Below are 144179 nucleotides of genomic sequence, written 5' to 3'. Positions count from 1 at the left end.
TTTTCAGTTGAATAATCATGAGAATACTCAGTGTTGAAATCCAAATTCTTTATTATCACCTTCAAAGTCTAGTTTCCTTGCCTGGGTCCCGGATGAGATTTCTTGAGGCCCTTCAGAATGTGTCTTGTTTTCTGTGGGGGAGGCAGGAAGACCACCACAATGGTTTCTGTCTTGAAGTCTGTCTCAGTTTGAGAGCTTGTGCTCCAGTCTCCAGCCACCACAAAGGTGGGAGATGAATATTATTTTCCAAGCTAATTTTGTGAAATAGTGAGTTCTTATTCCAAAAGCTGGAGTTTGGGGGCTTATCAAATACTAGATCACTCTAGTTATTAACTTTTGTGTCTTGTGAATGTAATCTATTCCAATGATCCACGATTCTATTTCTTAGCCATTACCAAATGGTTTTGAAGGCTACTACTTTATAAAATAGTTTTAGGTGTGGTACTGCTAGGCCATCATCATTTGTTATTTTTTCATTAATTTCCTTGATATTCATAATTCTTTGTTCTTCCAGATGAATTTTGTTATTTTTTTGTAGTTCTATAAATTTTTTTTGGCAGTTTGAAAGTTAAAATCAGAGTCATTAACTTTCATTTACCCCATTCTAATTTTTAATGTATAATTTTCTTCATTTAGCTTTTGTTTTTCTTTTTCTGGGATATTGTTTTCTTCTGTAGAATTTTTTTTTCATTTGGCCAAATGTATTTTTTTTATTATATATATATATATATATATATATATACATATATATATATATATATATATATATATATATTTATAATATTATCCCTTGTATTCATTTTTCCAAATTACCCCCCCTCCCTCTATTCCCTCCCCCTGATGACAGGCAATCCCATATATTTTACATGTGTTACAATATAGTCTAGGTACAATACATGTGTGTGAATATCATTTTCTTGTTGCACAATAAACATTAGAATCCGAAGGTACATGCAACCTGGGCAGACAGATATTAGTGCTAACAATTTACATTCACTTCCCAGTGTTTCTTCTCTGGGTGTAGTTATTTCTGTCCATCATTGATCAACTGGAAGTGAGTTGGATCTTCTTTATGTTGAAGATTTCCACTTCCATCAGAATACATCCTCATACAGTATTGTTGTTGAAGTGTACAGTGATCTTCTGGTTCTGCTCATTTCACTCAGCATCAGTTGATTTAAGTCTCTCCAGGCCTCTCTGTATTCCTCCTGCTGGTCATTTCTTACAGAGCAATAATATTCCATAACCTTCATATACCACAATTTACCCAACCATTCTCCAACTGATGGACATCCATTCATCTTCCAGTTTCTAGCTACAACAAAAAGAGCTGCCACAAACATTTTGGCACATATATGTCTCTTTCCGCTCTTTAGTATTTCTTTGGGATATAATCCCAGTAGTAGCGCTGCTGGGTCAAAGGGTATGCACAGTTTGATAACTTTTTGGGCATAATTCCAGATTGCTCTCCAGAATGGCTGGATTCTTTCGCAACTCCACCAGCAATGTATAAGTGTCCCAATTTCCCCACATCCCCTCCAACATTTATCAATATTTGTTCCTGTCATCTTAGCCAATCTGACAGGTGTGTAGTGGTATCTCAGAGTGGTCTTAATTTGCATTTCTCTGATCAGTAGTGATTTGGAACACTCTTTCATGTGAGTGGATATAGTTTCAATTTCTTCCTCTGAGAATTGTCTGTTCATATCCTTTGACCATTTATCAATTGGAGAATGGTTCGGTTTCTTGTAAATTATGGTCAGTTCTCTATATATTTTGGAAATGAGACCTTTGTCAGAACCTTTGTTTTTGAAAATATTTTCCCAATTTGTTACTTCCCTTCTAATCTTGTTTGCATTAGTATTATTTGTACAGAAACTTTTTAGTTTGATGTAATCAAAATCTTCTATTTTGTGATCAATAATGATCTCTAGTTCTCCTCTGGTCATAAATTCCTTCCTCCTCCACAAGTCTGAGAGGTAGATTATCCTCTGTTCCTCTAATCTATTTATTATCTCCCTCTTTATGCCTAAATCATGGACCCATTTTGATCTTATCTTGGTATATGGTGTTAAGTGTGGATCCATATCTAATTTCTGCCATACTAATTTCCAGTTTTCCCAACAGTTTTTTCCAAAAAATGAATTTTTATCCCTAATGTTGGAATCTTTGGGTTTGTCAAAGATTAGATTGCTATAGATGTACCCTTTTTTGTCCTTTGTATCTAATCTGTTCCACTGATCTACCGGTCTATTTCTTAGCCAATACCAAATGGTTTTGGTGACTGCTGCTATATAATATAGCTTTAGATCACGTACACTTAGACCACCTTCCTCTGAGTTTTTTTTTTCATTAGTTCCCTTGCAATTCTCAAACTTTTATTCTTCCATATGAATTTTGTTGTTATTTTTTCTAGGTCATTGAAATAGTTTCTTGGGAGTCTGATTGGTATAGCACTAAATAAATAGATTAGTTTGGGGAGTATTGTCATCTTTATTATATTCGCTCGGCCTATCCAAGAGCACTGAATGTCTTTCCAATTATTTAAATCTGATTTTATTTTTGTGGCAAGTGTTTTGTAATTTTTCTCATATAATTCCTGACTTTTCTTTGGTAGATGGATTCCCAAATATTTTATACTCTCAACATTTGTTTGGAATGGAATTTCTCTTTGTATCTCTTGCTGTTGCATTTTGTTAGTGATATATAAAAATGCCGAGGATTTATGTGGATTTATTTTGTATCCTGCCACTTTGCTGAAATGTTGAATTATTTCTAGTAGCTTTTTAGCAGAGTCTTTGGGGTTCTCTAAGTATACCATCATGTCATCTGCAAAAAGTGATAGTTTAATTTCCTCATTTCCTACTCTAATTCCTTGAATCTCTTTCTCGGCTCTTACTGCCGAGGCTAGCGTTTCTAGTACTATATTGAATAGTAATGGTGATAGTGGGCAACCTTGTTTCACTCCTGATCTTACTGGGAAAGGTTGCAGTTTATTTCTATTGCATATTATGCTTACTGAAGGTCTTAAATATATGCTCCTGATTATTCTAAGGAATAGTCCATTTATTCCTATACTCTCAAGAGTTTTTAGTAGGAATGGATGTTGGATTTTGTCAAATGCTTTTTCTGCATCTATCGAGATGATCATATGGTTCTTATTAATTTGATTATTAATATGGTCAATTATATTAATAGTTTTCCTAATATTAAACCAGCCCTGCATTCCTGGAATAAATCCTACTTGATCATAGTGTATTATCCTGGAGATGATTTTCTGAAGTCTTTTTGCTAATATCTTATTTAAGATTTTAGCATCAATATTCATTAAGGAGATTGGTCTATAATTTTCTTTCTCAGTTTTCGATCTACCTGGTTTAGGTATCAGTACCATGTCTGTGTCATAAAAGGAGTTTGGTAGGACTCCTTCATCCCCTATTTTTTCAAATAATTTATATAACATTGGGGCTAATTGTTCTTTAAATGTTTGGTAGAATTCACATGTGAATCCATCTGGCCCTGGGGATTTTTTCCTGGGGAGTTGATTAATAGCTTGTTCTATTTCTTTTTCTGAAATGGGACTATTTAAGCAATTTATCTCCTCCTCTGTTAATCTAGGGAGCCTATATTTTTGGAGGAAGTCATCCATTTCACTTGTTATCAAATTTATTGGCATAAAGTTGGGCAAAGTAACTCCTTATTATTTCTCTAATTTCCTCTTCATTGGTGGAAAGATCCCCCTTTTCATTTGTAAGACTATCAATTTGATTTTCCTCTTTCTTTTTTTTTTGATCAAATTTACCAAAGGTTTATCTATTTTATTGGCTTTTTCATAAAACCAACTCTTGGTTTTATTTATTAATTCAATAGTTTTTTTACTTTCAATTTTATTGATTTCTCCTTTTAATTTTTGTATTTCAAGTTTAATTTTTGGTTGGGGGTTTATAATTTGGTCTTTTTCTAGCCTTTTAAGTTGTAAGCCCAATTCGTTAATCTTCTCTTTCTCAATTTTCTTCAAATAAGCCTCTAAAGATATAAAATTTCCCCTTATTACTGTTTTAGCTGCATCCCAAAGATTTTGATATGATGTCTCATCATTGTCATTATCTTGGGTGAAATTGTTAATTGTTTCTATAATTTGCTCTTTCACCCAGTCATTCTTTAAGATGAGATTATTCAGTTTCCAATTACTTTTTGGTCTATTTACCCCTAACTTTTTACTGAATGTAGCTTTTATTGCATTGTGATCAGAGAAGAAGGCATTTATTATTTCTGCCTTCCTACATTTAATTTTGAGATCTTTATGTCCTAATATAGGGTCAATTTTTGTATAGGATCCATGAACTGCTGAGAAGAAAGTATATTCCTTTCTATTGCCATTCAGTTTTCTCCAAAGGTCTATCAAACCTAGTTTTTCTAATATTCTATTTACTTTTTTAATTTCTTTCTTGTTTGTTTTGTGGTTTGATTTGTCTAAATCTGAGAGTGCAAGGTTGAGATCTCCCACTATAATAGTTTTACTGTCTATTTCTTCTTGCAGTTCTCTTAACTTTTCCTTTAGAAAGTTAGATGTTATACCACTTGGTGCATATATGTTTAGTATTGATATGGCTTCATTATTTATGCTACCTTTCAGCAGGATATAGTTTCCTTCCTTATCTTTTTTAAGGAGATCTACTTCTGCTTTTGCTTGATCTGAGATAAGGATAGCTACCCTGCTTTTTTGGCTTTACCTAAAGCATAATAGGCTCTGTTCCAACCTTTTACCTTTATTCTGCATGTATCTCCCTGCTTTAAGTGTGTTTCCTGTAGGCAACATATTGTAGGGTTCTGCTTTTTGATCCAATCTGCTATCCGTCTCCGTTTGATGGGATCGTTCATCCCATTTACATTTACAGTTAAAATTACTAATTCTGTATTTCCTGCCATCGTATTATCCCCAGATTATGCTTTTTTCCCTTGACCCCCCTTATCCCCCTCCCCGATATTTAATTTACAGACCCCCCTTGTGACGTGCAACCCTCCCTCTTTTTTTTTTTTTTGGATCCCTCCCCCTTCCCTCCAAGTCCCTTCACTTATTCTCCTTTTCCTTTTCCCTTTTCCTCTCCCCCCTTTTAATGAGGTGAGAGAAAATTCTCTGAAAAACAAATATGTTAATTATTTACTCTTTGAGCCTCTCCTGATGAGAGTAAGATTCACACAATGATTCTCCCCCTCACTAAGTTCCCTCAGATATGGTGTATTTTCTATGCCTCTTCCTGGGATGTAGTTTCCCTCTTTTTATCACTCCTTCCCCTTTTTCTGAACCGACCTCCTTCCCTTTACTACATCCCCCTTTTTTCTTTTATATCAGTAAAATCAAATTATCCTTGAGTATTTTTTATATATCCACAACAGAGTTACATTTCTCAAGGGTTCTGTGTACCTTTTTCTGTTTCTCTTCAGTCTTGTGGATGTAGATCAAATTTTTTTTTTAAGTCTGTTTTTTTTCTTAGAAACATATAGAATTCCTCTGTTTCATTGAATGACCATCTTCTTCCATGGAAAAAGATGCTAAACTTAGCTGGGTAGTTCATTCTTGGTTGCAGTCCTTGATCTTTTGCCTTACGGAATATCAGGTTCCAGGCCCTTCTAGCTTTTAATGTGAAGGCAGCCAGATCTTGGGTGACCCTTATTGTGGCACCTTGGTATTTAAATTGTTTTGTTCTAGCTGCTTGCAGGATTTTCTCCTTTGTGTGGTAATTCTGCAGCTTAGCCACTATATTCCGTGGTGTTCTTTTTTTAGGGTCTATTTCAGAAGGAGTTCGATGAATTCTTTCCACATCTACTTTCCCTTCTGTTTCTATTATCTCTGGACAGTTCTCTTTGATAATTTCCTGTAAAATAGAATCTAGGCTCTTTTTTTCGTCATAGTTTTCTGGAAGTCCAATAATCTGCAGATTATCTCTCCTAGATCTATTTTCCAGGTCTATAGATTTTCCCAGTAAGTATTTGACGTTGTTCTCCAGCTTCTCATTTTTTTTTTTTGTTTTGTTTTGTTTGACTGATTCTTGGGTTCTCTGTGAATCATTCATTTCTATTTGTTCCATCCTGACTTTTAAGGAGTTATTTTCTTCTTTCACAGTTTTTAGTTCTTTTTGTAAATGCCCAATTTCGTTTTTAAATGAATTATTTTGCTCTATTGAATTTTTTTCCATTTCCCTAATTTTTTTTTTGAGAATTATTTTCTTTTTCCAATTCAGAAATTCTATTTTCTTGAGACTTTTTTATCTTTTCCAATTCAGAAATCCTACTTTCCTGTGTTTTTTTAACCTTTTCTAATTCATAAATTTTGTTTCCCTGCATCTCCTGTGAATTCTTTATTTTTTCCAACTCCAATTTCAGGACGTTGTTATTCTCTATCATAGTTTCCCTTTCCTTTCCCCATTTTTCTTCAATCTCCCTCAATTTTTTAAGAGTTTCTTCTAGGAGAGAGTTATGTGATGGGGGGCAGGGATCGTTCCCCTTTGGGTTGTTATCTGCTGACTCTCTGCTGTTAACTTCCTCGGGGTTGGATACCCACTCTTTCTCTGTATAGAAGGAATCTATGGTTTTTCTAGCTGTTTTGCTCATATTTAAAAAAATCTTTTGGGGTCTGTCCCTGGGGTAGGAAATTATTTATTTACTTCTTTACCAGCTTCCTCCCAGACCAGAAGTATGTAGAGGCTCCTGTGCCTGAGCTAAGATAGAGCTCTGGGAGAGAGTTCCCCACCCCCTCCCTGGAAGTGCCTCAGATGTGATTAGCACTGTTGTGCCCGAGGGCGTTGAATAGTAAAGACAGCACAAAGCCCAGCCTATGTGTCCGGGTGGGGAGTGGATGTCTGCAGCAGGTGACATGAAAAGCCCCTGTGCTCAAACTGGAAGTGTCTGCCAGAAACCGCGGTCCCTAGTTCAAAGGTTCTGCTTCTCTGGGACTTCCTGTAGCTGAGTTCCACTCCCTCCAGCTAAACTAGGCAGTGTGTGTTGCCTTGGGCCGTATCCACCCACTTGTCAATCTCTTAACTATTCTCAGGATGTAGCTGAGGCCACACCCCCTGGTGCCGAGATCTGCTGAGTCACCTCCAGGGTCCAGGGAAAATCTAATCTGAGTTTTAAAATATTTTGGCTTTCTCTTCTGAACTGCTAAATAATTAGCAGAGAAGAGCTAACAGCCTGTGCCAGATACCTTTACCTCAGTGGCTTCTCTGATCCCAGAGCCCTTCCCAGCGCAATGGGCGCAGTGTGCCACTACCCCACTGTCTGTGCTGGTCTCTCTTATTCCTCCCCTGAGAACTGACCTTTCCTGTTGAAACTCCAGATTCTCTTCAGCTGGTAAGTCGTGCTTCCAGTCCTTATGGTATCTATCAGTCCTGAGCTAATTCTGAGACTTAATTTATCTAATTGGTTGTGAGGGAGTGAGGACGTTCACAGAGACGTGTGTTTCTTCTCCGCCATCTTGGCTCCGCCTCCCCAAATGTATTTTTTTAAGGAATTATTTTTTTCAGTTATTTTTTCTTTCTTTTTCCAAGCTGTTGATGTTCTCTTGTATAACTCATTTTTCTTATTTGCTTTTTAAAATTGTTTATAAAAAATCACAATTCCTCCCAAATTTATTTACTTATACAATGCCATACCAATCAAACTTCCAAGAAATTACTTTACAGAGCTAGAAAAATAATAACAATATTCATCTGGAAGAGGAAAGGATCAAGAATTTCAAGGAAATTAAAGGAAAATGCAAATGAATGTGCCCTAGCTGTATCAGATCTAAAAAACATATTATAAAGCAGCAGTCCACAAAATCATTTGGTACTGGTAAAGAAATAGACAAGTGGATCAATGGAATAGATTAGTTTCACAAGACACAATTGTCCATGATGATAGTAGTGATCTAGTGTTTGAGAGACTCCAACTTCTGGAAGAAGAAGTCAATATTTGACAAATATTGATTTGAAAAATGTAAAATGCTGTGGCAGAAACTAGGCATTGACCAACATTTAACACCTTATACCAAGATAAATTCAAAATGGGTTCATGATTTAGATATAAGGGATAATAATGTAAGTGAATTGGAGAACAAGAGATACTCTGTGGAGAAGAAAGGAATTTATGGCAAAACAAGATCTAGAGAATATTATGAAATGCAAAATAGATAATTTTGATTATGTAGAAATCAGATAGCACAAAACTGGAAACAGTTTTTTACATCCAAGTATTCTGATAAAGGTCTCATTTCTAAAATATATAATTGCCCCCAACCAAAAATTAAACTTGAAATACAAAAATTAAAAGGAGAAATCAATAAAATTGAAAGTAAAAAAACTATTGAATTAATAAATAAAACCAAGAGTTGGTTTTATGAAAAAGCCAATAAAATAGATAAACCTTTGGTAAATTTGATCAAAAAAAAAAGAAAGACGAAAATCAAATTGATAGTCTTACAAATGAAAAGGGGGATCTTTCCACCAATGAAGAGGAAATTAGAGAAATAATAAGGAGTTACTTTGCCCAACTTTATGCCAATAAATTTGATAACAAGTGAAATGGATGACTTCCTCCAAAAATATAGGCTCCCTAGATTAACAGAGGAGGAGATAAATTGCTTAAATAGTCCCATTTCAGAAAAAGAAATAGAACAAGCTATTAATCAACTCCCCAGGAAAAAATCCCCAGGGCCAGATGGATTCACATGTGAATTCTACCAAACATTTAAAGAACAATTAGCCCCAATGTTATATAAATTATTTGAAAAAATAGGGGATGAAGGAGTCCTACCAAACTCCTTTTATGACACAGACATGGTACTGATACCTAAACCAGGTAGATCGAAAACTGAGAAAGAAAATTATAGACCAATCTCCTTAATGAATATTGATGCTAAAATCTTAAATAAGATATTAGCAAAAAGACTTCAGAAAATCATCTCCAGGATAATACACTATGATCAAGTAGGATTTATTCCAGGAATGCAGGGCTGGTTTAATATTAGGAAAACTATTAATATAATTGACCATATTAATAATCAAATTAATAAGAACCATATGATCATCTCGATAGATGCAGAAAAAGCATTTGACAAAATCCAACATCCATTCCTACTAAAAACTCTTGAGAGTATAGGAATAAATGGACTATTCCTTAGAATAATCAGGAGCATATATTTAAGACCTTCAGTAAGCATAATATGCAATAGAAATAAACTGCAACCTTTCCCAGTAAGATCAGGAGTGAAACAAGGTTGCCCACTATCACCATTACTATTCAATATAGTACTAGAAACGCTAGCCTCGGCAATAAGAGCCGAGAAAGAGATTCAAGGAATTAGAGTAGGAAATGAGGAAATTAAACTATCACTTTTTGCAGATGACATGATGGTATACTTAGAGAACCCCAAAGACTCTGCTAAAAAGCTACTAGAAATAATTCAACATTTCAGCAAAGTGGCAGGATACAAAATAAATCCACATAAATCCTCGGCATTTTTATATATCACTAACAAAATGCAACAACAAGAGATACAAAGAGAAATTCCATTCCAAACAAATGTTGAGAGTATAAAATATTTGGGAATCCATCTACCAAAGAAAAGTCAGAAATTATATGAGAAAAATTACAAAACACTTGCCACAAAAATAAAATCAGATTTAAATAATTGGAAAGACATTCAGTGCTCTTGGATAGGCCGAGCAAATATAATAAAGATGACAATACTCCCCAAACTAATCTATTTATTTAGTGCTATACCAATCAGACTCCCAAGAAACTATTTCAATGACCTAGAAAAAATAACAACAAAATTCATATGGAAGAATAAAAGGTCGAGAATTGCAAGGGAACTAATGAAAAAAAAAACTCAGAGGAAGGTGGTCTAAGTGTACGTGATCTAAAGCTATATTATATAGCAGCAGTCACCAAAACCATTTGGTATTGGCTAAGAAATAGACCGGTAGATCAGTGGAACAGATTAGATACAAAGGACAAAAAACGATACATATATAGCAACCTAATCTTTGACAAACCCAAAGATACCAACATTAGGGACAAAAATTCATTATTTGGAAAAAACTGTTGGGAAAACTGGAAATTAGTATGGCAGAAATTAGATATGGATCCACACTTAACACCATATACCAAGATAAGATCAAAATGGGTCCATGATTTAGGCATAAAGAGGGAGATAATAAATAGATTAGAGGAACAGAGGATAATCTACCTCTCAGACTTGTGGAGGAGGAAGGAATTTATGACCAGAGGAGAACTAGAGATCATTATTGATCACAAAATAGAAGATTTTGATTACATCAAACTAAAAAGTTTCTGTACAAATAATACTAATGCAAACAAGATTAGAAGGGAAGTAACAAATTGGGAAAATATTTTTAAAAACAAAGGTTTTGACCAAGGTCTCATTTCCAAAATATATAGAGAACTGACCCTAATTTATAAGAAACTGAACCATTCTCCAATTGATAAATGGTCAAAGGATATGAACAGACAATTCTCAGAGGAAGAAATTGAAACTATATCCACTCACATGAAAGAGTGTTCCAAATCACTACTGATCAGAGAAATGCAAATTAAGACCACTCTGAGATACCACTACACACCTGTCAGATTGGCTAAGATGACAGGAACAAATAACGATGAATGTTGGAGGGGCTGTGGGAAAACTGGGACACTGATACAATGCTGGTGGAGTTGTGAAAGAATCCAGCCATTCTGGAGAGCAATCTGGAATTATGCCCAAAAAGTTATCAAACTGTGCATACCCTTTGACCCAGCAGCGCTACTACTGGAATTATATCCCAAAGAAATACTAAAGAGCGGAAAGAGACATATATGTGCCAAAATGTTTGTGGCAGCTCTTTTTGTTGTAGCTAGAAACTGGAAGATGAATGGATGTCCATCAGTTGGAGAATGGTTGGGTAAATTGTGGTATATGAAGGTTATGGAATATTATTGCTCTGTAAGAAATGACCAGCAGGAGGAATACAGAGAGGCCTGGAGAGACTTAAATCAACTGATGCTGAGTGAAATGAGCAGAACCAGAAGATCACTGTACACTTCAACAACAATACTGTATGGGGATGTATTCTGATGGAAGTGGAAATCTTCAACATAAAGAAGAGCCAACTCACTTCCAGTTGATCAATGATGGACAGAAATAACTACACCCAGAGAAGTAACACTGGGAAGTGAATGTAAATTGTTAGCACTAATATCTGTCTGCCCAGGTTGCATGTACCTTCGGATTCTAATGTTTATTGTGCAACAAGAAAATGATATTCACACACATGTATTGTACCTAGACTATATTGTAACACATGTAAAATGTATGGGATTGCCTGTCATCGGGGGGAGGGAATAGAGGGAGGGAGGATAATTTGGAAAAATGAATACAAGGGATAATATTATATATATATATATATATATATATATATATATATATATATATATATATATATATATATACATATATATAATAAAAAATTAAAAAAAAATTATTTGCCCAGGGTCACAGAATCAGAAAGTGTCTGAGACCAGATCTAAATACATGAAAACGAATCTTCTTGAGTCCAGGCCTGGCATTCTATCCATTGCATTACCTATTTACTCTTTGAAAACCTTAGAGAGACCCTAATTTTAGGTGTATATTCAGAGTATGGGGAAATAAAGACATCTAAAAAATATATATATATAATTGACTCAAATTTATAAGAATACAATTCTTTATTCAACTGATAAGTTGTCAAAGAATACAAATACACATTTTTCAAATGAAGAAATTAAAGCCATTTCCAGACATATGAAAAATGCTCTCACTCACTATTGATTAGAGAAATTAAAACTGACACAATTCTGAGGTACCATAGTGCCTTTTAAATTTGCTAAAATGACAGGAAAATATTATGACAAATATTGGATGAGATTTTGGAAAACTAACAGTAATACATTGTTGGTGGAGGAGTGAACTGATTCAATAATTTGGAGAACAATTTGATAGCTATGCCCAAAAAGCTATCAAACTGTGTATATCTTTTTATCCACCAGTGTTTCTACTACATCTGTATATATAAAAGGAAATGTACTGCCATGTTCAAAAATGCTTGTAGCAGGTCTTTCTGTAGTGGCAAAGAAGGGAAAATGATGTGGATACCCATGGATTGGGGAATAATTGAATTAGTTATGTATTGCATACACACACAGACACATATTATTGTTTTATAAGAAATAATTAGCAGGATAGTTTCAAAAAGGCCCAGGGAGAGTTACATGAATTAATGCTAAATGTCATCAGTAGAGTCAAGAGAACATTGTGTACAGCAATGACAAGATTATGTGATGATCACTTGTGATGAACTTAGCTCTTTTCAACAATGAGGTGATTCTGACCAATTCCAATAGAATTATGATAGAGAGAGCCATCTGCATCCAGAAAGAGCACTACTATGGGGACTGAATGTAGATCAGAACATAGTATTTTTACAGTTTTTGTTGCTTGATTGCTTTTTTTTTCTTTCTATTTTTTGATCTGATTTTTCTTGTGCAGCATCATCAATGTAGAAATATGTATAGAAGCATTGTTCATGTTTAACATATATTGGATTGGTTCCTGTGTAGGAAGGAAGAAAGGTGAAAGGAAGGGAGGAAGAAAAAAATTAGAATACAAGTTTTTGTGAGGTGAATGCTGAAAAACATTAGATTTTGAAAATAAAAAGCTATTATCATTTTTAATGTTTTTGTAAAGCTTTTTATTTTCAAAACATATGCATGGATAATTTGCCAACAGTGACCCTTGCATAGCCTTGTGTTTAAGATTTTCTCCTCCTTCACACCATCCCCTCTCCTAAATAACAAGCAATTAAATATATGTTAAATATGTTTAAAATGTTAAATCCAATATGTATAAACATATTTGTACAATTCTTTTGCTGCACAAGAGAAGTCAGATCAAAAAGAGAAAGGAAATCAGTAAGAAAACAATGCAAATGAACAACAACAAAAAGAGTGAGAATGTTATATTGTTCTTACAAACCTCTCTTTGGGTGTAGATGGCTCTCTTCTTCAAGATCATTAGAACAGGTAGTGAGAATGACATAATCTTGAAGTCCTTTCAATCCATCTTAATGTGGAGAGTGGTTTCATTTAGTTTTCATGTGGCTTTTGAGCAAAACTTCGAAAGCTCAGTTTCCTGACTTTATTCTACCATCTTGTCTCTGCTCAAAGATATTCAGGCTGTTTATACATATCAACTAAAAATCTTCAGCATGTGTTTTCCCTGAGGGCAACAAAAAAATTGTAGGTTAACCATTTAACTGATTAAACCTAGTCAAGAAGTACTCCAAATCTTAACAAAGGAAAGTAAAAATTTATAGATTAGTGCTATTCAATCAATTCTTTCTAAAATAAAACAAAATCAAAATCCCAGAATTAAATTAAAATGTGGAGATTGTGAATAGACTTTGCTAATTATTGAGTATAGGAATCTAGTTTTAGAAAGATTCAGTGACCATTTTGTGAGTCCACAGCAGGTAAGTTAACTTTCTTGTTCTTCTGGGTCCTTTTGTGTAAATCAGAATTTTGGATTGGTTAACATCCAAGGACTCTTCTAGCTCTAAACTGATCATTTTAAAATTAATTTTATGAATTGGGTGAGAATCTTAGCCCTCCTATTTCCTAGTTAATTGAGTCTTCTTTGCCTTTTCTATCTTCCTTTCTCCATCCCTTCCTTCATCCCTCCCTCCTAGTCTCCCTCTTTCCTTCCTTCCCTCTTTCCTTCCTTCCTTCCTTCCTTCCTTCCTTCCCTCCTTCCTTCCTTCCTTCCTTCCTTCCTTCCTTCCTTCCTTCCTTCCTTCCTTCCTTCCTTCCTTCCTTCCTTCTTTCCTTCCTTCCTTCTTTTCTTCCTTCCTTCTTTTCTTCCTTCCTTCCTTCTTTCCTTCCTTCCTTCTTTTCTTCCTTCCTTCTTTTCTTCCTTCCTTCCTTCCTTCCTTCCTTCCTTCCTTCCTTCCTTCCTTCCTTCCTTCCTTCCTTCTTTCCTTCCTTCCTTCTTTTCTTCCTTCCTTCTTTTCTTCCTTCCTTCCTTCCTTCCTTCCTTCCTTCCTTCCTTCCTTCCTTCCTTCCTTCCTTCCTTCCTTCCTTCTTTCCTTCCTTCCTTCTTTTCTTCCTTCCTTCCTTCCTTCCTTCCTTCCTTCCTTCCTTCCTTCCTTCCTTCCTTCCTTCCTTCCTTCCTTCCTTCCTTCCTTCCTTCCTTCCTTCCTTTTTTTCTTCTCCAAATCTCAAAAATGGAAAGGACAACAAGCAGGTATTAGTGCTATTGAATTCAATTCATTCTCATATACAGTCAAATCACAATCCCAGGATCAGAGTAAAATGTGAATTTTATGAATAAAGTTGAAATTTGGTGAACCTAGTTACTCAAAATTTTAAAAAGTAAAAGAAAAAGGTCACAACATATAAAAGGGAAGTAACGTGTTTACTGGAAATCTATTACATCATGAATTAAAATCAAGATACAACCATATAAAATAGTCACATCAGAATTATTAGGTTAAAGTAGACATTCTAATATGGGTATTTCTACTTTTATCTTAATAAGAAATATTTGACCCAAAAATAAATTCATTATCTCAATAATGGGTTTGATGTTGCACATTTCATTTAATATCACATCCCTTATAATCATTCTCCTGGGCCATTTTACTATGTGCCTTTTTCATATACTCTCTCCCCTCTCCTAAATTCTATGCACCTCATATAGCATGCTCCAGAAATTATGTCACCAAATACTTATTTCTCTCTATATAACCCTTCTATGTGTGATAACTCTTAGATTAGAAGCTACTTGAGAACATGGGCTGACTCACTTTTGTACTTCTCTAGATCTTAGAATATAAAGTCAAATGCATACTAAGCGTTTAATAAATGATATTCATTCATTCATAGATAGTTGTTGTCATGCCTAATAGAGTTATTATGAGGTAATTAAAAAAAAAAAAACCTTTAAACACAACACAACTATTAGCAATTACATTTCACTTATTATTAGGACAGACAGAACTTCCATCTGAGAGGCATAACAATGACAGAAAGGCATTGATCAACGAATGAGTTATCACCACGTAGATGCTTCTATTGAACACTGGGGCAGCCAAGATCTTAAGAGGCATTATTTAAGGTAAAAAATGTGAATTATCCAAATCAGTAGAACCTGGAGTCATTTTCTCATCAATATAACATCATTGAATCATGCAGTTGGAATGTGCCTAAGAGAGTCTTAATTGCATTAAGATGCAATGGGGGAACTTATTTCCAATGCAATTGTTCAAGAGCAGAAAAACTAATCAGTGTTAAGAGTCATTATAGAGCCCATTTCCCCACTGTTCTTCCAGCAATCCTGAATAATTCTCAAATGTCATATTATCATATATGCTTTTCTAGCATCTATCATAAAGCAGTAAACTAATTTTCATAAAGCTGGACAGTTAATTAATCTTTGAGATTACTTGAAAATATTAATTGCATTGATTCTTTAAATGAAAAAGCTAAGGAGAATTTTCGTTCTGACCATCTGACACATGAGCCCTCTTCCCCTTCAGAGAGTTCTTTGCTATGATGTAATGAAAATGTCAGTGTAGTAGCAGATTTATGTGTGAATCCTGATTCTGCCACATCTTATCTATGTAATCATGATCAAATGACTTAAACACTCAGATGAATCTAAGATCCAAGATCACTTTGGATTAATATGCATATCTGAATACATCCAAGAGATAAAATGTTATTTTAAAAAGTATTAGTAAGCTAACGATCAAAAAGACTTAAGCCATTCTTTTTTTTTTAATCTCACCATCAAATAACATGACTAATAATTTCAAATTTATACATTTTAAAGATTTATATAATTTTATGTTTGGTTTTCTTAGAATAAATTTCACATCTGTTCATTTGAATGTAATTATTGACACAAATTCTTTTTATGTGCATTTCTCACTATGTTCAATCTTTTATTGCTTTCCAAGTGTTTGGATAGTATAGATCCAATATTACTTCATCCATGAACTGGGGAAATGTTCCGGTATCATGGGACTATTTATAACCTCATTTCATACTATATTGTATCATTAAGTAAATCCAGGTGTAAAATTTACTTTACAAACAAAAGAAAAGAATACCATTGTAGAGCACCAGAATCAAGCAGATTTTGTAATTGTTTTCTGATGATAAACACAGAGGCAAAAAGGGTTGAAATTGGTTATGAGGAGAGCTCTGCAACTTTCTATCCAAGTTTAATATTTTTATATTTATCTGATGATATTCCCTATAAATGAGAAGGAATACATGCCTTCTGACATGTTGGAGGAGGTTGAAAGGTGGAAAAATATTTCAAATTCTATTTTGTTAATTCATTAAATGTTAGTTCATTTTTACTTATGATGATTTTCTTTTATGTATTTTTGCTCGTTTATTTTTTAAAATTTATTTTAATGAGAGAATACACCTAGACTTGTGATAATTTTCACTAAGAACAATTACTTTAAATATATATTATCAACATAAATAATCATCATCTTTATCATTGTTAGCAATAATGGCAATGATACTAATTTAGTCAGATACCAATATGATGTTGATGTTTTTAGAATTGGGGTCTATTAAAGAATTACATTGTAATCAATGTCTTCCAGGACAACATAAAGTTCAGATTGTATGTGCATTAATGGTTATGGAATATTTAAAGGCCAGACATTAAAGCTAAAACTATGTTAAACGAACTTTGGTAATTCTATCGACTGTATAGGTAGTCTCACTAGTGTCATGAAACTTTACCCATTAACCTCAGAAATAGATGGTATGTCATAGAATTGTGTGCTTGCCCTACTCAAAACTGTCATGCCAACCTTCTTCTAAGGACATGAAGAACAAGTACAACACTATTTTGTACTGTTAACACAATAAGGTAAAATGAAACAAAATAAGTTGGAAATAACAATACTCCACCTTTTGGAAATGCTTTAGTGAAAATGGCAGTACATCACAAATTTTCTTTAAATGAAAGTAAAATAAGTAAAAATACTTCATGACTACTTTAGTTATGCAATGTTACTGAATCATAATGAAATGGGAAACAGGTTTCAACAGTGAGAAGTACTTAGTCTTTCATTTTTAGTAATATTATTTCACATTCTAAAACATAGAGCAACATATTGTTGAACTGTTCAAAGCAGTCATCAAAACTAATTGTATACCTTAAATTAAGATGAAATAAGAGCTACAATGACATCAAAATCTGAAAAGGGAAATTTTTATTCAAGACCTTCAGTTCATTAAATATCTTCATATGCTACAAATTCCAGAAATGATATCCAATAATTAAAATACTAATAATAATCGTACAAAATTCTCAAGAGATTTGGAAATAGAGGTATCCATTATTATAAACTTCAATAAGACAAACTTTTAAAGGAGAGCAAAGGAATTAGAATTACAATCAAAAGTCACTATCCCAGCACAATTAATATATTTCTTCAGTGGGAAATGGATAATCAATGAAATATAGAATCTTCAAGTATTATTGATGAAAAATTAGAACTGAATAAAAAATTTGACTTTCAAAAAAATATAATTTTTTTCTATATTATCTTTTAGCATTGAAAGATAAACAGGAAAGGAAATCATATGGAATTTAATAAAGTTAAATTACCTACCTTCCTACATGGAAAGACAATGCTTGTAACTAACAAACACTTTTTCATAACATACTCATTCAATTAGGTATAGAAATTAGGTATAGAAAGTCAGGAAGACTTGAGCTCAAATCTGGCCTAAGACACTTAACACTGCCTAGTTGTGTGACCTTGGGTCAGTCACTTAACACCAATGGCCTTAGAAGGGAATAAAAGGTTCATTTTGCAAATATATAGAAAACTGTGTCAAACCTACAAAAAATAAGAGCTATTCCCCAATTAATAAATAATGAAAAGTTATTTCAGATGAAATAATCAAACTACTATAATCAAGAAAAAATGCTCACTCACTATTGATTGGAGAAATGCAAATTGAAACAATTCAGAAGTGCTAATTCATACCCATTAGATTGGATAGTGGATTGGAAAACGAAAATGATAAATGTTGGAGGGGATGTAGGAAAAATAAGACATTAATGCATTGTTGATAAAGTTGTGAGGTGATTCAATTATGCTATAGAGTAATTGAGAACTATTTCTAAAGTGCTATAACACTCTGTATAAACTTTAATTAGCAATACCACTACTAGGTCTATACGCAAAAAAATTAAAAAACAAAAAGGAAAAGAAACTAAAGGTACAAAATACTTATAGTAGTTCTTTTATAGGAGTAAAAAAAAAACTGGAAATTGAGGGGATGCTCATCAATCAAGAAATGGATAAACAAGTGTTTATGAGGTTATGAGAGAATATTATCAAGTTATATGAAATGATGAGCAGAACATTCTTAAAAAAAGAAAGAAAAAAAAACAAATCTGGAAAAGCTTTCATAAATTGATGCAAAGTTACATGTATTATATACAAAGTAATAGCAATATTTTAAGGCAATCAGCTATAAATGTCTTAGCTCTTTGCAGCAATACAATATTCCAAGATGATTCTGAAAGACTTATGATGAAAAATGCTATTGAAAATTAGATAAATAACTGATTTGTCTGAATATAGATTGAAACATATGTTTTGATTTGCTTTTTACTTATTTTTTCCATTGAGAGGGATGTGGAGGGAGGAAAGGAAATAATTTGTATCTCAAAGGCAGGGAGGGAGGGAAGAAAGGTGAGAAGAAGGGAGGGGAGGAAGGAAGGAAGAAAAAGAAGAATAAAAGGAAAAGGAAGAATAAAATGAAAAAGAAAAAAAAAAGGAGTAGGGCACCACCCTTTATTCCCCTCCAGATAATGCCAATGACTTTTTAGAGTTCAACATTTTAAAACGATGCCCCAGAATATTTACTTGATTCCTCTCTTTTTAGCTCCTTTTCCTGGATTACCTTGATCCTTTAGTATGTAAATTCCATAAAGGCAAACACACAAACATATGTATCCATAGGTATGTGTGTGTATATATATATATATATATATATATATATATATATATATATATATATATATATATATACACACATATATATGCATATTATAATATATTTGTTCATACATGTAGGCAATATGATAAACATTATATGTATATGTAAATATATACAAATGTATACATACATATATACAAACATATATATGTATATATATACACATATATATTATGAGATTGACATTAATGAAAAGATAATCACTATCAAATATACATGAATACATTCAGTATTGATTAAATCTGGGCTCTGTAAGGGGTTTCACCCAATTCTCACTTGTGACTCCAACAAGCTATAGCATGCATGGAAAACATACCACAGTAAAACTGCCTCAGCAGACTGGTTAAACCATGTTTACCATAACCTATAGGCCTTAAATTCAATTCAACTCTTTATGTAGTCCAGATTCAGTCAATACCGATTGTGTAAAAAAAAGCAGAAAAAATTTAACACATCATTGAAGGCTGTAAGTAATTAATACTGAATAAAAACCTAGCAAATCATGATCTTGTGGTTAATATTATACAATTATCAGTACCCATGTGTCTTTTATTCACTTTTGCAAAAATTTGTACCACATTTTTCTTCCTTTTCTTTTCCTTCTGCATCCCCAAGACATCAAGCAAGCCAATATGTTATATGTGTATAATTCTTCTAAATAGATTCCCATATTCAACATGTGGAACAAAGAAAATATCACTCAGCATTAATTCATGTATATCTTTCCAGGTTTTTCTGAAATCAGCTTGTACATCAGTTCTTATACTACAATGATATTCCATTGCATTCATATGCCATACCTTATTCAGTCTTTGCCCAGCTGATGGACATCCACTCAATTTCTAGTTCCTTCCCAGTACAAAGAGGGCTGTTACAAAAAAATTGCACATGTGCATCTCTTTCTCTTATTTATTATCTCTTTGGGATACAAGCCCAGTAGAGACATTACTAGATCAAAGAATATGCATAGGTTGATACCTCTTTGGGCATAGTTTGATATTGTTTTCCAGAATGATTGGATCAGTTTGCAATTCCACCAACAATGTATTATAGTGTTGCATATAGTTTTTCCCACATGCCCTCCATCATTTATCATTATCTTTCAACACTTTTGAAAGTCTGTAGGAAAGCTTGGTTACATTAAGTGAGAGTGAAGTATAGTCTAGCACAGGTCATGCTAGCATTGATAGCCCTAGTCAAAACAAAACAGAAATAGGATTTGGGCAACTGAATTAGTGGCAAAGCACTAGCAGTTTCCAAACTTCTCAGCCCATAGACAACAAAATCAACTGGAAAAGTCTGTAGGGAAGAAAGCATGTTCTAGAACGACTGTGCCACTCCAAATCATACCCCAGCACACAAGGCATAGATCTTGTGAGCCACTGAAGCAGTAACAGCATCAGTATGATGATGAAAGGGTAGAAAAACTGGTCAGGAGATTTCCAGGGTCTCTTTGCTAGCACTGAAGATGGAATCTATTACTTTGCCTATACTAGAATTTCACTACTGAATGGAAATCTCAGGGTAAGAAGGAGCAGTAGCACACTAAAGCTTATAGCCACAGTGGAATAGGGACAGTCCTGCAGTTTCAAGGAAGAAAATACTTTTGGTAATTCACAGAGCAGAGCACCATCCAGGAAACTATCAAACATACCTTTCTTTAGAACATCTTAGAACAACGGGAAACTTACAGATACCTAAAATATTTCCAAAAAGACCTGCACAATTAATGCACACCTAAAACCACATAGCAAGAAAGGGTAAAAATTAGTTCATGATTTATATATAAAGAGTGATTTATAAGCAGATTATAAGAACAATGAATAATTTACCTCTCAGATATGTAGAGAAGGAAAGAATTGGTATCCAAAGAATTGGAACTCATAATTGAATACCAAATAGATAATTTTGATTATGTCAAGTTTAAAAGCTTTTGCACAAACAAAACTAATGCAGCAAGATTAGAAGGAAAGAATAAATTGGGAAAACATTTTTATATTTAAGGGTTCTTACAAAGGCTTCATTTCTAAAATATATAAAGAATTGACTTACATTTATAAGAATTCAAGCCATTCTCCAATTGATAAAGGGTCAAAGGATATGAACAGATCATTTTCAGATAAAGAAATTAAAGCTATTTCTAAACTTATGAAAAGGTGTTCTAAATGACTATTAATCAGAGAAATGCAGATTAAGACAACTCTGACAAACCACTACATACCTTTCAGATTGACTTAAGATGACAGGAAAACATAATGATGTATGTTTGAGGGGATGTAGGAAAACTGAGACAGTGATATATTGTTGGTGGGACTGTAACAAATCCAGCCGTTCTGGAGAGCAATTTGGAACTATGCTCAAAAAGTTATCAAGCTGTGATTATCCTTGGATCCAGCAGTGTTTCAATTGGGCATATATCTCAAAGAAATCTTAAAGGAAGTAAAGGGACCCACATGTGCAAAAATGTTTGTGGCAGCCCTTTTTGTAGTGGCAAGAAGCTGGAAACCAAGTGGATGACCATCAGTTGGAGAAGGATTGAATAAATTGTGGTATATAAATGATATGGAATATTATTTTTCTATAAAAATTATCAGGAGGATGATTTTAGAGAGGCCTGGAGAGACTTATATGAATTGATGCTACGTGAAAGGAGCACAACTAGGAGATCACTATATATAGCAACATCAATATCATACGTTGATAAATTCCGGTGAACATGACTCTTTCCAACAATGAGATGACTGATTCCAGTTCCAATGATCTTATGATAAAGAGAGTCATCTATACTCAGAGGACTGTGGAAATGGAATATGGATAATATAACATTCTCATGTTTTTTTGTGTTTTTTTTTTTTTTTTGTTGTTGTTCACTTGCATTTTGTTTTCTTCCTCATTTTCTTTCCTTTTTGATCTGATTTTTCTTGTGCAGCAAGAGAATTATATAAATATGTTTACACATATTGGATTAAATATATATTTTAACATGTACTGCATATATTAGATTGCTTTCCATCTAGGGAAGGGGGTTGGGGGAAGGAGAAGAAAACCTAAAAACAAACAAAAAAACAAACAAACAAACAAACAAAAAACAAGACTATGCAAAGATCAATGTTGAAACATTATTCGTGCATATGATTTGAAAATTTAAAAAAAAGCTTATAAAACAAAACAAAATAATAAAAAAAAAGAGCTACACAAAATCTTTGAAGGTTTGGACCTCTACCTTGAAAAAAGAGCCTTAAGAACACTGGGAAATGAGTGTGGACAACTTGCATTTTTGCTTTTATTCCCAGGTTATTTTTACCTTCAAATCCATTTTTTTTTCTTGTGCAACAAGAGAACTGTATGGATCGTATCTAAGATATACTTTAACATGTTTAACATGCATGAGACTGCCTGCCATCTAGGGAGGGGGTGGAGGGAGGGAAGGGAAAAGTTGGAACAGAAGGGAGTGCAAGGGACAATGTTGTAAAAATTACCAATGCATATGGTTCAATAAAAAGCTATTTAAAAAGGAGCCTTACTTTGACAAAGACTTAAAAGTCAAGTAATAGGTTGGGGAAAATGATCAAAGAACAGGAAAACAAAAAGATTCTTATCATAAAGTTACAGTGATGACAAGGTCAAATAGCAAAGAAAGTAAAGAATGCCAAGAAGAAGATTGCTTTAAAAAACAGAACTGGGCAAGTGGAAAGAAAGTTGCAAAAAGTAACTGGGTTAAAACAGCTATTTAAAGATTTATATGGGGGGGGGGGCAGAGCCAAGATGGTGGAAAGTAGACAGGTCTTTATCTGTGCTCTTCTCTCAAATCAACACCAGATCAAGTCTTTGGTTTTTGGAGTGTAACAAATTTCCAGCAGAAGATAATTTGGAAGAACCTCAGAAAAGGTCTGTTTCAATCAGGCATAGAGTGGGGAAAGAAAGAAAAAGGTAGCCAAGGGCAGGCACAACACAGGGACCCAGGGTGGTATGGCATCTGAGTGCTGGGAAATCTCCTGGAAGGCTATTAACCAAAATACAACAGTGTTGGCTATTTTGTCCTGATTCAGTAGATTAGCATTGAGACATCCATTCCAAATACAAAAGGCAAAAAATGAGCCTCTGAACCCCAGAATTGGCCATGCCCAACCAGCACTAGAAGAAAGTCAGCACCACTGGTCCAGAGTAGTATAAAGGGGCTGTCACCTGTAGAGAAAGGTTGGGATAACATCCTTTTTGCCTTAAGACCAGACCTGAACTTTTAAAAAATGAGCCAGAAAAGCAAAAAGAACTCTGATCATAGATAACTTTTATGTAGACAAAAAATAGGCTTTAAATCTTGAGGTTTCTAAAGATGAGGCCCAAAAGCCTGATGTGAATTAATTCCCATCTCACAAGTTTTTGGGAAAGAATTACAAAAGGATTTTAAAAGTGAGTTGGATGAAAAATTGGGAAAGGAAATGTGAGCTTTGCAAAGAAAGGAAAGGGATATTTGCAAAAAAATGTTTATAGAAGCCCTTTTTGTAGTGGCTAGAAACTGGAAACTGAATGGATGCCCATCAATTGGAGGATGGCTAAACAAATTGTGGTACATGATTGTTATGGAATAGTATTGTTCTGTAAGAAATGACCAACAAGATGATTTCAGAGAGGCCTGGAGAGATGAATTGATGGTAAGTGAAATGAGCAGGACCAGGAGATAATTATATACTTCAACAGCAATAATATAAGCTGATCAATTCTGGTGGACGTGGCTCTCTCCAAAATGAGATGATTCAAATCAGTTCCAACTTTTCAGTAATGAAGAGAATCAGCTACACCCAGAGAGAGAACTATGGGAAATGAATGTGAACCACAACATAGCATTTCCACTCTTTCTGTTGTTGTTTGCGTGCATTGTTGTTTTCACTCTCAGGTTTTTTTTTTTTTTTTCATTTGCTATATCTGATTTTTCTTGTGCAGCAAGATAACTGTGTAAATATGTACATATATATTGTATGTAATATGTATTGTAATACCTGCAATCTAGGGAAGGGGGTAGGGAGAAGGAAAGGAAAATTTGGAACAGAAGGTTTTGCCTGGGTCAATGTTGAAAAATTACCCATGCATATATTTTGTAAATAAAAAGCTATAATTAAAGAGAGAGAGAGAGAGAGAGAGAGAGAGAGAGAGAGAGAGAGAGAGAGAGAGAGAGAGAGAGAGAGAGAGAGAGAGAGAAATGATGAGCAGGAAAACCTGGAAAGCGTTCCATGAGCTGATGCAAAATGAAATGTACTGTGTTCCCAGTAGGAAGAAATATTGTAACGTGGATATCTGTGAATGGCATAACTATTCTCAACAATGCAATGATCCAAGACAACAACTCTGAAGAGTTTAAGAAGAAAAATGCTATCAAATTCAAATTCAAGCCTCTCTGATGTCCAAATCCGAGACAATCTCCAGTCTATTTTCCATTACTCAATACTATGCTCTGTATTTACATCTTGAATGTCCTTATTACATAACACTTTGTATTATAGTTATCTATCTGTTTCTTTCTACATTTTAATGTTTTTATTTTCCACCCATTATAGGAAAAACAATTTCGAAAACAGGGTGATGTAGATTATGCAATGCAGTAATGCAAAACTTATTTCCATGTTACTTGTGTTGTAAAAGAAAAGAAAGAAAAAGCACAAGCAAAATAAAGAAAAAGTAGGCATTGTTCTGTTCTTTCTTTGAAGATGGATAACATTTTTCATTACAAGTCCTTCAGAATTATCTTGACTCATGGTATTGTTAAGAATAGCTAAGTCATTCCCAGTCAATCACAATGCGATATTGCTTAAAGTTTACACAATGTTCTCTTGGTTTTGCTCATTTCATTTTGCATCATTTTATGTCTTTTCATGTTTTTCTGAGAGCATCCTGCTCATCACTTCCTAAAAGTTTTTTCCTCAATAGTATTTATTTTTCCAACATGTAAAGATATTTTTCAACATTGATTTTCTTTTTCTTAAATAACTTTTTAAATTAAAAACAGTGGAAAAGGGAGAGAGGGATAATAGTTTGATAGATAGTAATACTATAGAAACTAGGGTTAAAAGCCCCAAGATATTCTGATATAGATGCGGAAATTCCATGTACTGAGGAGCTATAGTGCGAAGAGGGGAAAAAAGAGAACTAGATGGTTGTCTTCCCCAGCCCATTGCTTGAAATTTGCTTTCAGTCCAGGAATGCAGCTGAAGAGAATGTGGATGCAAGTACCAATCAACAAAGCTAGCCTTAGCTTTGGCAATGCAATAGATCTATCCCAAGAAAAGGATTCCTAAATTAGAGGTTCAAGTTAAAAAGCATCCTAGGGCTGGGAACATCATTAAGGAGCCTTGACTTAACCCTTGCTTTTCTCCCAGTTTACTTGGATATATAAGGCTAGAGTTGGATAGTCTGTGGTCATTTGGTAAGTGCTACTGCCTTGACCTCATCTCCAGAAGGGGTTTGACCAAGATAGTATAGAGAAGAATCCATTGTCCAAAGACCTTCTAGACACTGATAGGTGGGGAAGACAGAGTGGATGATCTTGGGGTCATTATTTCGGGAGAAGTCAGCATGTCTTCTTAGCTGAGCATAGAACTAAAGATTTAAAGATGGCAAAACCATCTGACTGAGACTTATAACCCTTGGAGTTGCTCCATAGTCTATCTAAGTTTCCCTTGGACCTCATTTGCTTTTTGTAAGGCAGCTGTCATGGAGAGTCTGTTTCCAGTCCCTATTTCCCTAGAGCCAATGTGAGTTAAATGAACAAAATTCAATGGTTCTGCAATCATGTTCCCGTCAATTTGCCTTCTCTTTTTTGGCTGTGGTTCCCCACCACATAGCAGCCCAGTTTTTGCCAAGCTCACTCATGTTCCTTGATAGTTCCAGTTTTGTTTCTCTGCTTGAAGGCCCAGAGGGCTCCTTTTCTGATTCCTTGGTCCTTCTTCTTTATAGACACTACTTTTCCCATTAGTCTCCTCTGGAGATTGACAAATAATTAGAATGAGTCAGATGGGTGTGAGAAGGTAGAATCCTAAAAACTTTCAATTAGTAAATGCCTCAGTCCATGATAGATTAGGAAGGGAGGATAGGAGAACAAATGTGGCAGAAAGTTGTATCTTTTTCAGTACTTAAGAGACTTACCTATCTCATCAATTGAAATATATAATGGTGATATTGGGGGATTTCTTAGCTCCAGACCTAGGTCCTTCCATCTGGAATTTTAAGGTTTTCTCTTCTAGGTGGTGGGGAGGACTCCACATTCATTTTCATAAGAATTTATGTTTTCATAATTTTTTTCCTTCCTCTCTCCGGGTGTGGGTGGCATTTTCCATTCAAAGTTTATTGAAATTGACTTACATCACTAAATTGCTGAGAAAGGCTAAGTTTATTACGGTTTATTATCACATTATCTTGTTATAATGTACAAAATTCTCCTGATTCTATTCAGTTCACTCAACATCAGTTCATATAAGTATTTCCAGGTTTTTCTGAAATCAGCCTGATCATCATTTGTTATAAAATAATAATATTTCATTACTTTCATAAACCATAAATTATTGTCATTCCTTAATTGATGGGCATTCACTCAATTTGCAATTCTTTGCCTCAACAAAAAGAGCTGCTTTTTGTCAATTGTCAAACATTTTTGTAGATCTGGGAACCTTTACCTTTTTGTTCATCATTTCTTATAGCACAATAATCATTTTTTCATCACAAATTAGTTATATCACAAATTTGTTCAACCATTCTCCCATTGATGGACAGCCCCTTGATTCCCAATTCTTTGTCACCATTATAACAGCTGCTATCAACATTTTTGTATATGTAGGACACTTTCTTTTTTTTAATCACTTTGGGATACAGACTTAGTAGTAGTATTGCTTGGTCAATAGATATGCAGAATTTTATGGCCCTTTGAGTCATAACTATGGCTAATTATTGTTCTATAGAATGGTCAAATCAGTTTCCAACTTCCTCAACAATGAAATAGTATATCAATTTTTTAAAAGATTTTCCTTCCAATATTTATTATTTTTTTTCTTTTCCGTCATATTAGCCAATCAAATAGGAATGTAGGTAATACCTCAGCATAATTTCAGTTTGCATTTCTCTACTCATTAATGATTTAGAGTATTTTTTTTCATATGACTATAGCTTTGACTACTTTGTCTGAAAACTTCTGTTTGTATCTTTCGACCATTAATATATTGAGGAATGATTCATCTAAAATTTTATTCAGTACTTTATATTATATTTGAGAAATGACTCTGAGTTTCTTATGAGATCCCAACGACAGTTATGAGCACATGCTCCTCCCATCTCTTCCATCTTCCCTTGTGAAAGCTCTTTCATGCCTCTGTCAGACATTTAATATTATTTTTTTTTACTTCTCCTTTCCCCTTTTTCCAGTGCATTCTTCTTTTTCACCCTTAATTTTGTTTTTCTATATAATTATGCCATCATTCTACTAACAACAGTGCCCTATGTCTGTCTCTACTTTTGTAACTGCCTTGAAAATGTAAGAGTTTTTAGAAGTTTCAAGTATAATTTTCCCACATGGAATGTAAATAATTTAATTGTATAAGATTGCTTAGGATTTCTTTTTCCTGTTTACCTTTTTTTCTTTCTTTTGTGTTCTAGATTCAAATCAAAAATTTCTAGTCAGCTCTGATCTTTTCATCAGGAATGTTGAAAGTCATCTATTGCAGTAAATATCCTTTTTTATTCCTCTGAAGATTTATACTCAGTCTAACTGGGAAGGTTATAATTCTAGTTCTTTTGTTTTCCAGAATACCATATTCCAATGCTCTGGTCCTTTAATATGGAAACTATTAAATCTTGTTATTCTTACTATGGCTTTATGATTTTTAATTAGTTTATTTGGTTGTTTACAATATTTCCTCTCTGACCTGTGAGCATTGGAATTTAACTATAATATTTCTGAAAATGTTCATATTGGACTCTCTGTCTGGAGATGATAGGTACATTCTTTCAAATTTCAATTTTATTCTCTTGTTCTAGAATATCAATGCAATTTTCCCTGATAAAATTGAGACTCAGAGAGTATAGTATAGAGGGAAGAATTTTAACTCTCAAGTCAAAGCTTCCAATTCCAAATCCTACTTTTTATGTTTTTTGGGAAGCAGTTAAATCACTAGGCTTGGAGTGAAGATGAGTTAAAAACTGATCTCAGGTGCTTAATAGTTGTGTGACCTTGGGCAAGTCACTTAATCCTATTAGCCTCAGTTTCCTCATCTGTTAAAAATTGAGTTAGAGAAGGAACTGCAAACTACTCCAATATTTCAAAAAAAATCACAAATCAGTTCATAAAGACTTAGACATGATTTAAAAAATGAACAACAACAATAACTCATGTGATCCACTAGATTTAACTTTCTGGACTTCTGAGACAAATAGACTAATATTATTTCCAGCTAAAGATATTTATGTTCATAAGGCAAAGTGTTGATTCTTTCTCATTTATCTATTTATGTATTGAAATTTCCCTCAAAATCAAGCATGCTCATCTTTATTTTTAGATACTTATTAAATATTTGTTGAACAAACAAAGATCATTGTATTTCTATGAATAAAACTAAATCATTAGTATTTTCATATAAGGAGGAAAATCACTTTATGGTGAGTCATCATAAAATTTGAGTTGATTATACCATGTAATAGATTCAATGTTTCCATATTACCTGGGTAATGTCCAGACTAAATTGGTTGAGTCTGGACCAGATTAATGGTTATATAGTCACACCACTGCATCTGGAAACCAGAAGCAAGTTGTCTCCCTTTACTGAATTTGCAGTTAGCTTTATTCTTTGAAATTGCCAAGATTCTGAGTGAGCTTTGATTAGCAAGTTGTAAAATGAAGTGTTACTCCCCAGGATTGGTAAAACTCTCTAAAGACTCAGCTGACCACTTTAAACATGTTATATTAAAATCTTGTTTTTGAAAAACTTTTATGTTTTAGATGACAAAATGTTGCTTTATCAGGGTAGTATAACCATTGAATTAGAAGTGACTTTAGGAAAAATTCAGTCTAACTGTCCATCTAATGCTTTTATTTAAAAAAAAATCTAGATGTTCATCCTATCTCTGTTTTAAGACTCCCAATTAATTATATTACAAACAGCATCATTCATAGAATTTCACAACTTTAGACCAAGAAGATAACTTATGGTTTCTTTTATTCATATAGGAACTGAAAAATCTTGAATTTCTAGGTTTGTAGTTTCTGAGATTTGTCCTGTATGTGATCATTAGGTGGAGTAGTCATTTCAAATATGAAACCTTATTACTATCATTCATTAAAAATATTATACTTTAACAATTGCGTTGTTGGAATGAAGGTATATCTACATTTCAATCACCTTTTAATTCTGGTATTATCTAGTAAATATCTAATTTTTAATACTGAGATATCATGAGGAATTATGAACTATCTCATCAAAATAAAGGTATATATAATTCTAAGATATTCTCACCTTAGCATTTAATAAAGTAGTTTAGATTGAAATTAGTTGCTTTAATGAGGAAATGCTGACATTCCATAGTCTTCATTTTAAACAATTAATTATTTTAATATATAGAATAAAATAAGCATTTCCAGAACATAGTAAAATAAAAAGATGAATCTACATGAAACTACACATCTATTATGTACAACTTCCTATTCCTTTTAAAAAAATATTTTCATACAACTTTTTATTTTTCTTTTTTCCCCTTTTTCTCACCTGCCATAGATCTGGAATACTATTGTGCTATAAATAACAAATTCCAAGACCTCAGAAAAACATGGAAAGATTTACACAAAATAAACTATATTTTAACAATTAATTTTAGAATTTTGCCTGTGGTCAACATCAAGGTTAGCAATCAAATTTTAGGGGAAATTTACGTCTGAAACAACAGCTTCCATATTCAAAAAAACACAATTGGCTCCATATTGCTTCCATAAAAATTCAAGTTTTTCTGATCAACACAAATTTCTCCACAATCTAAATATATTATATTTCCCCCTCAGATTTAGTTTACTTCAGTTGTTCTGATTCTAAAACAACAGTAAGTACAATACCAAAAACTCTACATTACTGGCCTTTTGTCATACTAGCTATTCTCTGAACTTAACATTAAATCTTCCAGTTCCCTGATATGACCAATAAAATGTGATGTACTTCTTCTTTACCTCTTTATCTAGACTAAGAATATGTTATCAAGATTTAATTTTCTTTTGATTTTGCTTTTAGGAATGAATACAAATGGTCTGTACATAATATATGACCCCCTCAGCATCAAATTGTTTGTCTAGGAATTAAGATAAAATATAACCAGACTTTCTCAGAAGTACAGAAAATTCTAAGTGGAATGAGAAATAATGTAACATTGTCGTGTAAAGTGGTTATATTGTTGTTTCTTTAAAAACAAAAGTTCTGTTATTTTAAAAATTGAATTGCAATAGATATTATTACTGAGAGAAAGAATGGCTTTAAAATTATGGTTTTTATAATGTTAGTGTTAAACTATTTTAAGTGTGTTTATTTTCTGAGCCATAAAGTCAGAGCATTCCCACTAGAGCAAAACATAATTTGATTCAATCTGAAAAACATTTATTAGACCCCCCCACTATGTAGTGATAAAAACAAGGGTAGAAGATTAATGAATAAGCATTTTAAACTGATTTTGTTGACCAACCCCCAACTGCTTTGCATAGGCTAAGTAGAAAATTTCTATAAGTATAATGAAATTTGTTCCTATTTCATTTACAAATACTTCTGAGATAAAACAGAGTTCTGTTCAGCTGTTTCACTGACACTCCCACTCCCTTTCCTCAGTATAAACAGAGGTAAAATAAATTAAATAATTGCAGAACATGAAATCATTCTTTTCCAGTGTAAGCCTGGAATGAATTTAGTTGACTATAAACTGTTAAGGGAATGTGAAATATTTCATGACAATTCAAGAGAAAATGATGTTTATTTCAGTTGGGCTTCTTGCCACCACTGACTTAACTATTTTGACACCTCCAGAGTCATTGTTTGCAGTGGAAAAAAATTTTCTCCCTCCCACCCTGGGAAGTAGAAGTAAGACAGAGGCAAAATAAAAAGGCCATACATTTGAAAAAAATTGACTCAATATGCTAAAGTGCAATGAAATCCAGATTAATTGGAAGTTAACTACCTAGGACTCTCAGCCAGTTTCTTCCCCTCCTGAATTAAATATTTATATGAAAGAGGCAAATCTTATTTATTAACATTTTAATAATGGCTTTTTTATTTTCAAAATGCATGCAAAGATAGTTTTCAACATTCATCCCTGCAAAACATTGTGTACCAAATTTTTCTTCTCCTCTTTCCCCTCCCTCTCCCCATTCAGTGCCCATGGTCCTCTCTCTGGATGCAGATGGCTCTTTCCATCACAAGTCTATTGAAATTGGCCTGAATCACCTCATTGCTGAAAAGATCCAGGTCCATCAAAGTTCATCATCCCATATAGTCTTGTTTCTGTTCTTTTGCTTCATTTACTTCACTTAACATCAGTTACTGCTAAGTTTCACTAGGCCTTTCTGAAATTATCCTGCTGATCATTTCTTATAGAATAATAATGTTTTATTGCATCCATTTATCATAACTTATTCCTTTCTCCAACTGATGAGCATCCACTGCTTTAAATTAAGAACTTTTAAAATAATAAATAAAATCAAAATTTAGTTTAAAAAATACTTCAAAATATCTGCTTTCATCTAAAAATTAACACCTCAATAGATGCAGATACAAGGCCCTCTGCATCTAAATAGTAGATGCTAAGAGAAAAAGAAATGACTTCTCAAAGCCAAACGGTAACAGTACCAACATCGACAACAGTGATAATAAGAGCAGCAACAACTAAATACCATGGAGATTCATGTTATGGGCCAGAACTTTGTGAAACCAGGATTCTTACAAGATGTTAAATCAGTGGAATTGATTAAAACAATGGTTATCTAGTTTAGCATAGTGCTTAATAATTCTCATGTTCAGTACATGTACTTAGTACTTAATATATTTCTACAAGATTCACATCTATAATAATGTAATTATTAGAGGGCATATAAACTGGAGCCTCAGCCAATTTCAGAGAATTAGAGAAGATAAAAGACTGGAGGCAGGAGATCAAGCTCTTAAAGCCAAGGAGAGAGATTCATTCCATCTTTTGGTCAGACTTCTTGTGGCTCTCCTGCAGGACTGAGAAACAGATTCATTAATCCTATCTCACACCCTGCAACGGCAGGCTCTCCTCCTTAGCTTTTTCACTGAAACCAAAACTCTAGAAGGCCTTTAAGAAAGCTAGCCAGGCCCCAGGAAAGGAGACAAGATTTTGAAAGAGATAATAAAGGATTTGGACTTTAACACCTGGTTATTCTTGTGGTGATTATTTAGCAGAAACAAAGACTGCCCAGAGACCTCCAAAAAATTACAAAGAATATTACATTTTGGCATTGATAAAAAGCCAGTTGTATTAAGTTATATGTATAAAATGTTTCTTTAGGAATTGAATCCATATCATTATCATCGTAATATTCACATAGTTGCTTTCCTACTTATTTCCACTTGTCTGGATCTAATTCTTTTTCCTTAGAGAACTAAGGAGATATGTATTTTAATATTTCAAAGAGTTCAACGATCTACATCCAAGTTACAATCCTTGTTTTTTTGTGAGTCTAATCAGGTTCTCTACACATTTTCCTTATGGTGGAAAATGGTCCTTTCTAAACATGTGTCCCATTTTTGCCCTTTACAAAGTTTCCGTCTCATCTATTTTTGTACTTACCCTAATTTCTGGATCAGAGATGTAGGTTCTTAGTCCCATGTTCGGATGTTTTTCTGGAGGTGTCTGGGCAGCCTTCTTTTCAAGATCTTCTTTTCAAAAGTAGTAATCACCACAAGAATAGCCACATTTAGCAAAAAAAAATAAATAAAAAAAATAAAAAAAAATAAAAGCAATCTCCTGGAAGAAAGGGATTACATGATTTATCAGCCAAGAAGCAATCAGATGGGGAAAAGGGATTACAATTAGGGAAAATAGAGCTGTATGCAGCAGGGACTACTGAAATATACCCTGGAGAGGTGAAATCTGTTCCTGTATGGCCCATGAATCTTTTGCCTCCAGGCACAGTATGCTCAAGATCTCAAAGCCAAGGAGACAGATTCATTCCACCTTCATTCAGATTCCTGGTAGCTCTCCTAGGGGACTGAGAGGCTCAGAGATAGAGCCAGAGAAGACACACGAACTGGAGGTGGGAGCTCAAGCTCTTGGAGCCAAGGAGAGAGAAATTCATGTCCATCTTCATCAGCCTTGTGGTGGCTGGCCTGTCCTCCTTCATTTTCTCCACTAAAACCAAGATTCCTAAAGGCTCTCTAGAAAGCTAGCTGAGCACCAGGTGAAGGAGACAATAAAGAATTTTGGACTTTAACACCTGGCTATTCTTGTGGTGATTACTCTGTTTGAAAAGAAGATCTTGGAGCCAAGGAGCTCATTGGGACAGTACATAATTAATAATTAATTCTAATTATTATTATTTCATTATTTTGAAAAGCAGTTTATCTGACAAATTCCACAATGCAGACTGTCTTGTGAAAGGAACTGCATTCTCATAGGCTCGTTTATTGGAATGTGAAGTATAAAAAGTCTCTCTCTCTCTCTCTCTCTCTCTCTCTCTCTCTCTCTCTCTCTCTCTCTGTCTGTCTGTCTTTGTTTGTGTGTGTGTGTATGTGTGTGTGTGTGTATGTGTATGTAAAGAAGGCTGCCCCAAAGACCTCCAGAAAACCACCAAGAACATTACCGATAGACATTTCTTAATTAAACTAGCTTAATTGTTAAGTCAAGAGGCAAAGACTTTATTTGAGATAATATTGGAACCCATTCCAATGGGATAGAAATTTCCAAAGCTTGTGATACATTCAAAATCCTTTGAGAATATCTTGTTATATATTGGACCCTTTGCCATTTAGGGGAGGGGATGGGAGAAGAAAATTGGAACACAAGGTTTTGCAAGGGTTAATGTCACATGTTAATATGTTTTGAAAAATAAAAAGCTTCTATAAAAAAGAATATGTTATTACCTCTGCAAACCCAGTCTATCTACATTTTAGAATCTGACAAATGATATTGCTATCACTGTTGTTTTTATTACTATTTTATTAATAATTAAAAGTTGCAATAATTTAAAATTTAAAAAGAAATGCATATATATTATGTATTCATTATATCCAAATATATGCATACATATATACATGGATATAAACTCACCATCATGCATGTGCATATATTAATATCTTTTAAATATACCCATGTACATATATATATATGTATATATATATATATATATCCATGTTTATTGAAGCAAATGAATATTGCTTATGTCAAGGTTCTTTAACATTTTCCAATTATGATCCCTTTTTTTTTCAATAAATTTTTATACAGTCTGAGGTGGATGAGTATATAAAATACGTATATAAATATAATAAATAATAAAATAAATTTATTTTAAAAGCCACAATTTAAGAAGCTTCCATTTATATGGTAAACTGTATAATATATATAGGCCAAGATATATACATACACACATTTAAAAAAAGGTACATCTACATATAACTGATATATATGTATATATATATATGTATATATATATATATATACATATATATACGTGTATATATATATATATATATATAACTTGTATATACATATAACATACATATACACACATATATATCCATGTGTATATGTATCTATATCTGCATCTACACATGGTATTTATACGTATGTGTTTATGTATGTATAAATGCATGCAATCCATATGTATACATTTATATACATATATATTTTATAAACATGTATATTCATATATACACTTACATAGATCCATATGTATATGTATTTGTAAAACACTACATAATTAATTCTAATTATTATTATTTCATGATTTTGAAAAGTCATTTATCTGCCAAATTCTGCAATGCAGACTACGTTGTGAAGGGAACTGCATTCTCATAGGCTCATTTATTGGAACGTGAAGTCTAAAAAGTCTCTCTCTCTCTCTGTGTTTCTGTGTGTGTGTGTGTGTGTGTGTGTGTGTGTGTGTGTCTATGTATATGGGCATAATTGTAATTTGAGCTTCACTACAATCCTTTGAAGTCAGTATTGTTTCAATCTCCACTTCAACATGAAGTGAAACATATTATTGAAGGCTGAATTTTCACAAGTAGCACAGCATCAGTTTATTTCTGATTCTGTTTATAATAACATGCAGTGTTAGATAAACAGAACAGTTCAGAACAATGTATTTAAAAAGATGTTAAATCCTCAGTATGGAAAGTGAAAGAACAAATGAGCTTCAGGATATTGTCTTTGCTAAGTAGAAGTTCATTGTACACAGTTGTGAAGAAGAGTCCACTAATTGGAGCTGCAAAGATCTTCAAGAGAAATATAATTAATCAAAACAAATATAATGAAAATTCATGCCCAGAATGACCTATATTAGATATTTAGAGTTAACAACAATTCCCTGACCAACTTCTAGATAATTGCTTTAATTCTTCACTTCCTTTTGTTAACACAAACCTCCTAGGCTTAATCTCATGACTATTAGTATTTAAACATATAATGGAGAAAACATTGCTAATGTCCTAGAGATATCATGAAATTCCAATGGGAGAAAAATCTGCAATGTTTGACATAATTCATTAAAAGCATATGCACAGTGTGAAGTTGCACATGATCCTGAAACAATTAAGTGGGTAAGTTAACAGGGGTGATGCATCTTTCAGAACTTAAGAAACTAGTTGTGATCCTCAAAAGTGGAAGAATATGAAATGATGAAAATTTCACATCACATGAAAATCAAGGACATTAATGTCATTTTTAAAAATTAAAGCAAATAGGTTTATTGTACAATACTTACATAGAGTATTACTTGAGAATATACTTCTATAGTATGATCTGTCTGTTACAGTTCAGCAAGTATCTTTTCCATCATGTTTTAAAGGAACTGAGCTTGATAGAGATAAAACACTTCAGAGCAAAATGCATGACAATTTAGGAAAAGTAACAACAGAACTCTCCCCCATCAATCTTGAGAAGACTTTCTCAATTACAGATTTATTACATGTAAGAGTGTCATTCTATGGAGCAAGCAATGACAAAGAAATACACATATTCAGAGAAAACGTGGCCAAGGAAATTCATATTCTAATATTCTAAGTCACTTGTTGTTTTGTGATATCATAGTAATAATATTTTAAGGAATCATAAAATCATATATTTCATGTTAAAAGAAATCTCAAATATCATTTAGTTAAACCCATTTTTACAAATTATAAAATAGGTGCTGAAAAAAATTATTTACTTGGGGTCACAAAGGTTAGAATTAGTTGTAGAAAATTAAAATTAAAATAGAAAGTGTCAGAGTAGGATTTTGTATTAGAACTGAAATAACCCATTGCTTCCTCAATCACACCATGAAGGAATACACTCTTTCCTCTCTAGAACATCCTCCTTTAATAGCTTTCTACATAAGAGACTAATAGTTCACTGAAATACGGTCAGAGGTAGGAAAATTCCTTCCTTGTACCTACTCTAGAGGATAATTAATGTCTCACAGGCACTGGAAGACCAAAGTTTCTCCACGATGGATGACCCTCCAGTTGGAAGAAGGCTATGGAGCTATCACAAGAAGAAAAAAGCCAGGGGCTCATTTAATTTTGAAAGCTTGATTTCCCTTAGTTACATGCAGCAAGAATTCCTGATGGACTTTATTTCCCCAGCTGACAACTTCAGGCATTAAATAATTTATCAATATCTGGCTAAGATGACAGAAACAAATAATGATGAATGTTGGAGGGGATGTGGGAAAACTGGGACACTGATACATTGTTGGTGGAGTTGTGAAAGAATCCAGCCATTCTGGAGAGCAATTTGGAACTATGCCCCAAAAGTTGTCAAACTGTGCATACCCTTTGACCCAGCATTGCTGTTATTGGGATTATATCCCAAAGAAATACTAAAGAGCGGAAAAGGACCTGTATGTGCCAAAATGTTTGTGGCAGCTCTTTTTGTTGTAGCTAGAAACTGGAAGTTGAATGGATGTCCATCAATTGGAGAATGGTTGGGTAAATTGTGGTATATGAAGGTTATGGAATATTATTGCTCTGTAAAAAATGACCAGCAGGAGGAATACAGAGAGGCTTGGAGAGACTTAAATCAACTGTTGCTGAGTGAAATGAGCAGAACCAGAAGATCATTGTACACTTCAACAACAATACTGTATGAGGATGTATTCTGATGGAAGTGGAAATCTTCAACATAAAGAAGATCCAACTCACTTCCAGTTGATCAATGATGGACAGAAATAACTACACCCAGAGAAGGAACACTGGGAAGTGAATGTAAATTGTTAGCACTACTGTCTATCTACCCAGGTTACTTATATCTTCAGAAGCTAATAATTAATGTGCAACAAGAAAATGGTATTTATACACATATATTGTATCTAGGTTATATTGTAACACATGTAAAATGTATGGGATTACCTGCCATCGGGGGGAGGGAGTAGAGGGAGGGAGGGGATAATTTGGAAAAATGAATTTAAAAAAATTATCAATCTCAACCTATATGATATGAGGGATTATAGGTGTTCACTACCACATTAAGACTTGACTTAAGGCTTGAAGAATAGTGAGATTCTCTGATGTCACATTATAAGGAAATATATTTCATACATTGTGTAGAGGCAGTGAAAAGACATAGTAGTAGGAGATGGAATGCCATTTGTAAGGTATACAGAAAAGGAGAGTTTGACTGGATCACAGAGTATAGAATAAGAGAAAAATAAATAATGGAGTTGTCAAGATAGTCCTGCATTTATTAAACGCTTTCTATGAGACAGGCAGTTGTAAATAAATCCTTAAACTCAAAAAAGTGCTCAAAATAAATAAATAAACAAAATAAGATATAATTCCTTACCTCAAGCAGCTTACTTTGTTTTCAGTGTCCACAAATAGTTTATTGAAATACAACCAAGTTCATTCATTTCTATATTGTCCCTGCCTGTCTTCAAACTAGTGAGAGACCATACAAGATGCTTCCATATTTTTCTACTCCTATTCCATGTATTATGAATCAATGATACAATTATAATTAAATAGCTTTTCTAGTGTATTACTAGACCTATGCATTTTAAAATCATTAGTATCAATATTCATCATGCTAAAACAATAAAATTAAAGGAGGAGAAGATGTTAGCTCAGAGTCCTGACTGTTTTTTTTCAAATAAGAACTGTTTTCAACTAATAATATTGAACATTGAATGATTGATTTTTTTTGTTTTATTCTTGATAATATTTATTTTTAAAATCAATTTATTTGAAATTGAAATACAAAATTGAAAAAGGAAAAATATTGTCAAGTGCACCGAATATAAGAAGATTCAAAATATGAGACAACTGTCAATTTCAAGAAAACCTTATTAAGTCCCTTGAGATGTTGACCTTATATTACTCCTGCATCTTATATGCCTAATTTTCTATTAAGTTCATTTTTTTTTCCTTTTCATAATGAAATATTCAGGATTATTTTTGCCACAACCTCATTTGTTTTGCTATTTGATATATAGTTGTCCAAGACCTATGATTTTTTACTGTAGCTGCTCCTAGGTCTTGTAGGTTTCTAACTGTAATTCCACCATATTTGGATTTTTTTCTTGTTGTTTCTAATATTTTCTCTTTGATCTGGAATAGGTTTCTATAAGTTGTGCCCAAAAATACCAAAAAAATTGTACTTTTTACTACAACAAAATAAATTCAGCAACAATGTCATTTAAATTACCATCTTGCCATCAAAAGTTACGACAAAGTGGAACATGTCAATTCACATTCAAATTTGTAAGAGATATATTTCCATGAATCCGAACCACTACATAGAATTTCCAATCCCTCTGTTTTGTCTTCTTGCATTTTTTATTCCCTTCACAGGTTACTTGTATATCATTTCAAAGTCTGATCCTTCTTGTGCAGCAAAATAACTGTATGAATATGTATACATATATTATATTTAACATATACTTGAACATATTTAACATGTACTTGTCTACCTGCCATCTGGAGGAGAGGGTGAGGAGATGGAGGGGAAAAATTGGAATAAAAGGTTTGGCAATTGTCAATACTGAAAAAAGTTACCTATGTATATATCTTGTAAATAAAAACTATATTTAAAAAAAAAGAGAGAGAAATTTCCCAAATTCAAACTGCAGTTCCAGAATCATTTTTTAGAATTGTGAAAATTAAATTTTATATTTTAATATTTATCAAACTGGTCCATTGAAGAACAATAATTGAGATTTATTAATGTAAAATGTAATGACAAAATAAAAGACAAATATGAAAAGAGTAATCTAATACATTTTATAAATGCTTTCTAACTATGAATATGATAAAATAAAACCATGTGCTTATGGAGTAACATTTGATAGCATCTATCTGTATGAAAAGTGTGTTAAAGATGAAATACATAAAATCTCATTAAAGATCAGCATTAATAGATGAATTTTAGTTGATTTTGATTAAAAAGAACATTCCTTTTGAATCCTAGTGCAATCTTATTTCTCCAAAAATGAATTTCATTCTTTTCATAAATAAATCTGTACTACAAAAATGTTATTGAATTTCATCAACAAAAATGTGAATAAATTTATTTTCTTTTTTTAAAATATCCACACAGGATTTTTGATTTTTCTGGTTTCTCAGCCTATAAAGCATAAAATAATTATTATCCAGCACTTTACATAAAAAAAATAGCAATCTCTGCCTAAGAGCCTGTTACCTAACAAGCCTAGAAACAAACAAACCAAAGAAATTCAATAAGATGAAAAAGTTGTAGTAAAATATCTTTATCTAAAAAAAAATAAAGGAAGTTCTTGGTTTATTAATTATAAAAGGGAGTGCAGCTTTTGTCTAGAATACTAAATACCTATAGATCCTCAAACTTTCATTTCTAATACCATTTCAAAAGACATCCTGAATTTTCTGGTACAGTTCACAAAATTAAATATTGGGTGACCTATTGAAAAGATTAATATAATATTAATTAATACAATAAATGTTTGTTTTATCTAGTTGTACACATTCATTTGAGTGATAAAGTTTTCACTTCTCAATTTTTTTCTTAAATATTTTATTCATGGACATATCAATGAACACAAATAATATCCACAGTAAAGATTTCAGAGAGAATAAAAATATCATTGAAAGTCAAAACAGTTTTGAATTGAAGCATTTTTCTATGTCTAAGAAAACCATAATATTTTAAAAATTGAATATATGAAAATAAATAATGCAAATGTGTTTTACACAGAAGATAAGAAGTGACAGGATTTTTAGGAAAATGTGGTAGGAATTTGAAGGGACAACGTTTCTTCTTAAAAAAAAGTTAACATGGAAGTTTCTGAAATACTACACACAAAAACAGTATTGTTTTTTAAATAAACATTTTTAACAACCAACACTAAGCTTGCTTATGCTATGCTTATTACCATATTTAGCATCATATCCAGTATCCTCCACCTTATTTTTCTTTTTTTGAAAATATTATTATTTTAAAACTTTCTTTCATTTGCAATTGATTTTCTAATTTTCTGTTTCCATTCCATTTATTCCCCACCCATTAAGAAGGCAAGAAAAATATTAACTATATATGTGAAAGCTTGCAAAACCTTTTTCCATATGGGCAATATTTTTTTTAAAAAAAGCAAAATAAAAATAAAGTGATAAAATTATACTTCAATTTGCACTCAGAATTCATCACTTCATTTTCTGAAGATGAGCCTGTGGGTCTTTGATCACTGTTGATTATTATTACACATTTCTGTTATTGTGCACAATCATTACCAAACACTCACTTCACCTTGCATTAGCTCAAATATCTCTTACTATTTCTATCCCCCTTTAAACCACTCCTTATCATTTCTTATTGCACAATAATACTCCATCATAATGAAATATCACTTGTTCATCCATTTCACAATTGAAGAGTATCCCTTCAGTTTCTAATACTTTGCCATCACAAAAAATTTTCTATAAATATTTAATAAATACGTCTTCTATTTCCATTTCTATCTTTGGAGTACAGCTCTAGTAGTAGTAATGCTATATAAGAGGATACATGTAATATTATAGCTCTTTGAGTTTAGCTCAAAATTGTTCTCCAGAATGGTTGGACTCTTTCAAAACTTTACCAAGATAGAATTAGTTTATCTATTTTCCCTCATTGCATCTAGTATTTTAATATGTGTAAGTGGTACCTCTAAGAACTTTAAATTTGCATTTCCTTAATCATATATGATTTAAATATTTTTCTTTTTAAATATAAATAACTTCTGCTTTTGAAAATTTCCTTTTCATATGCTTTGACTATAAATGGTAAAATGGCTTTTTTTTTCTTACAAATTTATTCAGCTTAGTATATGTTTGAGAAATAATGTCTTTATTAGAGAAACTTGATTACAAAGATTTTATGTTATTTCATTATCTATGGAGATTTCAGAAAAATGTATATTCCCTCATTATCTCTTTTTATCTGATTTCAATAGTATTTATTTTTTCCAAATACACATAAGTATATTTTTCAACATTCATCTTTGTTAAAAACTGTCTTACAAATTTTTCTCCCTTCTTTTCTTACTTCCCATTTTCTCACAACAAGCAATCTGATATAGGTTAAACATATAGTACAATCATTTGAAGTATATTTCCATATCTGTCATGTTCTACAAGAAAAATCAGATCAAAAGGGGAAAAGGGGAAAAAACAGTAAGATTAAAATAACTGAAAATACTATCCTTAATCCACATTCAATCTCCATATGTCTGTCTCTAGATGTGACTGTCAGTTTCCATCCCAAGTCAATTAGAATTGCCAAGAATCACTACATTATTAAGAAGAGCCAAATCTATCACAGCTGATCATCACATAACCTTATTGTTGCTATGTACTGTATTTTTTGTGGTTCTATTCACTTCATTTAGCATCAGTTCATGTAAATCTCTCCAGATCAATTTCTTATAGAACAGTAATATTCCATAACATACCATAGTTAATTCAGCCATGCCCCAACTGATGGGTATCAACTTAGTTTCCTGTTCCTTGCTATTACAAACCTTTTTGTGGGTCTTTTCCCCTCTTTTATGACCTCTTTGGGATACAGATCCAGTAAAGACACTGTTGGACCAAAGAGTATGCACTGTTTATAGCCCTTTGGGCACCTGATTATCTCTTTTAATTAAGTCTATATTTGTGCTTTGTAAAATTATGATTGCTATTACTTGTTTATTTTTATTATTTTTATTTAGCTAAATTTCAATAGAGTTTGCTCTAATTATTTAGTAGGGTGTATTTTTTCAGACATGTCTCTTATAAACAAATATTTAACTCTACTTTTGGATAGATAGATAGATAGGTAGATAGATACATAGATAATAGATAGATAGATAAAATAGTTTACAATCATATTGCAGGTTTGGAACTCTACCATTATTTTCTCCTCCACTATAAAAGCTCTAACTTGCTTTGCAATATTGTGAGAAAAATTTCCTCATTCTACTTTTCCCTTCTTCCTTCTCACAGTATATCCCTCATTCTTCCTCTTTTTTTATAAAGCTTTTTATTTTCAAAACATGCATAGTTTTCAATATTCATACATACAAAACCTTAGGTTCCAAAATTTGTCTTTTCCCCTCTCTTTCCCCCATCCCCTCCCCTGGATGACAATAAATCTAATATGTGTTAACTATGTGAATTTTTCTCTACATATTTCCATAATCATCATGCTACACAAGAAAAAAGCAAATCAAAAAGAAAAAATGAGGAATAAAACAAAATGCAAAGCAAACAATAACAACAAAAGTGCAAATGCTACATTGTGATGCACACTCAATTCCCACAGTCCTCTTTTTGGGTCCAGAAGGCTCTCTCCAAAACATGAGCATTTACTGACATGAATCACCTCACTGTTGTAAGGAGCCACATCCAAAAGAATTGATCATCATATAATTTTGCTGTTGCTGTATACAATGTTCTCTTGGTTCTACTCGCTTCACTTAGCATCAATTCAGGTAAGTCTTTCCAGACCTTTTCTGAAATAATCCTCCTGGTTGTTGTTTACAGAACAATAAAATTTCATAATATTCACATACCTTAACTTATTCAGTCATTTGCCAACTGCTGAAATTCCATATAGTTTCCGGATCTTTGCCACTACAAAAAGAACTGCTCAAATGTTTTTGCACATATGGGTTCTTTTCCCTATTTTATGATTTCTTTGGGACACAGGCTCAATAGAGGCACTGATGAATCCAAAGGGAAACACAGTTTGTTGGCCTTCCAAATTGCTCTCTAGAATGGTTGGATCACTTTACAACTCCACCAGCAATGTATTAATGTCCTCATCCCCTAAACACTTACTTTATTTTCTTGTCATCTTGAACATTGTGAAAAATAGTATCTCAGAGTTATCTCAATTTGGATTTCTCTGATCAATAGTGATTAAGAACACCTTTTCATATGGTTAGAAATGGTTTTAACTTCTTCACCTGAAAACTGTCTGTTCATACTGTTCATATCCTTTGACCATTTTACATTTGAAGAATGGCTTGAATTCTTATAAACTTGAGTCAATTCTCTCTATATATATTAGAAATGAGGCCTATATCAGAACCCTTAAATGTAAAAAAAAAAAAAAAATTTTTTTTTGCAATTTATTGCTACCCTTCCAATCTTATCTGCATTAGTTTGTTTGTACAAAAACTTTTTAACTTAATATAATCAAAATTATCTATTTTGTGTTTAATTATTAGTTCCATTTCTTCCTTAGACAGGAATTCCTTCCTTCTCCACAGATCTGAGAGATAATCCTTTGTTCTCCTAATTTGCTTATAATATCATTATTTATGTCTAAATCATGAACTTTTTGGCCCTTATTTTGGTATGTGGTGTTAGATTTGGATCAATGTCTATTTTCTGCCAAAATAATTTCTCATTTTTCCAGTAGTTTTTGTCAAACAGTGAATTTTTATCCCAAAAGCTGGGGTCTTTGGGTTGTTCAAACACTAAATTGTTATAGTCATTGACTATTTTGTCTGTGATCTTAACCTATTCCACTGATCTACTACTCTATTTCTTTTATTATTATTATAGCTTTTTATTTACAAAACATATGCATAGGCAATTGTTCAACACTGTCTCTTGCAAAATCTTCTGTTCCAAATTCCCCCCTCCCTCTCCCACCTCTTCCCCTATATGGCAGGTAGTCCAATACACGTTAAATATGTTAAAGTATATGTTAAATCCAATATATGATTATTTCTTATCCAGGACCAAATGGTTTTGATGATTGCTGCTTTATAATATAGTTTTAGGTCTTGCACAGCTAGGGCGACTTCATTTAAAAGTTTTTCATTAATTCTCTTGAAATTCTTGATCTTTTGTTCTTCCAGATGAACTTTGTTATTATTTTTTTCTAGGTCTTGGGAGTTTGTTTGATATGGCACTAAATAAGTGGATTAATTTAGGCAGTATTATCATTTTTATTATATTTGCTAAGCCTATCCATGAGCACTTGATACTTTTCCCAACTGATTAGATCTGATTTTATTTGTGTAGAAAGTGTTTTGTAGTTGTATTCATATAGCTCCTGACTTTCCTGTGGCAAATAGATTCCCAAATATTTTATACTATTAACAGCTATTTAGACTGGCATTTCTTTTTCTCTCTCTTGCTGCTGGACTTTATTGGCAATATATAAAAATGCTGATGATTTATGTGGATTTATTTTGTATTTTACAACTTTGCTAAACCTGTGAATTTTTTTGAATAGTTTTTTCATTGTTTCTCTAGCGTTCTATACCATCATCATATCACCATATCATCTGCAAAGAATGATAATTTGATTTCCTCATTACCTATTCTAATTGCTTTAATCTCTTTTTCTTCTCTTATTGCCAAAATGAATATTTCTAATATAATAATGACTAGTAATGATGAGAGTGGACAACCTTGTTTCACCCCTGATCTTACTGGAAATGGTTCTAGTTTATCCAAATTACATATGTAATTTCTAAACTGTAATATCTATACTGATCATTTTAAAGAAAACATCATTACTTCTCATACTCTCCAATGGTTTTAATTGGAAAGGGTGTCGGATTTTGTGAAATATATCTATTTTCTGCATTTGATTTCTGTTAATTTGTTTATTGGCATACACAATTATGCCAATAGTTTTTCTAATATTGAATCAGCTTTTCATTCTTGTATAAATCCTATTTGGTCACAGTGTATTTTCCTGGGAATAACTTGTTATCTCTTCCCTAATATTTTAACATTTTTGCATCAATATTCACTATGGAAATTGGTCCTTTGTTAATCTGAGTATTCTATATTTTTGAAAGTATTCATCTATTTCATTTAGATTATCAGATATTTTGGCACATAGTTGGGCAAAATAGCTATTAATTATTACTCAAATTTCCTCTTCACTGGTAGAAAGTTCTCCTTTTTATTTTTGATATTAATAATTTGATTTTCTTCTTTCTTTTTTCTAATCAATTTAATTAAAATTTTATCTATTTTGTTTTTTTTTTCATATAGCCAATTGTAACTTTTATTTAGTAGGTAAATAGATTTCTTACTTTCATTTGAATTAATCATTTCTTATTTTCAGAATTTCAAACTTGTATATTTATTTGGCAGTTTTTAATTTGTTGTTTTTCTAGCTTTTTTTAGCTTCACACCCAATTTATTGATCTTTTCTTTCTCTATTTTAAATGCTTATTTAGAGACATAAAGCTTCCCCTAAAACTGCTTTGGCTGCATTACATACATTTTGGTATGTTGTCTCATTATTGTCATTCTCTTGAAAGAAATTATCTATTGTCTCTATGATTTATTGTTTCACCTACTCATTCTTCAGAATTATTAAGTTTTCTATTATTTTTTATTTGTTTTTATCTGGCCCTTTATTTCATGTAATTTTATTGCATCCTGATCTGGAAAAGATACATTTACTATTTCTGCCTTTCTGTATTTGATTTTGAGGTTTTTATGCCCTAATACATGGCCAATTTTTATATAGGTTCCATGTACCACCAAGAAAAAAGTATATTCCTTTCTATTGCCTTTTAATTTTCTCCAAAGATATATCATACCTTTCCACTTTCTTTTGTTTTAGAACATAGGTGGTCACGACCTCCCTGACTTCTCAAGGAAGTGAGAACCCCCAAAAGGAGATATTCATGCCTTCCCTGACTCCTCAAAAAAGGGGTAAAAACACCATAAACAAAGTGATCACATCCTCTCTGACATCTCAGGAAGAGAGATGAAAATCAAAGGAAAATGGGAAATCACACAAAATCAGCAGGTTTCTGAAGAGTTTCTCTAGAAACAGTTATACATAAATCCATCAATATGGAAGGCATTAATAACAAACAGCATGAATCAACATAAAAAATTATATATGTCCATAAGTCCTAGAAATAGTCCAAAAGGAATCTATTGTTCATTACTTCATTTGTGGAGGGAATCCAAAGATTCCTGCAAGTTTGAAGTCCTGAAATAGTTTCATCATGTGTTAGAGAACCCAATAATTCCTGCAGATGTTGAAGTTCTTATTAACAATGTTTATCTTAGGAAATCCAATGTTTTCTGAGAATTTTGAAGTTCTGTATCAGACTTATCAACAATTTTTCATCTCAGTGTACCCAATGATTCCTACAGGTTTTGAAGTTCTGTCATAGTCTCATTATCAGCTATACTCTTTCAGTGTTAGATGTTTCTTAGGTCTTCTCCTTTATTTCAAAGTTTTTCTCTTTTTCCTGTCTCTCTCTAATGGACAAGGCAAATGCAGCTCATTGACACCCATCTTATTTCTTCTCCATCTGTAGATCTGCAAGCAAACCCTTTCTCCCAAATAGTTAACCTATCTGGTCCCTTCCAATCACCACTTTCTAGATCTCTCCACATCACCTGTTAATTACATTGGAGCTTCTTGCACTGGACACTGTCCTTCTGTTGGGTTAAAAAGCCTATATTCTCCCCAGTTGTAATCCCTTTCTTATATCTGATTGCTTCTCTGCTGATTGATCATATCAGAGTCCTGAACTTCTAAATGGCTGCCATCATGCCCCACCTGTCTTTTGTTTGAGGTTTTGAAGTTGGGCCCTTCCTCTCATTTCCCTGGGTCAATCTACATTCTGAGGTCCAATAGAAGCCTCTGTCACATTTCAGACATAGAGTTTTAGGTATTCTCTCACCCTGTCTTCTCCCTCTATCTCTATGCCTACATTGAGTTCTCAGATGTCCTACTTTTCTACCTTGAAGTCCCATGCCAAGAGGGACCATGTCTTCCCATGTTCATCATAGTCTTGGTATAATAAGAATTTGTGCCCACTGTGGCACAGAATCTTATGATCTCCTTTAAAGGAGCATCTTTGTGTAGTCCCCATGCAAGTCTTCTGCAAACCTCATTAGCATTTCCTTAGCCAGTTGTCTGATCATTATTCTTGTAGCTGCATTTTCTTCAATAGTTCTTGTGATAACTGTCTGCAGACATCCCACAAAATCAGCAAAAGTTTCATTGGGACCTTGGTGCCGATGCTTTTATAGCAGCAGCAGCAATTTGCTCATATGCTATCATAGGGTAATTAATCTGTGCTAAAGTATCTGCATATTGACCTTTACCTTCTAGTTGGTCAAAGGTGATTTGTATGTTATCTCTAGTTTGCTTATTGTGTTGGGCTTGTATCCTGCATAATTCACTATACTCCAAAAGTCATAACAAGTTTTGTCCAGGTTCTAAACATGTCCTTGCTATAGATTTCTAATCACTAGGGGATAAGATTTCATAAGCCAAATTCTCTAGTAATATTTTAACAGAAGATGATGTTGCCTCATAAAGAATGCAACCCTTTTAAAAATCCTTAATATTTTCCAAATCAAAAGGAATATATCTTTTCCTGGCTTGACCTGAAGAATCAGATTCTTCAATCACAGGGTATGCTTCTATTAAATCATATATATAGCCTGTCCTTCTTTTTGTTTTTGCTTTAATCAGTGCCTTTTGTAATCTTGTCATATGCTGCTTCATAGGTGGTACTGATTGTGTAACTGCCTATCCCCCTCCTCCTTCTCCCTCTACCAGGTAGGTCAGGGGATGGGGAATGGCCCTTGCTGAGAAGCACCACACTCCTTAATTTCATCAGCTTTGTACTTAACTCCATTCTTACCTAATTCTTCATGCTTTTCACTTAGTTTGTTTGGATCCTCCCTCTCCTGCACTTTCTTCTTTTCCCTTATTCTATAACTTATATAATTTCCTAAAGCCAGTTTTATTATGTTATATGTATAAAGTGTTTCTTTAGAAATTGAGTCAAGTCCATTATCATTGTAGTATTCACATAGTTGCTCTCTTACTAATTTCTACTCCTTTGGGTTTAATTCTTTTTCCTTTGAGAACCAAGGAGATGTGTATTGTAATGTTTCTAAAAGCTCAATGATCTGCTCCAAAGTTACAATCAAACCTTGGTTTTTTATCCCATTTAACTGGAATACTACTTTAATTCTTTACAAAGTTTCCTTCTTGTACTCAGGCTCATTTCACAGATGTAGGTTCTTGGTCCCTGTTTGAGTGCCAAGATGTAATGTTCTCTGGTTTCTGGTTTGGTTCGTTTTCCTAGGGGTCTCTTAAAGCAGCCTTTGTTTCAGTTCAGTAATCACCACAAGAGTAGACAGGGGTTAAAGTGCAAATCTTTTATTATCTACTTCTTGGGGCCAGGCAGCTTTCTGCAGAGCCTTTTAGAGCGACCTTGGTCTCTGGAGAAGTGAAGGAGGACAGGTCTACCACAACAGTGCTGATGAAGATACAAATGAATAGTTCAAAGGTTTGTGCTTCAGCCTCCAGCCACAACAAAGGTGGAATGAATCTGTCTGAGCCTTTGCTGGTTGTTATATATACTCCATTATCATAGGTGTGAATTTTGTGAAACTATATTAAGTACTAAGTACATGTACTGAACTAGAAAACTATTAAGTCAATTCCACTAACTTAATACCTTGTAAGAATCCTAGTTTCAGAGTTCTGGCCCATAATAATACCTAACTTTTTCTAAAATTCTATTTACCTCCTCAACTTCTTTCTTATTTATTTTGTAGTTCAAGTTATGTAGTTCTATTAGAACAAGGTTGAGATCTTCCATTAGTATAGTTGTACTGTCTAATTCTTTTTTGCAAATCTCTTAATTTCTTCTCTAGGAACCTGGGTCCTATACCCTTTGGAATATATATGTTTAGTGATATTAGTACTAAATCTACTAGTGGTAGTAGATTTGTAGGATATAGGTTCCTTATTTCTTTTAATTAGATTATAATTAGATTTGCTTTTGCTTTTCTGAGATCAGGCTATCCCTACTCTGTTTTTTTTTTTTGTTTTGTTTTTTGTTTTTTTGGGGGGGGGTTTGGTTTTTTTGTTTTTAACTTTAGCTAAAACAAAATAGATTCTGCTCCAGCTAATTATATTTATTCTGATGTATCACTCTGCTTTAAATGTGTTCTTGTAAACAACATATTGTGAGGATTCTGGCTTTTAGTCCAGTCTGTTTCCGTTTTGTGGTTGAATTTAACCCATTCACATTCACAGTTAAAATGACTAATTCTATATTCCCCACCATCTTATTTACTCCAAATTATTCTTTTATATTTCTCTTCTCCTTTCCTTCCTCCCCTGTGCTTTTATTCTATCATTACATTTCTCAAACAGCTCTATCCTTTTACACCTTCTCTCCTTTTCTTTTCCCTTTCTCTTAATATTTCTGTTCTCCCTTCTATTAGCGTCCCACTTTCCTTTCCTTTTTCTTTTTCTACTTCCCTATTACAAAATGAGACTAGTTTCTCTATGAAACTAAATATGTCTGATATTCTCTTTTTGAGCTAAATCCAATGAGATTAACACAATGCTTATTCTCATCGCTTTCCCCCCTCAATTTTAATAGATCTTTCCCCCCCTTATATTTATTGATAGCTATTATTATTTATTATAAATTTTTTAAGACACTTTGGAATGGAATTTCTCTTTGTATCTCTTGCTGTTGCATTTTGTTGGTGATGTATAAAAATGCTGAAGATTTATGTAGATTTATTTTGTATCCAGCAACATTGCTAAAGTTGTGAATTATTTCTAATAACTTTTTATTAGAATCTCTGGGGTTTTCTAAGTATACCATCATATCATCTGCAAAGAGTGACAGTTTGATTTCCTCATTACCTACTCTTATTCCTTTAATCTTTTTCTTGACTCTTCTTGCCGAGGCTAGCGTTTCTAATCAGATTTACAAAAGGTTTATCTATTTCATTGGCTTTTTCATAAAACCAACACTTGGTTTTATTTATTAATTCAATAATTATTTTTTTTTACTTTCAATATTATTTATTTCTTCTTTTAATTTTTGTATTTCAAGTTTGATTTTTGGTTGGGGGTTTTTAATTTGGTCTTTTTCTAGCTTTTTAAGTTGTAGGCCCAATCCATTAATCTTCTTTTTCTCTATTTTGTTCAAATAAGCCTCTAAAGATATAAAATTTTTCCTCTTATTACCTCTTTAGCTGCATCCCACAGATTTTGGTATGATGTCTTATCATTGTCATTATTGTTCTATAAGAAATGATCAGCAAGATGATTTCAAAGAGGCCTAGAGAAATTAACATAAACTAATGCTAAGTGAAAATAAACAGAACTAGGAGATTATTGTACATGGCAACAATAAGATTATATGATGATCAATTCTGATGGAAATAGCTCTTTTCAAAAATGAGATGATTCAGGTTAATGGCAATGATCTTATGGTGAAGACAGTCATCTACACCAAGAGAGAAGACTGTGAGAACTGAGGGTCTATCACAATATAGCATTTTCTCTCTTTTTGCTGTTTGCTTGCATTTTATTTTCTTTCTCATTTTTTCCCTTTTTGATCTTATTTTTCTTGTGCAGCAAGATAATTAGTATAAATATGTATTCACATATTGTATTTAACATCTACTTTTGTTGTTGTTGTTGAGGCAATTGGGGTTAAGTGACTTGCCCAGGATCATACAGCCAGAAAGTCTTAAGTGTCTGAAGGCAGATTTGAACTCAGGTCCTCCTGACTTTAGTGCTGATGCTCTATGTACTACACCAGCAAGCTGCAGGTTACCATCTATTTTTACCACGTTTAACATATGTTGAATTACTTGCCATCTAGGGGAGGAGGTGGGGAAAGGAGAGGAAATTTGGAACACAAGGTTTTGCAAGGCTCAATGGTTAAAAAGTTATCCATGCATATATTTTGAAAATAAAAATTTTAATAAAATAAAATTTGGGGCAAACTTTTTTTTTTTAAATCTTGAATTATGATGTTGGCTTTTTAAAAAAAATCTTGACTGTTAGATATCACAATAATTGTTCAGTTGTATATCTTTGATCTGTTTTCTGGGTCACTCATTTTTCCAATTAGATATTTCACATTTTCTTCTACTTTTTCCTCATTTTTAAATTTTGTTTCTGTTTTTTTTAAATATCTCATGGAGTAAATTACTTCCACTTGCCCAATTCTAATATTTAAGGAATTATTTTATCTTCTGAGATTTTGCACCTCTTTTGTTCCTCATTTGGTCAATTCTGCTTTTTATGAGTTTCTTTTTTCTTTGATGAATTTTTTTTTTGTGTGCTTTCAATTTAATTTTAACTATTCTTGCTTTTAAGGAGTTATTTTCTTCAGTGAAGTTTTGTATTTTTTTTTACTTCAAATCTTATTTTTAAGGTGTTACTTTTCTCAATTTTTATGCTTTTTTTTTTTTTTTTAATTTTTTATTTTATTTTATAATTATAACATTTTTTGACAGTACATATGCATGGGTAATTTTTTACAACATTATCCCTTGCACTTACTTCTATTCAGATTTTTTCCCTTCCTCCCCCAACCCCCTCCCCCTGATGGCAAGCAGTCTTATATATGTTAAATATATTACAGTATAATTTAGATACAATATATGTGTGTAGAACTGAATTTTTTGTTGCACAGGAAGAATTGGATTCAGAAGGTAAAAATAACAGTTTACATTCATTTCCCAGTCCTTTTCTGGATGTAGCTGGTTCTGTCCATCACTAATCAATTGGAATTGGATTAGCTCTTCTCTATGTTGAAGAAATCCACTTCCATCAGCATACATCCTCGTACAGTATCATTGTTGAAGTGTATAATGATCTTCTGGTTCTGCTCGTTTCACTCAGCATCAGTTGATGTAAGTCTCTCCAAGCCTCTCTGTATTTCTCCTGTTGGTCATTTCTTATAGAACAGTAATATTCCATAACATTCATATACCATAGTTTACCCAACCATTCTCCAATTGATGGACATCCATTCATCTTCCAGCTTCTAGCCACTATGAAAAGGGCTGCCACAAACATTTTGGCACATACAGGACCCTTTCCCTTCTCTAGTAGTTCCTTGGGGTATAAGCCCAGTAGTAGTATGGCTGGGTCAAAGGGTATGCACATTTTGATAACTTTTTGGGCATAATTCCAGATTGCTCTCCAGAATGGTTGGATTCTTTCACAACTCCACCAACAATGCATCAGTGTCCCAGTTTTCCCACAGCCCCTCCAACATTCATCGTTATTTGTTCCTGTCATTTTAGCCAATCTGACAGGTGTGTAATGATACCTCAGAGTTGTCTTAATTTGCATTTCTCTGATCAATAGTGATTTGGAACACTCTTTCATATGAGTGGAAATAGTTTTAATTTCATCATCTGAAAATTGTCTGTTCATATCCTTTGACCATTTATCAATTGGAGAATGGCTTGATTTCTTATAAATTAAAGTCAATTCTCTGTATATTTTGGAGATGAGGCCTTTATCAGAACCTTTAACTGTAAAAATTTTTTCCCAATTTGTTACTTCCCTTCTAATCTTGTTTGCATTAGTTTTGTTTGTGCAGAAACTTTTTAATTTGGTGTAATCAAAATGTTCTATTTTGTGATCAATAATGGTCTCTAGTTCTCCCTTGGACACAAACTCCTTCCTCCTCCACAAGTCTGAGAGGTAAACCATCCCATGTTCCTCCAATTTATTTATGATTTCGTTCTTTATGCCTAAATCTTGGACCCATTTTGATCTAATCTTAGTATGTGGTGTTAAATGTGGGTCCATGCCTAGTTTCTGCCATACTAATTTCCAGTTTTCCCAGCAGTTTTTGTTAAATAATGAATTCTTATCCCAAAATTTGGGATCTTTGGGTTTGTCAAAGATTAGATTGCTATTTTTATTCACTATCTTGTCCTGTGAACCTAACCTATGCCACTGATCAACTAGTCTATTTCTTAGCCAATACCAAATGGTTTTGGTGACTGTTGCTTTATAATATAGCTTTAAATCAGGTACACTTAGACCACCTTCCTCTGACTTTTTTTTTCATTAGTTCCCTTGCAATTCTCGACCTTTTATTCTTCCATATGAATTTTGTTGTTATTTTTTCTAGGTCATTAAAATAGTTTCTTGGGAGTCTGATTGGTATAGCACTAAATAAATAGATTAGTTTGGGGAGTATTGTCATCTTTATTATATTCGCTCGGCCTATCCAAGAATTTTTGTATTTTTTGTATTTTTGTATTTTTGTATGTTTTGTATTTTTGTATGTTTTGTATTTTTTTTTACTTCAAATCTTATTTTTAAGGTGTTACTTTTCTCAATTTTTATGCTTTTTTTTTTTTTAACAAAACAGTTCATTATCCTTGTTTAATTTTCTTGCCTAACTTTTTTTTTTTTTTTTTTTTTTGCTATAGCACTCCAGTCTCTCTCTTTTTATAATGTTTCCAGAAATTCTTTTGGGGCTATGTAAAGTCCAGGCTAACTCCCTGGAAGCCTCAGGATCAGCCAGAGTCAGGATAAGTAAAAGTCCTTGTTTTTTAGGGCGAAAAGGTAAACTGCCAGAAGTTTTGCCAAAGATCTCTTCTCAATTAGGGAGTCCAGAAACTCCACCTTTCTCCTCCACTTCCTGCCACCAAGAGAATTCTGGCCTCTCTCACCCTACCCACTAATCCTTGCCCAAGATTATTTGTATACACCAAACTTTGAGTAAGCACCAAATAGTGAAAAGAACCATTTTCCCAAACATATGATAATAGAGTCATTGTCTCACAATCAAATAGGAAATTAGCCTCAAGTGTTTGGTTGTCTGACTCAAGCACACCTTTTCATAGTTTCAGCCCTTTGCAGAGTTAAGTCCAATAAACATTTTATTTGAAGCTTTTATTGGAAGTGTCTGGGAGATGAAAGTTCCCATGATTCAGATTGGGGCTGTGAATCCAGCTAGCTCCAGGGATCCTATCTTGCTGTTTCTTCTAAACTAGCCTGAAGATGTAGAACACCTCACTCTGATTAAACACAGTCCTGGGACCTTTCATCAGGTCTTCTCTGATTGTGACAGAAGGATCCCTGTTGTACCCCAACTCTTATTTATTTATTTATTTATTTATTTATTTATTTATTTATTTATTTATTTATTTGCACTGGTTTGTTTGCTCTGAAACACACATTTGTTGTTTGCAGGGGAAATCTGAAGAACTTGAAATCTTCTAACCTATTCTGCTATTGACCCAGAATCATCCCCTTGCTAGGATAATTTTGAGGATTAAATGTAATTAAAAGCATCTTATACATTCTACCTTTATTTTGAGATTATTTCTAAACTACCATGTATATATATATATTCTTTGTGTAGAGTTGTTTTCATATGTTCCTTTTTTTTAGACTTTGAGGTTTTTGAGACAAGAATGATGTTTTTGTCCATTTGTTTGTTTTTCTATTTATCCTTAGCTTTTAGTGGTGTTACTACAAATTAAATCCTTTCTCCACTCTAGCACACTAGTAAAATATGAGGAATATGACAATGACCTTCCCTTTATCTTTTTCTTATAAATATTTGAGCCAGATTCATCAAACAATTAGTTAGCAGTTAATTCAGTTGTTTTCTATCTAATCATTACTTTTTTTTTCCTTTTCTTTCTTTCTTTTCTTTCTTCTTTTCTTTCTTTCTTTTCTTTCTTTCTTTCTTTCTTTCTTTCTTTTTTTTTTTTTTTTTTTTTTTTTTTTTTTGCTAAGGCAATTAGAGTTTAGTGACTTGCCCAGGGTCACGCAACTAGTAACTATTAAGTGTCTGAGGCTGGATTTGAACTTGACTTAAGGGCCAATTCTCTATCCACTGAGCACAGGCCTTCTTACACACTTTTTTTTTTCCCTCAAAAAAATTTAATGGTGCATTGTTGACTCACCAAATAGAGTCTTAAGTTCACTATCATACAGATAAAAGATCTTTACAATATGATGACAGCATATATCTTCTCTTTTACTCATCTTTCTTTATCTTACACTCCAGTTAGTTGTATCTGCCTTTCTCTAATCGTATTTTGCCAGTGGCAGCTACTCGGTGCAGTGAATAAAGCACTGGACCTGGAGTTATCTGTCTGATTTTGGACAAATTATCTATTGTTTGTCTGAGTTTCTTCCACTTTAAAATGTGGATAATATTATCAACTACTACTCTGTTATTGAGAGGACCAAATATGCTAAGATTAGTAAATACTTGGCACATAGTAGACACTTAATTTTATTTATTTTTTCTTTCTTGTCTGTCTTTGCTTACACCATTCCCTTATATTTCTGCACATTGATGGATTCTGATTTTTTTTTTTTTTTGAATACTGACCTCTAAAGTACAGCTTAAATATATAATATCACAACAAGGCTTGTTTAGTGGTTATTGGGTTTATCTGGAACTGAACATAATTTTATTTTATTTTTTAAAAATGGAAATATGTTTTATGTAGTAGCTTGGGTAGAGGATTCATAAATTCTTCAAATTCATAACATCTTTGCCCTATACATTCCCCTTTCCCATTTAAACTAGTTTCGGTATATGGCATGATAACTGGAGAATATTAGGTTGTTCTAAATTGTCCTTTGCATTGTTGTTCACCCAGCTAGAAACATAATTAGGAAAGATGTGATTAAAATCTAAAAGAAGTGAATAAATAAAATTGTATGCCTCTGTTCCTAGGCTAACTGTGGCACCTTGACTCAAAGCCCAGACATATTTATTGCAGCATTGCATGGACAATTTCCAACTTTATATGTTCATTGAACATTTTAATTCTCTCTCTGAAATTCAGTGTACCATATTCTGTTCAGCCTTTATTAGACAGAGATTCTATTTATCACAGATGAACAGATTGTATTCATACATTATTGTAATTCATTCATAGATCCCTGGACTCTAAGTACTCTTAGGAATATAAGAAATATATGTGCTATCATTCTATGAAAGGTATAACATTGGTATGGGTCTTTTACTTTTCTTAAAAGAATATAAAAATGCACTGATTATATCTCAAGGTCTTTAATTTGATTGGGATCAAAAGAACTTGAATTGAGAAATGGAAAATCCTTGCTTGAGAAGTCAAATCAATGAACTCTTTGTTTTGTATTTGTAAAAACAGTGTGTTTTTCACCTTTATCTACTTTAAACCCTTAAAGCTACTTAAACTAAGGGATTTAAGAGTTATTTGTTTTAGATGGTTAAAAACAAGATTTTATTGAAAGAGGGAGTAGATTAATTTACTTTCCTTTGCCATATTGATAAATTTTCTTGTATAGCAACATTTTGTTAAACAACGCTTCATGCTAGTTTGAAAAGAAGTCACTGTTTCAACCTTTTTTTTTCACATTGTTATCATCAGCAGGAAAAGATGTTGGAGTTGAAAGAACAATTTATTTTTTTTTAAAGTATGTAACCATGAAAGTACTGTTAATTTTCTCAAACAAAACAGTCACTAAAATATTAAGAATGATACTGAGGGAACATTGGCAATAGGGTCGAGGTGATATACAATCTATTATTAAATATGCACAAGGCATTGATCCTGACATATTAACCTTAACTAATTTTTGGCACATAGAGACATTTTTCACATAAAAATTTGTCCTAACGTTTAGCACTGAGGAAGTCTGACATGAGGAAAGAATCACAGGAAAACACCATTAACACATGAATTAGCCCTAGAACACCGCTAAAATTAATGTGATTTATTAATGTTACATTCTAAAATAAAGATTTGGAGCCTCAGATTGATTGTAGATTTAGAGGAGGTAGTAAAGGAAAATGTTTATATTTCATAGCAATACACTTTGGGGAGGATAACGGACTCACAAAAAAATTTATATAGGTAATCAGAGCCAGAAATGTGAGAGAAGCACATTATCTCAGTGTTGGAAGGACTTTTAGAGGTCATCTTGTAGACCCACAGCTGCTTAACAATTCTTTTCTTCTCTACCTGATAAGTCATCACTCAGAATTCTAAAGTAGATTTTAACTGATGGAGAACTCACTACCTCCTGGGTCAGTTCATTTAACTTTTGCCAAGCTTACTTATTAAAGAGACTGTTGCTTATATTAAAAAGAAGTCAATTTCTAACAGTTATTTTCAATGATAGTCTCCAAGCCAAAGAGCACACACAAACACACACACAGACATATATAGGTGCGTATAATATTTCAAATTATTGAACATATTTCCAAAAACAGAAGATAGATGTGCCTAAATCATTTCCTGTTTCAGTCTAAACTTTCCCAATTTCTTCAATGAATCCTCAAAAGACATAAAATCAAGTATCTTTACCATGTAAATTTTTTAAACTTCTGATCACTGTACAATTTATGAACCTTTATTTGTCCCATCAAAAAAGCAGTACTCATGTGCTAACAATACTCTTGATAAGTACTTCCTTGTTCTGGACACTGACACAAAATATAACCTCAGATTTCATTCTCTCTCTCTCTCTCTCTCTCTCTCTCTCTCTCTCTCTCTCTCTCTCTCTCTCTCTCTGTCTTTCTGTTAGTCTCATTTTATTGTACTATTAACTCTTTTTTTTTTTTAACAAACTATCTAAACGTTTAAATTTCTTTAAAATGTACTTCTATTTGACTTTACATTCCATAATTTTGCAAAAAGCATAGCCAGTGCCTCATCTACTACCTCTGTATTGGATATACATAAATATATATATAATTCATCTAAGACAAATGAGAGGAAAAGAATAGTTCAATTTACATTCTATTTACAGTAAACCTTCAACAAATCTTAAGTGAAATACAATTAAGATCTTATTCTATACTACTTAAATTCAACTGGACACTCAATTTCTTTTTTTTTTTTTTTCCTCTTCCTTTACCCTTTATATATTTTTTTTATTTTAAAATTATAAAATTTTTGACAGAATATATGCATGAGTAATTTTTTTATAACATTATCCCTTGCAATAATTTTTCCAAATTATCCCCCTCCCTCCCTCTGCTCCCTCCCCCAGATGACAGGCAATCCCATACATTTTACATGTGTTACCGTATAACCTAGATACAATATATGTGTGTAAATCCAATTTTCTTGTTGAATGTTAAGTATTAGATTCCAAAGGTATAAGTAACCTGGGTAGACAATAGTGCTAACAATTTACATTTACTTCCCAGTGTTCCTTCTCTGAGTGTAGTTGTTTCTGTCCATCATTGATCAACTGGAAGTGAGTTGGATCTTCTTTATGTTGAAGATAACCACTTCCATCAGAATACATCTTCGTACAACATTGAAGTGTACAGTGATCTTCTAGTTCTTTTAATTTCACTCAGCATCAATTGATGTGAGTCTCTCCAATCCTCTCTGTATTCGTCCTGCTGATCATCTCTTACACAGCTGTAATATTCCATAACCTTAATATACCATAATTTATCCAACCATTCTCCAATTGATGGACATCCATTCATCTTCCAGTTTCTAGCCACTATGAAAAGAGCTGCCACAAACATTTTGGCACATACAAGTCCCTTTCACCTCTTTAGTATTTCTTTGGGATATAAGCCCAATAGCATCAATGCTGGATCAAAGGGTATGCACAGTTTGATAACTTTTTGGGCAGAGTTCCAAATTGGTTTCCAGAATGGTTGGATTCTTTCGCAACTCCACCAACAATTTATTAGTGTCCCAGTTTTCCCATATACCCTCCAACATTCATCATTATTTGTTCCGGTAATCTTGGCCAATCTGACAGGTGTGTAGTGGTATCTCAAAGTTGTCTTAATTTGCATTTTTCTGGAACACTCTTTCATATGAGTGGATATAGTTTCAATTTCATCATCTGAGAATTGTCTGTTCATATCCTTTGACCATTTATCAATTGGAGAATGGTTTGAGTTCTTATAAATTAGGGTCAGTTCTCTATATATTTTGGAAATGAGACCTTTTGGATCTCTTTATTACTGGACAATTGAAACTCGTTTGAATCATCTCATTGTTGAAAATAGCCAAGTCCATCAGAACTGATCATTTTATAATCTTGTTTTTTTAAAGGCCTAATTTCTTAAATATACAGAGCTTTGACTCAGATTTATAAGAATGTTAGCCATTCTCCAATTGATAAATGGTCAAAAGGATATGAGCAGATAATTTTCAGTTGAAGAAATGGAAACTATTTCTAGTCATATGATTAGGTGCTTTAAATCACTATTGATCAGAACTGATCATTCTTAGTATAAATACTACTTCATTATGGTATTATGCTGGACATGATTTTCTATAGTCTTTTTGGTAATATCTTATTTAAGATTTTAGCATCAATATTCATTAGGGATATTGGTCTATAATTTTCTTTCTCAGTTTTCAATAGGCCTGGTTTAGGCATCAGTACCATGTCTGTGTCATAAAAGGAGTTTGGTAGGACTCCTTCATCCCCTATTTTTTCAAATAGTTTATATAGCATTGGGGCTAATTGTTCTTTAAAAGTTTGGTAGAATTCACATGTAAATCCATCTGGTCCAGGGGATTTTTTCCTGGGGAGTTGATTAATAGCTTGTTCTATTTCTTTTTCTGAAATGGGACTATTTAAGCAATTTATTTCCTCCTCTGTTAATCTAGGAAGCCTATATTTTTGGAGGAAGTCATCCATTTCACTTAAGGTATCAAATTTATTGGCATAAAGTTGGGCAAAGTAACTCCTTATTATTTCTCTAATTTCCTCTTCATTGGTGGAAAGATCCCCCTTTTCATTTGTAAGACTAACAATTTGATTTTCCTCTTTCCTTTTTCTGATCACATTTAACAAAGGTTTATCTATTTTATTGGCTTTTTCATAAAACCAACTCTTGGTTTTATTTATTAATTCAATAGTTTTTTTTTTTTACTTTAAATATTATTGATTTCTCCTTTTAATTTTTGTATTTCAAATTTAATTTTTGGTTGGGGGTTTTTAATTTGGTCTTTTTCTAGCCTTTTAAGTTGTAAGCCCAATTCGTTAATCTTCTCTTTCTCAATTTTCTTCAAATAAGCCTCTAAAGATATAAAATTTCCCCTTATTACTGCTTTAGCTGTATCCCACAGATTTTGTGTGATGTCTCATCATTGTCATTATCTTGGGTGAAATTATTAATTGTTTCTATAATTTGCTCTTTCACCCAGTCATTCTTTAAGATGAGATTATTCAGTTTCTAATTACTTTTTGGTCTATTTATCCCTAACTTTTTACTGAATGCAGCTTTTATTGCATTGTGGTCTGAGAAGAAGGCATTTATTATTTGTGCCTTCCTACATTTAATTTTGAGATCTTTATGTCCTAATATATGGTCAATTTTTATATAGGATCCATGAACTTCTGAAAAGAAAGTATATTCCTTTCTATTGCCATTCAGTTTTCTCCAAAGGTCTATCATACCTAGTTTTTCTAATGTTCTATTTGCTTTTTTAATTTCTTTCTTGTTTGTTTTGTGGTTTGATTTGTCTAAATCTGAGAGTGCAAGGTTGAGATCTCCCACTATTATAGTTTTACTGTCTATTTCTTCTTGCAGTTCTCTTAACTTTTCCTTTAGAAAGTTAGATGCTATACCACTTGGTGCATATATGTTTAGTATTGATATGGCTTCATTATTTATGCTACCTTTCAGCAGGATATAGTTTCCTTCCTTATCTCTTTTAATTAGATCAACTTCTGCTTTTGCTTGATCTGAAATAAGGATGGCTACCCCTGCTTTTTTGGCTTTACCTGAAGCATAATAGATTCTGCTCCAACCTTTTACCTTTACTCTATATGTATCTCCTTGCTTTAAGTGTGTTTCCTGTAAACAACATATAGTAGGGTTCTGACTTTGGATCCAGTCTGCTATCCATCTTCGTTTAATGGGAGAGTTCATCCCATTCACATTTAAGTTAAAATTACTAATTCTGTATTTCCTGCCATCATATTATCCCCAGATTATGCTTTTTTCCCCTTGACCCCCCTGAACTCCTTCCCCAATATTTAATTTATAGACCTCACTTGTGATGCACAGCCCTCCCTTTTTAGTATTGCTCCCCCTCCTTCCAAATCATTTCCCTTTTCTTGTACCCTTCCCTTATTCCCCTTTTCCTTTTTTCCTTTTCCTCTCCCCCCTTTTAATGATGTGAGAGAAAATTCTTTGCAAAACAAATATGTGAATTATTTACTCTTTGACCCTGTTCTCATGAGAGTAAGATTCAGACAATATTTCACACCCTCTCTAAATTCCCTCAGATGTAGTATATTTTTCTTTTCCTCTTACTGGGATGTAGTTTCCCTCTTTTTATTACTCCTTCCCTTTTTTCTGATACTACCCCCTTCCCTTTACTACTACCTCCTTTTTTATATCAGTAAAATCAAATTATCTATGCGGACTTTCTATATATTCACAACAGAGATACAGTTATCATGTGTTCTGTATACCTTTTTCTGTTTCTTTTTAGTCTTGTGGATGTAGATCAATTTTTTTTTAAGTCTGTATTTTTTTTTTTTCTTAGAAACAAATGGAATTCCTCTGTTTCATTAAATGACCACCTTCTTCCATGGAAGAAATGCTAAACTTATCTGGATAGTTTATTCTTGCTTGCAATCCTTCATCTTTTGCCTTTTGGGATATCAGGTTCCAGGCCCTTTGATCTTTTAATGTGGAGGCAGCCAGATCTTGAGTGACTCTTATTGTGGCACCTTGGTATTTGAATTGCTTTTTTCTAGCTGCTTGCAATATTTTTCCTTTGTCTGGTAGTTCTGCAGCTTAGCCACAATATTCCTTCAAGTTTTTTTTTAGGGTCTTTCTCTAAAGGTGTTCGATGAATTCTTTCAATGCCTATTTTCTCTTCTGTTTCTATTATCTCTAGACAGTTCTCTTTAATGATTTCCTGTAAAATAGAATCTAGCCTTCTTTTTTGGTCATAGTTTTTGGGAAGTCCAATGATCCTTAGATTATCTGTCCTAGATCTATTTTCCAGGTCTATAGATTTTCCCAGTAAGTATTTTACGTTTTTCTCCAGCTTTTCATTTTTTTTTTTTTGTTTGACTGATTCTTGGATTCTCAATGAACCATTCATTTCTATTTGTTCCATCCTGATTTTTAATGAGTTATTTTCTTCATTCACATTTTTTAGTTCTTTTTTATATGCCCAATGAGTTTTTAAATGAATTATTTTGCTCTATTGAATTTTTTCCATTTTCCTAATTTTTTAGAGTTATTTTCTTTTTCCAATTCAGAAATCCTTCTTTCTTGAGAATGTTTTATCTTTTCCAATTCAGAAATCCTACTTTCCTGTGATTTTTTAACCTTTCCTAATTCACAAATTTTGTTTCCCTGCATCTCCTGTGAATTCTTTATTTTTTTTCCAACTCAAATTTCAGAACATTGTTATTCCCTATCATAGCTTCTCTTTCCTTTCCCCATTTTTCTTTAAACTCTCTTAACTTTTTAATAGTCACTTCTAGGAGAGAGTTATGTGATGGGGGGCAGGTATAGTTCCCCTTTAGGCTGTTATCTGCTGACTCTCTGCTGTTAATTTCCTTTGGGTTGGATACCCACTCTTTCTCTGTGTAGAAGGAATCAATGGCTCTTTTTAGCTTTTTAGTATGGTTAAAAATCTTTTGGGGTCTGCCCTTGGGGTAAGACGTTTATTTATTTATTTCTTTATTAGCTTCCTCCCAGACTGGATGGATGCAGCGGCCCCTGTGCCTGATCTAAGAGAGAGCTCTGGGAGAGAGTTCCCCTCCCCCTCCCTGGAAGTGCCTCAGAGGTGATTAGTAAGACTGCATTGTGAGGGTTGCCCAGTGAAGGACCCTGCTGTGTGACCTAGAGACTTCCCTGAGGTTTAAGATTGAACAGTAAAGGCTACAAAAAGCCCAGCCAATGCGTCCCACAGGGCGTGGATATCAGCAGCTGACCTGAGAAGCCTCTGTGCTCAAACTGGAAGTGTCTGCCCAGAAACCACAGTCCCTATTTCAAAGGTTCCACTTCTCTGGGAATTCCTGCAGCTGCTAGAGTTCCCCAGCCTCAGGCCAAGCACAGCACTATGTGGATTAGATGTTGCCTTGGGCTGTGTCCCTGCTGTTCAAGCTCTTAACTACCCCAAGGTGAAGCCAGGACAGCAGAAAGTGGCTGCACAGCCTTGCCGAGATCTGTTAGGTCACTTCCAGATTGGGGTGGTTCTAGAATCTGGCTTTATATTTTAAAGTGGCTTGATTTGTCTTCTGAATTGATGTTTTATAGGCAGAGAAAAGCTAACAGGCTGTGCCAGATTCTTCTCTCCCAGAATTCTCGCCAGCTCAATGGGCGCAGTGTGCTAGCACCTAACTGTCTGTGCTGGCCTTTTTTCTTTCTCCCCTTGGAACTGATCTTTTCTGTTGAAACTCCAGATTCTCTTCAGCTGGTACATTGTGCTTTCAATCCTTGTGGTTTCTATCAGTCTAGTGTTATTTTTGAGGCTGATTTAACTAATTGGTAATGAGGAAAGTAGGGAGCTTACAGATTGGTGCGTATCTTCTCCACCATCTTGGCTCTGCTCCCTTCCCCACTTTCAAATAAATAAAATAAAATCAACCATAGTTGTTCTCATTAAGAACAATGTTTTATCATCAGATGATTATCAGTTACCCAATCATTTCATATTTATTACAAGAAACTTTATTAAATAATGAAGATAAACAACATTAAAAATAGTCTGGATATCTTCTTCATTTTTTCTTTTCTCCCTTCATAAAAATAAAACTGGTTTACTTTAAAGTTGTTAATGCTTTCAAACCACTTTCACATTCATGATTTTCTTTCTTCCATTTTTCATTTTGAAATTCATTTTGAAACTATATGCAATTTTTTTACTGCTTTTAAAATTACTTTAATACAACAATCAATGCCCAAAGCATTCATTAAACAAAGTTTTGAATGCAATGAAAAGATTGCAGGAAAAAAAAAAAAACTGCCTAAAAGAGAAATTGTTTCCCTGTACCCCTTCCACCTCTTGCCTCCTACAGGTAACATTTAATCTATACCAATAAGTAATGAAGCCAAAAGAAATAATATTGATTAATAGTAAAAGAATAATTGAGTCAAACCCTAATCACTCTTGCTAAACTATTTAAGATACCTTCTCCTCTTATATGTCACCTCTCTTAGCTTATATTTCTTTAATGTATTATTAATTCTTGAGGAGGAAAAAATGAGATTGGCAATGTATTAAGTATATTAACTAATCTTATGCTTTAAAATGGGATCAATTATCTACAAATAAGAGTGTCAATAATGTTACACATTAAAATATTCAATAGATTTGACTAACAACTTTTTTTTTCAATAGTTCACAATAAAATCAGCAGTAGAAATTCCTCTACTAATACAGGTTGCAATACTTGCTAACTTTTCTTTCAGAGAAGCTCTTTTTTGTGCCTTAACATAAGTCACTAACTGAAGAAAACATTTATAGCATTCTTTGCTTGTCTTATTTATTTCATATAGGAAGGTGTTTAGGACAACACATCAATCTTTAAACACCTCTACAAAATGATACAGACAAAATTAGAGATTTGAAGACATTAATGGAAAAAAATAATTGACTTATATTTTCCTGAATCACACAGAAAATAAAAGATCTCATAACATTCCAAACATGGAAAACTATATCTAATAATAATAAAATCCTTCACTTTTTCTGAGATAAAACCTTTATGGTTTACCAAACATTCTTGACAATCTAGAATCTTCATTGCTTTAAGTAAATAAATATACATATGTATATACACACACATACATACATACATACATACATACATACATATATATATGTATATATTTGTGTGTGTATGAAACTGTTGTCCACTATATGTTTATTTTGTCTACTTTTTTTCTTTCTTTCTCCTTTTCCTCCCTTCCTCCCTCCCTTCCTCCTTCCTGCCCTCCTTATCTTCTTTTCTCCCTCCTGCCCTTACTCCCTTCTTTCCTCTCTCACTCTCTTTTTTCCTTCCTTCGTTCCTTTGTTCCTTCCTTCCTTTCTTCCTTCTTTCCTTCCTTTCTTCCTTCCTTCCTTCCTTCTCATCATTTCTAAAATACAACAATCACCACATCAATGAGATCCTAAGTAGAAAACATATAGGAATATTGCTGCCAAATTTTGAAGCCCCCAGATCAAAGAGAATTTTTTTTTTTTAGAAATTTTATATCAATATGTATTTTAATCCAAACTAAAGCATTAGATAATCAATACTTGTATTCCATTCAAGAATCTTAAAGGAAAATTTTGCAAGAAACAAGAAAAAAACAATTCTAATACTCTGGAGGTACAATTAGGAGTGTACAGGATTTATCAGTAGCCACAATAAAAGAACTCAGGTACTAGAATCATATCTAGTGATGATCAAAAGAACTAGGCCTGTGGCCAAAAATATCATATTCAGGTAAATTATTTATGATATTGAATGAGAAAACAAATGATTATTCAATGAACTTACAAATTTTCAGGACTTTCTATCAAACAAATCTGAACTTTGTAGAAAATTTAACATATGAGACCCAATATCAAGGTTCAATTTCAAGGAATTCAACATGAACACATTGTTTTTTGTTTTGTTTTGTTTTTTAACATAGGAAACAAATACCATATGTTTAAGATTGACAACAATAGGACAGCTGAAAAGAAAGGTTGGGGCAGAGTTGTAGGGAAAAAGAGTAATTATGTCATACAAATGATGTGCAGAGGAAGAATTGACCGAAGTAATAGAGGGGGCAAGGGGACTGATAGTTCTGAAAATTACTAGGAATGGGTTCAATAGACAAGGGTATGGCAGCCTCCATAATCTATAAAGAAATAAGGGAGGAGAAATGCATGGATCAGGAAGCAAAGGGTGTGGGAAGAAGATAAGGGAGAAATCTATGGGTGGGGAGATGTTAAGTAGTAGCAAGGCAAGTTAGGAGCAGAATTAAACCAAAAGATCAGCAGTGATAGGAGAGATATGTGTGGGAATGTGTGTGTGTATGTGTGTATGTGTGTGTGTGTGTGTGTGTGTGTGTGTGTGTGTGTGTGTGTGTGTGTGTGAGTGTGTGTATATTTATCCCCTGGTTGGGGATGGGAAGGGATGAAAGAGGAGAATAAAAACAAAGTTAAAAAAATTAACAGCTGAGAACAAAAAGCAATTTACAAGGAAGTAAAAATGGTCCCTCATGAATATATTTTCTTCTACTTGAATATAATTACTTCTATATAATCTCTTTGATTTATTATATATTTTGACTTCTCCACTTCTCTGTCTTTGAGGTACAAAAATGTTTTTACCACAAAGTGTAATGGGAAATGGCTTCCTGATTAGAGAGAATTTATAGAAGTACTCAAGAAAGAATCTAAAAATCAAGTGAATTTTAAAAATAAAAATCATTCAAGAAAAAACAGAAAATCATGAAAAAAGTTGTCCAACTAGAAAAAGAGATATATTGTAATGGGCCTGGAACTGATTTCCCCTTTGCAGAAGGGAGCCGCCCTAATGTCAGTCATCTCCAGGATGTGGTTCCGGGTCGACTAATAGAGCTACGTGTCAGTAGATGCGTGGAACTATGAGTTGCCTGGCCATATAAGGAGAAAAACGTCTAGGCATTGCTAAAGGAGCTGGCCCCGCCCACGAAGGGAGGAATCGGGGAGGGTCCAAGAAGATTCTGTATAAAAGTAGGGAACAGCAATGGCTCGGGGAGACATTTTGGGGAGCATACAATAAAGAACAGCTCTGTTACATGTTGGCTCTCTGTTTGCTTATTCCCTGCTCCTGTCTGAGATATTAGGTGAGTTTAAGTTCATCGTTACAGACCTAGAACTATAATTCTAATTTATTGATTTCAAATCATGTTTCCTTTAAATTGAAGTGTTAGAGCAGTTCATCTTCATCTTCAAAGAGGATGAACCAGTGACTTCTTTCTAAAATACATTTTTAGAATTCAATTAAAAAAGAATTGATTCAAAAAGAAAAAGAGAAATGCTACAAATCATTGGTAAAGACCAATTGGTAAAGAATCGTTTTCTTCTAATTGCTTTTAAGGTTTGATATTTCAATGAAAGAGATGGTTTCCCTATCTTTTGATACTTTGATATTTTGCTAGACATGCAACTAACACTGATAGCTGTTCTACTTAAATCTTCTGTTTCTTCCTTTCTAATCCTAAATCAATCTTTGCTCTCAAAGTAAGCAATTACTTCTTTTTTGAAGGACATAGTAGAAAATAGCAAAAGGGTTGTCTTCTCTTCTGCATTCCATGATTCCTACATTTAATCTTTTATCCTTATTTGTAATATCAAAATATATTTATCATCTTTAATAAACTTTTCACCTATAATTAGAATTTGCTCTCTCTTGATTCAACTAGACATACATATGTGTATATGTCTCCTGCAAGATTTTCCAAACACTTCTTTCTTTTACTCCAAATTCATTTCACCCATACTTAATAATATGTTATTTCATTTTCATTACCTTATTGAAATATTTCTTTCAATTTTGCTTAAAAAAAGATAATTTTGATAAGATACCATTATGTGTTTATATATAGAGAGAGACACAGAGAGAGACAGAAAAAGACAGAGAGAGAGAGATGGAGAGAGAGAGAGAGAGAGAGAGAGAGAGAGAGAGAGAGAGAGAGAGAGAGAGAGAGAGAGAGAGAGATTTATTTTGTATACCTATGCATTTGATTTTATGCATTAAAATATTTTGAGAAAAGATCCATAGACTTTTCCATATCAAAAAATGTTTTTAAGATACTGAAAGGTTAGGAACTTCTGGTTTATGAACAGAAAGTTGTCAACTACATGGAGGATAAGAGAAATTTGAGTTAAAGCTATTAAGAAACTATTGCAATAGTCTAGGCGAGAGGAGAGGAAAGCCTAAACTAGGACACTGGTCCTAAGAATAAAGATTAGGTGGTGATAGTGGTGGTGGTGGTGGGAACAATCAGTGAGATAGTGAGTTAGCATCTGTAAAATCTGGCAGTAGAGTAAAGGTATCAAATATTTGGCCCGAGACTCACAACATGTGCAAATGCTGCCAGAATCAGTTTAAGATATGATTGGAACATATTTAATGAAATTTTAAAATATTACAAAATATGGATAATTTTACATTTTAAAATTATATACATATATATGTTATATATATATATACATATATATATTTATATACATATATATGTTACATATACATATATATGTATATATGTGTGTATATATATGTATATATACATATATATGTGTGTATATATATATATATATATATATACATATATAAGTTGATCCATCCCAAGTCCTGATTAAGATATTAGCTTCAGGAATATTACTTATATTTAAGTGAAAATTACATATAATATATATTTTAATCAGAGATAAATACACATATAAATGGGTATAAGGAAATACACAGAGAACCAAGTATATATAAAAGAAAAAGGAAATTATAGACAATCATTAGAAGTGATGATGAAGGAAGAGGGAGTCAGTAGGATGTGAGAAATTAATTCAAATTAAATCCCTCTATGTATTTTTGTGATCATTTTATAAGGCTTAGTAAATTACTTTATTATATTTCAAAACTTGAAGGCTATGCTGCATATGTAAAATAAAGGAGGCCTCAATGGAATGGGAATGAAACAGAATTTTAGCAATTTTAAGAATTGGAAGGAATTTCACAGTCTATATAATATAACTATATTATATAACATCTAAACAGCAATCCTTTGTGATATGTCCCAAACAAGTGTTTTCATAGCTTTTGTGGGTAGACATCTAGTGAGAGAGGAATTTACTATTTCTCAAGACAGTTCAGTATACTTTTTGTTCTGGAGACATAGATTCTAATTTTGGAAATTCCATTAGCTAGTTGCATGGCATTAATTATAGTTTCATAGTTTTAGAGCTGGGAGGGAAATTGAAGGCTATGGGGTTCACTATCCTTAGATGAGGAACCTATAAGGCACAGAGAAGGTGATAAATTTCCCAAGAGTCACATAGTTGATAAGCAGAAATAAGAAACCAAATCTTCTCAACTCTAACTCATCAGGCTAACTAAGTGCACCTCCTATATAATTGATTAACAACTTTTATGTCCGTTTTTTTTTCATTTGTGAAATAAAATTCAGACTATATGATGTGTATATTTTATTCTAGCTCTAAGACTCCAGAAATATTGAACTCAAAATACAGCAAACCATCATGTGTAAGTATATGTGTATATGTGTGTATATGTGTGTATCTTACAATGTGTGGTACTAGAAATAGAAATATTCCCTAAAAAATAGTAATTGTAACTAAAGTAAATTATTCTGCAAGACAGAAGAATTCAAGTCCAGTTTTATAACAGACCTGGAAAGCAAAGCTTCTTCTTATCCAGGCAATCAAAATAGAATCTCTAGGAAAATAACACATGGATGAATATACTTATCTCATTTAAAAACACTCCAAATGTCATCACTACATCAAGACATATAATTCAAGATATGTTACAAAAAATTTGAACACTATATATGTTCCAAAAGTTCATTGCTAAGTTGTTTGCTTGAACTTAAAATTGCATTTTATCTTACCAATGTTATATAAAGCTGGTAAAATTCCAGTTTACTATAGAAGAGCTTATTCATTTTAAAAGGAGAAGAGATGTTATATTTTTGAAGGAAAAGTGAAAGAACAAAGTTTTGCTGGCCTATTAATAACAAAATACAATGGGAAAAATGAGTGAATGAGAAAGTCTTTTTTTTTTTTTTTAATCATACCTGTTGATTTTTAAGAGAAAACATGTTTGAATAGAAAACAAAGAAATAGTGAAAACTACTTTCAAGTTGATGGCATATAGATTTATTATCAAATCAATTTCACTTAGAAACTTTTTAATTTTCTTGGCTATTATACAGCCATATTGTTTGCAGTCTTCTTGCTCCTCTGACATGATCTGTATCTCTTTCTGACTCATTAAAATGAGAAAGATTGAAAAAAGAGAAAATAAAAGATAAAGGTAAAATGGTGAGATGATTTTTGTAAGATGATGGTGCAACTTTACTTTTACACATAATTAATAGATTGATCTGTCATTTATCTGTATATGAATATATTTCCTTATCTGTGCTCTATCTTTATTTATCTATCATTTCTCTACTAATGATTGATTGAAGATAAGGGAAAACACTTTAAAGAAGATGTATATGGATCATAAAATTACACAATTAAAGAAATAGGTCAGAAAGGGACTTCATAAACTATGTAGTCTCAATTTTATAGCTGAAAAAAAAAAAAACTGAAATAGATCCAGATGCTGCTGCCACCACTGTTGTTCCTGTTAGGGAAAAGGGGGAAAAAGTGTTAACTAAGCATCTGGACCTTGCAGCTGTATTGGCCCAATATAAGGCTCTTGTTTTTATTTCTAGTGAATAGGTAGCAGGAAAAAAATAGAAAAATAGAAAATAGAAAAAAATAGCCTGAGAGTTGTACTATTTTGTCACATCAATACCACATAGATACGGTGCTAAATGAGGAAAAGACTGTGTCATCTGAAGACTGAAGGAGCCATGATTCAGGTTGTGTGTGTAACAATTAGCTGATCAAGAAGATCTATGTGAAATGCAGCATAAGTGACACTAAAAGACACCCGAAGAAACTGATTGCAGCACAGAGTGGCACCTATTGGAGTAAGATCATCCTGAAGAAATGGTATGCAATCTTCAAGGATCATGTTTCCCTGTGTGATATGAGATACATGATGGAATGAACCTGGACTTTTATTATCAATAGGAGCAGCAGGCCTGCCAAATATGGAGACCCCACTGGTACCCCAAATCCACATTTTTATGTCTTGTTAATAAAAGTAATTTAAATGCTAAAATAAATTCATATAAATATATTGAAGGTAAAATTTGAATCTGGTGATTTCAAAGAATGTGTGCTTTTCCCATGTCACACTTTTATTCCTCTGTTCAAAGGAATTTGATCAAAGTGGAATTAATTTAGTGGAAAAAGAGGAAGAAGATTAAAAAAAGATAACCATTAACATAATGATCTATGCTGGCCACCAAGTGACAAAATACATATTGGTTACTTTTTCCAACAAGAATTAGCTTGGGAGAATAGGAAAGAAGCTGTTATTCATATATATGAGAAACAATTGCAGGTTAAAAAACAAAAGGCTGAGGAATAGATACTCTCTCTCATGTTTAGTCATAAAATATTTCTAAATGTTGCAGATTAATTTCATCAATAAAAATGTAGTATAAATTTTAAGGGTGGATGTGTTCTAGATCAGGACTCCATTCCTAATGTCACTTAGCTGCCCATAAAGATTTAAATCTTTATTTAAAATGTATTTAATTTAATTTATTTAAATTAAATTTATTTATTTAATTAATTTATTTAAAATGTATTTAAATACATTTCTGTATCTGCATTATAGCTACATCTACGTCTCTCTATATTCATGAAGTAGGATTGTGCTATTTATCTACGAACTCTTTCTTAGAAATAAAACCAACATTCATACATGACCTAAAATAACACACATTATCTATCTATCTATCTATCTATCTATCTATCTATCTATCTATCTAACTATATATCTTCTCCTCTACCTATCTATCTTCTGACATGATTTCTCCCGGCTTCCAGTCCATTTCTCTATTCTTTACACACCATGGTATCATCATCATCATCATCATCATCATCATCATCATCATCATCACAACAGTGAATGAATAATGAGTAAAAACTGAGAATCAATAGTAAAAATAGTTTAGAGTAAATAATGAAAAGGAAATGGTATGTATCTTAGAGAAAATTATATTATTTTATGCAAATGTTCTGCCAATCCTTCTGTCTCAAATTTTCAAACTAGATTTGTTCTTTGCCTTTTCATTTTAAAACAAAACATTTTCTAGGTAAAAGCTGTTAATCATTTCAGCTGTGCTATAAAGCTGTCATCATGGGATTTTATTTTAGTGGAATTTTTTCTTTTGTAGTTTAGTGAAAAATGAATTTGGTGGCATAGAATGTAGTCTGTGGATTAATAATTGTCAAAATATGAGCAGCTGGTGGGACTTTGGAGTAGCAATTTGTGCCTCTGTCCCAATGCCCATGGACCTACTTTGTCCTATACTCTAAAATGTCTCACATGTGGAAGAGATCATGAGAAATGTGAACAGGATTTTTGACTTAGACATATAAACTTGAGCAAATTCTTGACAATGACAGGATTATCAAAGGAGTATGGCATCCAGCTGGGCAGAATATTCTGGCCAACCACACAGCCAACTGATCTTAAGACAGTCCCATGGAAGCCAACATAAGCAGTGTCAGTGCCAGGCACTTTCCATAGTAAAAACTGGCCAAAGATCCAGATGCTGCTGCCACCACTGCTGTTCCTGTTAGAGAAAAGGAAAAAAAAAAAGGAGTGTTAACTAGGCACCTGGGTCTTGCAGCTGTAATGGCCCAATATAAGGCTCTTGTTTTTATTTCTAGTGAATAGTTAGCAGGAAAAAATAGCCTTTTATAAAAATTGATAAAAAATGATTAAGGCAAAAATGTGCAGTGATTAATTATTTCTTTATGATGCAGAAAAGAAAGTGTCTTTACTCATGTATTTTTGGGAGCCAGTCTCAACCCATCCTCCACCCAAACCTCCCAATCAAGACTTTGCAGTTATAGCTGTAATGTTTCTTATCCTTTGGCCTAGAGTAGTACAATCTCACCTATTTTAATTGATGTTGAATGAAATTCAAGAGTTGAATGAAATTTGAGGACATAACCTGGTAATCTGGTCATACAGAAGCAGGAAATCCTCTTAGTGTACAGGGGAGGAGCACATTCAAGGTTGATCAAAAAAACTAATGTTGGAAAACAAGAGCATGATGGGAGAAATTAATTTAAGAGCTTTTGATTTCAATTTAATCACAACTCTAGACTGGGATGAATTTTGTTGGTGTGTTTCCACCTAACATCAATGTTCCATGTAATTGTATAAAATTTTTCCTCTAAATTCATTATTTTGATAAGTGTAGACAATTGAAGTAAGAGAAGGACCTGATTGTTAAACCATTTTGAGGGGAATAAAAAGAAGCTAAGATAATGTGTGTCTTAACATGGTTCCTCAGTCTTTTAATTTTGGCATGCAACTTGCAAACTCAAAAGATATTCAGATTATTGTGGGAAGATAGGTAGATAGGTGAATAGATACTTAGTACATAAATACACAGATAAATGGATAGACAAACTGATGGATAGATAGGAATCACTAGATTATCAATGGATATTCATTAATGATTTATACTGTGGTAAAATCTGTGGATGCAAAGAAAACCAAAAACAGTCCCGGTTTTCAAGGAGCTTATATTCTATTGGGGAAGAATATTTAAGTAGTTAGGTACATAGATGTATGACAGTAGTAGCCAGGCTTGTCCAGGGCCAAGCAAAACCACATTCAAAGAGAGACACACAAATTGAAACTTGAAGGAGGCTAGGCAAACTAGAAGGCAAAAAGAAATAAGGCGAAACAATAATGGCATAAAAAGAAAATGTAAAAGCCTGAAAATGGGAGATGGAGTGCTTTGTTTTAGTACTAGAAAATAAACTAGTGTTGTCCTATTGTAGAATGGAGAAAGGTAAAGTATTAAATATTGGAAAGGTAAATATAGACCAGGTTAAAAAAGTGCTTCCAAAATCAAATGGAAGAGATTAAATTTGGCCCTGAAAGTTATAGTGAGCCATTATAACTCACTGAATTGAGATTAGGGAATAATTATATGGATGACATGTTCAGATATAGAATTTGTAAAAAATAATTTGATAAATGAGTGGCAAATGGATTGGAGAAAGTAAAGATGAGGCAAAGAAACCATTTATGAGTTACTGCAGTCATTTAGGGTAGAGGTAATGAGGATCAGATCTAGGACTGTGGCTTTATGATTAAAAATATAGATAGAAGATTCAAATCACAGATATATGTAATATATATATATATATATATATACAATATATATGTGCATATACATTATTTACACACATACATTATATATACTGATATACAATCTGTGTATAAATAATATCTATCTACCTATATGTATGCACATATATATATATGTGTGTGTGTGTGTGTGTGTGTGCATACAAATACATGCATGTATATTTGTGTGTATGTGTTAAATGTTGGGGCTGAAAGGAGTAGGCATTATTCTGAAAGAACCTGTCATTTTATCACACTGAGAAACTTTCCTTATAGAATTTTTTTGATACATCCATTTCATCAGTCTTAGAGAATCACCTGAGGAACTAAAGATAAAATGTCTTATACAATTACACACAATCAGTATATATTGAGGGTGATACTTAAACTCAAGTCATTCTGGTTCCAGTGTTGACTCTATATCCATTAAATTTTTCTATCATGGGAAAAATTACAATGTACAACTTTTTCCTGCTCTTCCTTCCTTTCCTGTTCCTCTTGCTCCTCCTCCTCCTCCTCCTCCTCCTCCTCTTCATGTTTTTCTTCCTCTTCTTCCTCCTCCTCTTCTTCTTTTTCCTTTTGCTTCTTCACCTTTTTCTTTTTTCTTCTTGTTCTTATTCTTCTCTCCCTCCTCTTTCTCTCCTTTCAACTTCTCATCTTTCTCATTTTCCCCCATTTCTACCAATAAATTGAAAAAAAACATTTTTTTTCTAAAATATAGAAGGAAATAAATAGGTATAGTGAAGATAGGGCAGGTTCCAGAGTGCTGTCAATTTCAGGAGAAATTGATGAAGGTCTTTAGGAAAAAAAAATGTTGATTTTTGTCATTAAATTATGCAAATATGAACACCAATATCATATATGAGCAACAATGGGTAGGTTGTTAAATGTAAAGTTGTATTAAACTTCCCAATCAATGAGATCCTAGACCAGTTAATCAACTAAGAGAGTTAAAAAAAGCATAACATTCTTCAGTGATCACATTCACAATAAGTTATCTTTTCTATGTTTCGATGGGATTTATTTCTAACTAATAAATCCCTTTATATAAATTAATATGCCTATTTAGGAAATAATATTTTCTTTCAAGGAAACATCTTCCCCAAATGCATTTAAGTACAAATATGATTTGCTTGTCTGGTGAATAAATCATTTGTTTGTTGTGGACAGATGGAGTTTTGACTGTAACAGCTCAGCAGTTGTGAATGTTGACAGCAAATGTTGACTCAAAATGTTGAATTTCTTTTTATTCCATTTTGTTCACACAATTCAGCAGTCTTCTAGCTTGATTTATTTAATGATAATTTAACATGCTGTGAAAATCTGTCTGGGACTGTTTCCAAAGCCAAAACAGAAAGTAAAGTTAATACCCCCATAAGCAGATGTTTTTGGAGCTGAAAAAGTCATTGCCTGCTGAAAAACTATATTCTAACTAGAAATGGGTCAACAATCTTTCAACCAGTAAGATTTTGTTTTTGCTATTGTTCATTTATTTATTTTTTCTCTCTGAAATTTGATATTAAAAAAAGAAACACCTAGAGGTACAATTCTTGTAAGATACTTAAGGATTTGGCCTACAAGGTACAATTCCCTAAATTTAAAGATGAGGAAATAAGCCAAAGAAATTAAGTGACTTGTCTATAGTAACCACAGGAAGTAAATGAGAAACCTGGGATTTGAACTATTATATTCAACAGTCCTTGGACAAATTAGCCATTTTATTTAATTACTGACACAATGACAATAATGGTTGGGTATTAAAATGTTAGGAAGCCAAGCAAAGTATTTAAATAGAAACATTTGGGTATTTAGAAGTAGTAAAAAGAACCAGTTTTGTTTTCAAAGGTGTTCTGTGAAGGTATAAGCATACTTTTTCTTTTCTTGGCTTTTTAAGTGTTGTGGGGAATAAAAATAATGGATTAAATATTACAGTGCATTAAGTCACATAAAACACACCCATTGAAAAGAATAATATGCATAAAGGTGGCAGGTTATACATAATTTGGATACAACACTCAATAAAGTCTCCCCCACACTGATATCTTATTTTTCTTTTTTGTTTTGATTCTAAAATAGAGTAGTAAAGATTGACAGTGGAGTGATCTTGGCAGGTGTGCTATAATCAGATGCCATGTGCAAAAAAAAAAAAAACAAAAAAAAAAAAACCAGGACCTCACCAAAGTAAAATTATGTGTAACTGGCAGCACCCATTGAGATTAAACAGGAGAAAAAAGGTAGAGTCAGTAATTTGGTGGTCATTAAAATGTCCTCAGCATTCTGTTCTACTCTAAGTTGAAATTCCAAAATCTGCACTTTTTTGAAAATCCATTGTGAAAAGCCAGGGGCTTTGTCAATTCTCTCTCTCTCTCTCTCTCTCTCTCTCTCTCTCTCTCTCTCTCTCTCTCTCTCTGGCCTAGACTCCAAATGACTGGGTGATATTTTTTTAAAAGATAGACAGGTGTACTATGGAAGTACATATGATAAACATGGTCAACTAGTACCATTTCATAAATAAGATTGATTGATGGCCATGTAGTATTTGTCACTAATTACTTCATTACCATTAAATAAACTTTAATCACAGAAAGATATAGTATATAGACATACATTATAAAATCAATATGCACATTCATATACATAAATATGTATATAAATACACAATATAAATATGTACTTATAAAATGAGTATAAAATGTGAATTTATTAAATAAAATAAATTTGATTGTATATAAGTAATGTAGAAGTATATTATTGTATAGTATATTGAATTTTATACTATTACATTGTTTCAAAGAAAATCCATCATGATATTACATTTTATTTCTTTTGTAATCATATGTAATTCAATGAATTTAAAAATATTAAGTAAAAGATCTTAAGTTAAGTTTAATTTGAATGACTGTTTTTAAATATACGTTTATAATCCATGTGTACTTGTATACTTAGATATGCATGGGTACAGTCAATATAGGTGGAGCTTAATAAAGTATTATTATAGAATGAATTATTATTATGAAATAAATTATTATTGATAAATTTACTAAGCTCCTATTATATAGAAGAATCTGTGCTAAATATATATATACACAGATCTTTCTATATATACACATACATATGTATATTTGTATTGATATTAAGATGTATTCACATATGTATATATATATATATATATATATATATATATATATACATGGAAAGAACATAATAATCAAATATTTATAAAATTAGAGATGGAAGGAACCCAGAAGTGATGAAGTATATAGTTGAAATTTAAAAGCCAGACAGTTTTTTTCAGGATCACAGAATCAGCAAAATGTTATTTTGGTTATCATTCATTACCTTACTAAGCTATCCCAATATTACAGTTCACTTCCTTTAACTTAGAAAGAAATAATAATATGAATTATTCTTTCATAATAGTTTTTTCTACTGTATTATAATAATAATTTAAAAATTCTGTTAATGAGTCTAATCATGCTAAATGAATCATAATAATCATGTCATCAATGGTCACAAATGCTTTGCACATATTGTCTTAATATATCTGTACAACTTTTTCTTTTGTTATGGAGTGAAACGCCATGTATCAATAGGAATCAGCACTCTTTGTGCAGTTTGTTTTTTTATATAGTCTCATGAGGCCCCGAAAGGATAGGAGATAGATATGTAGGATTACAGAAAAAAATATTAGATTCAGGAACTGAACCCTGCTTTTCCTAATTTCTATTCCAATAAACCAGGGTGGCAGCCTGATTCTTACTGAATTAACATATTAAATCTGTTGTGGACTCTTCATTTCTCTCTCTAAATTTCTCTTATATATCCCCTTTTTTCACTCATAGTGCCTATCCTAGATAAGGCCCTCATTGACCATCACCAGAATCATCACAATTTTCTAAACATTTTCCTGTCTTATGTGTTTCCCAACTAAATTATCTCATACCAGGTGCCAAAGCTTACCCCTCAACACAGAAAAGGGATTTCCTATTATTTATGTTAAAATATAAACTCCTCCTTTTGGCATTTCCTAATCCTCCCTCTCCCCATAGAAGAAACATAATCTAACACAAGAATTGCTTCAAGAATATAGAAGCCATTACGATAATTTATTCTGCATCAAAATCAATTGAATTTGTCTTATTTCTTATATTAAATTCATAACAAGAATTATATAGCTGATTTGAAGGCATCATTTGTACTGCACTTGGCACCAATTTTGTTAGTTTGATGGTCATAGTTTTCTCCTATGTATTCTATTTACTTTTTAAATTTCTTTATTATTTGTTTTGTGATTTGATTTGTCTAAATCTGAGAGTGCAAGGTTGAGATCTCCCACTACTATAGTTTTACTGTCTACTTCTTCTTGCAACTCCCTTAACTTTGCCTTTAGAAAGTTAGATGCTATACTCCTTGGTGCATATATGTTTAGTATTGATATTGCTTCATTGTCTATGCTACCCTTTAGCAAGATACAGTTTTCTTCCTTATCTCTTTTAATTAGATTAATTTCTGCTTTTGCTTGATCTGAGATAAGGATGGCAACCCCTGCTTTTTTAACTTCACTTGACGCATAATAGATTTTGCTCCAGCCTTTTACCTTTACTCTGTATGTATCTCCCTGTTTTAAATGTGTTTCTGTAAACAACATATTGTAGGGTTCTGACTTTTGATCCAGTCTGCTATTTGCCTCTGCTTAATGGGAGAGTTCATCCCATTCACATTTACAGTTAAAATTACTAGTTCTATATTTTGCCATCATATTATCCACAGATTATGCTTTTTTCCTTGGCCATCCCTGAACCCCTTCCCCAGTATTAAACTTATGGGTCCCACTTATATCATGCAGCCCTCCTTTTCTAGTATCCCTTCCACCTCCCTTTAAATTCCTTCCCATTTCTTGTGCCCAATCTAGTTGATTTTAAAAATTGCTTTGGATCTATGAGTCCTACGTGATATCTGGCAGTAATTTATCAGTATAGAAACACTCAGAATCTAACATTATATGTCATCTTGGAGAGCATGTTGTGACCAAAAATATTATACACAAGGCCATCTTATTAGTCCTACTGAATTTCCCTAGTGTTCTCCGTATTAGTATCATCCATAATGCAGACAGCAGGTGGGAAAATACCTCTGAATTTCCTGAAGTCACCAACCAAATCCAGATGTTCAAAAAAACCAAATAGTCCTGGAATCATGCCAATTATTTTTGTGGACTACACTGTGTTAGGTATGAAACCATAATCTATTTTTTCCATGAAATTCTGCCTTAAATCACTGTTTATTTTCCATTTTGCCTATTAAGTCTCTGTTCAGGGCCTTCTTCCTTTTCTATAATTACAATATTCTATTTTAATACTGTTGTCTTTGAGTAGAATTTTTCATTATCCTAACAATTTATGCATATCTAATACTACTAAATGAGGTCACAAAGAATGTGATCTGCATCCATATGTTTGGCTATTATTCTTTCCTATATAGTTTGTTTGCTATAGAAGCTATTATTAAATACATCAAAATTCGCTAGAGACCTTTTACAATATCATAATTATTACTTATTATTAGAGGGTTTTTGTGTATAATGCACTGTATTATGCAGTGAGGACTTTCAAAAGAATAGTAAGCAAAATTCCCAAGAAAGGTTAGTATTTTGTAGAGAAAAAAAAAAGTAACCTGATCTAAACCAAACTAAAATAGTATTTAATATATTCAGTACAATGGAGATAATCACTTCTACTCCTTGCCCTCTCCTTTTTCTCAGTTGCATAATTTAGGCAGCATTACAATACTGACTTACCAAGATTAAGTTGTAAATTCACATATATTTATTAGTATTAATATATTTTATTTATTGAAAAGTTGAGGGCAAAACCTGTTTCATTTTTGTTGTTGATCCTTAGTTTTAGGCACAGAGAGAGCACTTAATAAATGCTGATTGTTTTGTTGAGCTATCTTTTTCAGATGACTACAGGAAGGATTTGTGATTTTAACAACGTAACTCTTAATGTGAGAACTCCCTTCAATAAAGCATATTGAAAATAAATATTATGCATGCATCTTAGAGTATAGCTAGACATATGCACAGAATCATGATGACTTGTATAGAGTGACACTGTTAATAAATATTAGAACTGATATTTTAACCCTAGTCTTCCCTAACTCAAAATATAATGTTTAAATCATTATAACAATTACTTCTTTATTCATTGGAATAAAATATAATAAAAATATATAATACTTTCATGATTATAATTTTTAAGTTAATATATTTTTATTTTATTAAATTTGAGAATTTATTTTCTTTTAAAGTGATAAGAAATGGCTCATTTATTCATACACTAGGCATATATTATATTTACTTAGAAAATATCCAATGGCCATATAACATGGTTAAGAGGATATGTTTTAGATCAATAACAACAATCAACTAATCTCATGTGATGGCTCCTTTCCCTATTAATTTTTTTTCTCTTCTACTCACAATCTACATTTTTCCTTGTCAGACTATTCTGGTTTCTTTTAGGTTAACTAACTTTAGAGGCATTTGATCTACTTTCATCTGGGAGGGGAGCCTAATTCAAATCAGATATATTTTACCATCCTGCTTTAATGAGATGACCAGGGATATTTATGTGAAATCTTAAAAGTAATATTTCTCCACCCACATTAAAATACATATTCAGTTTGTTCTCTCCACTTGTCTCAGAAGAAGGTATTCTCCCTTTAAGGAGCCATTTAGTGAAATAAATTCTTCTGCTAAATTTCTAGGGCATAACTTATACTTATATGTGGTCAAGTAATTTTAGCATGAAGAAAACATTTTCATTTTAAATGTAGTACCACACTTGTAGAAGTAACAAAAAAAGGTATTTTTTAAATTCAACTTTTAGGTAGTTTATTATTGTCTGTCCTTTGTTCTTGAAGAGGACCATATCATTAGAGAGGTAATACCATGACATGCAAATAAATAAATTGTAACTGAGGGTAGTTACAAGCTTAACTTTCTCCTTAGAGTCATCTGAGTCCAGTGGCAAGATATAAATCAGGATGACTGTTCCTGGATTCAGGGGGAGACCTTGGCTTTTTAAAGACCTAAACAAATAGTCTATATAATCCAAAGCAGAGACACTATTTTCCTCTTAGTATCAGATTTTTTTTTTTCAAAATTGTATCAATGAGATAATTACTATTACTTTGGCTATCACAGGTCCCTCTATAAATCCAGCACAGCTGGGAGAACTCTAGCCTCCTCAGACTGTTTAGACTGCCAAACCAACACACTATTTTTTAAATGAAACATAAGAATTGGGATTATCTACAAGACAATAATTTTCTGGGTTTAATCTCCTTTACTTATAATGCATTTAACTTTTACTCCAAAATCCTTTTCATTCTTCCTCTACAGTTGAAAGCTTCCTGGAGAGAAAAGAAACCCTCTGTTAGAGATACCTATCTCTGGAATTAAGTTGCTTTCTTAAATTTTCCTTCACTTCTAGGCTTTAAAGAATGGTGCAATCCTATCAGTTTAGTTAGTCACATAGCTGAGGAGAGTAAAGGGGTCTTGAAAAGAATTGTAAACTCAGAAGGTAGAAAGTGTGGACTAGTTTTCAACTCATAATTTGTTTTTCCTTTTTTTGTTTTAGGCAAATCTAAATTTGAAATATCTTATTGATAAAACAGAAACATACATACATTATATTTCAAATATTAATATTTTATACCTAAATGCACAACAGAAAGACAATTTTGCCCAAGTAGTCTCACAAATCTTTTTTTTATTTTTTTTTCCCCCTTTGGATTTGAAATGCAATTTAGGAAGCTATTTTGAGGTCGAAAAAGGAGATTCCAAAAGGTTGATGTTAGCCTGGTGTCACAAGGTGTCTCAAAAGAATTTGCAAGCTCTAAACCATATCCAAGTTAAAGGGTCAAATTTATTGTAATTGTAACCCCAATTGAAGTAGGATAGGTTCCAAAAGGATTTATCAAAGAACAAGGAAATAGAAAAGAAATTTATAGGACAAAGTTGGAGAGGTCAGAGCTTCATGTTACTTATTTGCTAATTTTATGGCTAATAGGTAGGTTTGAGGTAGAGTTGGTCTATTCACAATTGTCTCAGGAGACAGTAACATTACTGTTATTACTGTCTAACAGATTGTTTATCTGACAGTTGCTAAAGTTTGTATGACTATTCTAAGGCCAGAAGACTTTAGAATCATTGACAGAGAGATTGTGAGAACAACAGCACTCTAAGGTCAGGGGGGCTTTAGAATTATTGCTATATTTCCCTTAGAAGCTGTACCCCCTTCATCATCACAGGAGCCAATTTACCCATCCTACAGCATCTCCAAGAAGTGATCCCTTTAGCATCTTCTTGAAACTATAAGACCATGGAATAATAGATCCAAAGAGTTAGGGCTGGAAAAGACCCAGAAGACCATTAATTTTAAATTCTTAATTTTAGAGATGTGGAAAGTGAGACAATAAAATATTAATACTGTGTCCAGAATTATATACTAAATAATTTTCTCAAATAAGAATTGAGCTTCAAATTTAATGGATTCACTATATCTATATTTGCAGAAAATTTATCTTCCAAGTTTGCACATTCTTTTAAAATAGTTCTTAATTCTTAAGCTATTTTTTTGTGGTTGTTATTTTCCTAATTCTAATATAAATCCAACTCTATACCTTCTAACTAGTCCAGATATCTGGGTTGATATTACTTCCACTATATAACCATTCAAATACTTGCAATCAGATATCAAGTACTGCCTAAATTAGTGTTTTGAGTTCTTATCTTGTTTGAAATGTAATTGCAAGTCTGCAATGTTATAATCTAAAAGTGAGGGAATTGAATCACAATGTGGTTATCAAAGTTCCTTCCAGTGTTGAATTTTCCAAAATGTACAATTCAAAAATGTAGCATTCTTAATTCATTCAAACAATCCACAAATTTTTCTATTTGAAGCTTTTCTGCTTCAAATTCCACCAAAAATATACATGATTACTTAAAAGAAATAAGGATCTTCCTCTACTTAAGACTTATGTAACATTTTCTTATAACTCTTTTTAGTGAATTTATCTTGTGTTGTTTAATATCACAGTTATTTATGAATGTGTACATTCCTGATAGACTAAAGACTCCATGAAGTCAACAACATGTTCTGTATAATTCTTGCTTCACTCACAGTATGAGACATCTGGTGTCTTCAAAAATAAATGTTTGTTGAATTTAAATTATGTATATAGAGTTTGCTTTAAAATTTTGAAGATATATAAATATAAAAATTTAGTGAACAAGTGATATTGTCCTTTATGTTTAATCCAGAATGAAGATTAAGCTGTTTAGACAACAGCAAATAAATAAAATCATCACTGCATTTTATATTATGTCATTTTTAAACACAAACATTTCAGTAAATAAATTGTGAGCTTATATTATTTACTATTTGGAGAACAAAGTGAGAAAAATATACATGTACAATCCTTAGCAAGCATCAAAATGTGTTATATATGCAAGTTTCTATCATTATTATTTTATTATAAATGGGTTTGTACACACAATATGGACAGGAAGATCTAGATCTAAATAATCATAATTATTGGTACAAATATCTATATAGATATATCAATTTCTATTAATATATGTGTGTATAGATACATGCAAATGCAAATATACATGTAAGTATGGGTGTGTGTTTAAAATTAAGAAGCAACTGTAGCATAATCTAGTTTCATAGCAAAGCTTACCTCAATTCAAATCTGACTTCTGATCCACTCTGGATATGTTACCACAGAAATGACACTTAAATGATTCTAGACAAGTTTAAGACTATAAGTTGCAGGAAAATTGTTGGCCTCAAATGACGGAGGGAGTTTTATTTTCATTTATTTAGGAATTCCCTATATTAATAAAACCATAGGGTTGGTCCTGGTCCCATAAAAATGTTTACAAGGTAGTAACAAAAATTTTATGATCCCTTCTATATTCTGTATTTATTTTTTCACTAGTTCTCCATTACTATTCTCTCACTCATCCTCCAGTAGAAACAATTTATTTTAAAAAATATGTGTAGTACAGAAAACCAAATAAACATATTGACCATGAGAAAGTGTTCCTCATTCTACATCTATAGTTCCTAATCTCTCTGTCAACAGAGGAGAAATAGTTTTATCACAAGTTTTCTGAAATCATTTGTATTGATCAGAGTTTTCAAGTCAGATAATATTATTTCCCTTTATATTCTTGCTGTCTTCACATTCATATGGGTCCGTGTATTACATTTTGCATCAGTGAGTACAATTTTCCCCATATTATTTTTGGTATTATTATGATGTAGTGATATTTTATTCAATTAAAAAAGCAATGAATCTTGCAAAGATTGATTATAATTTTATTCATTCACCAATATGGAATAAATAAGCAAATATAGTATGTAAAGGGATATATGGGCAAATATATAGTAAGAACTGAATTACAGAAAGCAAAGTTCTCAGAAGAAACCTCATAGTATCATTCCACTCCAATCAGTGAAGAGTCACTTTTTCCTAAAATAAATAGATTCAGATATTCCAATATAAGTCTAGTAAGCAAGAATTTTATAATCTCTTTTCTAAACCTATAATTTAACACTGTAAATAAAAAACAACATATACCTTATACATAAACTGCATTTACATTTCACTTTATTTTTCCTAGTCATTAAAAAACTGATGTATTTTGATTTAGAGTGAATTATAATTTAATTACCTTTATGTATTTTAGCTATTTTTTTTTCTTTACCTATGGAATTAAACATTTAAACTTTTAAAAAATATTTTACTTAATAATACTTCCACTGAAACCTTCATCCTTCCCTTAGAGTTAATCACAAATAATTAAAATTTTTTTTCTTTTTTTTTTTCTTTGACCATGCTGCTTCTGAATATTCCCCTGCTTCAACAATATAGATTTCCAAAGAAGCAGGCTGTTCATGCATAATTTAGCATTTATTTTCATAGCCCATGCTTTTGTTTATTGGGTGGTATAGCTGTTTTTTCTCCAAAATAAATTAAATTAAAAGGTATAGCCTGCATATAAACTGGTATGTTATTTTTTAATCCAAAAATTTTTTAAATGGTTAACCACTAAGTTATAAAAGTCATTGTATTTTAAATGTAATGCTGTTAAAAACCTAGTAATTTCTCAAAGAATTTAAATGCAGAACTGTACTTTTTTGGGACTTCCAGCCAAGATGGCGGTGTGGAGGCAGACAACTGCTTGAGCTCCGCATTTTCTCTCAGGACTTACTTCATGACAAGCCTCGGAGTTAATGCTTGACCTAAAAAGAAACCCACAAATAATCACCAACAGAAGACATCCTTGAAATTTGCCAGAGAAGGTCTGTGTTTGCTCAGGGGAAGGTTGAACAGACTGCGCACAGACTGAGGGCCGGCAGCCAGAGTAAGACAGGCAGCTCACACTGCAGACCGGGGTGGGGGGGGGTGGGGGTGGGGGACGATCTCTTCCATTTCTGCAAAAAGACTTTTACCCCAGTGTGGATACACCATCTTGGCAGCAAGCCAGGAACAGCTGAGAGTGTGTAAACACCAGAGGTGAAGAATAAAACCCCAGAAAGCTAGCATCTCGAGGGACCTGGCCACCCCCACCCCGACCCAGAGTGACTCAGCTAGTTCTCAGAGCATCTGAGCATAGACAGAGCCTAGCCATCACTGTCCTATTAGTACGTCTGTGCTGTCTCCCTCAGTCTTTAGAGACAGCTCAGTAACAACATCCAGCCCCATCCCCCCCAAGAAACAGACCAGTTGTTTCTCTTGTCAATTTGTTTTTTTTTGTTTGTTTGTTTTTTGTTTTGATTCTGCTCTGACACAATGGACAAAAAATTCAAAAGGGCTCTAACCAATGACAGCTTCTGTATGGAGAGAGAGCAGACTTCAAATATTGAGAGCACTAAAAGCAGATTGTCTCCAGAGGAAACCCCCTAAGGGGGATATGATCTGCTCCTCGATACAAGAGAATCTCATAGAGGAAATCAAAAAGGCTCTCACAAGAGAGCTAGAAGAGAAATGGGAAAAGGAAAGGGAAACTTGGCAAGAGAGCCTGGAGAAGTTATCGAGAGTGGATAAAGAGATCAAATCATTGAGAAATAAAATTAGTGAATTGGAAAAGGTAAACAACTCCAAGGAAAACAGGATTAGTGAGCTGGAAGAAGAAAACAGCTCTCTAAAAAATAAAATGGATAAAATGGAAAAAGAATTCCATAGAAGAAAAAAAAATCACTTAAAAACACAATTGGACAATTACAAAAAGATTTAAAAAATGTGAGTGAAGATAATACATCATTGAAAATTAGACTGGAAGAAGTAGAAATGGATGAATCAAGGAGAAAGCAAGAAGTAATCAAACAAAACCGGAGAAATGAAACAATTTAAAAGAATGTCAAGTACCTTATTGGAAAGACAACAGACTTGGAAAACAGATCCAGGAGAGACAATTTGAGAATAATCAGAGAATAATCCCTGAAAAATATCTTCCAAGAAATTATCAAAAGAACTGCCCAGACGTTTTGGAAACAGAGGGTAAAATAGACCTTGAAAAAATTAATCCATCACCTACTGAAAGGGACCCTAAAATCAAAACGCCAAGAAATCTATTGGCCAAGTTCAAGAACCATGAGACGAAGGAAAAAATACTGGAAGCCAGAAAAAAACAATTCAGATATGTAGGAGCCACAATAAGGATAACCCAGGATCTAGCAGCATCCACATTAAAAGAACGAAGGGCCTGGAAAATGATATTCTGAAAGGCTAAGGAACTTGGTATGCAGCCAAGAATAACTTAGCCACCAAAAATGAGCATCGTTTTCCTGGGAAGAAGATGGACATTTAACGAAATAAATGAATTGCATCTATTCTTGATGAAAAAAAAAACAGACCTACATAAAATGTTTGATCTTCAAATACAGAACTCAAGAGATTTCTAAAAAGGTAAAAAGAAATCTTGAGAACTATACTTCTGTTATAAAAATATGTAAAGAATATGTGTATAATTTGTCCTGGAAACTAAAGGTGGAAAAGGGAATTATATCATAAAAAAGTGTAAAGAGGGGGTACTATATATCTCATGAAGAGGCAAAGATAACCTATTATATCTTAGATAAAGAAAGGAGGAAAATGAACATAGTGTGTATCAATAGACATATCCGATTGATGGTGAACCTTCTTCCACTTCATTGAAAAGTGAGAGAGAAGGAGTAAGCTAAGGGGAAGGGAATACAGAAATTGTGAGGAAAAGGGATAAAATAAGGGAAGTAACTTTAAGGTGGGGGAGGGATACTAAAAAGGAAGGGCTGTGAAAAGCAAGTGGTGTTCACAAGTTTAATACTGGGTAGAGGAGTAAGAGGGAAGGAAAGGAGAAAAGCATAAGCAGGGGTTAACAGGATGGCAAGCAATATAGAATTAGTCATTCTAACCATAAATGTGAATGGGGTAAACTCCCTCATAAAGAGGAAGCAGTTAGCAGATTGGATTAAAAGTCAGAATCCTATTATATGTTGTTTACAGGAAACACACCTGAAACAGGGTGATACATTCAAACTAAAAGTATAAGGCTGGAACAGAATCTACTATGCTTCAGGTAAAGCCAAAAAAGCAGGGGGAGCCATCCTCATCTCAGATCAAGCAAAAACAAAAATTGATCTAATTAAAAGAGATAAGTAAGGGCATTATATCTTGCTAAAAGTTAGCATCAATAATGAAGCAGGATGAATATTAAACATATATGCACCAAGTGGTGCAGCATCTAAATTCTTAAAAGAGAAATTAAGAGAGCTGCAAAAAGAAATACACAGCAAAACTATAATAGTGAGAGATCTCAACCTTGCACTCTCAGAATTAGATAAATCAAACCACAAAATAAATAAGAAAGAAGTCAAAGAGGTAAATAGAATACTAGAAAAAATTGGTATGATAGATCTTTGGCAGAAGCTAAATGGAGACAGAAAGGAGTATAATTTCTTCTCAGCAGTTCATGGAACCTATACAAAAATTGATCATATTCTAGGACATAAAAACTTCAAAATCAAATGCAGTAAGGCAGAAATAGTAAATGCATCCTTTTCAAACCACAATGCAATTAAAATTGCATTTAATAAAAAGCCAAGGGAAAATAGACCAAAAAACAATTGGAAACTAAATAATCTTATACTAAAGAATGATTGGGTAAAACAGCAAATCATAGACATAATTAATAACTTCACCCAAGAAAATGACAATAATGAACATCATACCAAAATGTGTGGGATACAGCCAAAGCAGTAATAAGGGGAAGTTTTATATCTCTACAGGCCTACTTGCATAAAATAGAGAAATAGAGGGTCAATGAATTGGGCTTACAACTAAAATTGTTAGAAAAGAAACACATTTAAAAGCCCCAGACAAACACGAAACTTGAAATTCTAAAAATAAAAGGTGAGATTAATAAAATTGAAAGTAAAAAAAAAAAAAAAGTATTGAATTAATTAATAAAACAAAGAGTTGGTTCTATGAAAAAACCAATAAAATAGACAAACACTTAGTAAATCTGATTTAAAAAAAGGAAAGAGAAAAAGCAAATTATTAGTCTTGAAATTGAAAAGGGAGAACTCACCATTAATGAAGAAGAAATTAGAACAATAGTTAGGAGCTACTTTGCTCTATTTTATACCAATAAATTTGATAACTTAAATGAAATGGAAGAATACCTTCAAAAATATAGTTTGCCCAGATTAACAGAGGAAGAAGTAAGTACTATAAATAGTCCCATTTCAGAAAAATAAATAGAACAAGCTATTAACCAACTACCTAAGAAAAAATCCCAAGGACCAAATGGATTTACATGTAAATTCTACCAAACATTTAAAGACAACTAATTCCAATGCTATATAAACTATATGAAAAAATAGGAATGGAAGGAGTCATACAAAATACCTTTTATGACACAGACATGGTACTTATATCTAAACCAGGTAGATCGAAAACTGAGAAAGAAAACTATAGACTAATCTCCTTAATGAATATTGATGCTAAAATCTTAAATAAGATATTAGCAAAGAGACTTCAGAAAATCACCCCAGCATAATAAACTATGATCAAGTAGGATTTATACCAGGAATGCAGAGCTAGTTTAATATTAGGAAAAATATGAGTATAATTAGTCATATTAATAATCAGATTAATAAAAACCAAATGATCATCTCAATAGATGCAAAAAAAACATTTGATAAAATCTAACTTCCATTCCTACTAAAAACGCTTGAGAGTATAGGAATAAATGGACTATTCCTTAAAATAATAAGGAGCATATATTTGAAAACGCCAGTAAACATCATATGTAATGGAGACAAACTGGAACCTTTCCCAGTAAGATCAGGAGTGAAACAAGGTTGCCCACTATCACTATTACTGTTCAATATGGTACTAGAAACACTAGCCTCAGCAATAAGAGTCGAGAAAGAGATTCAAGGAATTAGAGTAGGAAATGAGGAAACCAAACTATCACTCTTTGCATATGACATGATGGTATTCTTAGAGAACTCCAAAGACTCTGCTAAAAAGTTATTAGAAATAATTCAGAACTTTAGCAAATTTGCAGGATATAAAATAAATCCACATAAATCCTCAGCATTTTTATACATTACCAACATAATGCAAGAGCAATAGATACAAAGAGAAATTCCATTCAAAATAACTGTTTATAGAATAAATTTTGGGGAATATATCTAGCAAAGGAAAGTCAGGAATTATATGAGCAAAATTATGAAACACTTGCCACAAAAATAAAGTCAGATTTAAATGATTAGAGAGACATTGACTGCTCTTGGATAGGCCGAGCGAATATAATTAAGATGACAATACTCCCTAAACTAATATATTTATTTAGTGCTGTACCAATCAGACTCCCAAGAAACTATTTTAATGATCTAGAAAAAATAACAACAGAATTCATATTAAACAACAAATGTTCGAGAATTTCCAGGGAAGTAATGAAAAAAAAAATTAAATGAAAGTGATCTAGGTGTACCTGATCTAAAGCTATATTATATAGCAGCAGTCATCAAAACCATTTGGTATTGGCTAAGAAATAGACTAGTTGATCAGTGGAATAGGTTAGGTTCACAGGGCAAGATAGTGAATAAAAATAGCAATGTAGTGTTCAATAAACCCCAAAATCTCAACTTTTGGGATAAGAATTCATTATTTGACAAAAACTGCTAGGAAAACTAGAAATTAGTATGGCAGAAACTAGGCATGGACCCACATTTAACACCAATTAATAAGATCAAAATGGGTCTAATATTCAGGCATAAAGAACAAGATCATAAATAAATTAGAGGAGTATAGGATAGTTTACCTCTCAGATTTGTGGAGGACGAAGGAATTTGTGTCCAAAGGACAACTAGAGATCATTATTGATCACAAAATAGAAAATTTTGATTACATCAAATTAAAAAGATTTTGCACAAACAAAACTAATGCAAACAAGATTAGAAGGGAAGTAACAATTTGGGAAAATATTTTTACAGTTAAAGGTTCTGATAAAGGCCTCATCTCCAAAATATACAGAGAACTAACTTTAATTTATAAGAAATCAAGCCATTCTCCAATTGATAAATAGTCAAAGGATATGAACAGACAATTTTCAGATGATAAAATTAAACCTATTTCCACACATATGAAAGAATGTTCCAAATCACTATTGATCAGAGAAATGCAAATTAAGACAACTCTGAGATACTACTACACACCTGTCAGATTGGCTAAGATGACAAGAACAAAAAATGATGAATGTTGGAGTGGCTGTGGGAAAACTGAGACACTGATGCATTGTTGGTGGAGTTGTGAAAGACTCCAACCATTCTGGAGAGCAATCTGGAGCTATGCCCAAAAAGTTATCAAAATTTGCATACCCTTTGACCTAGTAGTGCTACAACTGGGCTCATATCCCAAGGAAATACTAAAGAAGGGAAAGGGACCTGTACATGCCAAAACATTTGTGGCAGATCATTTTGTAGTGGCTAGAAACTGGAAAATGAATGGATGTCCATCAATTGAAGAATGGTTGGATAAATTATGGTATATGAATGTTATGGAATATTATTGTTCTATAAGAAATGACCAACAGGAGGAATACAGAGAGGCTTAGAGAAACTTACATCAACTGATGCTGAGTGAAACAGCAGAATTAGGAGATCATTCAACAATGATACTATATGAAGATCTATTCTGATGGAAGTGGATATCTTCAACATAGAGAAGATCTACTTCAGTTCCAGTTGATCAATGATGGACAGAATCAGCTACACCCAGAAAAGGAACACTTGGAAATGAATGTAAACCCTGAGCATTTTTTTTATTTGTTTTTGTTTTTCTTCCCATATTACTTTACCTTCCGAATACAGTTTTTCCTTTGCAACAACAGCAACAACAAAATTCGGTTCTCCACATATATATTGTACCTAGGATATACTATAAGATATTAATATGTATGTCAATGCCTGCCATCTTGGGGAGGGGATAGAGGGAAGGAGGGGAAAAACTCAGAACAGAAGGGAGTACAAGGGATAATGTTGTAAAAAAAAATTACATATGCATATGTACTGTCAAAAAAAAAAGTTATAATTATAAAATTAAGAAAAAAAAAAGAACTGTCCTTTTTTTTTCAAGGATTTTTATTTTTATTTATTTTGTATTATTAAAGCTTTTTATTTTCTCTTTTTAAATTAATTTTAGAAGATGGTGGAGAAGAAACACACGACTCAGTGAACGTCCTCACTCCCTCACAACCAATTAGATAAATTAAGTCTCAAAATTAGCTCAGGACTGATAGATACCACAAGGACTGGAAGCACGACTTACCAGCTGAAGAGAATCTGGAGTTTCAACAGGAAAGGGACAGACCCCAAAAGATTTTTCAAGTATGAGTAAGAAGCCCAGAAAAACCATAGATTCCTTCTACCCAGAGAAAGAGCGGGTATCCAACCCCGAGGAAGTTAACAGCAGAGAGTCAGCAGATAACAACCTAAAGGGGAACGATCCCTGTCCCCCATCACATAACTCTCTCCTAGAAGAATCTCTTAAGAAATTGAGGGAGATTGAAGAAAAATGGGGAAAGGAAAGGGAAGCTATGATAGAGAATAACAACGTCCTGAAATTGGAGTTGGAAAAAATAAAGAATTCACAGGAGATGCAGGGAAACAAAATTTATGAATTAGAAAAGGTTAAAAAAACACAGGAAAGTAGGATTTCTGAATTGGAAAAGATAAAAAAGTCTCAAGAAAATAGAATTTCTGAATTGGAAAAAGAAAATAATTCTCAAAAAAAAAATTAGGGAAATGGAAAAAAATTCAATAGAGCAAAATAATTCATTTAGAAACGAAATTGGGCATTTACAAAAAGAACTAAAAACTGTGAAAGAAGAAAATAACTCCTTAAAAGTCAGGATGGAACAAATAGAAATGAATGATTCACAGAGAACCCAAGAATCAGTCAAACAAAACAAAAAAAATGAGAAGCTGGAGAACAACGTCAAATACTTACTGGGAAAATCTATAGACCTGGAAAATAGATCTAGGAGAGATAATCTGCGGATTATTGGACTTCCAGAAAACTATGACCAAAAAAAGAGCCTAGATTCTATTTTACAGGAAATTATCAAGGAGAACTGTCCAGAGATAATAGAAACAGAAGGAAAAGTAGATGTGGAAAGGATTCATCGAACTCCTTCTGAAATAGACCCTAAAAAAAGAACACCACGGAATATAGTGGCTAAGCTGCAGAATTACCACACAAAGGAGAAAATCCTGCAAGCAGCTAGAAAAAAACAATTTAAATACCAAGGTGCCACAATAAGGGTCACCCAAGATCTGGCTGCCTCCACATTAAAAGATAGAAGGGCCTGGAACCTGATATTCCGTAAGGCAAAAGATCAAGGACTGCAACCAAGAATGAACTACCCAGCTAAGTTTAGCATCTTTTTCCATGGAAGAAGATGGTCATTCAATGAAACAGAGGAATTCTATATGTTTCTAAGAAAAAAACCAGACTTAAACAAAAAATTTGATCTACATCCACAAGACTGAAGAGAAACAGAAAAAGGTACACAGAACCCTTGAGAACTGTAACTCTGTTGTGGGTATATAAAAAAATACTCAAGGATAATTTGATTTTACTGATATAAAAGAAAAAAAGGGGGGGTGTAGTAAAGGGAAGGAGGTCGGTTCAGAAAAAGGGGAAGGAGTGATAAAAAGAGGGAAACTACATCCCAGGAAGAGGCATATAAAATACACCATATCTGAGGGAACTTAGTGAGGGGGAGAATCATTGTGTGAATCTTACTCTCATCAGAAGAGGCTCAAAGAGTAAATAATTAACATATTTGTTTTTCAGAGAATTTTCTCTCACCTCATTAAAAGGGGGAAGAGGAAAAGGGAAAAGGAAAAGGAGAATAAGGGAAGGGACTTGGAGGGAGGGGGGAGGGATCCTAAAAAAAAAAAAAAAAGAGGGAGGGTTGCGCATCACAAGGGGGGTCTGTAAATTAAATATCGGGGAGGGGGATCAGGGGGGTCAAGGGAAAAAAGCATAATCTGGGGATAATACGATGGCAGGAAATACAGAATTAGTAATTTTAACTGTAAATGTAAATGGGATGAACGATCCCATCAAACGGAGACGGATAGCAGATTGGATCAAAAAGCAGAACCTTACAATATGTTGCCTACAGGAAACACACTTAAAGCAGGGAGATACATACAGAATAAAGGTAAAAGGTTGGAACAGAGCCTATTATGCTTCAGGTAAAGCCAAAAAAGCAGAGGTAGCTATCCTTATCTCAGATCAAGCAAAAGCAGAAGTAGATCTCCTTAAAAAAGATAAGGAAGGAAACTATATCCTGCTGAAAGGTAGCATAAATAATGAAGCCATATCAATACTAAACATATATGCACCAAGTGGTATAGCATCTAAGTTTCTAAAGGAAATGTTAAGAGAACTGCAAGAAGAAATAGACAGTAAAACTATAATAGTGGGAGATCTCAACCTTGCACTCTCAGATTTAGACAAATCAAACCACAAAACAAACAAGAAAGAAATTAAAAAAGTAAATAGAATATTAGAAAAACTAGGTATGATAGACCTTTGGAGAAAACTGAATGGCAATAGAAAGGAATATACTTTCTTCTCAGCAGTTCATGGATCCTATACAAAAATTGACCATATATTAGGACATAAAGATCTCAAAATTAAATGTAGGAAGGCAGAAATAATAAATGCCTTCTTCTCAGATCACAATGCAATAAAAGCTACATTCAGTAAAAAGTTAGGGGTAAATAGACCAAAAAGTAATTGGAAACTGAATAATCTCATCTTAAAGAATGACTGGGTGAAAGAGCAAATTATAGAAACAATTAACAATTTCACCCAAGATAATGACAATGATGAGACATCATATCAAAATCTTTGGGATGCAGCTAAAGCAGTAATAAGGGGAAATTTTATATCTTTAGAGGCTTATTTGAAGAAAATTGAGAAAGAGAAGATTAACGAATTGGGCTTACAACTTAAAAGGCTAGAAAAAGACCAAATTATAAACCCCCAACCAAAAATTAAACTTGAAATACAAAAATTAAAAGGAGAAATCAATAAAATTGAAAGTAAAAAAACTATTGAATTAATAAATAAAACCAAGAGTTGGTTTTATGAAAAAGCCAATAAAATAGATAAACCTTTGGTAAATTTGATCGAAAAAAAGAAAGAGTAAAATCAAATTGATAGTCTTACAAATGAAAAGGGGGGTCTTTCCACCAATGAAGAGGAAATTAGAGAAATAATAAGGAGTTATTTTGCCCAAATTTATGCGAATAAATTTGATAACTTAAGTGAAATGGATGACTTCCTCCAAAAATATAGGCTCCCTAGATTAACAGAGGAGGAGATAAATTGCTTAAATAGTCCCATTTCAGAAAAAGAAATAGAACAAGCTATTAATCAACTCCCCAGGAAAAAATCCCCAGGGCCAGATGGATTCACATGTGAATTCTACCAAACATTTAAAGAACAATTAGCCCCAATGTTATATAAATTATTTGAAAAAATAGGGGATGAAGGAGTCCTACCAAACTCCTTTTATGACACAGACATGGTACTGATACCTAAACCAGGTAGATTGAAAACTGAGAAAGAAAATTATAGACCAATCTCCTTAATGAATATTGATGCTAAAATCTTAAATAAGATATTAGCAAAAAGACTTCAGAAAATCATCTCCAAGATAATACACTATGATCAAGTAGGATTTATTCCAGGAATGCAGGGCTGGTTTAATATTAGGAAAACTATTAATATAATTGACCATATTAATAATCAAATTAATAAGAACCATATGATCATCTCAATAGATGCAGAAAAAGCATTTGACAAAATCCAACATCCATTCCTACTAAAAACTCTTGAGAGTATAGGAATAAATGGACTATTCCTTAGAATAATCAGGAGCATATATTTAAGACCTTCAGTAAGCATAATATGCAATAGAAATAAACTGCAACCTTTCCCAGTAAGATCAGGAGTGAAACAAGGTTGCCCACTATCACCATTACTATTCAATATAGTACTAGAAACGCTAGCCTCGGCAATAAGAGCCGAGAAAGAGATTCAAGGAATTAGAGTAGGAAATGAGGAAATTAAACTATCACTTTTTGCAGATGACATGATGGTATACTTAGAGAACCCCAAAGACTCTGCTAAAAAGCTACTAGAAATAATTCAACATTTCAGCAAAGTGGCAGGATACAAAATAAATCCACATAAATCCTCGGCATTTTTATATATCACTAACAAAATGCAACAGCAAGAGATACAAAGAGAAATTCCATTCCAAACAAATGTTGAGAGTATAAAATATTTGGGAATCCATCTACCAAAGAAAAGTCAGGAATTATATGAGAAAAATTACAAAACACTTGCCACAAAAATAAAATCAGATTTAAATAATTGGAAAGACATTCAGTGCTCTTGGATAGGCCGAGCGAATATAATAAAGATGACAATACTCCCCAAACTAATCTATTTATTTAGTGCTATACCAATCAGACTCCCAAGAAACTATTTCAATGACCTAGAAAAAATAACAACAAAATTCATATGGAAGAATAAAATGTCGAGAATTGCAAGGGAACTAATGAAAAAAAACTCAGAGGAAGGTGGTCTAAGTGTACCTGATCTAAAGCTATATTATATAGCAGCAGTCACCAAACCCATTTGGTATTGGCTAAGAAATAGACCGGTAGATCAGTGGAACAGATTAGATACAAAGGACAAAAAAGGGTACATCTATAGCAATCTAATCTTTGACAAACCCAAAGATTGCAACATTAGGGATAAAAATTCATTATTCGGAAAAAACTGTTGGGAAAACTGGAAATTAGTATGGCAGAAATTAGATATAGATCCACAATTAACACCATATACCAAGATAAGATCAAAATGGATCCATGATTTAGGCATAAAGAGGGAGATAATAAATAGATTAGAGGAACAGAGGATAGTCTACCTCTCAGACTTGTGGAGGAGGAAGGAATTTATGACCAGAGGAGAACTAGAGATCATTATTGATCACAAAATAGAAGATTTTGATTACATCAAACTAAAAAGTTTCTGTACAAACAATATTAATGCAAACAAGATTAGAAGGGAAGTAACAAATTGGGAAAATATTTTCAAAAACAAAGGTTCTGACAAAGGTCTCATTTCCAAAATATATAGAGAACTGACCATAATTTATAAGAAACCAAACCATTCTCCAATTGATAAATGGTCAAAGGATATGAACAGACAATTCTCAGAGGTAGAAATTGAAAGTATATCCACTCACATGAAAGAGTGTTCCAAATCACTACTGATCAGAGAAATGCAAATTAAGACCACTCTGAGATACCACTACACACCTGTTAGATTGGCTAAGATGACAGGAACAAATAATGATAAATGTTGGAGGGGATGTGGGGAAATTGGGACACTAATACATTGCTGGTGGAGTTGTGAAAGAATCCAGTCATTCTGGAGAGCAATCTGGAATTATGCCCAAAAAGTTATCAAACTGTGCATACCCTTTGACCCAGCAGCGCTACTACTGGAATTATATCCCAAAGAAATACTAAAGAGCGGAAAGAGTCATATATGTGCCAAAATGTTTGTGGCAGCTCTTTTTGTTGTGGCTAGAAACTGGAAGATGAGTGGATGTCCATCAGTTGGAGAATGGTTGGGTAAATTGTGGTATATGAAGGTTATGGAATATTATTGCTCTGTAAGAAATGACCAGCAGGAGGAATACAGAGAGGCCTGGAGAGACTTAAATCAACTGATGCTGAGTGAAATTTGCAGAACCAGAAGATCACTGTACACTTCAACAACAATACTGTATGAGGATGTATTCTGATGGAAGTGGAAATCTTCAACATAAAGAAGATCCAACTCACTTCCAGTTGATCAATGATGGACAGAGGTAGCTACACCCAGAGAAGAAACACTGGGAAGTGAATGTAAATTGTTAGCACTAATATCTGTCTGCCCAGGTTGCATGTACCTTCTGATTCTAATGTTTATTGTGCAACAAGAAAATGGTATTCACACACATGCATTGTACCTAGACTATATTGTAACACATGTAAAATGTATGGGATTGCCTGTCATCGGGGGGAGGGAGGGGGGGTAATTTGGAAAAATGAATACAAAAATAAAAAAAAATTAATTTTATAATTAATTTTTTTTTTACAATACATATGCATGGTTATATATTTTTTATAACATTATCCCTTGTATTCATTTTTTCCAAATTTTCCTTCCCTTCCTCTACTCCCTCCCCTAGCTGACAGCCAATCCCATACATACTAAATGTGTTACAGTATATCCTAGATACAATAGATGTGTGTAAACCAAAGTTCTTGTTGCATGGTAAGAATTGGATTCCGAAAGTTTGAGTAACCTGGATAGAAAACAATAGTGCAATCAGTTTACACTCAATTCCCAGTGTTCCTTCTCTGGGTATAGCTGTTTCTGTCCATCATTGATCAAGTGGAACTGAATTAGATTTTCTCTATGTTGAAGATATCCACTTCAATCAGAATATCTCTTCATACAGTATCATTATTGAAGTGTATAGTGGTCTCCTGGTTCTGCTCATTTCACTCAATATCAGTTCATGTAAGTCTCTCCAACCTCTCTGTATTCATCCTTCTGGTTATTTCTCACAGAGCAATAATATTCCACAACATTTATATACCTTAATTTACCCAACCATTCTCCAATTGATCGGCAACCATTCATTTTCCAGTTTCTAGCAACTACAAAAAGAGCTGCCACAATCATTTTGGCACATACAGGTCCCTTTCCATTCTTTAGTATTTCTTTGGTATATAAGCCCAGTAGTAACAGTGCTGGATAAAAGTATGCACAGTTTGATAACTTTTTGGGCATAGTTCCAAATTGCTCTCCAGAATGGCTGGATTCTTTCACAACTCCACCAACAATGCATCAGTGCCCCAGTTTTCCCACATCCCCTCCAACATTCATTATTATTTGTTCCTGTCATCTTAGTCACTCTGACAGGAGTGTAGTGGCATCTCAAAGCTGTCTTAATTTGCATTTCTCTGATCAGTAGTGATTTGGAACACTTTCATATGAGTGGAAATAGTTTCAATTTCATCATCTGAAAATTGTCTGTTCATATCCTTTGACCATTTATCAATTGGAGAATGGTTTGATTTCTTATAAATTAGGGTCAGTTCTCTATATATTTTGGAAATGAGACCTTTATCAGAACCTTTAATTGTGAAAATATTTTCCCAATTTGTTACTTCCCTTCTAATCTTGTTTGCATTAGTTTTGTTTGTACAAAAGCTTTTTAATTTGATATAATCAAAATCCTCTATTTTGTGATCAATAATGATCTCTAGTTCTCCTTTGGTCATAAATGCTTTCCTCCTACACAAGTCTGAGAGGTTCCTCTAATCTATTTACGATCTCATTCTTTATGCCTAAATCATGGACCCATCTTGATCTTATCTTCGTATATGGTGTTAAGTGTGGGTCAATATCTAATTTCTGACATACTGATTTCCAGTTTTCCCAAGAGTTTTTTTTTTCAAATAATGAATTCTTATCCCAAAAGTTGGTATCTTTGGGTTTTTCAAACACTAGATTGCTATAGTTGTACACTATTTTGTCCTGTGAACCTAACCTGTTCTACTGATCAACTATTTCTTAGCCAATACCAAATGGTTTGGTCAATGCTGTTTTATATTATAGCTTTAGAACAGGTACAGCTGGATCACCTTCATCTGATTTTTTTCTTTAATTCCCTTGAAATTCTCTATCTTTTGTTCTTTCATATGATTTTTTTTATTATTTTTTCTAGGTCATTAAAATAGTTTCTTGGGAGTCTGATTGGTATAGCACTAAATATCTAGATTGGTTTTGGGAGTATTGTCATCTTAATATTTTTCCAATTATTTAAATCTAACTTTATTTTTGTGGCAAGTGTTTTGTAATTTTGCTCATATAATTCCTGACTTTTCTTTGGTAGATGGATTCCCAAATATTTTATACTCTGGACATTTGTTTGGAATAGATTTTCTCTTTGTATCTCTTGCTATTGCATTTTGTTTTTGATTTATAAAAATGCTGAGGATTTATGTGGATTTCTTTTGTATTCAGCAACTTTGCTAAAGTTGTGAATTATTTCTAATAACTTTTTATTAGAATCTCTCCATTTCTCTAAGTATACCATCATAGCATATGCAAAGAGTGATAGTTTGATTTCCTCAGTACCTACTCTTATTACTTTAATCTCTTTCTCAACTCTTCTTGCCGAGGCTAGCATTTCTAATACAATATTGAATAGTAATGGTGATAGTGGGCAACCTTGAGAAATGTACATTTTTAAAAATTTTGTTAAGAATTTTTTAATATTATACTTGTTAATGATCATAGCAACTGCTTTATGTAAAGATTCAAGTTTTTGAGAGCTCAATATAATTTAGGCAAAGTCATTATAAGGATACCTCATAATATATGAACTCATTCCTTTGATAGGGTTTTGATGTAATAATATATTTTGTACATGAAAATATTATCTAAACTCCTTCATCAGTCTTTTATGAATATCCTAGGGGAAGGAAATATAATAGAATTAGAAGACCCAGAATAATAGTAATTTGTCCACATCTATTCCAATTCATCCCTGAAGAAGAATCTCTTCTACATAAAACCTAACATGTTGGCACATAGTCTTTCCTCAGAGACCTCTAAGTGAGGAAAACCCACTACCTGTTAGGATGCTCATTATACTTTTCAATATAAAATATTCCCTGCTCCAAACTTTGAAACTTAAACTTGCCACTAGTTATTATAGTGAGCAACACATTAGTTTGCAATAAGAAAGACTTCAGTTCAAATCTGAACTCTGAACTCAAACATTTAATTGCCATGTAATCCCAGCAAATCGTTGAACTTTATTCAGCTTCAATTGCCAGGATAGTAAAATAAACATATTATATTAAATGCTAATAAAGTCTCTTCTAGCACTAAATCTAAGAAAGGTATTTCCTTTTTTATTTACTTCTCTCTACTTTTTTCTTTTCTATGGTAAATATCTCCAAGTCTCTTAAACTGACCACATATGTCATAAAATTAATGATTACAATTCTGGTCTGTAGATATTTTAAGGTTATCATTGAGTGTCCAAAAAGGTTGTACCTGGGACTTAATTACAAATTTTGCAATGGCAATGGAGGATAAAGATATTAACTCTCTAATTATAGACAATATGATTCAATTAATAGAGCTCAAAATTTCAATAGCTTTCTTGGATTCAACACCATGATTTTGATTTCTGTTGAATGAATATTCTAATAAAACCCACTATCTTCATTTTTCTCAGGTACTGTTTTTCTTTTTTAACTTTTTTATTTTCAAAACATATGCATAGATAATTTAAAAAATTCTCCCTTGCAAAACCTAATGAAAAATTGTTTTCTAGAAACAAAAATAACTTTTTGAAATAATATTTCGTACCTCAAATATTCTCTTGGGGGAATTAAGAAAGGAATTTAAAAGAGAGTTAGAAGAAAAATAAGGAAAGGATATGAGAACCTTGCAGAAAGGTTTGGAAAAGAAAATACAAAAACTATCTGAAAAAAAACTCCTTAAAATAGATTTATATAAATGGAAAAATCATATAATTCATTAAAAAAGATTTGACAAAATGGAAAAAGGAAACAGCTCATTGAAAAACAGAAATTGTGAAATGGAAATAAAAGCACCCAATGAACAAAATAACTAATTTAAAAGTTAAATTGGATAAATTAAAAAGATTAAAAAAGCTAACTTAAAATAATAATTCTCTAAAAATTACAATTTATAAAATAAAAGTGAATGACTCAATAAGAATCAGTCAAACAAAACCAAAAAAGAAAGAAAGAAAGAAAGAAAGAAAGAAAGAAAGAAAGAAAGAAAGAAAGAAAGAAAGAAAGAAAGAAAGAAAGAAAGAAAGAAAGAAAGAAAGAAAGAAAGAAAGAGGATATAAAATACCTCACTGGAAAAACAACTGACTTTGAAAATAGATCTAGGAGAGACAATCTAAGAATTATTTGATCTCAAGATGGTGGAGAAGGCAAACACGACTTTCTGAGCCTCTCTCACACCCTCTCTACTAATTATTAAATTCAGCCTCAAAAATAGTGCTTGTCTGGTAAAATTAATAAAGACTGGAATTGCAACAACTTATCAGCCAAAAATAATCTGGAATATCACCAGAAAAAAAATGTTGTGAGTGGCTGGAACAGACTAGAGCAAGCAGGGATAGAACCAAAGGCTGACATATTGAGCAGAGTGGGCGGGGATGGCGTCCATGGTTAGAAAATTTACAGAGAGGACTTTACCATAGGCTTACTGCTTTGCTTTGGTTGCAAAGCAGCAGACCAGCAGAGAAATTAAAGCCAAAGGTAGAAGGTACTCTAAAAAACACCAGAATCTAACAGGGTCTGGCTATACCCACCCAAAACTGGAAGTGAGTGGGGAAAAAAAAAAAAAAAAGTAGGGGTAATGATCCTGAACTCAGATCAACCAAAAGCAAAAATAGATCTAATTTTAAAAGATAAGGAAACAAAGTGCATTCTGATAAAAGGTACCATAGATAATGAAATAATATCAATACAAGCTATGTATGCAACAACTGGTATAGCTTCCAAATTTCTAGGGGTAAAGTTACAATAATTGCAAGAAGAATTAGACAGCAAAATGATACTAGTGAGGGATTGCAATCCTCTCTCAGAACTAGAAAAATCAAACCACAAAATTAATAAGAAAGAAGTTAAGGAGGTAAATAGAATTCTAGAGTGTTAGGCATAATAATATACTTGTGGAGAAAATTGAATGGAGATAGAAAGCAATATTTTTTTTTTGTTTTTGTTTTTTTCTTGGTGGTACATGGAATCTAACAAAAATTGACCATATATTATAGGGCATGAAAATCAGAAACAGAAAGACAATAGTAGTAATTTTTATCAGATCATGATATCATAAAAATTGAGTGAAATTAAGTGGCAGAGAAAAATAGACCAAAAATTAATTGCAAACAAATTAATCTAATTCAAAAGATTGAGTGGGTGAAATAAAAATCATAAAAGTTTAATTGAAGTTTAACTGAAAGATGATTAAGCAAATAAACACTATATGAAGAAAAGATCAATAAAAGCATTTATGTAAAATAAAATAAAATAAAATAACAAATACCATTTTGGGTAGTTTTTCATAGAATTTTTGACTAGAATCTCAAACTTTCGAAAGTCTATTTGAATAAAGGAAGGAAAATGTGATCAAAAATAAAACTATATTGTATATCAAAATAAGGTCAAAATAGATACATGATTCGGTCATAAATAACATAAACAAATTAGGAGAACAGAGGATAATTTACCTTTCAAACCTTTGAAGAAGGGAGAAAGTTATGAACAAAAACGAAAAAAGAAAACATTATGAAAGGCACAATGGGCAGCTTTGATTATATTAAATTGGCCGCGCGAATATAATCAAGATGACAATACTCCCTAAACTAATCTATTTATTTAGTGCTATACCAATCAGACTCCTAAGAAACTATTTTAATGACCTAGAAAAAATAACAACAAAATTCATATGGAAGAACAAAAGGTCGAGAGTTTCAAGGGAATTAATGAAAAAATAAAATCAAATGAAGTTGGCCTAGCTGTACCTGATGTAAAACTATATTAAAAAGCAGCAGTCACCAAAACCATTTAGTGTTTCCTAAGAAATAGACTAGTTGATCAGTGGAATAGGCTAAGTTAACAGGACAAGATAGTGAATAAAAATAGCAATCTAGTGTTTGACAAACCCAAAGATCCCAACTTTTGGGATAAGAATTCATTATTTGACAAAAACTGCTGGGAAAACTAGAAATTAGTATGGCAGAAACTAGGCATGGACCCACACTTAACACCATATACTAAGATAAGATCAAAATGGGTCCATGATTTAGGCATAAGAACAAGATCATAAATAAATTAGAGGAACATAGGATAGTTTACCTCTCAGACTTGTGGAGGAAGAAGGACTTTGTGACCAAAGGAGAACTAGAGATCATTATTGATCACAAAGACAATGAAGCTATGAGAGGCCAAGAATGAGAAAATAGAATAGAATGTGAAACATCTCATAAGAAAAACAAGATATGGGGAGCATCTTAAGAACGCAAAATATAAGAATAATTGGACTACCAGAAAATTAAGACCAAAAAAAAAAAAAAAACCTTGCCAAAAATATTGCAGGAAATAAACCTGGAAATTTGCCTCAGTGTGATAGAACATGATGGGAAAGTAGAAATAATAGAAAAATAAATATATTATGACCAAATTTCATAATGCCCAGGTCAAAGAGAAACTTTTGCAAGAAACCAGAAAAAAAAATCAAATATGCTGGAACTGTAATTAGAATTGTGCAAGGCTTAGCAGCAGCTATATTAAAAGATCACCAGTCCAGGAACCATATCTACAGACAAATTAGGCCTCTGGCCAAAATTGTAATATCCAGAAAAATTATAATTTTCAATAAAAAATGAGCATTCAATGAACTTGCAGAATTTTAGGACATTTTATAAACCAAACCCAATCTTCATAGAAAATTTAACATATAAGAGCCAATATCAAAGAGCAATTTTAAGGAATTCAACATGAACAAACTGTTTAAATATATACAAATTGTTTATGTCATGTTTTACATAGGAAATGTACATTTTATGTTTAAAATTTAAATTATATTATGTTTAAGATTTATAGTGTAAGCTCAAAAGAAAGATTGGCAGAGTAAAGGCAAACATATTAATCATGTTATATAAATGAGTTGCATAAAAATAGGCACAGAAGCATTAGAGGGGAAAGGAGGCCTCACAGTTCTGAAAACCTACTCACATATGGAGTGGGTTCAATAGGCAACACTACATATATACCATAAAGGGTATAGCACACTACAAAATCTATAAAACAATAAAAGGGAAGGATAGGTGGATGGGAAAGCAATGAGTGAGGGAGCAAAAAAAAAGGAAGAATCTCTGGATGGGGGGATATTAAATAATAGTAAGTCAAATTATACAGCAGAACTTAATGAAACAGTCAGCAGGGATAGGAAAGATGTGGATGTGGGGTACGTATGTATATGAATATGTGTATGTATACATAAATATATATTTTCTTAACTGTAGCGTATTTGGGGGTGGTAAAGAGTATGAAAAGGGAGATTTATGAGTGTCTATGTGTGTGTATGTGCATGTATATATCTACATATATATATATATATATATATATATATATATATATATATATATATATATATATATATATATATAGTTACTTAACCTTCTTGGAAGTGGGGAGAGATAAAAGTGAGGGAAAAACAATAATATAAGAAAATGGCAACTTAATCCAGCAAAAGAACTATGGGGATTGAATGCAAATCAATACATACTATGAGAAGTAATCAAAACCATTTGGTTCTAAGAAATAATGTGGTTGATCAGTGGAATAGATTGAATACATATGACACAATTGCTTATAGAAAACTCTGGCTTTTTGAGTAAGAATTCACTATTTTAAAAATTGCTGAGAAAATTGAAAAATAATGTAAAAATTCAGCATAGACTTATATTGCACAAACAATTCCAAAAAAAGGTCAAAATGGATATATGATTTGGGTATAAAGGAGGATACCATAAACAAATTAGGAGAACAAGGGATAAATTACCTATCAGATCTCTGGAGAACAGAGAAATTTATAAATAAAAAAAGAACTGGATAACATTATGAAAGGCACAATGGACAACTTTGATTAAACTAAATTAAAAAGCTTTTGCACAAACAAAAGCAACAGAAACAAGATTAAAAGGGAAGTATAAAACTGGGGAAAATCCTTACAGCAAGTATTTCTGATAAAGGTCTCATTTCTAAAATGTATAAAGAACTGTGTCAAATTTACAAGAATACAAGACATTCCCCAATTGATAAATGATCAAAGATAAGAACACACAATTTTCAGATGATAGAATTAAAACCATTTATAGATATATGAAAAAATGGTCTAAATAATTAGTGATTAGAGAAATGCAAATTAAAACAACTCCGAGGTACCACTTTACTTCTCAGATTGGCTAAGATACCAGCAAAATATAAAGATAAAAGTCAACAGATGATTCAATCATTCTGGAAAACAAAATAGATCTATGCCCAAAGGGCTCTAAAATTGTCCTAGCAATGCCATTAGTGGGTCTATAGACCAAGGAAATCATAAATGAGGGAAAAGGATGCACAGGTGCAAAAATATTTGTAGCTACTCTTTTTGTGGTCAGCAATGAATTGGAAAAGAAGTGAATGTCTATAAATTGGAAATTGGCTGTACAAGTTGTGGTATATGAAGGTAAAGGAATATTATTATATTTTTTAAAATGATGAACAAGCTGAATTTAGAAGGACCCGGGAAAATTTATATGAACTGATGGCTGAGCAAAACAAGGAGAACCAGGAACACGTTGTACACAATAATTAAAAATGGGTAATGATCAACTATGAAAGGCTCATTTTTTCTCAGTGATTCAGTGATCCAAAACAATCCCAAATAGACTTTGGACAAAAAAAATGTCACCTGCATCCAGAAAAGAACTAAGAAGACTGAATGTAAATCAATACATGCTATGTTCACCTCTTTTTTCTATTTTTTCCCCTCTCTTATGTTTTTCCCTTTTGTTTTGATTTTTCTTTCCCAAGATGATTGATAAAGCAATGTGTCGTTTTAAAAATAAATAAATAAAATAAACACCTAAGACTAAATATGTGTATATTTATATATATATACATGTACATATATATGTATATATATATACATATATATATATATATATAAACACATAGACATGCAAATAGATATATTAATAGATGACTTATAGGTATGCACACATGGGTGCACACACATATACATACACACATACTGACATTGGAAAGCTTACAGGAAAATAAGACATTGTATACTTTCCAAGTTAAACTTTCCAAGCTTTTCAGATTCACAAGTCTCTAAATTAAATACTGTCTTCTTTATTATAGCCAATAAAACTACCAGTTCTGTTGACTGAACAGTACTTTGGTATTTATGGTCAAATAATTGCCCATTTTCTCCTCAAATAATTTGAAAAAACAGATTTAATGTTAAAAATTAGGTGCCATACCTATTTTTCTCTCCAAGTCAATATTTGGGATAATATGGGTATTTGAGTAACAACATAGTTCATTAGACTGGTATTCCAGAGAGAACTTTCATGATGGCCCAAATTTTCCCCAAATTTCTCTCCTAATGTCCCCCTTCCCTATCTTGTAATTATATCTCTTTATTAATGTTATTTTTTTCATTCTGTTTTTTTTTTTTGTTTAACTGTCTATTCATGTGGTATCCTAGAAAAGGGAGGATGAGTTCTCAATTAGAGTCTAAAATCTAAATGCATAAAGTCTGAATGCATATGTATGTTTAAATATTCAATTTGCCATATTAAATTTGAGAAAGCTACTTAATTTCAAAACTACTTAAGGGAAATATATTTATAATAAATATTGAATTTATTTATATTGTCACAATCCTTAAAATCAATTTAAGTAATCTTGTTGCAATTTATAGAATAAGTAAATTACTATGGAACTTTTCCAACCAAAACTAAAATTTCACTTATAAAATCATGTTTTAATAATTTATAATCTATAATCAGCTTGTTCATAAATTAAGAATGTTCATAAATGATCATTAAGCCAATAAATTGCTTATGTCCTATTTATTTTCTTGTCCTTGACTTCTAGAATATATTCACCTCCCATTGACTTTTTGTCCCTCTGGATCCACACTTTCTCAGTTTTCTTAACAGATTCATTATCCAGTTTCTTCTCTAATCCCAAAGCTCTGCCATTTTTTTCTTCTTATTATTTATTTAATGATCTATCTATAACCATAACTTCAATTTTATTCTCAATATATATTCAATGTATAAATATCCAAGTAGATCTGATTGTTGATTAATTAGGTACTTCCTTGTCTCAACCATATAACTTAGCTATTTCTTGTTCATGTTTTTCTCTCTTCTGAGCTACTATTTCACTTTGTCAAATGATTACTGAATGGTTTTATACTAGCAGTTTCTTCCCAATTAAATCAGAATTTCACATAATTTAATCAATCAATTCTTTTGTTGTTGAGTCATTTTAGTCATGTTTGATTCTTCACTACTCTCTTTGGGATTTTCTTGGAAAAAATACTGAAATAGTTTGTCATTTCCTTCTCTAGTTCATTTTACAAATGAGGAAATGAAGGCAAATAGAATCAAGTGAGTTGCCCAGTGTCACACAGCTGGGAAATGTCTGAAGCCAGATTTAAACTCAGTAACATGAATCTTTTTGGTTCCTGGTCTAAAACTTTATCCACTCCATTGCACAGACGGTTCCTAAGGCCCCACTATATGCCAAACATTCTGTTTGGTGTTGAGAATATGAATAAAATAATTGAAATAATTAAATTCTTAAGGAGTACAAGCTTCCAGGGGCAGAACCAACATGGCAGAGAGGAGAAACATCTTTAATCTGAGTTCTCTCTGATGTCCCTCAGAGAAAAACAAAATCAAGCCTCTGAACTGGTTTTGGAGTGACAGGACTCACAAATATTTGGAGCATAACAAATTTCCAGCAGAAGATATTTTGGAAGAACTTCAGAAAAAGGTCTGTTTTATTTGGACATAGGAGAGGTGGCCGAGCACAGATGCAGTGCAGGGACCTCTGGCCGTGTGGGATCCACACTACTACAGCAATATTGTCTACTCTGTCCTGATTGCAAGCCAGTGGATTAACACATTAGCTGTGAGACATCCAATACAAATTCAAAGAATAGGTAATAAGCTTCTGATTCCCAGAATAACATGGGATTTGGCCACACTCACCCCAGCACTGAAGTCAGCAGCACCCTCCCTAGGGTAGTCACCAGTGGAGTCCCTATGCTGTCACCTGTGGAGAAGCATGTGCAATCTCTCCTTTGCCCTAAAAGTACACCTCAACCTATTAAAAATGTGCAAAAAAAATAACTCTCGCCATAGGAAGGCTTTTTATGGAAAAAGAGAACAGATTTCAAATCCTGAGGATACTAAAAGCAAATTTTCTCCAGATGAAGCCCCAAAGGTCTTCTTAAATCATGGAGCTCCCTTTGGAGAATTCAAAAAGGATTATAAAATAGTTAGAAGAAAAATGGGGAAAGAAAATGATTTATTTTTATTTCTCTATTGACTTCCACTCCCAAAACTTGTATCATATTCATTTATATGCATTCATATTTTATAATAGATTATAAATTTATAAATATATTTTAAGGGCTGAGATAGTTTTTATCTATATCTTTGTATACCCATTACTTAATGAAACATTTCACACATAATAGGGACATGTTAAGTACTAATTAAAGTATTTTTTTTAACCCAGAGTGAGATGCTGTCTTAGCACCAATATCTAGTCTAAATCCCTTGTTTTACCCATAGTAGACCCAAATTCATAGAAAGCTAATTGATTTGTCAAAGGTTAAAGAGGTAAAATATTTGAGATGCAAGGACTAAACTTTATTTCTCTAAATCTATAATTAGCATTCTTTTTGTCTCTATGACTCTGATGATTCCTTGAATTGAATTAAACTATTGGCTGCAAGGGAACAGTTACACTGCAAAATGGATAAAATGGTAGACTTGGAGTCAGGAAGACTCATTTTATGAATTTTACTCTGAGTTCAGACTATTAATAGCTTTTTACTTGCCTACATTTCCTCAAATATAAAATGAGTTAGAGATGGCAAATTACTCCAATACTTTTAAAAGAAAACCCCTATTGGGATCTTGCAAAAAGCAGAACAATCTGGCTATATGGAATAAATCATCATTAAAAATTATTCCTTTGGAGCACAACAAGATGATGGCAGATTAGATGCAGCAAACCAGCCAAAGTCCCATAACTTTCCCCTCCAAACTTTTATAAAAATACTCTTCAAATAAAATGCTGGAGTGGTAAAGTCAACAAAATATCAGACTGAGGTATTTTTTCCAGCCTAGGAAAACTTAAGGAATAGGCAAGAGAGGTCTGTGACATTGGAGTGGGTGGAAGAAAAACACACTCTAGAGCAAAGTTCCATAAATTGTGGGACTTAACTCCATTATGGAGATAATTGAATATGGGAGCTGTGAAAATCTTGGAAATGATAAAAGGTTTCTGAACACACAATAACCAAACTCAAATACAAAATGAAGCCAAACTGTCATTGGTAGCATTTAACCATGCAACTTCACTGCAGCTTTGATTCTAAACACACAACAGGCATACTTTGCACTGTGCTGCTGTCTCTCCATGCAACTCAAAGGAATGCTAAAAATGCTTTACCTTTCCTCAAATTCAAGACTATTATACGTTATGAATTGCAATGTTTTTACTCTACATACAAACTTTTCTGTTATTAAACAGAATAATTTAATTACAGAAAATAAAGACTTTTAATATTTTTTTCTGCCATCATTCCTCCCATATAAGTTTCTAATGAATATGTTTAGATTGCATTATGTTAGAATATTAGATTTTAAAGTTTGCTGATATCTCTTTCTTTTAAAGAAACATAACTGTTTATTGCAGGAAGTAAAGACAAAAGCCTTTTAATAAGATTTCTCTGTATGTGTCTATAAGTATAAACATCAATCTTCTTAAAATAAATCCAAAAATTCTAATTTCATAAAATAAAGATAGAATTAGTTTGAAAAATATTTGTTTACATTTTAGGACATATATTTATTAAAATCCCCTAAATTTAGACAGAAGAAGTAAAAATACTAATAATGCAGCAAGAGTCTTCACTACCATGTTGTAGTACACCTAAATTGAGAAGAAAAAGAAAATGTATCAAATCATTTTTGCAATATGGATTTACTTCTAATAATGACAATGGTGTGGAAAAACCTCATTGTTTAATTTGTAATGAAGCTTTGGTTTCAGAGAGCATGAAATCAGCCAAACTAAAACAACATTTTAATTTGCGCTGCAATAAGCCAAAGGGATATTTAAAAAAACTTTTAAAAATTTTTAATAAAGAAAAGTAATATTTTGAAAAATGTCTTACTGTTAACAAAAATGTATGTAGTTGCATCTTGTGAATCTTCTTATTTAATTTCAAAGAATAAAGAAGTCCTACCTTGTTAGGTTCTTACTAAGTGCTAATGAGATAATGTTGTCTCTGGAGACAACAGGACTTTACACTACCTGATAGGAAAAGATCTCATGTCACCTGCTGCTATTAAAATGTCAGACATACTTCATGGTAAAAAGTATGGGAAAGAAATTTGTAAAATTCCTTTATCAACTAATAACATTTCCAAAAGAATTTTTGAAATTAGTAATGACCAATTTCATCAGCTTGTTATTAGGCTTGAGGGAAGTTCAAAATTTGCAATTCAGTTAGATGAAACAACTGATATTTCCAATAAGCCAAAGTTGCTACTTTATGGAAGAAATGTTTATAATGGAAGGATATATGACACATTTTTATTGTTCCCTTTCAAAGGGCTCAGAAGATGGGAACATTTACATCTTAAAATTAATGAATGTTTTCACAAATTAAGGTGGGGTGCTAGAACAATAATGGGCAAGAATGTTTGGTTGGTAGCAAAATTAATATTCATGGCAATGAATTTTTCTCACTGTATGATCTATTTGGAAGCACTCATAGGTTAAAAAGAAATATCATCTGACGTTGTGTATCTTGGTATCATCATAATCATTCATTTGATTTTTGACTTAAAGAGATTTTTTTTTCAAAATTTTGCAAAAACATGGACTCTCATTACAAAAGTTTATAACAACATGCAAAATTAAGGTAGCTCTGAAAAAGGCAATGTTTAAATTAATTATTGAAATTAAAAGATTTTTTCATCATGACATAACTTTCAAGACTGCATTTTCAAATATTTTTGAAAAAAAAAACAACCCTCAATTATTTAAATATGTCATTTCAAGGAAAAGTTACAATATATTGATGTTAAAAGATAAAAATTGAAAGTTTTATTAAAAAGTTAAAATATGGAATAATTGGGTGGAAAGTGGCTCTTCAGAAATGTTTACATTGATTTTATAAGTAAAAATAACCTTCCCAGAGATTTAATTGTAATAGTTATAATTGAGCATTTGAAGTACCTACGGTTTCAGAAATACTTCCCTTCAGAATTTGACTCTAAAAAATTAAGTTGGCTTCATAAAGCATACTCGATTGAAAATTTAAAAACAAGCTGACAGTAAAAGTTCAAGAAGAGCAACAGAAATTTCAAACTTGACTTCACATAAGATTTAACCAGGTTTCATATTAAAGGAGGGGGAGGCCTTGGGATATGATGATATTTTGGAAATGAAAAGGCTTAGCATGACAAACAAGGGGACTCTCCCCACTACTTATCTCTTTCATCAACCCTTTAAAGTGAAGCATATTTCAGAATGAGTTAGAAACCAAACACGTGAAAATGAGACAAAACCAGAATTAAAATAAAGTCTAAAATAGACAGTTAGAACAGAATTTGTGAGTTTTTAGCCATAATTTTTAAAAGGGGAGAGGCAATAATTATGATTTCAGATAAGACAAAAGTAAAAATAGGCCCAATTAAAAGAAATAATAAATTAAACATATTTTTCTGAAAGGGATAGACAAAAGTAATTTCAATAAATTTCACATCAGGTTATTCTAAATATGATCTCATTCTCAAAATATGAGTGAAAATATTTATAAAACAATATTCATTCCCAAACTGATAAATGATTAAATAATATAAATAGGTAATATTGAAAAGAAGTCAAAGCTATCTGTAATCAAATAAAATACTTTAAAATACCATTAATTTGAGAAATGTAAATTAAAATAGCACTTCACATCTACCAGAAATGACAAAAATGGATGCAATGAAGTAAAAAAAAGGTACTAAACTTTTGTTCAATTTGTAAATTAGTTCAAATAATCTGGAGAACTTTATTTGGAGCTCTGCCAATAAGACAATGGTCGTGTTCATACTCTTGGACTCAATGATCCTACTACTAGGGTTGTTCTCTAAAGAGAACAAAGAAACAAAAAGGGAAAGGAACTATCTGTACAAAATATTTATAACAATTATTGTTTATTTATTTTGTGGTGGCAAACAATTGAAAAAGGGACAGGGAGGAATATCCATCAATTGGAAGATGGATGAACAAATTATGGCATATGATTTTGATGAAGGACTGCTGTGTTAAAAAATGAAAGGTCAAGGAGCATGGTTTAAGGAAAAGTGAAAAAAAACATGGCACAACATATATGAACTATATATTTCATGTATATGAATATATGAAATGAAAGCAAATGAAATGTAAAGTGAGAACTAGATCATCGTGAACAGTAGCAGAAATGTTGAAATCATTAACTATGAAAGACATAGCTACTCTGATCAAAACAAGATTCAAATTGGTGGAGCCAAGAGGGCAGAAAAAAAGCTATTTACCAGAACTCTTCCTGAACATCTTTGGAACACATTTAAATATTGATGCTGCAGCAGAATCTATTATGGTTCAAGTATTATGGTTCACGTGAAGTGAAAACCAAGAAAAAAAAAAAAAAAGCACGAGTAGCCATCCTGATTTCAGATCAAACAAAAGCAAAAATTGATCTAATTAAAAGAGATAAGGAAAGAAATACCATAGATAATGAAGCAATATCAATACAAAATATATTTACACAAAGTAATAGAGCATGGAAATTCCTAAAGGAGATGTTTAGAGAACTACAAAAAAAAAAGACAGTAAAACTATAATAGTAGGAGATCTCAACTTTGCTCTTTCAGAACTAAATAAATCAAGCCACAAAATAAATAAGAAAAAAGTTAAAGAGGTAAATAAAATACTAGAATAGTTAATATGATAGATCTTTGAACAAAAATTGAGTGGAGCAAGAAAGGACTACACTGTCTTCTCTGCAATTCATGGAACTTATAAAATGTTTATTAAAGTTTTTATATTTACAAAATATATGCATGAGTAATTTTTCAACATTGATCCTTGTAAAATTTTCTGTTCCAAAATTTTCCCTTCTTACCCCCACCCCCACTCCTAGATGACAGATACTCCAATATATGTTAATATGTTAAAATATATGTTAAATCAGATATATGTATACATATTTATAAAATTACCTTGCTGCACAAGAAAAATCAAATCTAGAAAGGAAAACAACAACAAAAACAACAACCTGAGAAGGAAAACAAAATGCAAGCAAACATCAAAAGAAAGCCTAAAAATGCTATGTTGTGGTATACACTCAGTTCCCACAGTCCTCTCTTTGGGTGTATATGGCTTTTGTATCATTCAACAATAGAACTTGTTTGAATCATCTCATTGTTGAAGAGAGCCACATCCATTAGAATTGATCATCATATAGTCTTGTTGTTGCCATGTATAATGATCTCCTGGTTCTATTCATTTCACTTAGCATCAGTTCATATAAATCTCTCCAGGCTCTCTGAAATCCTGTTGGCCATTTCTTACAGAAATATTTTTTTCTGTATTATAATATTCATATACCATAATGTTTTCAGTCATTCTCCAATTGATTAGCATCCATTCAGTTTCCAGTTTATATCCACTACAAAAAGACCTGTCACAAATATTTTTTTGCACATGTGGGTCCCTTTCTTTCCTTTAAGATCTCTTTGGCATATAAACCCAATAGAAACACTGCTGGTTCAAAGGGTGACCTTTGATAACTGTGATAACGGTCAGATAACTTTTTGAGCATAGTTCCAAATTATTCTCCAGAATGGGTAGATCCAATCACAATTCCACCAACAATTCCACCGGTTTTCCCACATCCCCTCCAACATTTGTCATTATCTTTTCTGTCATCTTATCTAATCTGAGAAGGATGTAGTGGTATCTCAGAGTTGCCTTATTTTGCATTTCTCTGATCAATAGTTATTTGGAGTACCTTTTCATATAACTAGAAATCATTTTAATTTCTTTATCTTTCTTCTTTCATTCAGTAGAATAAGTTAACTTCACAGGGCAAAATAGTCAATAACATAGCAATCTAGCGGGGCTAAGAATTCATAATTTGACAAAAACTGCTGGGAAAATTGGAAACTATTATGGCAGGAAGTAGGCATTGACCCACACCTAACACCATATACTAAAGTAAGGTTGAAATGGGTTCATGATCTAGATATAAGGAATGATATTATAAACAAATTAGAAGAATGTAGCATAGTTTACCTCTCAGTACTGTGGAGAAGGAAGGAATTTGTGACCAAAAAAGAACTAAAGAACATTGTTGGTCACAAAATAGATAATTTGATTATATTAAATTAAAAAAAAATTGAACAAACAAAATTAATGCACACACGATTAAAAGGGAAGCAATGAACTGGGAAACCATTTCTACTTTCAAAGGTTCTGATAAAGACCTCCTTTCTAAAATATATAGACCATTTATTCAAATTTATTCAAATTTACAGTAGGTCAGGCAAATTTCCAATTGATAAATGGTCAAAGGATATGAATGACAACTTTAAGATGAAGAAATTGAAACCTTTTATAATCATGAAAAAGTGTTCCAAATCAATACTTCTCAGAAAAATGCAAATTAAGACTACTCTGAGATACCACTACACACCTCTCAGATTGGCTAAATGACAGGAAATGATAATGAGGAATGTTGGAGGGGAGGTGGGAAAACTGGGACACTGATACATTGTTGGTGGAACTGTGAACAGATCCAGCCATTCTGGAGAGCAAGGTGCAACTATGCTCAAAAAGTTATCAACCTATGTATACACTTTGATCCAGCAGTATTTCTACTGGGCTTATATCCCAATTAGATCTTAAAGGAGGGAAAGAAATCCATATGTGCAAAAACGTTTGTGCCAGCCCTCTTTGTAGTAGCTAGCAACTGGAAACTGAATGGATGTTCATCAGTTGTAGAATGGCTGAATAAGTTATGGTATCTGAATGTTATAAAATATCGTTCTGTAAGAAATGAGTAACAGGATAATTTTAGAGAGGCTTGGAGAGACTTACCTGAACTGATGCTAAGTGAAATGGGCAGAAGCAAGAGATCATTATACATGGCAACAACAAGACTATACGATGATCAATTTCGATAGACATGGCTCTCTTCAACAAAGTTATGATTCAGAACAGTTACAATTGTTCAGTGATGTAGAGAGTCATCTACTCCCAGAGGGAGAAGCTTGGGAACAGATTTTGGACCACAATATGGCATTCTCACTCTTTCTGTAGTTGTTTGCTTGAATTTTGTTTTCTTTCCCAGTTTTTTTTTTCCTTATTGATCTGATTTTTTTCTTGTGCAGCAACATAACTATATAAATATGTATACATATATTGGATTTAACATATATTTTGACACATTTAACATGTATTGGACTACCTGCTATCTAGGGGAGGAGGTGGGTGGAAGGAGGGGTGAATATGGAACAATAGATTTTGCAAGGATCAATGTTGAAAAATTACCCATGTATATGTTTAGTAAATAAAAAAAAAGTCTTAATAAAAACAAATATTTTAATAATAATATTTTAGCCACATACAATTTAGTAAGCCAGCAGAAAAGACTGATATCCCAGGGAGAGAGTGGAACCCAGGTCAGTGCAGGGCATACCAGCAAAGACCTTGCCCCAGCAAACCAAAAACAAGCCTGAGAAGCCCTCCAATGGTAAGGGATGTCAAATACCTGGTGAGGAGGGGTCTCTTTCCTAGCACTGAAGAAATACTTTGTTGCTTTGCCCATACTCAGATATGAATCATCATCGTGTTTGTCAATCCTATGGTGACAAAGAATACCAATATCAGGTTTTGTGGCCATAATGGAACTGGGACTCTTCTAAGTTTCAGGACAAAAATGAGTATTTATGGATAATCACAGACCAGAGCAGGTGGGTAGAGTATTAAAGACATCTCTCCTCTCATTTCATCTTAAAAAAAAACTCAAAACTTATGGGTCACTAAAAGTATTTCTGAAAAGTTACACAAAACTTCTGAAAGTTGGGATAGTGCATCCTCTATCCTGGAAACAGAACCCTACTTTAACAAAGAGCTAAAAGTCAAGAAACAGAGGGGGAAATTGAGTAAACAACAAGAAAAAATATGACCATATAAAGTTACTATGGTAACAAGAAAGATCAAAAATATACACTCAGAAGTAGACAAAAAAGTCAAATCTCTTACACCCAATTGAATTTATCTCAGGCATGGAAGAGTTCAAAACAGATTTTGAAAATCAAGTAGGAGAGGTAGAGGAAAAAATTGGAAAGAGAAATAGGAGTGAATAAAGTTTTAAAAGCTTATATGAAATATCTCATTGGAAAAACAACTGACCTGGAAAATAGATCCAGGAAAGATACATTTATTGAGATATGGTGAACTATCCAAATGCACAAAATAAATAAATAAAGGTATTAAACATTATTTTTCAAGAAATCGTCAAGGGAAGCTGTTATGGGCCAGAACTTGAAACAAGGTGCTAATGCTTATGTACTTCGTTCACACCTTTAAAGGAGTTCATACCTTAAGAGAGCATATATAAGGAGGAGATTCACAAATCTAGGAGATTCACAAGTCAGGCAGAACTATAAGAAAGAAGCTCTCAGGGCCAGACCCACAAGCCCACAGAAGCCCAAAAATCCAACTCTCAGAGGCAGAGAAGATTCATTTCAACTTCCACCTTTTTGCTGGCTGGAGACATTTGGAGAGAGCTCTCGGAACCACGGAGAGAGATAGGCCTCTACTAAAACTAACTGGGCCCAGGAAAAGAGACAAGACATTGAAGGAGAAAATAAAGGATCTTGGCTTTAACTCATAGCTGTATTTAGGATTATTGAACTGAACTGAAACTAAGGCTGCCTCCAGAAGCTCCTCAAGAAACCTGCTCCTAGAGAACAATTATAATTTAAAGAAGAGAACACTACAGGAAACTGTCTTGATGTTATAGGACTAAATGGTAAAATAGCAATAGAAAGAACCCACTGAACCCCTGAAAAAGATCCCAAAAAGGAAATTTAAAGTAATATTACAGCCAAATTCCAGAGTTCCCAGGTAAAGGAGAAAATTTTGCAAGGAGCCAGAATGAAACAATTTAAGAGTGAGTAGAATATCTGTATTTCAAAAGAGATAAACTATAAACGGTAAAAGATTCTATGTATGCAAAACTATTTATAACATCATTTGTGGTGGCAAAGAATTGGTCATTGATGGGATATCCATCAATTGAGGAATGGTTGAATAGATACTAAAATTTGAATATGATAAATTACTATTGTGCTATGAACAGGATGTGCTCATAAAAAATGGAAAGATTTATATGAGCTCATGTAAAATGAAATGTAATATGCAATAGCAATATTGTAAGATGATTAGCAATGGATAATTTAGCTATTTTCAGCAATACAATGGTTCAAAACAACTCTGAAGGATTTATGATGAAAAATTCTCTCCATCCCCAAAGAAAGAATTGATGGTACCTGAATACAGGTTGGAGCATATTTTTCCTTTGTTTTTTTAAGGTATTTTGGGGGGAGGGAAGGATGGAGGGGAAGAAGTTTATTTTCTTTCACAACATGACTAATATGGAAATGTTTTGCTTATTATGCATGACTACACATGTATAAGCTATATTGACTCACTTGCCTTAATAATGAGAGGAGATGGGGGAAGGAAGAAGAAAATTTGGAATTTAAATTTTTAAATCAATGTCAAAATTGTTCCTTACATATCACTGAGGAAAAATAAAATTCTAAATATAATGATCCAATAAAATTTGAAAGAAGTTGTGATGAACAAAGTGGTATGCACATTCTAATATTAATAAATATTGTATGTCATATGCATTATCTTCCTTTATAAAAATGTGAATAGTTTATGTAATTGAGTCTCTTGTGGTTTTGCTTTTCTGCTTTCTTTGACCCCTTTGTTTGAATGTCAGATTTTCTATTCACCACTGATCTTTTAATAAGGCATTATTTGAATTCTGATTATATTTTTTTAATTATTATATATTTTTATAATATTATCTCTTGTATTCATTTTTCCAAATTATTCCCCCCTCCCTCTACTCCCTCACCCCGATGACAGGTAATCCCATACATTTTACATGTGTTACAATATAACCTAGATACAATACATGTGTGTAAATACCATTTTCTTGTTGCACAATAAGCATTAGATTCCGAAGGTACATGCAACCTGGGCAGACAGATATTAGTGCTACCAATTTACATTCACTTCCCAGTGTTTCTTCTCTGGGTGTAGCAACCTCTGTCCATCATTGATCAACTGGAAGTGAGTTGGCTCTTCTTTATGTTGAAGATTTCCACTTCCATCAGAATACATCCTCATACAATATTGTTGTTGAAGTGTACAGTGATCTTCTGGTTCTGCTCATTTCACTCAGCATCAGTTGATGTAAGTCTCTCCAAGCCTCTCTGTATTCCTCCTGCTGGTCATTTCTTACAGAGCAATAATATTCCATAACCTTCATATACAATAATTTACCCAACCATTCTCCAACTGATGGACATCCATTCATCTTCCAGTTTCTAGCTACAACAAAAAGAGCTGCCACAAACAGTTTGTCACATATAGGTCTCTTTCCGCTCTTTAGAATTTCTTTGGGATATAGGCCCAGTAGTAGTACTGCTGGGTCAAAGGGTATGCACAGTTTGATAACTTTTTGGGCATAATTCCAAATTGCTTTCCAGAATGGCTGGATTCTTTCACAACTCCACCAGCAATGTATTAGTGTCCCAGTTTTCCCACATCCCCTCCAACATTCATCATTATTTGTTCCTGTCATCTTAGCCAATCTGACAGGTGTGTAGTGGTATCTCAGAGTGGTCTTAATTTGCCTTTCTCTGATCAGTAGTGATTTGGAACACTCTTTCATATGAGTGGAAATAGTTTCAATTTCTTCATCTGAGAATGGTCTGTTCATATCCTTTGACCATTTATCAATTGGAGAATGGTTCAGTTTCTTATAAATTAGGGTCAGTTCTCTATATATTTTGGAAATGAGACCTTTGTCAGAACCTTTGCTTTTAAAAATATTTTCCTAATTTGTTACTTCCCTTCTAATCTTGTTTGCATTAATATTGTTTGTACAGAAACTTTTTAGTTTGATGTAAGCAAAATCTTCTATTTTGTGATCAATAATGATCTCTAGTTCTCCTCTGGTCATAAATTCCTTCCTCCTCCACAAATCTGAGAGGTAGACTATCCTCTATTCCTCTAATCTATTTATTATCTCACTCTTTATGCCTAAATCATGAACCCATTTTGATCTTACCTTGGTATATGGTGTTAAGTGTGGATCCATATCTAATTTCTGCCATATTAATTTCCAGTTTTCCCAACAGTTTTTTCCAAATAATGAATTTTTGTCCCTAATGATGGTATCTTTGGGTTTGTCAAAGATTAGTTTGCTATAGATGTACACTTTTCTGTCCTTTGTATCTAATCTGTTCCACTGATCTATTTCTTAGCCAATACCAAATGGTTTTAGTGACTGCTGCTATATAATATAGCTTAGATCATGTACACTTAGACCACCTTCCTCTGACTTATTTTCATTAGTTCCCTTGCAATTCTCAACCTTTTATTCTTCCATATGAATTTTGTTGTTATTTTTTCTAGGTCATTGAAATAGTTTCTTGGGAGTCTGATTGGTATAGCACTAAATAAATAGATTAGTTTGGGGAGTATTGTCATCTTTATTATATTCGCTTGGCCTATCCAAGAGCACTGAATGTCTTTCCAATTATTTAAATCTGACTTTATTTTTGTGGCAAGTGTTTTGTAATTTTTCTCATATAATTCCTGACTTTTCTTTGGTAGATGTATTCCCAAATACTTTATACTCTCAACATTTGTTTGGAATGGAATTTCTCTTTGTATCTCTTGCTGTTGCATTTTGTTAGTGATATATAAAAATGCTGAGGTTTATGTGGATTTATTTTGTATCCTGCCACTTTGCTAAAATTTTGAATTATTTCTAATAGCTTTTTAGCAGAGTCTTTGGGGTTCTCTAAGTATACCATCATGTCATCTGCAAAAAGTGATAGTTTGATTTCCTCATTTCCTACTCTAATTCCTTGAATCTCTTTCTCGGCTCTTATTGCCGAAGCTAGCATTTCTAGTATTATATTGAATAGTAATGGTGATAGTGGGCAACCTTGTTTCACTCCTGATCTTACTGGGAAAGGTTGCAGTTTATTTCTATTGCATATTATGCTTACTGACGGTCTTAAATATATGCTCCTGATTATTCTAAGGAATAGTACATTTATTCCTATACTCTCAAGAGTTTTTAGTAGGAATGGATGTTGGATTGTGTCAAATGCTTTTTCTGCATCTATTGAGATGATCATATGGTTTTTATCAATTTGATTATTAATATGGTCAATTATATTAATAGTTTTCCTGATATTAAACCAGCCCTGAATTCCTGGAATAAATCCTACTTGATCATAGTGTATTATCCTGGAGATGATTTTCTGAAGTCTTTTTGCTAATATCTTATTTACAATTTTAGCATCAATATTCATTAAGGAAATTGGTCTATAATTTTCTTTCTCAGTTTTCGATCTACCTGGTTTAGGTATCAGTACCATGTTTGTGTCATAAAAGGAGTTTGGTAGGACTCCTTCATCCCCTATTTTTTCAAATAGTTTATATAGCATTGGGGCTAATTGTTCTTTAAATGTTTGGTAGAATTCACATGTAAATCCATCTGGTACTGGGGATTTTTTCCTGGGGAGTTGATTAATAGCTTGTTCTATTTCTTTTTCTGAAATGGGACTATTTAAGCAATTTATCTCCTCCTCTGTTAACCTAGGGAGCCTATATTTTTGGAGGAAGTCATCCATTTCTCTTAAGTTATCAAATTTATTGGCATAAAGTTGGGCAAAGTAACTCCTTATTATTTCTCTAATTTCATCTTCATTGGTGGAAAGATCCCCCTTTTCATTTGTAAGACTAACAATTTGATTTTCCTCTTTCTTTTTTTCTGATCAGATTTACCAAAGGTTTATCTATTTTATTGGCTTTTTCATAAAACCAACTCTTGGTTTTATTTATTAATTCAATAGTTTTTTTACTTTCAATATTATTGATTTCTCCTTTTAATTTTTGTATTTCAAGTTCAATTTTTGGTTGGGGGTTTATAATTTGGTCTTTTTCTAGCTTTTTAAGTTGCAGGCACAATTCGTTAATTTTCTCTTTCCCAATTTTCTTCAAATAAGCCTCTAAAGATATAAAATTTCCCCTTATTACTGCTTTAGCTGCATCCCAAAGATTTTGATATGATGTCTCATCATTGTCATTATCTTGGGTGAAATTATTGTTTCTATAATTTGCTCTTTCACCCAGTCATTCTTTAAGATGAGATTGTTCATTTTCCAATTACTTTTTGGTCTATTTACCCCTAACTTTTTACTGAATGTAGCTTTTATTGCATTGTGGTCTGAGAAGAAGGCATTTATTATTTCTGCCTTCCTACATTTAATTTTGAGATCTTTATGTCCTAATATATGGTCAATTTTTGTATAGGATCCATGAACTGCTGAGAAGAAAGTATATTCCTTTCTATTGCCATTCAGTTTTCTCCAAAGGTCTATCATACCTAGTTTTTCTAATGTTCTATTTACTTTTTTAATTTCCTTCTTATTTGTTTTGTGGTTTGATTTGTCTAAATCTGAGAGTGCAAAGTTGAGATCTCCCACTATTATAGTTTTACTATCTATTTCTTCTTGCAATTCTCTTAACTTTTCCTTTAGAAAGTTAGATGCTATACCACTTGGTGCCTATATCTTTAGTATCGATATGGCTTCATTATTTATGCTACCTTTCAGCAGGATATAGTTTCCTTCCTTACCTTTTTTAACTAGATCAACTTCTGCTTTTGCTTGATCTGAGATGAGGATAGCTACCCCTACTTTTATGGCTTTACCTGAAGCATAATAGGCTCGGTTCCAACCTTTTACCTTTACTCTATATGTATCTCCCTGCTTTAAATGTGTTTCCTGCAGACAACATATTGTAGGGTTCTGATTTTTGATCCAATCTGCTATCCGTCTCCTTTTGATGGGAGCATTCATCCCATTCACATTTACAGTTAAAATTACTAATTCTGTATTTCCTGCCATCATATTATCCCCAGATTATGCTTTTTCCCTTGACCCCCCTGATCCCCCTCCCCAATATTTAATTTACAGACCCCCTTTGTGACGCGCAGCCCTCCTTTATTTTAGTATCCCTCTCCCCTCCCTCCAAGTCCCTTCACTTATTCTCCTTTTCCTTTTCCCTTTTCCTCTCCCCCCTTTTAATGAGGTGAGAGAAAATTCTCTGAAAAACAATTATGTCAATTATTTACTCTTTGACCTCTTCTGATGAGAGTAAGATTCACACAATGATTGTCCCCCTCACTAAATTCCCTCAGATATGGTGTATTTTCTATGCCTCTTCCTGGGATGTAGTTTCCCCCTTTTTATCATTCCTTCCACTTTTTCTGAAATGACCTCCTTCCCTTTACTACACCCCCCTTTTTTGTTTTATATCAGTAAAATCAAATTATCCATGAGTACTTTTTGTATACCCACAACAGAGTTACAGTTTTCAAGGTTTCTGTGTACCTTTTTCTGTTTCTCTTCAGTCTTGTGGATGTAGATCAAATTTTTTGTTTAAGTCTGGTTTTTTTCTTAGAAACATATAGAATTCCTCTATTTCATTGAATGACCATCTTCTTCCATGGAAAAAAGATGCTAAACTTTACTGGGTAGTTCATTCTTGGTTGCAGTCCTTGATCTTTTGCCTTATGGAATATCAAGTTCCAGGCCCTTCTATCTTTTAAGGTGGAGGCAGCCAGGTCTTGAGTGACCCTTATTGTGGCACCTTGGTATTTATATTGTTTTTTTTCTAGCTTCTTGCAAGATTTGCTCCTTTGTGTGGTAATTCTGCAGCTTAGCTACAATATTCCATGGTGTTCTTTTTTTAGGGTCTATTTCAGGAGTTCGATGAATTCTTTCTACATCTACTTTCCCCTCTGTTTCTATTATCTCTGGACAGTTCTCTTTGATAATTTCTTGTAAAATAGAATCTAGGCTCTTTTTTTGGTCATAGTTTTCGGGAAGTCAAATGATCCACAGATTATCTCTCCTAGATCTATTTTCCAGGTCTATAGATTTTCCCAGTAAGTATTGGACGTTGTTCTCCAGCTTCTCATTTTTTTTTTTTTTTTGTTTTGTTTGACTGATTCTTGGGTTCTCTGTGAATCATTCATTTCTATTTGTTTCTTCCTGACTTTTAAGGAGTTATTTTCTTCTTTCACAGTTTTTAGTTCTTTTTGTAAATGCCCAATTTCGTTTTTAAATGAATTATTTTGCTCTATTGAATTTTTTCCATTTCCCAAATTTTTTTTGAGAATTATTTTCTTTTTCCAATTCAGAAATTCTATTTTCTTGAGACTTTTTTATCTTTTCCAATTCAGAAATCCTACTTTCCTGTGATTTTTGAACCTTTTCTAATTCACAAATTTTGTTTCCCTGCATCTCCTGTGAATTCTTTATTTTTTCCAACTCCAATTTCAGGACGTTGTTATTCTCTATCATAGCTTCCCTTTCCTTTCCCCATTTTTCTTCAAACTCTCTTAACTTTTTAATAGCCTCTTTTAGGAGAGAGTTATGTGATAAGGGGCAGGAATCATTCCCCTTTAGGTTGTTATCTCCTGACTCTCTGCTGTTAACTTCCTCGGGGTTGGATACCTGCTCTTTCTCTGTGTAGAATGACTCAATGGTTCTTTTTGGCTTCTTACTCATACTTGAAAAGTCTTTTGGGGTCTGTCCCTGGGGTAGGAAATTATTTATTTATTTCTTTACCAGCTTCCTCCCAGACCAGTTGGATGCAGTGGCCCCTGTGCCTGATCTAAGAGAGAGCTCTGGGAGAGAGTTCCCCACCCCCTCCCTGGAAGTGCCTCAGACGTGACTAACACTGCTGCGCCTTGAGGGTGCTGTGTTCTAGTGGCTTCCCTGAGGTTTGAGACTGAACAGTAAAGGCAACACAAAGCCCAGCCTATGTGTCCCGGTGGGGCGTGGATGTCTGCAGCAGGTGACGTGAAAAGCCCCTGTGCTCAAACTGGAAGTGTCTGCCAGAAACCGTGGTCCCTAGTTCAAAGGTTCCGCTTCTCTGGGACTTTTGGAGCTGAGTTCCACACCCTCCAGCTGAGCTAGGCAGTGTGTGTTGCCTTGGGCCATATCCTCCCACTTCTCAATCTCTTAACTAGTCTCAAGTGGGAGCTAGGGGCCACACCCCCAGTGCCGAGATCTGCTGAGTCACCCCCAGGATCTGGGAAGATCTAATCTATCTTTGAATTTTTAAAGTAGTTTATATTTCTCTTCTGAACTGCTGTATTATAAGCAGAGAAGAGCTAACAACCTGTGCCAGATTCCTTTATCTCAGTGGCTTCTCTGATCCCAGGGCCCTTCCCAGCACGATCAGTGCAGTATGCTAGCACCCAGCCGTCTGTGCTGGCCTCTCTTGTTCCTCCCCTGGGAACTGACCTTTTCTGTTGAAACTCCAGATTCTCTTCAACTGGTAAGTCGTGCTTCCAGTCCTTGTGGTATCTATCAGACCAGCGCTATTTCTGAGGCTGATTTATCTAATTGGTTGTGAGGGAGTAAGGACGTTCACAGAGTCGTGTGTTTCTTCTCTGCCATCTTGGCTCCAATTCTGATTATAAACTGAAGCATAATTCTCTCTCTCTCTCTCTCTCTCTCTCTCTCTCTCTCTCTCTCTCTCTCTCTCTTTATATATATATATATATATATATATATATATATATATATATATATATATATATATATATATATATACACATATATATATGTACACACACACACACACACACACACACATATATATATATATATATATATATATATATATATATGTTTTTGTGATAAGCCTAATGTTGCTATATTTTTGGTATCATTTTTCATGTAAAACTGATATCATTTTACCTGACATCAGTGGGTAATAGAGACAAAGAAACAATAAATAAAATTTTAAATAAAGAAAAGAAACTAGAAATTGTTAATTTATATTTATTCTTAATCATGTTTTTGCAACAAATTTTAAAGAAAAAGTCATTTTATCTCTTAAAGTGCTCTGCAATTTCCTAAGCTGCAATTAGAACAGCTGTTTTGCTGTTCTCTGACATCAATATCTAATAACTTATCAAACTGTAGTTGATCGATATTTTTAATAGTTCTACCATATATGGAATTTTCAGGGGAAAAAAAGAGATTTTATTTTGGCCAATGTAACAGTGAATGAAGAGCAAATGTTGGTGCTATGAAAATATGGACTCAATTTCAACCTCTGACATATAGACAATGTATAACTATGCATAACTCATTTAACCTCTTTGAGCTCTAGGCACCAAACGAGCTGAGTATACATCTTACTAGATCAGAATCAGATTAAAATGTAATTTCGAAATACTTAACAAAATAAACAAAAATACTGTACAATACAAATAATTTAAAATAACATTTTAAAAGTCAAAATGTAGCCTGTAGAGATCCTTATGTACTATTTATTGATATCAGTTTTTATTTGCTTTATGATGATAAATTTCAGAGGAGATATCAACATGAATTAACAATAATAATAATCATTATAATTTCTAACATCTATATACCACTTACCATCTGTCAAGCATATGTTCACTACTTTGCAATTATTATCACATTTAATGTTACAATGAATGAGGAAGGTGTGTAGTAAAGTGAGTTTTATTATCTAAAAACTACCTAGACCTACCTAGACCAAGGAAAGCATATCACATGAGAGGAAGGCAGAGCTTTGCTAAAAAGCTTCTAAGCAATTCAAATTGACTTTCATGTTTTATCAACAATACTAAGAGTAACAAATGGTAGTATGGATAAAATGTGAAGCAAGGGTAAAAAAGATCTGAGTTCAGCATTCTATTTAGTCACTAATTATGTGACCCTCAGCAAATTACATATTATCAGCCTCAGTTGTTATAGGGACAATGACAATAGTTATTATTAATTATAATGCTATAAATATACCATAATATAACTAATTATAATTATATTGTATCGTACTGATCTAATATAATAAAGATAAACTATAATAATCAATGACAATTATATTAATGAATTATTACACATATAAGTATATGTTAATATATCATGTTATTAAATATTGACATAATTCATAATTAATTATACAGTTAATAATTCATATTGTAATTGCTAATTAATCTTATTTAAATAATCTTATAATTATAATTAATAATGGTTCCTTAAAGTATTGTTGTAAGCTTCAAATGATATAGCATATGTAAAGTAATTTGCAACCCATTCAATGTTATTTAGATACTTAAAATATAAACTTTATTATTGTTTCTCAGGTACTAATAGCCAAAAATATATGCATACATATATTTCGGGTTTTTTTTTTACTTTTCCTGCACTTTGATAATTTCACAACAATAATACATGTAGAATATCATGTATCAAACATATATTCCTACATACCTAGGCTCTGAAACCAAGAATCCAACCTCACTTCCACTCATTTTATTGAATTAGATGCAACATTCTATTTGATACAACTTATTTAAATACATTTATTAAAAGTATAATCCTAAAATTCTGCATCTATTATTTTTTTATTTTTAAAATTATTTCCAAGTAAACTTTATCTTTATTTTTAATACCTTTTTTATTTACAAAACATATGCATGGGTAATTTTTTCAACATTGACCCCTGCAAAATTTTTCTGTTCCAACTTTTCCCCTCCTTCCCCCCACCTCCTCCTCTAGATGAGAGTAGTCCAATACATGTGAAATATGTTAAAATATATGTTAAATTCAATATATGTATAAACATTTATATAATTATCTTTCTACACAAGAAAAATCAGATTTAGAAAAAAAATGATAAGGAAAAGAAAAATGCAAGCAAACAATAACAGGAAGAATGAAAATGCCATTTTGTAATCCACACTCAATTCCCAAAGTTCTCTCTCTGGATATAGTGGCTCTTTTCATTACTGAACAATTGGAACAGGCTTGAATCATCTCATTGTTGAAAAATGCCATGTCCATCAGAATTGATCACCATATAGTCTTTTTTTTTTTTTTTTGACATGTTTAATGATGTCCTGGTTCTGCTCATTTCACTTAGCATCAGTCCATGTAAGGCTCTCCATGCCTCTCTGATATCATCCTGTTAATCATTTCTTTTTATTATTATTATAGCTTTTTACTTAACAAAACACATGCATAAGTAATTTTTCAAAACCTTCTGTTCCAAATTATCCCTTCTTTCCCCCAACCCCCTCCTCTAGATGGCAGATATTCCAATATATGTTAAAATATATGTTAAATCCAATATATGTATACATATCTATACAGTTATCATGCTACACAAGAAAAATCAGATCTAAAAAGAAAAAAAAAAGCTGAAAAGGAAAACCAAAAGGGAAGCAAACATAAGGACAAGTTAAAATGCTGTGTTGTGGTCCAGACTAAATTCTCATCGCTATTTCCCTGGGTGAAGATGGCTTTCTTCACTGCTGAACAATTGAAACTGGTCTGAATCAATTCTTGTTGAAGAGAACCACAACTATTGATCATTTCTTATGAAACAATGATATACCATAACATTCACATACCATAAATTATTCAGTCATTCTTCAATGGATGGGCAAATAGTCATTTTCTAGTTTCTAGCCTTTACAAAAAGGCTGCCACAAGCATTTTTGCACATACGTGGGTCCTTTTCCCTCTTTTAAGATCTCTTTGGGATAGAAGCCCAGTAGAAACACTGCTGGATCAAAGGGTATACATAGTTTAATAACTTTTTGAGCATAGTTCCAAATTGCTCTCCAGAATTGTTGGATTCTTTCACAACTCCACCAACAATGTATCAGTGTACCGGTTTTCCCACATCTCCTCCAACTTTTGTCATTAACTTTTCCTGTCATCTTAGCCAATCTGACAGGTGTATAGTGGTATCCCAGAGTTGTCTTCATTTGCATTGCTTGGATCAATAATGCTTTGGGGCACCTTTTCATATGATTAGAAATAGTTTCAATTTCTTCATCGGAAAATTGTCTGTTCATATCCTTGGATCATTTATCAATTGGAGAATTGTTTGATTTCTTATACATTTGAATCAATTCTCTATATATTTTGGAAATGAGTCCTTTCTCAGAACCATTGAATATAAAACTGGTATCCCAATTCATTGCTTCTCTTGTAATCTTCTCTGCATTAATTTTGATTAGACAAAAACTTTTTAACTTAATATAATAAAAATTTTCTATTTTGTGATCAATAATGATCTCTAGTTATATTTTGGTCACAAATTCCCTATTCTTCTAGAGGTCTGAGAGGTAAACTATTCTATGTTCTTCTAATTTATTTATAATCTCATTCTTTACATCTAGATCATGAACCAGTTTGGACCTTATCTTAGTGTAAAGTGTTTAGTGTGGGTCCATGCCTAGTTTCTGCCATACTAGTTTCCAATTTTCCCAGCAGTTTTTTGTCAAGTAGTGAATACTTATTGCAAAAGTTTTTTGGTTTTTTTAATCAAATACTAGATTACTATAGTTATTGGCTATTTTGTCCTATAAACCTAATCCATTTCACTGATCAACTAGCCTCCCTTTTCATTTTCTTCATTGGGGGAAAGTTCTCCCTTTTCATTTTTAGGACTAACAGTTTGATTTTCATCTTTCCTTTTTCTAATCAAATTTACCAAAGATTGATCTATTTTGTTGATTTTTTCATAAAAGCAACTCTTATTTTTATTTATTAATTCAATATATTTTTTACTTTCAATTTTATTAATTTCTCCTTTTAATTTTGAAATATCAATTTTAGTATTTGATCTGGGGGTTTTAATTTGCTCTTTTTTCTAGCTTTTTAAGTTGCAAGCCCAATTTTTTGATTTTTCCCTTTCTCTATTTTATTCCAGTAACCCTCTAGAGATATCAAATTTCTCCTTATTACCACTTTGGCTGCATACCACAAATTTTGGTATGATGTGTCATTGTTGTCATTCTTTTGGGTGAAATTATTAATTGTGTCTATAATTTGCTGCTTCACCCATTCATTCTTTAGGATGAGATTATTTAGTTTCAAATTACTTTTTGCTCTATTTTCACCAGGCTTTTTATTGAATGTAATTTTCATTGCATCATGATCTGAAAAAAATGCATTTAGTATTTTTGCCTTTCTGCATGTTATTTTGAGGTCGTTATGTCCTAATATATGGTCACTTTTTATATAGGTTCCATGAACTGCTGAGAAGAAATTGTACTCCTTTATGTCTCCATTCAATTTTCTCCAAAGATCAACCATACCTAACTTTTCTGGTATTTACCTCTTTACCTTCTTTCTTATTTATTTTGTGTTTTGGTTTATCTAATTCTGAGAGTGCAAAGTTATGATCTCCTACTATTATAGTTTTGCTGTCTATTTCTTCTTGCAGCTCTTTTAATTTCCTCTTCAGGAATTTCCAGAATATACCACTTGGTGCATATATATTTAATATTGATGTTGCTTCTTTATCTATGATACTCTTTAGCAAGATATAGTTTCTTCCTTATCTCTTTTCATTAGATAAATTTTTGTTTTTGTTTGATATGAGTTCAGGATGGCTAACCCTGCTTTTTTTTTTTTTTTTTAACTTCATTTATGTGTACCACTTGCCTCAAGCAGCCCTCCACTTTTAGAATCCCTCCCCCTGAGAGTCTCCCCCTTTCTTATACCTTTCCCTTGCTATTTCTGTATTCCTATTTATTTAGTCCACCCTTTTTTTTTTTTTTGCTTTTCCCCTCCCACTTTTCAATAAGGTGAGAAAAGTTTCTCTGTAAATCAAATATGTCTAATATTTTCTCTTCGAGCCAAATCTGATAAGAATAAGATTCATACAATATTCATCATCCTCCCTCCTTTCCATCAAATACAATAGGTTTTCTTTGCTTCTTTGTGAGATATACTTTCATAATTTCCCTCTTTTTATTTCCACTTTTCCCTTTTTTCTGGTACAATCCCCTTTCTACCTCTAGTTCCTTTTTTATATTACAATAGTAAAATCAAATTATACATGCACTCTCTACGTATACCCATAACAGAAGTATAGTTGTCAAAAGTTCTTTTTACCTTTTTATGCTTCTCTTGTGTTCTATATTTGGAGGTTTTTATTTTTTTATTTTTTTGTTTACTCCAGTTTTTTTCATCACAACTAAATGGAATTCACCTGTTTCATTGAATATCTATCTTCTTCCCTGGAAGAAAATGCTCAGTTTAGCTGGGTAGTTTATTCTGGGCCGCATTCCAAGTTCTTTTACTTTTTAGAATATCAGATTCCAGGCCCTTCAATCTTTTAATGTGGAAGTTGCTAGATCCTGAGTTATCCTTATTGTGGCTCCTAAGTATTTGAATTTTTTCTGGCTGCTTGTAATATTTTTCCTTCACCCAATAGTTCTGAAATGTAGCCACAATGTTCCTTGAAGTTTTAGTTTTGGGCTCTGTTTCAGGAGGTGTCTGGTGAATTCTTTCAATGTCTATTTTACCTTCTGATTCTATGACATCTGGACTGTTCTCTTTGATTGATTTTTTTTTTTTTTGAAAAATTTTGCCTAGGTTCTTTTTTTCATAGTGGTTTTCAGGGAGTCCAATAATCCTTAGATTGTCTCTCCTGGATCTATCTTCCAGGTCAGTTGTTTCCCAAAGTAGGTATTTTATTTTTTTCTATTTTTTTCATTTTTTTGGTTTTGCTTGACTTATTCTTGATGTCTCATGGAGTCATTCATTTCCATTTGTTCAGTTCTGATTTTTAGTGAATAATTTTTTTCATTTACCTTTTATTACTCCTTTTTGTATTTTCTCAATTGAGTTTTTTAAATGAGTTTTTTTTCCCCCTATGGAATTTTTTTCTATTTCACAAATTCTGTTCTTTAAGGAGTCATTTTCCTTTTCCATTTCACATATTCTGTTTTTCAGGGAGTTGTTTTCTTTTTCCATTTTGTCAAATCTATCTTTTAATGAGTTATATGCCTTTTCTTCTTGTAATTTTCCTTTTCTTTCCCCATTTTTCTTCTAGCTCTCCTTTAAGATTCTTTTTAATTTCTTCTAGGAGAGCCTTGTGTGATAGGGATCAGGTTATAGCACTTTATGGGGCTTCATCTGGAGAAAATCTGCTTTTAGTCTCCTCAAGGTTTGAAATCTGTTCTCTTTCACCATAAAAACTATCTATTTTTAGAGTTCTCTTTGCCTTTTTACTCATTTTTTTAAAAGTTGGGATCTGCTTTTAGGGCAGGGGAGGCTTTCTAAGCTTCCTCTAAGTGGGTGTGGCTGCCCTGGGTCAATGCTGACTCACTCACTGTGCTGGGTGGGTGGGCGTGGCCAGGTCCCATGAGACTCTGGCATTTTGGGGTTCATTATTTACCTTTTGTGTTTTGGTTAGATGTTCTATAACTTCTCTCCTGATCCACTAGCTTGCAACCAGGGCAAAATAGGCAACATTACTGTAGAATCCTTCCTTTTTATTCTACACAGTGTGGAGTCTGCACTGCCCCATGCACTTTGTCCTGGGTCTAAACAACATGGGCTGGCATCCATGCTCTGCCTGCCTGCCCTTGGCCACCTCCTTCCATGCCTGACCAAAACAGACTTTTTCTGGGGATTGTGAAAATTATCTTCTTCTGGTAATTTGCTGCACTCCCAATATTCATGGATTCTGCCAGTTCAAAACTAATTCAGAGGCTGAATTTGCTAATTAGTTGAGATTTCAGGCAGATGATCAGAAAGAACTGTGTGTTCTCTTTGCCATCTTGTCTCCACTCTCATATATGATCTTTTTAATCCACCCTCTCTGGGGAAATGATTCACATAAACAAAAATATTTATAGCAGCTCTTTCTGATAGTGCAAGAAAAAATAAGGAATACAGGGCCAAAAACAATTCCAGAAGTCTTATGATAGAAAATGCCATTCACATTCAGAGAAAGAGCTATGGAGTCTGAATATAAAATGAATTATTTTCACTTAAAACAGTGTTTTTTTTGTTTGTTTGTTTTTGTTTTTGTTTTTATGTTGTCTTCCTTTTTGTTCTTATTTTTCTTTTACAACATGATTAATATCAAAATATGTTTAAACAAATGTATGTGTACAACCTAATTTTTTTTTAAATATCCCACTCTAAAAAAAAAAAAAAAAAAAAAAAGAAAGATAAAACACACTCTCCTTCACTATATCCTAGACACTAGTGTTCACTTTCCTGGTAATGGAGATGTAAATCTAAAATCTGGTGGGGGTGGGAGAGGTGTTAAAGACCATGCCTAAGCAAAGGAGCAGGTCAATTCTCTGAGAGTCTCCACAGCTTTGAATCATAACATGTGAAAGAATTGCAAGGCAGCTTTTGACTCAGATGTTCCTTGTGGATTGGGAATAAAATAAATTGGAGGCAAGAGGGAAGAGGAGAGAGATCAGAGAACAGCAACTGCCTTTCAGTCCCCTTATATCATTATCATCCTCTCACATGAAGAGATCCTTTCTACAGGTCTGAGTTAACTCTCCAGCAGCCGCTGGCAGATGGCTCCCATATCAGAACAGAAAGGGAAAGAAGAGGGAAATTCCATGAATGGCTAATTATAGATTCCTTATGGAGGTAGAGATATTTAGAATGATTGTATAAGGCTTTTCTAGTCTTTGTTCTTGGCTTCTCCAACCCTGCTGTGTCTTTTCTGATAAGCACTTCCACTTCTTTCTCATCAGAAAGTTGGAGTTTTAACTTGTTACTATTCTTGGCTTTTAATAGACTAGCTTTTGCTCTGTCTTGCCCAATTCCAAGCATATAGATTAATACCCAGATATTTCAAGCCATGATATGATTTTCTTTAGCAAGTTCCTCTTATACATGAACTTTCAAAATTTGAATAGTAGGCCATTGAAATTCATACTTTTTGTGTCTTTTTAAACATACTCAAATACTATTCCATACATTTAAAAAGATGTTTAACTTTCCACACAAATAAAGTCAGATCTAAATAATTGAAAAAATATCAAGTGCTCTTGGATAGGTGGAGTGAATATAATAAAGATGGCAATACTATCTAAACTAATCTACTTATTTATTTCCATATCAATCAAACTCTCAAGAAACTATTTTACTGACCTAGAAATAATAAGAACAAAATTCACCTGGAAGAACAAAAAGTCAAGAATTACAAGGGAATTAATGAAAAAAAAAAAAAAAAAAAGAAAGAAAGAAAATTAAGGTGGCCTGTAATGTTTGTTGTCTCCAGAAACTGCCAATCACTCTCTGGGAGGAGATCTGCTGTCTCAACTCAATCTCTCGGCCAGATTCTTCTTCCTGTAGAAAGCCACCAACTCTGACCTAGAATAGAGACTCCTTTCCTGATCAATGTTGCTTCTTTTATCCTCCCAGAGAATGAGCGTGGAATAACACAGGGGCTTCTGGGAAAAAAAAAAAAACATTTCAACCAATGAACTTGCTCCTCTTAAATATGTAAGCTCCTCCCCAGAAGTTCAAAGGGGTAAAAATTCCCTTAAAGGCCTGAACTAGAGAATTGTTAAGTACCGACTTAGCACTTAGTAAGAATCTATCATCTCATTATCTCATTAGCACTTAGTAAGAACCTAATAGTGGCCTTGCTGTATCAGATTTAAAACTATATTGTAAATTTGTGGTCATCAAAACCATTTGGTACTGGCTAAGAAATAGAGCAGTTGATCAGTAGAATAGGTTAGGTTCACAGAACAAAATAGTCAATGACTATAGCAATCTAGTGTTTGATAAACCCAAAGACTGCAGCTTTTGGGACAAGGATTTGACAAAAACTGCTGGGAAAATTAAAAACTAGAGTGGCAGAAACTAGGCATTGACCCATACATAACATCATACACCAAGATAAGATCCAAATATGTTCATGACTAGACATAAAGAATGATATTATAAACAAATTAGAAGAACATAGGATAGTGTACTTCTCAAACCTGTGGAAGAGGAAGTAATTTGTGACCAAAGAAGAACTAGAGATCATTATTGATCACAAAATAGATAACTTTAAATATATTAAGTTAAAATGTTTTTGTATAAACAAAACTAATGCAGACAAAATTAGAAGGAAGCAATAAACTGGGATAATATTTTTACATTCAAAGGTTCTGTTAAAGGTCTCATTTCTAAAATTGACTCAAATTTATAATAGTTCAAGCTAATCTCCAATTGATAAATGGTCAAAAGATATGAACAGACAGCTTTCAGATAAAGAAATAAAAACCATTTGTAGTCATGAAAAAGTGCTTGAAATCAATACTTATCAGAAAAATGCAAATTAAGACTACAATGAGATACCACTATACACCTCTCAGATTGGCTAAGATGACAGGAAAGATAATGACAATGTTGGGGGGATGTGAGAAAACTGGGACACTGATACATTGTTGGTGGACCTGTAAGTGGACCTAATTATTCTGGAGAGGAATTTGGAATTATGCTCAAAAAGTTATCAAACTGTGCATACCAGTGTTTCTACTGCATTTATATCTCAAAGAGATCTTAAAGGAGAGAAAAGGACCCACACATACAAAAGTATTTGTGGCAGCCCTTTTTGTAGTGATAAGAAACTGGAAACTGAGTGGATGCCATCATTTGGAGGAATGGCTGAATAAGTTATGGTATATGAATGTTATAGAATATTATTGTTTTGTAAGAGATGACCAGCAAGATGATTTCAGAGAGGCCTGGAGAACTGATGCTAAGTGAAATGAGAAGAACCAGGAGATTATTGTACATAGCAGCAACAATTATATAGGACGATCAATTCTGATGGACAACAATGAGATGATTCAAACCAATTCCGATTGTGCAGTGATGAAGAGAGCCATCTACACCCAGTGAGAGGACTGTGGGAGCTGAGTGTGGGCCCCAATATAGCATTCTCACCCTTTCTGTTGTTGTTTGATTGTATTTTGTTTTCTTTCCCAGGTTTTTTTTTTTCTTATTGATTTGATTTTTTGTGCAGCAAGATAACTGTATAACTATGTATGCATATATTGGATTTAACATATATTTTAACAAATTTAACATGTGCCATCTAGGGCAGGGGATGGGGGGAAGGTGGGGATAATTTGGAATAGAAGACTTTGCAAGGATCAATGTTAAAAATTTATCCATGCATATGTTTTGTAAATAAAAAGATTTAATAAAAGACATTTCACAAGTCTATCCACTTTGCTCCCTGCCTCCTTCCTTCCTTCCTTCCTTCCTTCCTTCCTTCCTTCCTTCCTTCCTTCCTTCCTTCCTTCCTTCCTTCTTTCTTTGTTTCTTTATTTATTTCATTTTCTTTCTATCAATGCTGCCTTTGAAGATGCTAGATCTGGCTGAACTTTTGTATTTTACCTCTGACCTCTGGTAGTAACAGAAAAAGCATAATGTAATAGCTAAAATAAAATAAAATCTGAGTCAGAAGATCTAAATTTTAGTCCTACCTCTATCAATAACTATTGCTAAGTAATCTTGTACAAGTCATTTAACTTCTCTGTGCCTCAAGTTCCTCATTTGTAAAATTCAGGGTTGGCTTGGATGTCCCCTAAGCTTTTTTTTCGTTAAACTTCTGATTTTAGTGGTCCTGCTACTGTATGTTTAAATGGTGGGAGCTATTGTGGAGATGTCTATGTGGAAGGGTGAATAAGTGAAGAATAGTAATTGAAATATGAGAAAATAAGAAAAGATCTCTAATGAAACAATTAAAATATATGAGAGAGACACAATTAAAGAGTATACCTAGTTAAAATAAAGGTAGCTCTCTTACTACTATATGAAATTTATTCCACATTTTAAAACTGCATATTAGTGGAAATTTCAAAATAAAATCCTCTTGATTTTTAAAAATATTGTAATGCAAATTTTGATGTTTGTCATAAATAAAATTTAAGTTCAGATTTTGTATAGATCAGACTTTCCTTTAATTCTCATATGAAGAGTCTGGCACTGTGGATCTAAGCTCAACATGGAGCTTTAGTAAATTAAGAGTTAAGAGCAATAGAAACTTGTTTTTGGTAAAGAATCAGGAAATACAAAGGACTAAAAAATGTATTAAGCCATTTGTCTCACTTGGACTTTTAAAGAGTACACAAGAGAAAAAGGAAAATATGTTTAAAAACAAATGCATTTTTTTCATATAATATGACAGACTTATTTGCGGCTATCTTTTCTTCTTGCTTCATATTTTGTCCAAATGTATATATACAGCTGTTATACTTAACCCCTGGAAAGTCTCTATGTAGATCCAATAAATGCATTCATTTGAGATTTTTTTCATATTTATAATTTGTCAAGATTTAAAGTAATCAGTTTTGTTAAAAAATACACGTGAGTATTGCATTTGAAATATTTCCCATAAAATTGGCATAAATGCTTCTTACTGTTATTGCTAAAAGCTGCGTGTACTTTATAACTTTATAGTTTCAAACTAGAATATTGAATATTAAATCATTTCAGTTCACTAGTTCACTTCACCTCTCTCTTTTTGTCTCATAGATATATATATATATATATATATATATATATATATATATATATATATATATATACATAGAGATAGAAATATAACTATGTCTATATGAAGTAGTGAACTTAATTGAGAAATAGTGTATGGTATGCTTATTCCACTAGCTGACCATTCCCCTGTCTTCTTTTTATGCCTCCATATTCCCAGGGATAAAACAAGCATGTAAAAAATATTACCTAAATTTAGTTTATGAAGCAGTGGTTGGGAGTGAAAGGAGTGAAAGGACTGGCTAATTTTACAAGAAATTTCATTGTGGGTAAAATACTACCAAACATTATTGCATATTATAGAGAATGAAATCTTTTATTAAAGGATATATTAGTTAATGAAACAAACTTCATTATCTTAAGAACTAGCCAAAGCCACCAACTTTCAGCAAGCACTACTCTGATCAGTCAGCAGTCATCAATGTCAAGGCAAGACTCTCCAACAGCAAAAATATTATGGCTCGATGAACACTCAGTTAACAGCATTTTTAGCAATAAAGTATTTTTAAATTAAAGCAAGGCATGAAAAGGGCATTTTTAAAAAAGATATAACACTATTGCACATTAAAAGATTACAGTATATTGTAAATCTAATTTTGTATACACTGAGAACCTCCCCTCAAAATCACATAAATTGCTTTAATACAAAATCTGCTTTATTACAATGTTGTGGAAACAAGACCACAGTATCTCTGAGGTATGCTTATATAAGAAAATTTTTCCTAACAACTAACTCGTTCTGCCTAAATAGATAGTGTTTGATCCCTAGAGGTTTGTGTGTAAAGACTTGTAACTACTTGAAGGAAATCCTTTTCATATAAAGATTAGATCAGATTACTTCTAAATATTTTCCTAATTCTATTATTCTATGAGAGGGAGATTATATTTAATTGCAATATAATTAAAATTACTTATTTCAAATTTTAAAATCTGCATATGAGATAGGTGTATTTCAAAGTTGACCAGGCTATCATTATTCTAATTCTCTTAGTGAATTCCTAATGCTTTTATTTTTGTATTAAATTACATAAGGAAAGTCTAAATGAAGAAATTCCCTCCACAAATAAAGCTTTGCTAAATGACCATATGTATAAGAATCTTTCTCAAAATATTTTAAACTTCAAAATTTCTGGTATTGTTAGGGTAGTGGAGGTTTTTGTTACATTTTTGTCTTGGGTGGCTTTTCGAGATAATCTTAAGGAAGTACATGGATTTGTTGTTTCAACACAAGAGTGAAATTAACAGAAAGATTCAATGTAATTGGATAATCAAAGAATCTTATTTACTAATGTGAATTTGAAGTATAATAAAAAAAAGTAGTAATCTAATATGAATTTAGTTCCACATGCAGATTTTATTCATCATCCTGATGAATGTCTTCTTTATCTCACACCTAATCAATTACAACTCACTGTTTATTGGTATACCTGCCTCAAATCCATCCCTTTTGTAGTCTATCATCCATTTTGCTATCAAAATAGTCTTCCCATGAGGTGGAGCCAAGATGGTGGAGAAGGCACACATAACTTTTGAAGCTCCTCTCATACCTCAAGACCAATAATTGAATTCAGCCTCAAAAATAGCACTTAATTGACAAAATTCACAAAGATTAGAAGTACAACAATTTACCAGCTGAAGATAATGTGGAAGACCCCCAGAACAGGTTTGTCCTGAGGAGCTAGAGCACATCAGTACTAGCAGGGAGGTGGGAGAGACTGTCATCCAGAACCAACCAGTGGTGGGGATGACCTCTTTGGCTGGGGGAGTTGTAGAGATAATTCTGCCACAGGCTGGCTGTTTTACCTTGATTACAAAGCAGTAGACCAGCAGAGAAATTAAAGCCAAAGGTGGAGGATACTCTAAAAATGCCAAAATTTAACAAGATCTGGCTATACCTACCCAAAACTGTGACTCAGCACAGACCACAGCATAGTTGTCTAGCAGAAATCTGCAGCACAGGGGCTCTAGCAGTCAGTCACTAATATGCACAGCAGGAGGGTGCTGCCTGGGGCAGCCTCTAATCTTCACAATGCAGGGATCAAACTGGGCCAATAGAACTTCCACAGCACCACAGTGCTTCCCTAGGCAGAGTCACTTCCAGTCTCCTGCAGGAATTTGTTTGGTAACTGCTAATATACACAGCCCCACAGCTGGATTTGGTGGGATTGTCACACTTTCACTACTTAGCCTCTAGCCCCATGGTAGTAACTAATCTGCACAGCAAGGTTCTTTGCAGAGCATTTCCCCAGCTCCGCAATGCAGGCCTGAGTCACTTAAAGTGGGGAATTCTTTCCCAGAGCACTCCCATACCTCGACATTTTTTTGTACCTGGTTGACACCTATCCCTGCTTTGCAGAGGAAGCTGGTAAATTGCTGGTGCTGAAGGCAGACCCTACAGGCTTAAAAAAATGAGTAAAAAAATCAAAAGAATGATTTATAGCTTCTATACAGAAAGAGAGCAGATTTTCAACCCTAGGTGATTAATAGCAGACCATCTCCAGACAATTGTTGGTCCCCAAACAAAAGGCTTTCCTAGAAGAGACTATTGAAAATCTTTTTTTTTAATTTTTTAATTAATTTTTATAATTATAACATTTTCTTTGACAGTACATATTCATAGGTAATTTTTTTTTTTACAACATTATCAGTTGTACTCCCTTCTGTTCTGAATTTTTCCGCTCCTTCACCCCCTCGCCTAGATGGCAGGCATTCCCATACATATTAAATATTTTATAGTATATCCTGGATACAATATATATGTGCAGAACCGAATTTTGTTGTTGTTGTTGTTGCAAAGGAAGAATTGTATTCGGAATCTAAAAATAATCTGGGAAGAAAAACAAAACAAAGCAAAACAAAACAAAACAAAACAAACAGTGCTCACAGTTTATACTCATTTCCCAGTGTTCCTTTTCTGGATGTAGCTGATTCTGTCCATCATTGATCAATTGGAATTGGATTAGCTCTTCTCTATGTTGAAGATATCCACTTCCATCAGAATACATCCTCATACAGAATCATTGTAGAAGTGTATAATGATTTTCTGGTTCTGCTCGTTTCACTTAGCATCAGTTGATGTAAGTCTCTCCAAGCCTCTCTGTATTCCTCCTGTTGGTCATTTCTTACAGAAAATAATATTCCATAACATTCATATACCATAATTTCCCCAACCATTCTCCAATTGATGGACATCGATTCATTTTCCAGTTTCTAGCCACTATGAAAAGGGCTGCCACAACATTTTGGCACATACAGGTCCCTTTCCCTTCTTTAGTATTTCCTTGGGATATAAGCCCAGGAGTAGCACTGCTGGGACAAAGGGTAAGCACATTTTGATAAATTTTTGGGCATAATTCCAGATTGCTCTCCAGAATGGTTGGATTCTTTCACAACTCCACCAACAATGTATTAGTGTCCCAGTTTTCCCACATCACCTCCAACATTCTTATTTGTTCCTGTCGTCTTAGCCAACCTGACAGGTGTGTAATAATATCTCAGAGTTGTCTTAATTTGCATTTGTCTGATCAATAGTGATTTGGAACACTCTTTCATATGAGTGGAAATAGTTTCAATTTCATCATCTGAAAATTGTCTGTTCATGTCTTTGACCATTTATCAATTGGAGAATGGCTTGATTTCTTATAATTTAAAGTGAATTCTCTGTATATTTTGGAGATGAAGCCTTTATCAGAGCCTTTAAGTGTAAAAATGTTTTCCCAATTTGTTACTTCCATTCTAATTGTTTGCATTAGTGTTGTTTGTGCAGAAACTTTTTAATTTGGTGTAATCAAAATTTTCTATTTTGTGATCAATAATGGTCTCTAGTTCTCCCTTGGAAACAAACTCTTTTCTCCTCCATAAGTCTGAGAGGTAAACCATCCCATGTTCCTCCAATTTATTTATGATTTCGTTCTTTATGCCTAAATCTTGGACCCATTTTGATCTTATCTTAGTATGTGGTGTTAAATGTGGGTCCACGCCTGTTTTCTGCCATACTAATTTCCAGTTTTCCCAGCAGTTTTTGTCAAATAATGAATTCTCATCCCAAAAGTTGGGATGTTTGGGTTTGTCAAACACTAGATTGCTATTTTTATTCACTATCTTGCCCTGTGAACCTAACCTATTCCACAGATCAACTAGTCTATTTCTTAGCCAATACCAAATGGTTTTGGTGACTGTTGCTTTATAATATAGTTCTAGATCAGGTACAGCTAGACCTTCATTTAATTTTTTTTTTTCATTACTTCCCTTGAAATTCTCGAGCTTGGAAATTGTTCAAGATGGTGGAGAAGATACACGAAATTCTATAAGCACCTTTCTTCCCTCACAAACAATTAGATAATTTCAGCCTCAAAAATAGCGCTGGACTGATAGAAACCACAAGGACTGGAAGCACAACTTACCAGCTGAAGAGAATCTGGAGTTTCAACAAAAAAGGTCGGTTCCCAGGAGAGGAAGAAGAGAGGCCAGTACAGACGGTTGGGTGGTGGCACACTGCGCCGATCGATCAATACTAAACATATATGCACCAAGTGGTATAACATCTAATTTTCTAAAGGAAAAGTTAAGAGAATTGCAAGAAGAAATAGATAGTAAAACTATAATAGTGGGAGATCTCAACCTTGCACTCTCAGATTTAGACAAATCAAACAACAAAACAAACAAGAAAGAAATTAAAAAAGTAAATAGAACATTAGAAAAACTAGGTATGATAGACCTTTGGAGAAAACTGAATGGCAATAGAAAGGAATATACTTTCTTCTCAACAGTTCATGGATCCTATACAAAAATTGACCATATATTGGGACATAAAGATCTCAAAATTAAATGTAGGAAGGCAGATATAATAAATGCCTTCTTCTCAGATCACAATGCAATAAAAGCTACATTCAGTAAGAAGTTAGTGGTAAATAGACCAAAAAGTAATTGGAAACTGAATAATCTCATCTTAAGGAATGACTGAGTGAAACAGCAAATTATAGAAACAATTAAGAATTTCACCCAAGATAATGACAATGATGAGACATCATACCAAAATCTGTGGGATGCAGCTAAAGCAGTAATAAGGGGAAATTTTATATCTTTAGAGGCTTATTTGAAGAAAATAGAGAAAGAGAAGATTAACGAATTGGGCTTGCAACTTAAAAAGCTAGAAAAAGACCAAATTAAATACCCCAACCAAAAATTAAACTTGAAATACAAAAATTAAAAGGAGAAATCAATAATATTGAAAGTAAAAAAAAACTATTGAATTAATAAATAAAACCAAGAGTTGGTTTTATGAAAAAGCCAATAAAATAGATAAACTTTTGGTAAATCTGATCAGAAAAAAGAAAGAGGAAAATCAAATTGTTAGTCTTACAAATGAAAAGGGGGTTCTTTCCTCCAATGAAGAGGAAATTAGAGAAATAATAAGGAGTTACTTTGCCCAACTTTATGCCAATAAATTGGATGACTTCCTCCAAAAATATAGGCTTCCTAGATTAACAGAGGAGGAAATAAATTGCTTAAATAGTCCCATTTCAGAAAAAGAAATAGAACAAGCTATTAATCAACACCCCAGGAAAGAATCCCCAGTACCAGATGGATTCACATGTGAATTCTACCAAACATTTAAAGAACAATTAGCCCCAATGCTATATAAACTATTTGAAAAAATAGGGGATGAAGGAGTTCTACCAAACTCCTTTTATGACACAGACATGGTACTGATACCCAAACCAGGTCGATCGAAAACTGAGAAAGAAAATTATAGACCAATTTCCTTAATGAATATTGATACTAAAATCTTAAATATTAGCAAAAAGACTTCAGAAAATCATTCCCAGCATAATACCCTATGATCAAGTAGGATTCATAACAGGAATGCAGGGCTGGTTTAATATTAGGAAAACTATTAGTATAATTGACCATATTAATAATCAAATTGATAAAAACCATATGATCATCTCAATAGATGCAGAAAAAGCATTTGACAAAATCCAACATCCATTCCTACTAAAAACTCTTGAGAGTATAGGAATAAATGGACTATTCCTTAGAATAATCAGGAGCATATATTTAAGACCGTCAGTAAGCATAATATGCAATAGAAATAAACTGCAACCTTTCCCAGTAAGATCAGGAGTGAAACAAGGTTGCCCACTATCACCATTACTATTGAATATAGTACTAGAAATGCTAGCCTCGGCAATAAGAGCCGAGAAAGAGATTCAAGGAATTAGAGTAGGAAATGAGGAAATCAAACTATCACTCTTTGCAGATGACATGATGGTATACTTAGCGAACCCCA

The 144179-nt window shown here is 32.8% G+C and overlaps 1 pseudogene; it reads left to right on the top strand.

Annotated features, from left to right (window-relative positions):
* The first annotated feature begins 36796 nt into the window (after positions 1-36796).
* Positions 36797-71351, top strand: LOC141543977 (ubiquitin-like protein 5 pseudogene; annotated as a pseudogene).
* The last annotated feature ends 72828 nt before the right edge of the window (positions 71352-144179 follow it).

Source organism: Sminthopsis crassicaudata, chromosome 5 (assembly GCF_048593235.1).
Source record: "Sminthopsis crassicaudata isolate SCR6 chromosome 5, ASM4859323v1, whole genome shotgun sequence".
In the NCBI taxonomy this organism is placed as follows: domain Eukaryota; kingdom Metazoa; phylum Chordata; class Mammalia; order Dasyuromorphia; family Dasyuridae; genus Sminthopsis; species Sminthopsis crassicaudata.
Note: the sequence above shows the minus strand (reverse complement) of the source record. Positions and strands in the feature narration are given on the sequence as shown.